General features: G+C 35.6%; 7 protein-coding genes across 8 annotated transcripts in view; 1 reads left to right on the top strand and 6 right to left on the bottom strand.

Moving 5' to 3' along the window:
• The window catches only part of LOC142347985 (uncharacterized), a 113,509-nt gene extending 92,908 nt beyond the window's left edge, over positions 1 to 20,601 (top strand). Inside the window, exons 21-31 of the mRNA XM_075399149.1 lie at positions 1 to 42; positions 2,620 to 2,665; positions 2,962 to 3,085; positions 3,451 to 3,635; positions 3,877 to 4,088; positions 4,611 to 4,802; positions 6,513 to 6,864; positions 7,400 to 7,704; positions 12,734 to 12,980; positions 13,335 to 13,754; positions 19,442 to 20,601. The exon at positions 1 to 42 is cut by the window's left edge and continues 150 nt beyond it. Coding sequence (XP_075255264.1) covers positions 1 to 42; positions 2,620 to 2,665; positions 2,962 to 3,085; positions 3,451 to 3,635; positions 3,877 to 4,088; positions 4,611 to 4,802; positions 6,513 to 6,864; positions 7,400 to 7,704; positions 12,734 to 12,980; positions 13,335 to 13,754; positions 19,442 to 19,905 — 2,589 coding nt within the window. The 3' untranslated portion in view covers positions 19,906 to 20,601. The remainder of the gene's footprint in view (positions 43 to 2,619; positions 2,666 to 2,961; positions 3,086 to 3,450; positions 3,636 to 3,876; positions 4,089 to 4,610; positions 4,803 to 6,512; positions 6,865 to 7,399; positions 7,705 to 12,733; positions 12,981 to 13,334; positions 13,755 to 19,441) is intronic.
• A 30,420-nt stretch (positions 20,602 to 51,021) lies between these two features.
• On the bottom strand, positions 51,022 to 72,298 carry LOC142347865 (replication factor C subunit 4-like). Its single transcript, XM_075399006.1, has 4 exons — positions 72,087 to 72,298; positions 70,144 to 71,503; positions 63,651 to 64,900; positions 51,022 to 51,443 (listed from the first exon to the last, which is right to left on the bottom strand). Exons 3-4 carry the CDS (start codon positions 64,581 to 64,583, stop codon positions 51,264 to 51,266), a joined length of 1,113 nt encoding a protein of 370 aa, XP_075255121.1. The 5' UTR covers positions 64,584 to 64,900; positions 70,144 to 71,503; positions 72,087 to 72,298; the 3' UTR covers positions 51,022 to 51,263.
• Positions 72,299 to 76,559: 4,261 nt separating this feature from the next.
• LOC142347864 (ATP-dependent RNA helicase DDX54-like) lies at positions 76,560 to 78,760 on the bottom strand. Its single transcript, XM_075399005.1, has one exon. The coding sequence runs from the start codon at positions 78,731 to 78,733 to the stop codon at positions 76,607 to 76,609; it is 2,127 nt and encodes a 708-aa protein (XP_075255120.1). The 5' UTR covers positions 78,734 to 78,760; the 3' UTR covers positions 76,560 to 76,606.
• A 275-nt stretch (positions 78,761 to 79,035) lies between these two features.
• Positions 79,036 to 82,914, bottom strand: LOC142348435 (large ribosomal subunit protein uL2-like). Its single transcript, XM_075399792.1, has 3 exons — positions 82,741 to 82,914; positions 79,810 to 79,999; positions 79,036 to 79,575 (listed from the first exon to the last, which is right to left on the bottom strand). Exons 1-3 carry the CDS (start codon positions 82,876 to 82,878, stop codon positions 79,127 to 79,129), a joined length of 777 nt encoding a protein of 258 aa, XP_075255907.1. The 5' UTR covers positions 82,879 to 82,914; the 3' UTR covers positions 79,036 to 79,126.
• A 9,049-nt stretch (positions 82,915 to 91,963) lies between these two features.
• Positions 91,964 to 97,361, bottom strand: LOC142347863 (peptidyl-prolyl cis-trans isomerase-like). The gene is made up of 3 exons (XM_075399003.1): positions 97,137 to 97,361; positions 96,592 to 96,770; positions 91,964 to 93,463 (listed from the first exon to the last, which is right to left on the bottom strand). The coding sequence occupies exons 1-3, from the start codon at positions 97,278 to 97,280 to the stop codon at positions 93,295 to 93,297; spliced, it is 492 nt and encodes a 163-aa protein (XP_075255118.1). The 5' UTR covers positions 97,281 to 97,361; the 3' UTR covers positions 91,964 to 93,294.
• Positions 97,362 to 122,079: 24,718 nt separating this feature from the next.
• Positions 122,080 to 123,933, bottom strand: LOC142348434 (UDP-N-acetylglucosamine transporter-like). Its single transcript, XM_075399791.1, has one exon. It carries the CDS (start codon positions 123,543 to 123,545, stop codon positions 122,484 to 122,486), a length of 1,062 nt encoding a protein of 353 aa, XP_075255906.1. The 5' UTR covers positions 123,546 to 123,933; the 3' UTR covers positions 122,080 to 122,483.
• Positions 123,934 to 133,151: 9,218 nt separating this feature from the next.
• The window catches only part of LOC142347862 (arginine-hydroxylase NDUFAF5, mitochondrial-like), a 38,414-nt gene continuing 27,386 nt past the window's right edge, over positions 133,152 to 144,179 (bottom strand). For both annotated transcript variants that reach the window (XM_075399001.1, XM_075399002.1), the window contains exon 5: positions 133,152 to 133,726. In XM_075399001.1, the coding sequence (XP_075255116.1) occupies positions 133,539 to 133,726 (188 nt within the window). In that variant the 3' untranslated portion in view covers positions 133,152 to 133,538. The remainder of the gene's footprint in view (positions 133,727 to 144,179) is intronic.

Below are 144,179 nucleotides of genomic sequence, written 5' to 3'. Positions count from 1 at the left end.
GAACACGACTTTTCATCCGTCAACTACAGGAAACTTACCAAAGTACGTACAAGACTGTTTGACTTTTTTCTATTGAAACATGTAAATTTTACGACTATAGCCAAAAGTTGAACATATGAATGCATATGATTCAAATAACGCTGTATTATTTGAAAAATTATAAGGATAATTCATATTTGGATGTTCGTTTTCATACGTAAAGTATGACGTACATCTTTGCAATGGTCTGTTCAATAGAAAAGTTTTATACTGCTTTATACTTTCACTTTTTGCACTCGCGCGAACTTTGCGCCAGTTTTAAGATTGCAGGCAATCGGTGGTAGATTTGCTTTCGGTAGTGGCTTTATGGGGTTGCACATATGGTTTGATTACCTATTTTAGGAACAGTCTCGTGTTCGTTTAGTTTTTCTTCCCCGTGTTTTTCGGGGTGTGTTATGGCTGACCGTCTGTCTGGACGATTGATGACATTAGGTCATCTTAAATGAAACGAATGATTCAAGATAGATATAAGTAAAGCTGTTGTTCTTACATGTTTTATTCGGAGAACTCAGATTCATATTAAGTAATCGATCACTTTGGACATTTGAAGGAATATGAAGTTTGTAATAGCTAGACTCACGTTTGTAATATGATTTGTAATATAACAATATGATTTGTATTAAAATCTCCAATGGGAAAGAATTTTCGCAGAGAAAAAGAAGCAATTGTCTTTTTCTCTATGTTAATAATAGCCGCGAAGCGATAGCTGAGGCTATTGTTGGCCTTCTCATGGTTTTTTAAAATTCAAATGATTTCTTTTTTAAGATGTGTTCACATATTTTCATGATATTTAAGGTCAAATTGGATTAGTGACTTCGGTCACGCCAAAACAGGATGTGGAGCAAAAAAGCGAGCGGTTTTGCGGTGTGAAATTTTTTGCTCTAATTTTGAAGTAGAGTGAGAAAACGGTGTTTGAACAAAAATTCGCTTTCTCACTAGTGGTTTTTTGTTCACATGCCGCATTTTTATGTTGATTTTCTGTTTTTTTTTGTTTTTTTATATAATTTTTTGGAAATGATTTTCACAATTCACTAGAGTCCGTTCTAAGTCCAGTTTTGTTTTTAGTCAGTGAAAATTCTTCCCCGCTAGTGGTTTTTTTTATCACATGTGGCAATTTCACTTTGATTTTTACAGTGTTTTCGATTTTCTGGATCGGATTTTTTTCGAAATAGTTTTCCCAATCAATTCATAGTCCGTTCTTGGTCTAGTTTTTTGTTTAGTCAATGAAAATTCTTTGAATTGTGTGTCAGGAATTGTCCTGCTATGTTTTTTTATTTCGTCGTCCAAATTTTTGTTACGACCCTATGACCATCACCATCACATCATGGTAATTATTTCATTTAATTTGATCTATTTATTTCAGGCGTTCACCTCCCGATGTTGGAAGTTATTCTCTGCGACCTTCCGTTCACGTTACTGAACCTACATGAACATTATTCACACCAGCCATCCTGCCTGACATTGATGTCGGGAGAAGAGTTTAGAGGTCGGAGACGGAGGTCGGAGGAGCCGCAATTCAAGGAGCCGCAATTCAAGGAGCCGCAATTCAAGGAGCCGTAATTCAAGGAGCCGCAATTCAAGGAGCCGTAATTCAAGGAGCCGCAATTCAAGGAGCCGCAATTCAAATGGCCGCAATTCAAATCAATCAAATGCATGAGACAAACTCAAAAACTATAACTCAAAAGCATAGTTATAATCATAGTTTCAGAGCCTATTAATTGAATTCTTACGCAGAACAAGTTCTGCAACTAGATATAAATTCATTTATATTGAAAACGCATGTATTTTTAATTACGATCAAAACAGATAGCGAGAGAGAGAGAGAGAGAGAGAGACGCGAGATAATTGGCTCTTGAGCAAATAGAAGCGCGAAAGCGCGGGTAATTATGTACGCTATGCGCATATCAAAACCAGGCGGCATTTTAATATGGCCATAACCAGGGCAGACAGAATTTGTTTATGCCCAGACCGCAAACCGAATTAACAAATTCATGTTCAGACGAAAGTCAGTTGATGACTCATCTTGTCTTACTAAAATCATACTAAACAGTGAAATCTCGGACCTGAACATAGTAATGGCCCGCCTAAAAACCATTATGATTTTTTTTCTGGTCCAGTACTGAATCTCTCTGGCGATGCGCTCCGGGAAAGAACTTTAGATTGAAGTGACAGAGCTCTTCAAAAATTCTGAATGACAGATACGCTCTTGTTTTTCTGTCAAAACTCTCCAGTTTCTAAATTTGATTTCTCGAAAAATAAAGCCTTTTTCAAAGTAACTATATATTTTACTATCATGGGGTCTCTGTGTACGAAATTTTTGTTCGTAGTCACCTATGTTTATGCGCGACAATGAAGCTTAAATTCGACCAATACATTTAATTGAAGTTTTTGAAACCTAGACATGACGTTAATGCTGAAATTTATGACGAGCAACGATATGTTGACCTTTTTAACGTCTTTAAAAATTTTCAAAATATCTGATGACCTGTGTCGCTTTTGAAAAAGGAACAAGGCAATCAGTCTGAAAGCAACGAAACCCTTAAATTAGTGAAGTTTATTGTCAACTTGCTATTTTTACAGGTGCATGACTATATGTTCAGACGCATAATTGAGGATATGCATCTATGTAAATAGATTCAATGTTTTCAAACTTTTCACAGTATCATTTGTACAGCATTCAAACTTTTTACATTTATTTCATGAGTTGAAACTTGTGCTAAGGCACAGCCTCGATCCACATTGCTAGTGTTCTATAATAACTTACCATAATAGAATGGAGCTTCCCTTTGTCGTTTGAGAGAAATTCCTCAGATGTTAGTTGGCTGTTTAGCATTTAAATCAGAAGTGAATCCGTTGGTATTTATGGAATAGGATATATTTCTAGTAACAGTAAAAAAAAACTCTGTAATATTTTTTGTTTAGCGAGTGCGAGGTCAACTAGGAGTTGTCTGACTCCGAGGAGCAGCAGCCTGAAGAACTTGTTGCTGAGGAGGGGCAGCAGTACTCTCAGAGGTCATAGCGAGATTAACCTTCAGAGGGTCGGCAGGTATGTCAGAATTAACTGTCATCATCAAAATTATCATTACTAGCCACAACCGCCGCTGAGTTTGTTATCGCGTGTCTTGATCTTGATCAATTCAAACTCAATTCCGTTTACAGTTTTAATTTATGATAATTTGATATAGATCATTGCGAATACTGAGATCATAAAACTTTGTAGCACTCGACTTCATTTGATGAAGTATTAAAGTTTTTCGGTTAAAAACAAGACAACATTTCGTATGCTTTTTTAAAACTTTTTAAAGACGAATTGGTTGGAGGATTAGCCCGGGTCGTAGCGAGTTCCTTAAAAAGCAGGAAAAAGTAGAATGAAAACTTTCTTTGCATATCAAATTATTTTTTTTGGTATAGATCATCCGAATGGGGACGTTCGGGTTCTGACTCGGGTTGCAGTCGGCAGAGTTTCGGCTCATTCGTCAGCCAATCAAGCATCACCAACTCACAGTCGGGAGACCTTGTCTCAATCAGCAAAACCCACAAAGCCATTGGAGCGATGGGCTTAATAGCAACCCAGTATGGACCAGTTCATCTACCAGGTATAGCGGTTTTCTTAACAATTTTTATTTTCAAGACTTTTCGGAGATTACACCCCATTTACCCAACAAATAAACGAGTGGCAAAAAACGGCGCTGAAACTGGCCCCCAGCTTACAATACAGAACAAACTAAAAATTAACAAAATCAAAGAAAAAGATTGTTTCCAAAGTTGAGAGAATTGAACAAAAATATTTTTGGTATAAAAAAATACTCATTTATTTAGTGCTTGTGAACTATTTAGGTCATCATTATGACTCAACCGGCGGAGGAGGGGGTGGTGGTGGCGGAGGTGGGGGAGGGGGCGGGTCAGCATCAGGTTCATTCAGCTACAGTTTCGACACTTCTAACCAACACGCACATGCTCACTCGAGTGTGAGAAGATCAGTGTCAAATGAAGGAGATCCAAGCTACTCATCCCCTTCTCATCTGCAACACCTGGTCACTCTAAGACAGGTACTGATGTTGTTTATTTGCTTATAGTGATTCACCTCTTCTATTAAACTAACACTAACGACACCGCCTATTCTTGACACGGCACTTAGCCAAAACACTATGCTCAAGTATTTGAAAAGAATTTTGCGAAACAAGAATCTAGTAACACTTTCACAAATATCAACTCAATTGCAACGAGATGGGGGCAACAAGAAGTCAATAAATCAACATTGATAAAACTTAAGATGTTACCGAACAGAGAATACTTAATTATTGATTTGATTGAAATGTAGTTTCTTCGACAATTGTTGACAACTGGGTTTTGGCAACAACAAATTGGAATCAAAATTTGAGAAATTTAAAACAAAATAAATCGCAACTTTGCTAAGCGAATGCAATGATGACTTTCAAATGTGACGGATAAAATCCATCTAAATTTAGAAAAGCCACCAAAAACTCTTCGGCCATGAAAGTACAATGTTTTTGCTGTATGTACAAGATCAATTAAAGAGTGTCTCTCAAATAATTTTGCATGTTTTGCAGGAGAGTGACGGGGGTGCTTCCTCTGGAGTGGAGCCCTCCTTCCCCACTATTCCCCCCTCGGCTGTGATGAGACACAATTCCATTAGTAGTGAAGACTCCCATGCATCTCACGCATCCATCGCCACTTCTGAGGCTGAGTTCGGACAGGTCGAACACGACTTTTCATCCGTCAACTACAGGAAACTTACCAAAGTACGTACAAGACTGTTTGACTTTTTTCTATTGAAACATGTAAATTTTACGACTATAGCCAAAAGTTGAACATATGAATGCATATGATTCAAATAACGCTGTATTATTTGAAAAATTATAAGGATAATTCATATTTGGATGTTCGTTTTCATACGTAAAGTATGACGTACATCTTTGCAATGGTCTGTTCAATAGAAAAGTTTTATACTGCTTTATACTTTCACTTTTTGCACTCGCGCGAACTTTGCGCCAGTTTTAAGATTGCAGGCAATCGGTGGTAGATTTGCTTTCGGTAGTGGCTTTATGGGGTTGCACATATGGTTTGATTACCTATTTTAGGAACAGTCTCGTGTTCGTTTAGTTTTTCTTCCCCGTGTTTTTCGGGGTGTGTTATGGCTGACCGTCTGTCTGGACGATTGATGACATTAGGTCATCTTAAATGAAACGAATGATTCAAGATAGATATAAGTAAAGCTGTTGTTCTTACATGTTTTATTCGGAGAACTCAGATTCATATTAAGTAATCGATCACTTTGGACATTTGAAGGAATATGAAGTTTGTAATAGCTAGACTCACGTTTGTAATATGATTTGTAATATAACAATATGATTTGTATTAAAATCTCCAATGGGAAAGAATTTTCGCAGAGAAAAAGAAACAATTGTCTTTTTCTCTATGTTATTAATAGCCGCGAAGCGATAGCTGAGGCTATTGTTGGCCTTCTCATGGTTTTTTACAATTCAAATAATTTCTTTTTTAAGATGTGTTCACATATTTTCATGATATTTAAGGTCAAATTGGATTAGTGACTTCGGTCACGCCGAAACAGGATGTGGAGCAAAAAAGCGAGCGGTTTTGCGGTGTGAAATTTTTTGCTCTAATTTTGAAGTAGAGTGAGAAAACGGTGTTTGAACAAAAATTCGCTTTCTCACTAGTTGTTTTTTGTTCACATGCCGCATTTTTATGTTGATTTTCTGTTTTTTTTTGTTTTTTTATCTAATTTTTTGGAAATGATTTTCACAATTCACTAGAGTCCGTTCTAAGTCCAGTTTTGTTTTTAGTCAGTGAAAATTCTTCCTCGCTAGTGGTTTTTTTTAATCACATGTGGCAATTTCACTTTGATTTTTACAGTGTTTTCGATTTTCTGGATCGGATTTTTTTCGAAATAGTTTTCCCAATCAATTCATAGTCCGTTCTTGGTCTAGTTTTTTGTTTAGTCAATGAAAATTCTTTGAATTGTGTGTCAGGAATTGTCCTGCTATGTTTTTTTATTTCGTCGTCCAAATTTTTGTTACGACCCTATGACCTCACAATCACATCAAATCTGCTTTTTTGTTCATTCGTTCATGCAATTTCAACTGAAGTGCGTGCGTGTCTTTTTTCACTCTTATTGGAGCGAGTTTTTGGTAACACGTGACTTACCTCACTCTCAAAAATGACTTCCTCACTCTAAAATTGACTTTTCTTCACTCTAATTCAAAGAGATAAGGTCAAGTGAATGTGTGTTACTCTAATTGAGGGTTATTTGAGAGCAGGGAATAGAAGTAGCACTAGGATAAGCAAATTCCTAATAAAAATAACATCTCAGCATTTAATAACAAAGCATTTTTTGGTCTGTTTCTTGTACTATCTTTTTGTGACTGCAGATCTACAAAGCTATTGCGGTTATTTTCTGGCAATCTGCCAGCTATGTTTTTTGCGTATTTCAGGTAACCAGGAAAGCCCCCGGTCCACTTCTATACACTATACATAGTGTAGACGCAGCCGATGATGAGTTGAGTGAAAAATCCAAGAGTGACACTGGAATGGAGGAGCGGAACTCAAACAGCCGCAAAACCAGTCTCAAGAACCTGAACAACAAAACCCCCTCCCCAAGGAAGAAGAACGCGGACGGAGCCGTGTCTGGAGATTCTCAGGGATCAGCCAAAAGTTCTGCTGATGAGAATGGCATTGGCGGAGGGGGGCAAAAGAGTGACAGTGGGGGAGGGGGGAGTAGTAAGGAAAATAACGGACAAAGTACATCAGGAATTGTAGCTGCCTCAAAACCAATCGAAGCTCCAGGTTCAGCTTTGTATTCATTAACGCAATATTTTATTAAATGCAAAAGTTGATTTTTTTGTTTGCTTTTGTTCAGTCGTCAGGACTCGTCAGGAAAAGAAACTATATCGAGCTAAAACATAGACATTTTTGAGCTGTTAGCACAACCGCGCAAGTTATTTGACCTTACTTGCAATTTATTCACCCCCCAATAATACGCAGCCAGAATATCGTAATTGAAAGTTTCCCCACCTAATATCAAATTTAAACAATTATAGTTCGCAAAATATTGTAGCAGAGTGATAGTACATTGCTGCTTTCCGGTCGCAGTTTCGACCTTAAATGTTTGCAAGCTGATGATAAGTTTTGAAAAGAAATTTCATAGAATTTCGTTTAGTTTTTTAATCAAATTCGACTAAAATTTATAACCGAGTTGGGTCTAGTTAAAAATCGGAACAAAAACTCATAAATGAATCATTTAACTGTTACGGTAGATGCATTGACTGATATTGTCTTTAGATTAAGATTCCATCTTTCAATGTTCCCTTCCACATTTCAGACTCATCTCTTCCAACTATTCACCAAACCCACTACCAACACCACCCTCTCTCCTCATCATCTCTAGTCAAAATGGGGGGATCCTCCTCCCATGAGCAACAGTCTTTTGGGGGCAGTACGGCAACCGACAGCGGGGGCTCCGACCACGAGTTGGGAACTTCAGTTAGGACTGCGGGACCGTACGGGCGACCACCTCATGAGTCGAATAACCCCGTGAGTGGTGGTAGTGGGGGTGGGGGTCCTCACGGGGGCAGACGGCGGTATAGACAGCGCTTCTCATTTGAGCCGTCTAACTCTCAAGAACGCGTGAGTTGCTGACCCTAGTCGAACTCAATGGAAGTTATCTTGGTACCCAGGTTTAGAACTCGACTTATGAAAAGACTTTTTAATTATAGTGTGAGGGTCCAATATGACCATAATTAGTCCAGCTAGGGTTTTTTCACAGCAAGTTAAGGTCCAGCTTGGTCTTTTCATGGCGCGAGCAAGAATCTTTTCAAAAGTCGAGGAAAAGATGTTCTTGGTCTTTTAATTAATTTTCGCATTTTTTCGGTGGATGAGGAATTATCCACGAGCAGTAGCAAACTGGAATTGCAACAGGCAATCATACGTAGGAAATTGTTTGTTTTTTTGCTAAAACAATCTACAGAACAATTGAATTCTAGAGATAAATTTGCTGTCTTGAGATAAAAAAATAGTAGACTCTATTACAACTTGGTTCGGCTGAAAAGAATTAGTGAGCACAGCTGTAACATTCTTCATTTCATAAACAACGAATTAGTCTCTTTTTGCAGTCATTTTGATCACAAATAATTGAAACTCGTGATAAATATTATAGCACAATTCCATGACTAATTAAAATTTCCAAAAAAAATAGAAAATTACGATGGTCCAGCATAAAAGTCGGGTTAAAGTTCAGAAGAAATAACCTGGGTTGAGCAGCGAAAACTTGGGTCGAGCTGAAGTCCAGATGATCAAAAAACTCGAGGTAGAGACTTTCCATTGGAAATTTTAGTCGAGCATGGTCTTTTCGTACCACCGTTGATCGAGCATGGCCGTTTTATAAGTGAAAGCCTGAACGTGAGTAGATTCATGCAAAAGACAGTAATCATGCAACATTTTGCAAGAAGACGTAATATTGTAGGAGTATTGCAAGGGTCTTGCAAGATGACGGTCCTTCAGCAATACTTGTGCAAGATACCCCTCTTAAGCAGAACACTTTTGATTTTAGTTAATGAATTTGAAGTTGAAACAGTTAAAGACTTCGAAACTAGTTACCATCGTAACTACAGAATTGCCAAAGTGAGATGATGAAGGCAAAGCAAGACGAAGTAAGATTGAACGTATACAAGTATGGCCGCCTCCACGCGGCAGTGCTAGGACCAAGCAGCTGCTCCCAGGATTCATACACACTGTACACAGACTGCGAGAAACCGGTTTTTGCAGCGAGATCAGGTAAGCCCAGTGGTCCCTAGTATGCATTTCATTAAGAAACACATGTTTGCTCTGCCTTTTCTCCTCATCTTCGGCAGCGTTGCAACAAATCCCGGCCTAACGCTTTGTGCTATTTGTCACCGTAGGAACTGGAATCTATACGGCGTCTGGTGTGGCCGCGGAGGATGGATATACCTGAATTGCACCAACTTACAGTCAATAGAGCAATAGAACAACAAGTTTGACTTTAAACGCTGCTCCTCGTTCAAGGTAATAGAATCAAATACAAGGCGAAATTTTTCCACTCACGACAACACACCTCAACATTCTTCAACTGAATTGTAAGGGACTCAACCAAAAACTAGACAACATCTCCATGATAGACTGGATACAGTAAAGTAACATCCAATTAGCTGCCATCCCGGAGACAAACCTCAATGAAAAATCCACTTAAAAACCCTTCTGGCTACTACATAATCCAAGAAAATAGGACCCAAGAAAGAGGCAAAGGTGGAGGGACAGCTTTTATCTTTATGGACGAAATTCTGATTCAAAAAATTAAACTTAAAACCACTGACAGGCACCCAGAAGTCCAATCCACATCACTCACAGCAGGTATTAATAACATCAAACTAGTGAACATCTGCATTCCAGTTCCGTTTAGCTGTGATGCATGATACAAGAAATCAATAAGTAAATTACTTGAGTTAGATGACTGAATTATTGTCAGTGATATGAATATTCATAGCCCTCTTTGGAACCCAACATTACCAGAAGGCACAAGGGGACGCAATACGGCAAAGGAAATAGACCTCTCTAACCATGTAGTACTCCACAAAAAGGCCGGCTTAACTGATTTTTTAAAAGCTCCTCCCCGGACATCAGTCTCGCCAGCTCAAGCATAGCAAAGAAAATCGATTGGCAAACGATGTACAGCTTAAGCTCGGACCATTTATCAATAGTTCTAGCCATCAGTTGTGACCTCATCACACAAACAACACCAAAAAAAAGTTTCTTAAACTTCTGCAAAGCTAACTGGGAAAGTTTTTAAGACGAAATTGAACTAAAACTGAAGAAACATCAAAGGCCAACCATTTCTACCGCTTGCAAAAATCATATGGAAAACTGTCATTACTGCGACTGGCAGGCATGTTCCACAAGAAAAATTTAAAACAGTGATTGCCAGTTTTCCCAGTGAAGCTGTAAAACTTTCTGAAAAGATAAAAAAAAAGTTGAAAAAAACATTCATGGAACCCCAAAAACGCCACTAAAGCATCAAATAAACAAACCTGTTCAAAGTCAAGAAGTCACAAATTGGATTGATTTGCACAAACACTTACTCACAGAGAAAAATGCTCTGAACTTTGGAGCACACTAAAAGTAAAGCTAGACCACCTGCAAATAGAGCCATATACTTTACCGCTAAAAAATTACTCCTCATCATAATTCAAGGAAATGAGCCAACCAGTTAACCCAAAAATACACTCCACACCCCAGGAAAAATTAAAAAAAATACACTAAGGACGATAAGGAAATTGGAAATGGAGGGCAAAATGTTTAAGTGTAACAGCGAAGGCTATGAGACACGAACAAAAGTAAAACACTGAGCCCAGATAGAATAGCGCTACTCCCATTACACTATCTAGGCCCCCTAGCACTGAACTTTTTCACTGACATCATAAACGTCCTGTAAACAGTGCAAAAATCCCAAACATTTGGACAGTTGCTCGGGCTATACCCCTACAGCAGCCAGGAAAACCCATAGACGGATCTAAAAGCTTAGGATCGATTGCACTCCTCTCCCCAATCGCAGAAATAACAGAAAAACTCTTATTGAGTGACCTTAGAGAATATCCAATAAAAATCATTCGCACGCCTTTAGTGCCAAGCAGTTCGGAACAACAGCTCTTAATATTGTCACCAATGATATGCAAAAAGGCCATAATCAAAATAAACACTGCAACCGTACTCTAACTAGTATCCCTAAACGTCAAGGCAGCTTTCCACGCGCTTGATCATGACCTACTGCGACGTGACATACACAAGGCACCACTACAAAATAGCTTCTAAAAGATGAGTTGCTTCATACTTACAAGACAGGTTTTCCTACATAGAATATAACGAAAATCTCAGTGTAGAAAAAACAAACAGGGCGTCCTACAACGTTATGTATTATCGCAAACATTTTTCAACATCTGCACGAGCAAGCTGCCTCTACCCCAAAAAAATATAAACCTCAGGTTTTAAGCTGATGATATAACTTAAGCTACATCTCACCCACAGGTTGAAAAATTATGTGACATGATAACTCCCTACTTAAATATTTTACACGACTGGCTAGAATCAAGAATATTTAAGTTATCGGCTGAGAAATCAAGTGCAATTTTGTTCACAACATGGAGCAAGGAGTGGCAAAGTCCAAAAAGTACTTGGTGTCACCTTCGATATGCCAAATTCTTGTGAACATGTAGGGAGCGCCAAAGAAACAATCTAAAAGCGCAATAACATAATGAAAGATTGCTGGTAGCGATTGGGGCTGCACAAAAGAGACACTGTGACTGTCAAAGCAATCGGTCGGATCGTCCTGAACTACGGTGCTCCCATTTGGGCTTCCACAATCAGCAAAACAAACGAACTACCTACATACACAATAAAACACTGCCTTTCGAACAATTACTGTCTGTGTAGAAATGTTCCACAACAGTGACCTACACAATGAGGGTGAAATGCTGCCTGTTGAAGCTCACACAGAATTGTTAACAGAGCGATTTCTAGCTGACAGTTATCAGTGCCATTGTGCTGATAAAAAGAGAACTTCAACCAGTTTTTGTCCCATGAAACCGACACTAAACTATACTTATAGGAACCGCGTGAAACAAAAACCAAAAGAGAACAATTCAATTGAAAAGAAGTGACCAAAGACAGCAAGCAACAACATACACCTCTACCAAAGATGGTAGAAGAACAACCGCTGCCACGAATTGCACTTATTCCATTAGCACAACTGAGAACTGAATACTGCCCCCTGCTAAACTCTTACTTGAGTAGAATCTCTGACATTGTAGAGGTAATCAACTGGCTGGATCTAATACCAGCAGTTTAACACGAACACACTGCACAGAATAATCCGCCTTCGTTGCCCTTTTCCCCCGATGTTGATGATGCCCCCCAGCCTCCCTAACCCGGGTACGGCATGTTATTCGCCATGGCGTGTATACAGAAAGGTCGCCGCACCACAAGCAAGTTGTGGATAGGCAGTCACACTATTACTAAAATATCTATTTTTTTATACAAATGCAACAAGGGTACCAGTTAAAAACGGTAATAAGCGTCGGTATCCCGCCAAAATTACCTGCGAATTGCAGCTCTGTGTGCCAGCTACAAAAAATAAAAGTGAGCCGACGTAAAAGCAAGCTGAATGTTATGTAATAGTTAGGTAATCTTTCACAAATAGTGCATTAATAACCCTTTACAGTCAAGGCAACATACACTATTTGCAATTCAAATGTAATTCCAAAGCAGCAAAGAAACAAATATACATCATTTTTAGGATATCTAGTAATTTTGAGCCAGCATACCGCTGTTCATGGCCATGCCTCTTCGCGGGCTAGACGCCAGGGATAAAACATAATACGTCTGTCTCTCAAAATTTTTGGCGTACTTACCTCTTTTTCAAAATTCGTTTGGCTTACTTGTCGGCTTGTTTGACCGCCAAAAAGTGAGATATTATTGAAATGTAGTTTGGTATGTGCTGCCACTTTTCGTTATTAAAAGGATCCAATTTCAGCCTCTGTTACAAAAGTGAGATATAGCACCTCTAGATTTGCAAACTGAGATATTGGTGAATTATAGCTTGGTATGCGCGGTTATAATTCTTTGTTATTTTTCTAATATCCAATTTCAGCCTCTGTTGGGCGCCCATCAAAAGTACTCTTTGCCCCTCTCCCCCTCCAACAAACTGGCGTCCCACCACTCCCATCTACAGCAGCCAGCTATTCCCAATTCCAGTGGGTCGCAGGCCATGGGAACGAAGAAGATCCTGCTTAGAAGACCAGACGATGTACCCTTAGCCATTCTCTACAGGAGTGGGAGTGGAGAGTCGTGTACTAAGAGACTCAGCAATGTCAAGGGACTCACAATAGACGTATCAGGTATACATAGTTTTGTCTGTGAGCAAAATTTTAATTTACTCAGTATGTATAAACAAAGTAATGCATGTTTTAACTCCGATGATGGTTCATTCAGTTCTATAAGAGCTGGCAATAGCCGTTGTAACGAACAGAGACTATTTTAGGAAAAAAAGATTAAATGTAAGGCTGAATTGATCTCACACCACCGCCCACTCTACTAAAAAGAACACTAGCTCGAAATCAGTTCTATGTGCCTTGGGTATGGCCCAGCAATGAAAGTCTAATTATTCAATATGACAATGCTGATAAACTGATCCTTGGAATAAGTAACTGATTTGAAAAGTAATTCAGACACGTGGGTATCTTTGCTTAAAGGAACCTCTGGAGAGAATCAGGAGCGGTCCAGCTTACTCCTGGGAGCCAGAAAAAAGCCAAGACAAGCCGCTTCCTTATCAATAAACCACGAAGACAACATGCACTGGACTAAACGAAGCTTTGACAAACATCGAAAGTCACTCACCCGAATGACAAAACTTATCAAACAGAGTCGAGTTGTGTCGCTACCTGAAAGCCCTCATGAAGTGACGCTCGCAAACGAGGCCACGTCAGAATCTCAACCTCTAAGGTCTTCAGTTTCGCCGAACGTGACGGAACGGGAGGGCGATGACGAAACGTCGGAGACCAGGGCAGTAGCTGAAACGTATCCTTTAGTTCGCAAATTGAGCAATAAAAACAACAGACAGAAACCGTGGTTGTCACTTTCTGAAGAACATGGTGACGCAAATTCTGATGGAGGTTAGTGAGACAAAAGTTGATTAGATTTTTATAGGTTACGTGACTCTGATGAAGTCATGGGAGAATGTTGCGTTTATCGAGAATCACGTAGCAGATCGAGATGTAAGTCAGATTGTCGAATTGACTTTATCAGAGTCACGTAACCAACGTGTCTGCTGGAAACAAAAACTTGCAAGTTTGAAATCTGGCTCTATATTGAAATCTGGTATTGTAGAATCTGGCTCTGCAGAGATTTGGCATTTAAAAACCCGATCATGCGTGTTATAACTTCTATAATTATGAAAATATTTACTTACAAAAATAACCTAAAAGCAGAAAAGATTGAGAAAGCTTAAGGCCAAGGGTCAAAGATGTATTAAGACGCATTATCCCAAGTCATATAGAAACGTATGTTAATAACAGCAGCCAGTTGATTCTAACAAAGCCACTGTTGGTCCCTTTTGCTCATACTCCACTTTAGGGGCCGAGAAATTTTTGACTAAAGGGTTTTTCTGCTCCCCAGAAGTGTCATCTATTGTCAGATTTCGTCGGTCAATATAATTCAAATATTACGTTTAAGGTCACGTCTCCGCACTTTGATGTTTGCCGGTTTCGGTGAATTTTCAAATCACTTTTAGTTTGGTTTAGTCTTTTTTGTGTTACTTTAGTTTTATAGTGCGATAATGACTGTTACAGAACATTTTCTGTTCCGACACCTCTTGAGGGGGGAGGAACTATATACTCAAATGGTTTTTTTGTTCAGACAATTTTGGCTGATCGATATAATAATCGTAGAGAGTTGTGAGTGGTATCACTAGAAAGCCCGTCCATCGTAGAATACAGAATTAAAAATTTAAATATTCGTTTTTTATAGGGAGTTATCGAGGTTTAAAGTTTTGTGAATATTAATAGTATTGCAGCTGTTTTTATTCACATTTTTGACCAAATTTTTGTCAATTCTGCCAAAATATGTTAAAATTTTTAACGGCAGTGTTGTTGATTTTTATCTCTAAAGACAGAGGAGGGTTGCTGAATTGTTCGATCCGAGTTTTTTCGGCTAGAATAAATGCTAAATTACTCAAAATCCAGACTTTTTCGTTAAAAAAATGGCCTTTTCAGAACACTCGCTTTAAATTTGCTGGAAGCAGACATTTTAAAACTGCGGTCATATTCTTCTTAAGCTCCGAAAAGAACTAGTTGGACTCACGCTGGCTGCAAGAGTCAGCTGGAATTATAATTTTGCCAATTTTTTGGAAATTTAAACTCGATAAATAAACAAAATGCAAAATTTTTTTTGACAAACGGAAAGAGTTTGTATAGAATTGATCTATTTCGCAATAATTTTCAAAAATTGAGTGTTTTGTTAGACGCGCAGCAATATCTGAGCTGATCTTGATCTCACAATGGATCCTTATGACAAATTTTTTTTGGATTTTATTGGGGCGCGTTCTTTTTTCAGAATATTTCCGCTGTGTAAATGTTTTTATATAAATTAAGGACACGAAATTTAAATCAGGGCTCAATCAATGAAAGATGCTATTTACAATAAACGAGACCCAGCGATACTATATTATGGCTTTAGAGTTAAGCTAATGTTTTCTATGGCTCTGAGTAATTGTTCTCGTAAAAATTTTAAGGACTTCTTGAGTTTTGCTTTCATTTCTTATACCTTTTGCAGCCGAATGACTTAGTGTCACCAATGACAGATCCAGTTAGTTTAAGGAAGGTATAGAGGAACCTAGACATTTTTTTAGTTGTTATCTAATATCTGTTATGACTATGGATTTTGAGAATGTTTTGAGAAAATATCGATGAATTTTTGAACTTTGCCACTATTTTATCTTTTTTCTCTCAACGTCTAGCACAGTTTCCATAGAAACAAGGGGAAACCAAACAGGGGTAACCTTGAGTTCTAAATTGATATCGGTAACGGTTTTATATTCAACTAATGGTTTCCTTTGGTAGTATGCGTTTTCAATTTCTCTTATTTTTGATCATAGTTGCATATTTTAATGTTTCATTTTGTTTCCTTGTCACGTTATCACATTCCTTTCAAGTCCAATTGAAAAAAAGGCATCGTAAAAAAGCAGAACCTTGGAAGGAAGCGTACTTGAATATCTAAATTGTTTTTGTTGAATAGTTTATGCTTTTTGGGCTGAGACACAGTTATCTCGCAAAATTTTGTGTGTTTTTTTTATTTTGCCTATGTTTATGTTTCTTTTCGTCGTTATACGCCATATACACGATAACGATATAGTGCTTCCTCAAGACGTACAACTCAATCTAGTTAAAGATGTCAGTTGTTTGCTGTTTGTTTTAATGAATTTAAAAAGACTTTAATTTAAATTTAAAAATGATTTTTTTACATGTCTCCTTTCTGCTTTTATTTTGTTCAACCTTTAACTCAATCTCACTCATTAGAAGTCTCAATTATTTTTCTTGATGCAAACTTTTTTTCGCATTTGCTTAGACGTTGTGATTGATTGCGTCGACCATTTAGTTTCATAAAATGTTTTCGAGATTTCTGTACTGTTCAATTTTGGCGTTTCTTTTTGTTGTCATGTCTAAACAGTCCTTTTATAAGGAACACTTGTTGATGCTAAGATGAAGAGAAAATGACAATTTACATTTTTTGCAGCTAACATCTTATAATTATAGTGCCCTGAGTAGTGTCATGTCGTAAAATTGTTTGAAGTTTTGGCTTATTTATGTATTTGTTATTTTGTGGGCTCGCGACTTTAGCTTTTTGTTGTAAACCTAAGTCTGTTATGACTTTTGAGAAAATTTTGTTTTCAAAAATAAATTTTGGTTTTCCAGCTTCGTCTTTTTTAAATGGTTTTTCTGTCGATTTGTCATTCAGACTCTGTAAACACAGGTCACAACCCGTTTTCAGTGAGCTATAATTTAGCCTTTATAATGTTTTTAGCTTCAAACATTTGTTTCTCGGCGTTGTTACTGCTGTTACTACGAGAATTTAAAAAAAATAGATTTTTATATATTTGTACATTTCAAAACATTTTTGGTTTCTTTTTAAATTATAACAATAATCGTTGATTCCATTGGCTTTGAAGTTTTGCGCGACCAATATATTTCTAATGAAGTATATGTTAAACTGTTTTGTTCTGGTTTTTATCTGATGTGAGTTTGATTTTATGTTGTTTTTTATTACAGACATCGAGTTCTGGTCGTAAATAATGTTTGCTGTTTGATTTTTATTATTTTCCTTTCTAATAGTCCTATCATAAACAACTTTTATCGGCTCTCTAGTCTGGCATTATCGTATTTTATTGGTTGTTTATTGAACGCTGTGTTTCTTGAAAGTTTTCTATCTCTTCATCATTTGATAGCCAATTAAGTCAAGAATATGGATGAGCGGGGTCGGAACATTATGTGCGTACGCACATTACCGAGCCTCCTTGTTATACTCTAATATCAAGAGCTGCCAATTTGTCAACTAGTTTTCTAGCCAAACGTACGAACTGAAAATTTTGTACGTTTGGCTAGAAGCTGCAGTTGTTTTAAGACACATTTTTAATATAGATTTACGGAGTGAGCTAAATGAGTGACAATTACAAAATACTGGAAAAAAGTTTATATTTTTCCTTAAAATTTTACTTTTAAGGTGAACTTTAGGGAAGTGCCCCCTTAACTTTTAGGGTAATTTTCAGGTGAATTTTCAGATAAATTTACCATTAATTAATTTTAGTGTATTTATGTTTCTTGCTTGATAAAAATTGTGAGTTGTTTGGTCAACGTTTTTTTTAAATTGAGAAAACTAAAATACTGCGAATCATTAAAGCAACCCATTAAAAATTTTAATGGAAACGTTATCGGCGTTTTCAAAAAAATAGAACGCTTCAAAGAGAAAGCAGCTTATCTGTCAATTTTTACAAATACCGCACTTTGATTGACCGCAGTTGGAAGTTTTTAACTTCACAAAAGATGCATATGACCTTAATCCTCCATTTTGTTCGTATTGTTTGTTGTTAGTGTTTCCATCCGTAATTATTATATTTTACCTGCTATTTTATGCACTTTCTTATGCGCTTTCATATGGAAAATTTGCACTTTCCTGTGACCAATTGACTGACTCGAATATGTTTGTTAATTTTCACTTGTCAAAAGAAAAAACCAACAGAAATTGAATAGTCGTCTTTCCAATATTTACCATTCATTCTCCTAATTCAGCAAAGTTCTTGAAGTTGATTTACCAAGAGCAAAAATCAATCAGTCAGCAGTATTGTTCGCTATCTAATTTTCAACAAAACTTTCTTAATGTTTTTCAAACAAAGCTTTTAGCATTCATGTGGGCCATGTTGCCGTTTGATGCCATTTGTCGCCTGAACATGATTTGCCACCTTATTTTTGTTACAATTAATTTTTTGTCCTCAAAAAATGAATGAACCAGAAAAGTCGCAACTCATTAAGTCGTTCAACATTTCTCGCAGGTCTTTACTGGTTTCTAACGTTACAATTTGTTGTTGAGAAGACATTGATGTTGCTGGAAAAACACAACATAGTATGGTGTGAAGGCCTGTTTCCCCCTCGTCCAAATCTCATTCTGGCCAAAACTCCGCACGCTCGATCCCCCTCCACTGACATAGCTCCCAAACTCCCTTTCACGTCCCCCTTTCTACTCTATCACTTCCAACTCTGTTTTATGCTTAAGCTAGCCTCACAAAACTCTAGCTAGCTACTGCCGAAGCCCACCGCTCTATTTCTATTTTTTCAGACTCCATTGCCTTTTCTATGTCAAAACAGTTACTACTTTTTTTTTAATTAACACTATTCTGACGCTCCAATAAAAATTTAAAATTCGTCAGTTTTAGTTTTTTACGTTAGAGCAGTATGGCAAAAATTTTTTCAACTTCAAAATTTTTGTCCCTTGTCATCTGATAAATTTGACGTTAAACCATTTTTGAGCGTCGCTAATTTAATTGCAAGCACACAAATGCACACTAATTAGCTTCCGCATTGATTAAAATAGTAATTAAATTTTTCAGTGAAGTTACCGGACCTATCTGAGTCGGTAAAATGTCAAACTCCATCATCGTTTATTGTATATTTGTTCACTGCAATTGTACATTGTACAGCATACTAAGACAACTTAACCACAACTTTTAATATAAAATTGAGGAAGTATTTTAGCTACCACGTTTTGCAATATAATTGAAATGGACAACGATAAGTTTGTTTGCGCAGTTGATGACAACGTACATCAATTTCCTTGCTCATCAGCAGCTAATGGATATATAAGAATAAAAAATTTGCTCATCAGCAGCTAATGGATATATAAGAATTAAAAAAAATTAGAATAAATTATTCTGAAGAAAACTCTCGCCACTTACCAGCCGCACATGAGGACTTCTACTTTCGATTAATCGAAAAGAACAAAAATCGGGCTATTTTTTTGCAAAAGTTCTGAAGAAAAATCTCATCTTTCTTTACATTGTGTCAAGGCGTTAACTATGAGAAACAAATCATTAGCTCATCCGGAGGCAAGGTTTTAGAGTGAAGCTCAAATTTGAAAGATTTGGTGACATGGAACAGATTTTCAGATAGGTAAATCGTGAACCAACGAGGCAGTTATGAATAATCATTCTTAAAGCGGTCTGCTAAGGGCGAAAAAAGTAGCATGGAGTTTATAATACAAGACTGTTCTAATTAAAACGAGTGATATTAAGAGTTTAATCTTTTCTATTTCACAGGTAATACAACTACACCTCCGAACACGGTAGCAGTGATAGAAACGAACGACTCAGAATTCGATACAAACCACTGCAACGATACATCACAAGCCCAAAATTCCCAAAACCCACAACAAACGAACGTAGTTATTCAAATAGAACCCGTGACCGATTTCTCGGAAGACCACAAAATTATCGAGTTAGAAGATTTGGAAACGAGTGAAAAAATCAACCTTCTAATATGCTCCAAACAGTACAGTAGTTTAGAAGTTGGAGATAAAAAGCCTCTGGAAAAGAAGCAAAGAAGTTTAGACCTGCACTCATCTACTGAATTTGCAGTGATCAGTGCAAGTCACTTAAGCCACAGCGATTCCAGTATTCTCAGAAGAGACAATCAGCATAGCAGAGCAATTAAACTTGTGCCCTCGAATAGTTGTGAACAAGATATTACACATTTAACTATACCACTTGAGGAATCGTGCTGAAATGTGCTAACTAATTACTTACCGATCATCACTTTTGATCGCTTTCAGACAATCAACAAATTATCCTCAAAATTGTGGCGCTATAATATAGATATCTGAAATATAACAGCCCTTTCCAACTCAGAACCCACCCCCCCCCCCCCGCAAACACACATTATTTCGATCGCCCACCGCACAAGTATCAAAATATGACCGAGTTAACACGTAGTATTTTAGTATGAACGATAAACAAATGTACGATTTGTTTATAGTTAACTCAAAAACCCTTCCAATACTAAAAGCGCTGCCGGCTTTTTTGAATTCTCTGAATTTTTTTTTCGTGCAATTCAAACTTAATGTCACAAATTATTTTTGCAATGAAATTATTATTGATTGGTTTCTTTATTGATTTGAACTAATAGTTTGTTTTCATCACCTTTTGATATCAATGTTCATATTTGTAAATAAAACACAATAATTGTATGATAAACATCTTCAAGCATGATTTTTGTTGGAAAATTATGTTCAAGCGTCATTTTCTGTTAATCTAGTTTTAAAAGAGTTCATTAATTTTGTTATGACGTGCATCTTTACCAATCTGAGGATACTAATTTTGTTATTGTGTTTCATAAGTTCTTTCCACTGCTTCACTTTGTAGATTATAAGTTATTTTTGTCATAACTCATCACTTTCGCTGTTAAAAACTATTCCAGAGCATTTCTTTTCACAGTGATGAAGAGTTAGCCATTTAATAAACAAATGGTAACTGATAAAAAAACTGAGTGCGCCATACAATGTGACATTTGACTAGGCTTTCAAATTATTCACCACAGATAAAGGCTGTCAACAGCATGATGAATTTTCAGCCAATTAAGTTAAATTGGAAAAATAGCACAGAGAACATTCATTTCCCTCCAACTGTGCTATAGAAATCATCGCTACTAATAGCCCATATATTTTGCTAAATTTGAAAAATTGATGAAAAACTGCCGGCGCACACCAAATTATAGCAGCAAAATTTGCGCAATTATATGTTCAAATTTGCCCGTATGGCGCGAATTTTATTTCGTATACCATCAAAGTTACTACGAATGCAAATTGAAACAATCAGCAGCTATGAAAATAGCGAAATAATACTGAATTTAACCTTGCTTCGAATTAGCCACCGATCTAATAATAAACGCTGGCCAAACTAGCAATTATTTAAACGACGAACAGTTGAAAAGCCAAAACAAGACACATCAGGCAGAATGCTGCAAAACAGCCAATTGACTCCCAAGGCCATGATTCGACATGAAGCAAGCATACGAAAGAAAATAAAATTGATGTTTCTTACAAAAAATTACTTCTAAGAAAATGTGTTATTATGGATGCATCTGGTAGTAAGATGTACTCTTGATGAATTGAGAAATGAACTGATATAAATAATATAACCGACTAACGTCTGGCGAATTGCTCAAAAGCCTGCCGAACAGTTGGCTTCGCCAGTAGCAAGCTACGCTGCTCAGAGAGACCAGTTTTAGCTTAATTGAGGGGGGTGGTGAGCGCACGGATACGGGTGGAATGAAGAGGAGTGGGGGAGTGACGTTGGCGGTTAAGTGGTATCACAAATTTAGGTCTCATAAAATGCTTCGGTGAATCGAATCGCCGAAGATACTAGTGAGTCATACTTAGAGACTAGTGAAACCCGTTGATCCCATTTTTGAGGAAAAAAGTCAGACAAAAAATCGATTAAACGAAAAACTGAATAGAAAAGCCCAGCACAAATTTAATTGCTACACAATTCATTTGAGATTAAATAGAAGATTTTCATATGTCGAATGATTCGCGGGGTAGCTGTGGTGACCCCCGTCAATATTCTCATTGTCCCTGCTGTCAATCACCTATTGAGAGCAATGACAACACAATCTCATGCTACCTGTGTGGAGAAATGTCTATCAAAACGTCCTGTCTTGGTGTTCCTTCTCAACTTCAATGTGGACAATTGCTTTGGAAATGCCCCGAATGTGTTAAGATAAGTACAATTTCAATCTTTCAATCCACGTTGGAGAAACTTAAAAAAATTGAAAATATTGAATACGATGTAAAAATCATGAAAGAGAAATTGTTGATTGTAGAACCCTGATGTGAAAACGTTCAAACGCGTACGAATTTTCCAAATCGCTTTCAGAAACAAAAACCGAGTACAGTTATTGTGGATAATGGTGATCCCCTGAATGGGTGCGAGCGTCCAAATGCTGATGATCAGACAACGAGTAGTTACGCCCAAGCTGTTGCCGGAAGTGCAAGTACTTCCCTTCCGAAAGCTCAGTCGAGCCGTAATCCTTTGTTTCACCGCTTGACGCGAAGAGATAGTTTTTCTTCAAATTTTTCTGATGTAGCTGGTGGGAAACGTAAACTAAGGAAGTTATCGCCTGTTAAAGTACCAGTTGTGACAGGTTCATGCAACACTAACGTGTCAGTCAAAGGGGTAGAAATGAAGCCTAGAAATCCGCCTAGACGACACTATTTTATCAGTCGACTGTCAAATGATGTAAATGAGGAAACTCTACGTAATTACTGCATTGACAGTGGATTAATAGTTCATGGATGCAGGGAACTTTCATCGAAAAGAAGTGACCTGAAATCATTCCACATAATTTTCCCGGAAAGTCAGGCAACTATTGCAGAAGATTCCTCGACGTGGCCCGAACACGTCATATTAGGCAGGTACTTCCTTAATGATGAAGCAAGGGCATGGATGAAAACACTTCAGAACGTAAATGATATGGACATCGGGACTTCTTCGGCATGACTACATCAGAAAACCCCTTCCCGGGTATCTGATTCTCGTGATAACAATTTTTATCTGAAGTGCTGCCTGTGGAATGCGAGGTCAATGTGTAATAAAACTGACGTGATTCATGCTTATCTATTGGCAAATGAAATTTCAATCATGGTGATAACAGAAACGTGGCTAAAGGATTCTTGTTTGTATTTCTCCAATCTGTCGAAACCAAAAAACTACTCGTTTTCTTATGTTAACAGAGAAACAAAAGGCGTAGGCATTGGAATTTTTGATCTGTCAACTTTGAAAGTGAAAAACGTTTGTAAGAATGTGACCTCAAACTGGGAGTATGGAGTTTTTGAAATGAATTTCAATGAAACAACTTTTTGTCTGTTATGTGTTTACCGTATTCCTGGTACATCGGTGAAAGATTTTTTATCTGAATTCAATAATACGGTCTCACAGTTTATGCTGGAGTACAAGTTCTTCTGCATTTTGGGTGACTTCAACATACCCTTAAACAAACCCAATCCCACTGCTTCATCTTTCATCTCGTGTATAGAAGAACTCAATTTGGTCAAACACAGCTCTGGAAGTACGCATATAAATGGGAATGAACTTCGTGTCATTTTGAGCAATGACGTAAATTTCTGTAAAGACTTTAACACCGATAACACACTTGTGTCGGATCATTATGGCTTACTATTTGATCTGTTAACTAATCCAGCATCTATCAAGAATACAACATTGAGTTTACAGACATTTTGGTCGTGGAGAGAAGCAGACCTGAATCAATATACGATGGACTTCGTTAACGATTTTGAAAAGCTTATGTGCAGTGCTAAAATTGTAAAAGAGTTTGATCCTCATGTACTCATCAATATTGGTTTTAATCGTCTGAACGACATTATGCGGGTTAAACGCGAACAATATGCAAAGTGCACGGTAAAGAAAAACCATGTTGGGAAGCCAAAGTACTTTGATTTTGAATGCTTAATCGAAAAGCGGAAGAAACGGAAACTAGAACGAAAAATGAAACTGGACAAATCTGAAACAAACGTATCATTATACAAAGCGCAACTTTTGAAATATCGCAATGTGCTCGCGCGAAAGAGATGAGTTTTTCACAATGAATTTTAACAACAGCAATTCGAGAATACTTTTTAACAATCTGAATGATTTGATCAATCACAGATCCAATGTGTTACCGGCAACATCATGTACATATTCCATAGCGAATTCCTTCAATGCCCATTTTTAGAATAAAATACGTGACATTATCGAAGCCTTTGAGCTTAAGGAGAGCTCATTTACGAAAATATCTGATAGCACTTGTGAGCAATGGTCTTTTTTCAAACAAAATGACAATGATTGTTTGATCGATACAGTTTCATCGCCTTCTAACTCAAGCTCACCAGCAGATATTGTACCAGCAGATGTTTTGAAGGCTTTCATGAAAAAGTTTCCAGACTTCTGGTGCTATATAGTAAACTTCATTCTGACTTCTGGTCTTTTCCCAGACTGTTTCAAAATTGGCGTCATAAAGCCGTTGCTTAAACGAAACTTAGACCCGGAAAGTGTAAACAGCTACCGGCCAATAACGAATCTACTCATGTTGTCAAAAGTAGTTGAGAAAGATGTGTCAGTACAGGTGAAATCTTTCCTGTCAAGAAACAATCTTTGACCAAAAAATCAGTCTGCTTATCGCCCTGAACATTCTACAGAAACCGGCCTGCTCTTTTGCGCGAACTTTATATATCAAAAAATTAGCTGTAGATGTCCCGTTTTTTTGATATGTTTGGATTTTAGCGCTGCTTTTGATACAGTCAACCACACAACACTTCCGCAAATTTTAAACAGTTATTACAACATAAATGGAACCGTTCTCGAGTTTTTCGAGTATTATCTTCGAGAGAGGAGTGTTCAAGTCTTAATCAATAAAGTTTTTTCCGATATATTACAATCCAGAACCGGAGTGCCACAAGGATCAGTGTTGGGACCGTTACTTTTCTCGCTGTACTTGGCTCCGCTTTATCATTTTTTAAATGAAAATTCGATAAACTATCATTTCTACGCTGATGATTCACAGTTATTTTTCAATGCAAACGGCGACAGTCATTCTTCAATTATGGATAGCATAGCTCAAATATGTACAAATCTGAATCTTAGTTTAAACAAAAAGAAAACTGAAGCAATTGTTTTCAAACCCAAGTCATCGAATACCCCCTTGCAGTGTCTTCAAGTCATGGGCGAATCAGTACAAACGAGTAAGAGCGTAAAGTTATTGGGAATAATTTTTGATGAAACAATGACCTTCGAGAAACAAGTAAATTCAGTATGCCAACAATGCTATATTCAATTGAAGAAACTGTATGCGATTAGAAGATTTTTAAATTATGACCAACGGAAAATGTTCGCTACAAGTTTTATATTATCCCGACTAGACTATTGCAACTCCCTGTATCTCAACATCAGTAAAAATCTCTTGCAAAAACTTTATCGAGTACAAAAGTCTGCTGCTAGATTTGTTACAGGTGAAAGAAAAGGAGCTTCAGTGAGGCAGCAGTTGAAGAAGCTACACTGGCTCCCCGTTTCAGCAAGGACTAAATTCAAAATTGGTTGCATCATGTTTCGAGTTCACAGGAATGCCAAATCACCTGACTACATATCCAGCCTGTTTGCACTAAATAACAAATCAGTTAACGAAAAAAGAAGAACTAAGTTTGTGCTACTCAAATGCAAAACTATGAAAAACTATGCAAGACAATGAAAAAGTCGTTTGCCTATCAACGAGCTAGTTTGTGGAACAGCTTACCCGACTTCGTGACAGCATCAGAAAGCTACTTGAGTTTTCGAAAAAATTTAAAGACGTTTTTATTCTGTCAGTCGACATGATTATATTGCAGCTACCACTCTTGAGTGCAAGAAAGTGGCTAAACCAGCATCAATTCAATCAATTCAATTTGAGAGCAATTAGAAAGTTAAAACTTGACGTTCAAGCAAAGAAGACTGAATTAAACAAAAATTCAAGTTAAGTGAAAGTGGAAAAACCTCGAAAGTTTATCCCGGTACCATTATTGTTTCGATTTTCAATATTGACTCAGTTTCAAGGTTTCGTTGCTGAACAAGTGACAACGCCTAGGCTAATTTTCCTTGGGCCTCCTGCAATTTTGCAAAATCGCGTTGCATGTACAAATTTGTCCCATAAAAATTTCTTGGAGTTGGACAAGATAAATGGTGCTTTTTAGTTCTGCGTGTCCTGTAGAGTAAAAGTCATAGATCATCAAAATATACAAATCAAAAATCTGCGGAGGCAATTTTCAGTACACAGTAACTGAGATCAGAGAGGATTTGAGAAAAGAGATTAATGAATTAAAAAACGAAATGCTTATCAACATAGAAGAAATTAAGTCGAGGCTCGAAAATTGACGAGACCTGGAAAAAGTACCAAAACATAACTGAGAATCTAAAAGTGTAGATCTAAGAAGTCAGTCAGACCGAGAAAAAAGTCACAGTTTTTGGAGTACCAGAGAAAACAGAAGATGATAAAAAATCCGTTAAGGAATTTGCACAAAAAATGAAATTCAGATTTTTCAATATCTTCACTGAACTCAAAAACATTGTCGATTCCTTCTACTGTCAATTAGAACTATCCTCTTCGGTTGCAATTCCACAGATAACGTCTAAAAGAACCATTGCGCCTTTTTACATGTCCTGGGACAGTATCACCTCAGAAAAGAAACTCAAAATAGGTATGAGAATTTACAAAACGCAAAGAAATTTTCATGAACCAGGGAACAATTATCCACTTCTTTGGCCAAACTTCATTGAAAAGCCAAACTTCATTGAAAAAAGCAAAGTCAGGTCAACAAAAAATGCATATAGTTTGATAAGGAAAATCATAAAACAGCCAGCACTGCCTGCGAAAAGGGTATATGAAAAAAATATTTTTGAATACAAGAGCATGGCACAATGTTTTAACAACTACTTTGCTTCTGAAGTTGTGATTCCATTAAATAAAAATCCAGAAATATTTTCTGATGACATTCAGTTTAGCAACACTGGCTCCAAACAAAGAAGTAATACATATAGGTAGTGGCGCCAACTCTTTTGGAATTAGCCCAAAATTTCTTAAGTCTTTTAATTGCTTCGCCATAAATCCTGAACCACCTTTTACTTATTTTTCGTTGTGGAAAACGTCATTTTGTGGAAAAAAATGCATGTACAACCCCATCTCAAAAACAGTAACAATTTACATTTCAAGCATTACCGACCGAACGTCATGTTTAGTTCCTTGTCACTACTATTTGAGCGTATGATGTATAAACATTTCTCGATGCCTCTGCAACAAAAGCTTTATGTAGAGCAACACGGTTTTAGTGAAAAACCATTCAACCATCACTCAATGGCTCCTCTGTTTCAACAGGTGTATGATTTACCTGACGCAAACAAAATGCCGATGACAGTTTGTCTGGATTTAAAAAATCTTTGGTACCATCAATTTCAATGTCATACTTTTAAAATTATGTCGAATGTGGTTTGATGATGCTTTCTTGACTGACAAAAAGCAGCGAGTTGTGCTATCTTGAGAACAATCACAGTTCCACCAATCACCAGCAAGGGCCCTCAAGGCTCAACCTATCCTAAATATTTGTCAATTAGTGCCATTCATATTCGGATGAAACAAAAATCATCAGCGCTGTGGTCAATAAAAACGAAGAAGATATTGAAAACGCTATTGTTTGGAGCAAGGAGAATAGTTTAAAGATGGATTTCGACAAGTTTGAAAGCTTGCTATTTTCCTCGCTAAAAAATTAAAACGAAAATTTTTCTTGCTACCAATAAAACCATCTCACCGGAAAAACACTTCAAAGACCTGGGCATATATTTTTCATAAGTTTATGGAGGTATTATTACTTGAGTACTATTCTACATAAAGGTAATCAGAAGCTTTTACATCTTAAGAGATAGGTTCTATGAAAAAGTTATAACATATCAGTCTTGTTTGTTGGTCAAACATTTGGTATTCGAGGATTATTATCCTCAGGCAAATGGAAAAGATTCAGAAAAAAGTCTCAAATGGGTACGTTCAAGCAGACATTTTACTGATAATGAATACAATGATTGCCTTCGATCAATAAATTTAATCCCAATCTAAAATCAACTTGCCTTCATGGATCTTGATCTTAAACGAAATTATGGCAGTAAACTTTCACTTCGTGCAGAGCAATTTCGGGAGGTGTGAAATAGTCATACCAGAACACGATCTAACGAGAAAAAATTTTTAGGCTCAAAAGAATGCAATCGCCGAGTTACCGAGTTTTCTACAGAGTAACAGCTACAACAATTCAATGTCACTGGTGCGTCATTTTCCCAACAGTAGTCGATATTCAACTCCTCCCAAACTCAAAAGAGGATTCAGACAAAATCTATTTCATTTTGCTAAGAAGGATTTTAAGTACAAATCATACACGTAGGAATTCACAGTGTTTGAGAGAAATCAAATTTGAAACCCATTAAGGACTCGCAAAAATTGAAAGCAGGTTTGGTGAAATTTATTATTATTAAAAACAACTCTCTCACAACAGCTGCGCGAAGAATTAGCCTGCAGAATTCACGGCTGAAGATTTCAAGCAAAATCTTAGGAGAACGAGAAATTTGTTAAAGAAAGCCGAATTTTTGTTTGATTGAAAGACATGCTAAGGAAAAACACGACTTACTGAGAAAAATGTAAGAGAAAAGAAAAATAGAACAAACTCCTAAACTATTTAGAAAAAAAGCATCTCGACGAAATTCCCACCGCCCCATAAAAAAGTTTTGAACCCATACTTTTGAACTATCAGAACAAAAACTTGGGTCACTTAAGCAGAAACTAACGGAAGACATAATAACATAATACACAAAAATTAAAAATAAAACAAATTCGAGAACTCTTATTCAACCTTTTTAATGCCCTATGTTTCAATTGTTAGGTGGTCAAAAGCTTAAAAACTGAGCAGATACAATCCCCTTCAGATAACTAAGAAACAAAGATAAACAAAGATTAATACCTTTCTGAAACTAGACATTTTTGGCCAATTTAATTGCTCTGAAATTATTATGCGTGTGTTGATCTTTTAGGAAGTTTTTCAAACAGCATACCTTTTGTCTGATACTTTTTCTTCAAAACAGACAAACTTTTGTGAATGCTCGTTAAAGAAAGATGATGGGATAAATTGTTACACACCTGCGGGATTAAGTCAATGTGCAGTTCTCTTTGCCAGCCTCAAATTGATCATTTTACAGAAACTATTCAAAACATCATAGTGCGAGGGGTAATTTTTGAGGCATCCGCCATCACTCACAATTTGGCCCGGATCCCACTATATAGCCGAGGTTAGCCTTAAACTGGCTACTTCATAACCAACTCCCCGCCAGTCATGCACAAAAAATTCGCCTGAAATTTGTCAGGATATAGCTATTAAGGTATTGAAAGCAACAACGCTTCGAGAAATGCAAACATAAAAACTAAAATGTTTCAAAGTTTGTGCATTATTTTCCTTGAAAACAGATTCTTGCCACCAAAACAAGCATTCAGGCTAAATAACCTTCAAAAATAACACAATCTCGTATTTGGCAATAAAATGGTATTGTCAAAGCCGACGCTGAAAAGAGTGAATATGAAGTGAAATTTAGCCGAGACCTTCCTTCGTTAACTTCTTCCAATTTCGTATAATCACAAAAACTATGCAATTGCAATTTTTTGTATCAATAACATCGATAAAAGCCCTTGTTACACCGCACTTTCTCCATATATCTCAGATAACTCATAAGACATAAGTCCGGTAAAACTAGCTAAGGGACCATTGTAACTCAATGCCTTAAGGCACTACCAGTTGCTCCCATTTTAAAAACTCGAAGTCCCCAAAAAACGCGCAAACATATCTTCAGCAAACATAGTCGGAACACTCCAGAGTGGACGCGCTCAAACAAATTTCCTCCAATTTGACAAACAAAAACACTTCGAAATTGAAAGCGATCAAATCAAAAGTTCTCTAAAACAACCATAAAAAACAAGCGCAACTCTTAAAAGTCCCAGCAGAGTGTTAAAACTGGAATATGAAATACAAAACTATTCAAAGAGCATCAAAAGGACAAGGAGGCTCGGTAATGTGCGTTCGCACATAAAGTTTTGACCCCGCTCATCACTTTTTTGGCATAATTGGCTATCAAATGGGGAACAGATAAAACAACCCAAAAACTAAAGGATTTTTCAAAAAAATTGGTGTATGGACAAGAAGATTGCCTCCAACGCAAATAATCCAGTGGAATAAAAACGCCGCATTAGCCTGATGCGTTCTGCCATTATTGAGAAGGCAAGGCTAGACGAAATACAAAATCAAAAAACAACAACAAATATTGATTACATCCAAAACTTTATGCCCATTGAAAACAAATTTAATAACAAAGTCAAAATAGCGTCAGATACAACTGAAACTAAAAAATGACTTGTATTTATTTGAAAAGATATAGGATCAGTCCATAATAAGGCTTGGTAACAATTAGACAAAAGAATAAAATCAGCAAAATTTTAAAAAATTAACTTAAACTTTTTAAAAACAAATAATTTCAAAAGTAATGAAAACCATTAGACATCAACTGGAACAATCTAAATGTTTTACAAAAACCTATGCCTCTATGCTTCTAATGCCTCTAGGAGGGGCGATAAGACCTGCCACTATTCAACTTTTTATGCTGTTACAAAAAGAACAACAAAAAGACAAACAAAAATTCAGTTGGAAGTTGCGGCAAAAAGCTGTCGACGCCCTAAGGCATATTTCACCCCTCAAAAATCTTTGATTGAACCTTTTTCGATAAACGCAAAAAGGTAATATGAGACCTCTCATTAATGAGACTGGGTAAAAAGTAGACATAAAAATTGAAAGAGGTAAAATTAAGAAATAACTTTAAATTTTTCCAAAACAACTAACTTCAAAGTCATGAAAGCCATTAGCTACAAAATGAGATAATTAAATAGGTACGTTTTTGTCCCAAGGAAGCGCTCGAGAACTTATTTTTGAAAACATGTCTTACGTGTACACAAAGAACGTCAAGTATAGACAAAGATCAAAAATTAGTTTACAACGATAACTTGCTCTAGAAAATTTAAAAAATCTTTTTAATTCCATATTCTGCGCTGGACGGCCTTTTTAATGACACCTCACATTTCTACGATGAATATATCGATCGTCAAAATTGTCTGAGCAAAAAAAACCTGTTGGAGTATATAGTTCCGCCCACCTCAAGAGGGTCGGAACAATGAAATGAGCAAAAAGTACAGCTCAAAATTGTCTCTAGAAGCTAGGAAAAGTTCCAAATGCCCCGAAAGGCAGAAACAATGGGCCCTTGCACATAATGCTTTGAACTCACTCATCCATTTTCTCGGTTAATTGACTACATGTGAATTAGAGATAGGCTTTCAACATAAAAAGAGTATTGAATTCTTCAGGACAGTTGATGGATTCTATTATGGACAGACATGTATACCAGTGCGTTAACTTTCTTCAGTAGCATGGACAAAAATTTAACAGGAGAGAACCTAGGAATGAAGAAGAGAGATCAAGCTAACACAATTTCTCGAGAAGCAAAGAGCTATTCGACCAAGTAAACAACTAATTGTGAAACAAAAAACAGATTCTGAATATACAATTCAACCCACAAAAGCAAAATGACTTATGACCTGAATACCAGCACTTTTACAGTAATAACAGCTTTGATCGTCAACAAATCAAACTATCCTTAAGATGCGACCTCATCATACACACTCAACGCCACAAAGCACTTTAAGCAAATTCCGCAAGGCTGACTGACCAAGTTTTAAAGACAAGATTGAACTACGACGACAAAACAACAAAGGCCAACAAATGTCTACCACACGGAAAAGACTTTAAGGGGGGCATAAATGCTGCGTTAGGCAGGCATATCCCACAAGGAAGAATCAAAACTGGTTGCCAATTTTCCCAGCGAAGCAGCAAAGCTTCCTGAGAGATGATATTCAAAGAAAACGTCCAGGGGACCCCAAAATAACGCAACTAAACTATGAAATAAACAAATTGTTTAAAGCCAAAAGCGCAAAGAGTGCATCGAGTTTGTACAAACATTTACTCACAAAAGTAACTGCTCTAAACTCTGGAGCTCAGTAAAAGGACTTTCGTCAAGTAACGCTAAACCACCTGCAAACTGAGCCATATACTTTGACGCTAAGAAAACTACTCCTCGCCATGATCTAAAGAAATGCGCACACAAGTTTAACCAACAATACACTCGACACCCCAAGAAAAATTAGGAAAAAAGAAATACTAAGAACAAAAAGTGAACTGGAAATAGAGGGCAGAATGTCTAAGTGTAACACAGTGAAAGAAGCTATAAGACACAACAAAGGCGCTGGGACCAGATAGATTAGCGCCAATCACTTACACCGTCTAGGCCCCATAGCACTGAGATTACTCAATGACTCCATAAACCTTTCTGTAAACAGTGCAAAAATCCCGAACATCTGGAAAGTTGGCCGGGTTATAGCCCTACGCAAGCCAGAAAACCCGTAGACGAATCTAAAAGCTTCAGACCAATTGCACTCTTCCCCCCATTGCAAAACTAACAGGAAAACTTTTATTAAGTGACATTAAAGAATATCCACTAAGAGAACATCAGCATGGCTTTAGACCTGAGCATTCCACAACAACCACTCTCAATATTGTTAACAACAATTTACAAAAAGGCCTCAATCAAAAGAACAACTGCAACCGTACTCTAATAGTGGCCTTAGACCTCAATGCCGCTCTCGACACGGTTGATCCCAACCTACTAGTAAGAGAAATACTCGAAGCACCACTAAAGGATGGCAATAAAAGATGGGTCGCTTCATACTTACATGGCACGTTTTCTTACGTAGAATATAACAATCAAAAACCGAAGTAGACAGAAGTCAAACAGGTTGTCCCCCAAGGTGATGTATTATCACCAATGTTCTTAAAAATCTGCGTAAGCAAGCTGCCTCTACTCCCAAAAGATAATTATCACGTCTTACGCTAATGATATCACTAACATCTCACCCACAGGTTGAAAAATTACGTGACATGATAATTCCATACCTAAATACTTACACGACTGGCTAGAATCAAGAAAGCTTATCAGCTGAAAAATCAAATGCAACTGCGTTCACAACATGGAGCAAGGAGGCCAAGTTTGACCAACACCTCACTGTCAACAGTTCACCAATACGAGTAAAGTTCAAAGTGAAAGAACTGGGTGTTACCTTTGATAGTATGCTCAATTTTTGAGAACATGTAAGAAGCACCAAAGAGAAATTACAAAAGCGCAATAACATACTGAAAAATAACGCTGGTAGCGACTGGAGCTGCACAAAAAAGACACTCAGCGACTTACAAAGGTAATGGTCGAAGCGTCTTAACTACGGGGCTCCCATTCAGGCTTCCACAATTAGCAAAACAAATTGAAACCAACTGCAGACGCAACAAGACCTTGCTCTTTGCACAATTACTGGCTGTGTAAAAATGTCCGACATCAATGACTTAAACAAGGAGGGTGAAAATCTGCCTGTCAAAGCTCACACAAATGTTAGCAGAGCGATTTCTAGCCGGCAGATATTAGAGTCATCGTTCTGATCATGAAACAACCTCTTCAAACCAGTTTTCGTCCCATGAGACCGACACTGAATGATAATTATAGGGACCGCGTGAAACATCACAAAGAAAAAAGCAATTAAATCGCAAGGAATATACTTCAGTAGGATCTGTGACAATGTTGACAAAAAAAAGCAATTAAATCGCAAGGAATATACTTCAGTAGGATCTGTGACAATGTTGACAACCGCTGTCCCAAATGTGATGTAGCACCACATGACGTCAACCACACTGTCAACTGCAGTACGAACACTACAGACCTGAAAGTGATTGATCTGTCGGAAAGACGAATAGAGGTAGCCAAATGGCTGGATTTAATGCCATCAGTCCCACACAACCACACTTCACAGAATAATCAATTTTCCTTGCCCCTTTCTCCTGATGTTGGCGATGCCCCTCCTGATCCCCCTAACCCGGGGACCGCATGTTACTCACCATTGCGTAGATGCAGAAAAGTTGCCGCACCACAAGCAGGTTGTGGATAGGCAGTCAAGTCACAAACTACTAATATATCTATTTTTATTTTGATACAAATGCAATTAGGGTACCAGTTAAAAACGGCAACAAGCGCCTATATACTGCCAAAATTACCCGCGAATTCCAGCTCTGTGCGACAGCCACAACAAGTAATAAAACATAATGGTGTTAAAACTATTAGTAATATCAAAATGAAGTGATATTAAAATTATCAAAACCAACCCCAGCCTGTTGAGGAAATGCAGAAAAGCGTTCTCAAAAAACATAAAACATTCCCAAATGTTTAATTTCTAGCCGGCAGATATTAGAGTCATCGTTCTGTTCATAAAACAACATCTTCAACCAGTTTTCGTCCCATGAGACCGACACTGAATGATACTTATAGGGACTGAATGATACTTAAGTTTTAAAAAGCAACGAAAACGGCACAAATGGACAACTTCAAAACAAAATGCTGCTCAAGTTGAGAGATTGCGTAACCACGTATCATAATCCTTAACCAATTTATAACAATCATTGTTAAAAAGCAGCGTCTTTTATTTCCTTTGAGCAACAAAACGACGAAAACCGCTAGGCATATGAAAAACAAAGTCAAGATTCAAAAAAGTCATAAAACTGTTCAAAAATAAACATTTGTAATAAACTACAATTGCTATGAATTGAAAACATCATACGAAATGCAAAAACAACACTTAAGACCCAATGAGGTCTGTAATGTTTCAAACTGAAACCTGTTTTATTGAGACGACAAAAAATCAATGAATAAGGGAATTAATTTCAATAATTTTAAATCAATGCATCAAGGACAAAAAATTGTTTAATGACAACTAAAACCTTTAAAGAAAATCGATCAAAAGCCTCTAGAAATTAGATAAGATCTTTCAGTTATTGGTCTAAAATCCAAGGTGAGATAATTTTTACATGCTCGAAATGTCAACGAAAAAAATGACCTCTCAGTAACTGACAACAGGCGTAGACTGACATTAATTCAATTCAAAAATGTCATATCAAAGTGCCGATGAAAACTTATGTACACGATTGCAACCTATTTTGTCGAGACAACAAAAAATCAACAATTACGGCAAAACTCACAAATTTATAAAAAAAAAATAAGTCATAGGTCAGGCGAAACTCGGATATTCAAGAAGTGTCAAAGTCATAAAAATCAATAGCCACAAACTATTCGATTCCAACAATAGCGTTTTCTCTTCATTCGAACACAAATATAAACTTAAATGGCATTCGCAACCAAATCAAAGAAAAAAGAGCAATTTGAACTGCCGCAATAAAATATTGCAAATCATGAACTGCCCAAATGCGAATTTCTGCCTTCGCTTTCAAAGAGTTTTGAAAATTTACTCATAAAAACTACATGTGGTTGCCCCATTTACTGTTTAACGTGTGCGGACAAACTGACAATGAAAGACACTCAACCTAGTTCCAACCCTATGGAGTGTAGACAGCCACGATAAGATCAAAATCACGGTCGCCACCGCTTGCCGGCTAAACAAATATACGTAATTAAATCAAACATTAACAGATTATATAAAATAGAAAATTGGACAAAATTGCGTGAAATCGACTTAAATGAACAAAATTGTGTGAAATCGACTTAAATCAGCAAAAAAATTTTTCTAAACTGCTATTCGCAACACTTTTGCTAGACGTTAGGTGTTTAACTAGCCCTCAGTTTAGTTTATAAAGATCGTCTGAACAGATGTTAGGAAATACATAGCGAACATTGGCAGTTTCAGTTAAACAATTGATTTGGTGCTGCTTTACTAAAAAAGCGTAAAATATCAGAAAATTAGCCAAATAAGCTCAAAAAAGATATCACAAGAATCAACGACCCTGTCTTATCCACAAAAAGGAATTATTATTTTCATTGAACATATGTCAGTTTGTTTTAGCAACTTAAAACAAAATTTGTCAAGCAAAAAGTTTTAAAAGCGAACAAGGCGGCTCGGTAATGTGCGATCGCACATAAGGTTCCGACCCCGCTCATCCACAATTTTGGCATAATTGTCTACCAAATGAGGAACAGATTCAAAAACACAAAAAATTCAAATATTTTTTAAAAAAACTGGAGTATGAACGAAAAGATAGCCTCCAAAGCAAATAACTCACTGGAGTAAAAAATGATGCATTAGATTGATGAGATATGCCCATTTTAAGAAAGCGAGCGAAGACGAACGGCAAAACCAAACAACAACAACAAACATTATTTACATCAAAAAAACTTATGTCCGTTTTAAAAAACAAAACTTAATAACAAAGTCAAAATAGCGTCAGATAAAACTGAAAAATAAACAAAATAATTTGTAATTCACCCGAAAAAATGGTTATTCACCTGTTCATAATAAAGCTTGGTAACAATTAGACAAAAAAAGAACAGAAACTTTCAAGTTAGAAAATTCGCTGAATTTTTTTAAAAAAAACTTTAAAGTAATTTCAAATTAATGAACACCATTAGGAATCAACTAAAATATCCCATAGATTTACAATTACCAATGCTTCTATGGAAGGGAATTAATAATTCTTGGTATTCAATTTTTTATGCAGTTACAAAAAGAACAACAAATAGACAACAAACTAAAAATCAATTAAAACTTGCCAGAAAATGCTTTGGAAGCCGTAAAGCCATACTTTGGCCCCCAAAATATGTTTGATTGCACCTTCATCGAACACCGATAATGTATTATGTGGCCGCTCATTATTGAAAATAAGCAACATTTGACAAAAAAGAAAAAAATGCAAAATTATGTAATACTTTTTTTTTCGAAAAAAATTTATTTCCAAAGACATAAAAGCCATTAATTACAAAACGAAAAAATTTGAATAGGTTCGTCCATTCTTCCAAGGGAAGCCCTTGAGACCTGCATTTCTCCAGAATACGTCTTACGTCAACAAAAAGAACGTCAAATATGACAAAAATCAAAAATTCATTTACTTTTTTTGTGAGAAACCCGTGTGGAAGCCAGTAAAGTCATAACGAATTCTTTTAAAACATTACATTTTGTGACAACAACCCCTTTTGACACCTTCCCTTGACATCAATAATGTCATCTTTAACCTTTAATTAACGAGACCAGGTAACAAACAGACAATAAAAGGAACAAAATTGCGAAGTTGAAATGTTTTTTTTTTCATTTGGAAAACAATTGTTTTCAAAGTCATGAAAGGTATTATCTATCTTCCAATATTTGAACATCAGCTCATCTACTCTTCCAGGAAAAGCCAATTAAACCGGGTCATTGTACGGGAAATTAAATACGTTTAAAAAGACAAGTAAAAACGACAGTTAAAGACAAAATTAAAAAATTCAACCAAATTCTTCAAGAAAGTACTGTCGAAGCGGTAAAGAACCACAATCTATATCTTTAAGGATTTAAGTATTATCAATTGTGCGTTATTTTGAACGCCAAAAATGTGATATATGAACTGACAATAACGTGACAATTTCACAAAACTAGAAAACATGAAAAATGGGCAAATATCTAAAAATTAAAAAAAATTGTGAACTCTAATAGTATCAAGTAGTATCTAGTAGTAGTATCCAGAACACCATAACTTCAGGCGTAAAACCGCAATAGAGACTATATTTGAATTCTGACACTAAGCTACTCTTTGATTGCTGACATTAAGCTACAAGTTGACAAAATTAAGAGAAAAATTCAAAGAAATTTTTTATTTAAAAATCAAATATTTTAAAAGTCAAAACGACCGTAAGCTTTCAAGCAATCAACTAGATAAATTAATTTCGAGCTAATTAGGAAGCCAATAGGACCCATCACTAGTGAGCTTTGACTTGAAATGTTGAAATTATTTAATTAATATAAAAAAGATCGACCTTTTTTTGTAAAAAACCGACTGACGACAATCCCAATTATCTTCGGATTGTAACGGTTCAAGATTGGTACAGTACTGGTCCTGCTAATGCTGATTGTCCATTAAGAATATTTTATTTTTGGAATGTCATTGATATAGATATTTTGTTAGTTAAAAAATCAAAAATAAATGCTGCGTTTTTGATAATCATTGTATAAAGTTTTATTTACACAGCACTCTCAACGGAAGTTGAAGTGGAACTAGCCCCCTTTTCGGTCGTCTACAAAGATTGTGTTAGTGGTGTTTGGGTGTGCACTTCCTGCTAATTTAATCAGAGTGGACAAAAGAAACTTATTTCGTGCTTTTTTGATGAAAAGTCTTGAATTTTGTGAAACATTTAGCCGGAATTTGTGACAAAAAAATTCAATGAAAATAGCCGACAATATATTTTGTCTTTAAACGTAAAATCAACAACATTCTCTTGAAAAAGTTTATAAAATTTTATCAAAATTGGCGAAACTTTAGTAAAAAAATTCCGAAAAAAGGTGAATGAAATCAACGGAATTCACTCTATTTTCTCTAAAGTTTAAACCTCGATATCTCCCTGTCAAAAAAATCTTTTTAATTCCATAATCTACGCTGGACAAGCTTTCTAAAGATACCAGTCTCAACTCTCTACGATGAATATATCGATCGGCCAAAATTGACTGAACAAAAAAAAACCCATTTGAGTATATAGTTCCTCCCCCCTCAAGAGGGGTCGGAACAATAAAAATAGTGAAAACCAGCTAATCTTTAATTAAGACCCCGATAAATCTTCGAAAAAGACGACATTCAATTGCATATTCTGCGGTGGACCAGCTTGCTGACGATAACACACAAAGCTGCTTACAATAAATATATCGAACGGCAAAAACAGACTAAACAAAAGTTGAACCACTAAGTGGGATCGGAACAATAAGTTTCAACTTCTAAAACCACGTGACTTGCTCGAATGTAAATTTCAGACTTAATTTTTAAAGAGGTTTATTTACTCAAAACTACATGTGCTTGCTCAATTTACAGTTTAAAAGTCTGCAGACGGACTGACCATAAGAAAACACCCAAACTATTTCGGAACGTATGGATTGAAGAGAGGAATGATGATATCAAAAATGCGGTCGCTACCACTTGCCGGCTAACTAAATATACGTTATTAAATCAAACATTATTATATTATATTAAATAGAAAATTGGCGCTGAAAATGAACAAAAATTCGTGAAATCGACTCAAATCAGCAAAAAAGATCTCTAAACTGCTATTCGCAACACTTTTGCTAGACGTTAGGTGTTTAACTAGCCCTCAGCTTAGTTTATAAAGATTGTCTGAACAGAAGTTAGAACATACATATTGAGAATATTGGCAGATTCAGTTGAACAATTGATTTGGTCCTGCTTTACTAAAAAAGCGTAAATTATCAGAAAATTAAAAATAATTTCAAAAAATTGATATCACAAGAATCAACTACCCTGTCTTATCCACAAAAAGAGTGTCTATCATTGTCAGTCCGTTCGCAAACGTTTAAACTGTAAATGGAGCAACAACATAGAGTTTTTATGAGTAAATTTTTAAAAACCTTTTTGAAAGTTGAGGCAGAAGTTTGCATTCGAGCAAGTCACGTGGTTTCAGAAGCTGAAAGTAATTGTTCCGATCCTACTTAGTTGGTCAACTTTTTTCTGCAGTCAAATTTTGCCGTTCAATATAAATTTTGTAAACAGCTTTCATTGTTATTAACCTAGTTCGAACCCTATGGAGTGCAGACAGTCAAGATGAGATCGAAAATACGGTTGCTACCGCTTGCCGGCTAACTAAATATACATAATAAATCAAACATTAACAGATTATATAAAGTAGAAAATTGGCGCTGAAAATGAACAAAATTGCGTAAATCGACTCAAATCAGCAAAAAATCTCTAAACTGCTATTCGCAACACTTTTGCTAGACGTTAGGTGTTAAACTAGACCTCAGCTTAGTTTATAAAGATTGTCTGAACAGAAGTTAGAACAAACATATTGAGAATATTGGCAGTTTCAGTTGAACAATTGATTTGGTCCTGCTTTACTGAAAAAGCGTAAATTATCAGAAAAATAAAAATAATTTCAAAAAAATGATATCACAAGAATCAACTACCCTGTCTTATCCACAAAAAGAGTGTCTATCATTGTCAGTCCGTTCGCACACGTTTAAACTGTAAATGGAGCAACCACATAGTTTTTATGAGAAAATTTTTAAAATCTTTTTGAAAGTTGAGGCAGAAGTTTGCATTCGAGCAAGTCACGTGGTTTCAGAAGCTGAAAGTAATTGTTCCGATCCTACTTAGTTGGTCAACTTTTTTCTGCAGTCAAATTTTGCCGTTCGATATAAATTTTGTAAAGAGCTTTCATTGTTATTAACCTAGTTCGAACCCTATGGTGTGCAGGCAGTCACGATGAGATCAAAAATACGGTTGCTACCGCTTGCCGGCTAACTAAATATACATAATAAATCAAACATTAACAGATTATATAATGTAGAAAATTGACGCTGAAAATAAACAAAATTGCGTGAAATCGACTCGAATCAGCAAAAAATCTTCAAACTGCTATTCGCAACACTTTTGCTAGACGTTAGGTGTTAAACTAGACCTCAGCTTAGTTTATAAAGATTGTCTGAACAGAAGTTAGAACATACATATTGAGAACATTGGCACTTTCAGTTGGACAATTGATTTGATCCTGCTTTAATAAAAAAGCGTAAATTATCAGAAAATTGAAAATAATTTCAAAAAAATGATATCACAAGAATCAACTACCCTGTCTTATCCACAAAGAGTGTCTATCATTGTCAGTCCGTTCGCACACGTTTAAACTGTAAATGGAGCAACCACATAGAGTTTTTATGAGTAAATTTTTAAAACCTTTTTGAAAGTTGAGGCAGAAGTTTGCATTCGAGCAAGTCACGTGGTTTTAGAAGCTGAAAGTAAATGTTCCGATCCTACTTAGTTGGTCAACTTTTTTCTGCAGTCAAATTTTGCCGTTCGATACAAATTTTGTAAAGAGCTTTCATTGTTATTAGCCTAGTTCGAACCCTATGGAGTGCAGGCAGTCACGATGAGATCAAAAATACGGTTGCTACCGCTTGCCGGCTAACTAAATATAGCTAATAAATCAAACATTAACAGATTATATAAAGTAGAAAATTGGCGCTGAAAATGAACAAAATTGCGTGAAATCGACTCAAATCAGCAAAAATCTCTAAACTGCTATTCGCAACACTTTTGCTAGACGTTGGGTGTAAAACTAGACCTCAGCTTAGTTTATAAAGACTGTCTAAACAGAAGTTAGAACATACATATTGAGAATATTGGCAGTTTCAGTTGAACAATTGATTTGGTCCTGCTTTACTAAAAAAGCGCAAATTATCAGAAAATTAAAAATAATTTCAAAAAAATTATATCACAAGAATCAACTACCCTGTCTTATCCACAAAAAGTGTCTATCATTGTCAGTCCGTTCGCACACGTTTAAACTGTAAATGGAGCAACCACATAGAGTTCTTATGAGTAAATTTTTAAAACCTTTTTGAAAGTTGAGGCAGAAGTTTGCATTCGAGCAAGTCACGTGGTTTCAGAAGCTGAAAGTAATTGTTCCGATCTTACTTAGTTGGTCAACTTTTTTCTGCAGTCAAATTTTGCAGTTCGATATAAATTTTGTGAAGAGCTTTGATTGTTATTAACCTAGTTCGAACCCTATGGAGTGCAAACAGTTACGATGAGATCAAAAAAACGCTTGCAACCGCTTGCCGGCTAACTAAATATACCTAATAAATCAAACATTAACAGATTATAAAAAATAGAAAATTGGCGCTGAAAATGAACAAAATTGCGGGCAATCAACTTAAATCAGCAAAAAACTCTCTAAACTGCTGCTCGCGACACTTTTGAACTTCAAAACTTCTAAAACCACGTGACTTATGCAAATTGAAGAATGAGATAAATATGAAAAGCGTTAAAAATTCACCACAAAAGAAAAATTTCAGACAAAACTGAAACAATGGAGAAGAACAACGGAGAGGAGCAAAAACGCGCAAGCAAGAAAAAGGTGGTCAGGACAAAAAACCCAATGTGCCAAAATACACAAAATATACCCAACGACCCTTCGAAACGACTGTTCATCTGAATAAATGAACTCTGTGGTGTAAAACTGGGCTCAGTTTAGGGACCATTGTTATTTACAATCTATATCGACGATTCAGCAGACGCTCCTGAAAAAATTTTGAGCTATTTGGCGATCATACCAACGTATTTGGAGAATATAATAAAGTCGAACTAGAATGAGATTTCAGTAAAATGTCAATGGACGAAAAAATAATAAACATTGAAAACAAAGAGAAAACACAAGTAATGTTCAACTGCAGGTAAGACACTGAGGACACCGTTTACTTTGAAAGTTTTGAAAAAAGTTTTGAGAAATGTGCAAAGTTCTTGAGTTTCTGGCTAGATTGCGAATTAAGCATGAAAGAATACGAATGATCAGCGAAAAGCAAATGTAATAGATTATTCATCAGTGTTTTTACCATGTAAGATCTCAACTCAAAGTATCAAACAAGATTTATAAACAGTACATACAACTGCTCTATCGGTATGGCGTTTTAATCTACGGAGTAGCAAATAAAACAGTAATTGAGTCATAACAAAAACAGCTAATTTTTCTGAGAATTGTCTTTCGTAAAAGAAAGTTTGAAGAAGTTAGAAGCTTAAGAAGTCAGAAAATAGCATCAATTTCTGAATAGCATCAAAATAGCATCAATTTTTGAACTACACCTTTACAAACTATAAAAATTTGTAGCGCGAGGGCTTAGACAAAATCATCAAAGTCAAATAGTAAAATGTTTAATCACATAAAAGGAATGGAAAAAATCACTAGCAGGTGCACAAATAGTGAACGAACTACCACCAATATGCAAACTTACAAGAAACAAGAGAAAATGAATCTCTTTCGGAATCCGAATGATATACAATACCATTATTAAACAAAGATAAAAGAATAATTGAAAACTTGAGAGTGATATAACCGAGCGTCAAATGAAGGACATTTTGCATAATCTAAGAGACAACTAAATTAAACACTCTGATTATATTATACACTGTTTTTTTTGGGGGGGGGGAGTGGGCATCACCCTTACATAAAACTCATGAAAAGAAAATCTCATTGCGACAAAAAAACAGGCTTACTCCGCTCGCTCAGATTTGGTGTCGAGGAATTGATAAATGATCACCACATTTTTCAAAAAGCGTTGAACCAATCCAAAAACGAATTTATATCTGCAACATCAATTGTTAATCTTGCTAAAACTGCCAAAGGACAAAAAAGAAACAAAAATGGACTTAGAAATAATCAATTGGCAATTATATAGAATATTATTGTTCCGACCCCCACTTTAGTGGGGAGGGAGGAACTATATACTCAACTGGTTTTTTTTGTTCAGTCATTTTTGGCCGACCGATATATTCATCGTAGAGAATTGTGAGTGGTATCATTAAAAAGACCTTCCAGCGTAGATTACAAAATTAAAAATATTTTTTCGATATTCTTGTTTTACAAGGAGTTATCGAGATTTAAAGATTTGTCAACATTCGACTGTTTTGTTCACATTTTCAGTAATTTTTGCAAAAATTTGGCGTAATTTCGCTAATATAATTCAAAATAAGTTGAAATTTTTAACGGCAGAGTGTTGTTGTTGTTACCAATAGAGATAGAAGAGCGTTGCTGAATGGTCTGATTGAAGTTTTTCTGGCTAAAATTTTTGATAAAATTTTCAAAATTCAAAATTTTTCATCAAAAATGACAAAATATGCATTTTTGGTCCACTTTGCTAAAGTTTGCCAGACTTAGTGACCTAGAAAACTTAACACGGACTTCCTAATCTCAAAAAGGGCGATAGTTGCAATTAAGGGCCGTATGAAGGGCTTCTGGAATTAAAACTTTGCCGTTTTTTGCAGATTTAACTCGATAGTTATACAAAATGCATCTTTTTTTTCAATATTTGAAGAATTCCGCCCAACAATTGGTCTAGTTCGCAAACACTTGGAACACTTGGTCGGTTTGCTGGGCGTGCGACAAAATTAGGGAGAGGTTCCATAGAACTCAGGGAGAGGTTCGATAGAAGGTTCGATGGACTCGTAGAATCAGAGAGTTTTTGGTTTTTTTTTTGCTGCTGCTTTCTTTCAAAATATTTTGCTTTTGTTTTTTTAATGTTAATTACTGGCAACAGTTATTATTCACGGCTCCGTTAATGACAGCTCCAATTTACGTAAATTTGAGGCCGAATGTAGATACAGTTTGTGTTCAGAGAACCAAAGGGTTTTTATGGCTTTGAGGATGAGTTTTAGTAAAATTTGACTGGATTCTTGTCTTTTGCCTTCAATTGTTATTCTTTTGGCAACCTGATTTTTAAGTTTAACCACTCAAAGATCTAAATTTCTGCCTCAAGAGGTGCAAGTTAACCTTTTCTTTTCATTCGGTTGTTACCTAATGTCTCTTATGTTATTGAATGTATTTGTTTTAAGGAAATTTCTGTGATTTTTTGAACTTGTCATTTTTTTATACTATTTTAGTCAACATTTTGCTTATTCTCAGTAATTACAGGTCAACCTTTCCTGCCTATAAAATAGAAATTAATTTTGTGTCCGATTGTTTTAAGAGAAGATGTTCTTGCTTTTGGTTCTACGAGATTTCATACTAAATTTTCTGATTTTTGTTCAGAATTGCCCATTTTTGCTGTTGTTTTTGTTTCTTTTGTAAATTGTCGCATTAGATAACAATCTAACTGAAAAAAAACCTTACAACATTTGAAACTGAACATAATTTTTGCTTTCATAAATTATGGTTTCAAGGGCTGCGACACCGTTCTCTTGCAGAAATTGGTAGAGTTTTATTTTTGCCCTTTATTTGTTGTTAATTTTTGTTGCTATATGCCAAATATTGTGTAATTAAAGGTCTCAGTGGACAACTATAGATAAACAATTGAACTTAAAAAACTGATATCGGCAAATAACTAATGGTTGTTTTGACTTTTGAATTAAATTTCAAAAAAAAAAAGAGTAATAGTATTCTTCAACTTATCCCTTTTGGTTCTGGTTTGCGTTTTTTTTCGTATTTTACTATGTTGTATCATTTTTGTAAATTAGCATCATTATTAGAGCTCTTTTAAATGTTTTGTTGAACCAAACAATAATTTTTCTGTTGTTTAAACTTTTTAAATGATTTCTTCAGGGCTTAGTCAATTTGTTTCAGAAGAATTTTCTGAAGTTTAGATACTTTTCAGTTTTTGTGGTTCTTTTTGATGTAATTTTGTGATAGTCGTTTTACAAAAAGATGTTATGATGATCAAAGGAGACGAAAACAAATATGTTATAATCTCGCGGTTAATAACTTATTAGTTCAGCTTGTATTTAATGTTATTTTATAGTCTTATTGTTTAGTCTCATTAAAAACAGTCGCAATTAGTTTTCCGAGCAGTTGCAAGACAAACTGTCTACTCTTTTAGTCGAAAGCTTTTGTTGGCTATAAATTTTTAAAATATTTGTTTTTAATAAAAGAAAGAGATCTGCAAATTTTATTTCTGTTAAATTGTAGCTAAGCATCTCTTTATACAATTCACATCATTTATCTTTTGAAATACAATTTGCTCTTCATAACGGTTTTGTTTTCCTCAAATAGTCTTTCTTCCTGGAACAACCAGTTTTCATAAAATCAATTTTCGTGATTTTCGCAAATTTGCCCCTTTTTTGTAGGTTTTTGTTTTCTTTTCACAGTATCGCAATAATGGGCGTCATTTCACTTATAAATGTTGTCACCTGCAAAAAATCCAAAGGAAGATTTTTATTGTTTTTTTTGTGATCAGCTCAATATTTAATTGATTGGGGGGACATCGTTTTCGTGCACAATTTTTCGTGCAAATTTTTCGTTTTTGCCTGTATTTGTCCTTCTTTTTGTAGTCGCATGACATATCCTGGATAATGAAAGGCCTCAGTCGCTCTCTACTGAGGTATAAAGGACTCTCTCATTGATTTCATTTGATGCATAATGTTTCTGATCAGTTCGAAAAAAACCAATGGTTTAATAAACTTTTGCCGCTTTTGCTCATTTCTAGTCGACTTGTTGCCAAGTCGCATTGAAGAAAAGTCCCATATTTTGTTCAAAAAAGTACCGGTTAATCGTCTGAGTATAAATTTTATCTGATGCCATTTTGATTTGGTTATTAGTGGTTTTCAAAAAATGGACAAGGAGTTTCGGTCGTAACTGATATTTGTAACTATTTGATTTTTATTGCCCTCTTTTCTGGTAGTCATAACATGGTAGCCACAGGTCTCATAGGCCGTCTAGAGTAGAATGTTTTATTCTTTTAGTAGTTTGTTGAACGATATGTTGATATGTTAATTTTTTTTATTTCTTCCTCATTTGGTAGACAATTAAGTTAAAATGTAGATGAGCACATTACCGAGCCTCCTTGTTAGCGTTAATGAATCAAATGCTGAGACAAAACATCAAAAGCATTGACAGCAGTTCTGAGAATGACGTTCTGAGCTATCTACAGCTTAGCTTAGATAACTACTAACACTGATGTACTACATTTGCCAACTACTACATTTGCATGTACTACATTGCGTTAACACTCATTTACATTTCAAAAATAAAAACCACAAATTTACATACTCTTTTTGGAAATGGGATATCCAATATGAGCAAAAACTGTAAGCATTTGAATACATTGATAAACTGAAGAAAAATTGACATTCTAGAGCACAAGTAACCAACATAAAAAGCACACAAACAACCAACAAAAATGGTTTAAAATATTAAATCTGCCTTCCAAATTGCAAAGAGAGGCTTTGAGCACAAAAGTAGATATTTTTCTCGCGTAAATTACAGCTGTACTCTTTTCTGTTTTACATTTGGCATCAAATAGGACCGCTCCATGGGCAAAACGATTAGAGAAAATAGTAAGGTCCAGAAGAAGAAATTCCTATACAAGAAATTCCAATCCATTCTCAGAAACAAATATTTAAATCGTTCAAAAAAGCAAGTTGATTCCATTACAAAACTGATAAAAGAATGGTGGTCAAGCAATTGTTACTGAAGTTAACCACAATCATATATAAAGGCTAGGAAAACTGGTTTGTCGAAATAGATCATTGAAAAAATGCAAAACTGAACATCTGCGATCAATTTTAAAACAAACAAGGCTGCTCGTTAATGTGCGTTTGCACACGATGTTCCGACCCGCGCTCATCTACATTTTTGACTTAAATGTCTTTTGACCAACATTTTTGACAAAGAGATAATCAAACGACAAGATCTTTACAACGAGATCTGCCATTAAAAAGACTACGAGAAAAAAACAACAAAAAGATAGCAAAAACAAAAACAAAACTCAATATCTAAAAAGCACTTAGTAACAACGTCAAATTACAATGAGACAAAACCCTAACGACACAGATTTTCGTTTTCCTAACTCAAACAGCAGATGGGATTTATCGTAATGAGACCCGGCAACAAGTGAACAAAAAGAAGAAATATTGATGCGAAACTAAAAAATCAATATAAAGATTTGTTACACCAAATAATTTCAAAAGTATTCAAAATCATTAAAAATCATTAGCTTTTAGCAAAAATTCTTGATAATTTTGTTAAAAAGTCAGAATGAAACCAATAGGTCCTGTCTTTGGTTAGAATAAGCCATAGGAACGGCCTAAAGATGTAGAAAAGCTCAAAAAAATACGATCAACAAATTACAAACATTGCGAAAACAAATTAGTGAAGTCATTAAAATCATTAGCTATTATCTGAATATTACGTCTTTTATTTCATTTTCTATATGTACTAATTCAACTAAAAGCATGCTGAATGAACAAATAAGTTCAATCGGGCCACATTTGAAAATCATTGGGATCTGTTATTACGCAATTGTGCTAAAGGAAGAGAAAAAGAAACACAAATACACCACTCACATAACTTTATGAAAACGCATATGGTCAAACAAACGAAACATAAAAAACGTCATGATATCAGTAAACATGTTAATTTTCACAAAATACACGGAATTGTACTGGAACTCTCAATGATGAGAATAAGTTACAAGTTGACGAAAAGAACAACAAACTGAAAAAAAAAGAAAAATTCTGAAAAATATTAAAAAATGTTTTGTATCCTACACTTTAACACTATTCGCTATAAACCGAAAGCTTCGGGTAAAATCATCCATTCAATCGCCAATTACAAGCTTATGAGACCGGTCAGCATTTTATGGCTACCGTAAGAATGATAAAAAACAGCAAATTAAAAATAAATGAGCAAGAGATATGTCGAAGCCATTAAAAAATGAACTTTCCAGTAAAAATTTTTCTACTTTTATCTAATTTCGTAACGACCATGGGCTTTTTCTTCTTAACAATTTGACTCCAATAAATCAGCAAACATGAAAAAATACATTAAAACCACGAAATTTTTGAGAAAACCGTAGTATCAACGCAATTAAATTCAATGGCTTTCAACGAAAGCTAATAAATACGCTATGTTAGGCCTCGAGGAGACAAAAAGAATGTTTGTTGTTTATAAGTCATCAAAAAGACATTACAGTAAAACATTGATTATGAAAACCAACAAAAACAGGCAATACCCAAAAATTAAGTAGAAAAGTGCAAGAAAGTGTCGAAGCCTTTTAAAGCATAAGCTTTTCTCTGAATACTATATGTATGATCCACTTAGCGTCACAACGCCATTAAATTCAATAGCTCTTAAAGGAAGCTAATAAATACGCCAGGTTATGCCTAGATGAGACGACAAAGACGTTTGTCATTCGTAAGTCATCAATAAGACTTCACGATAAGTCATTGACTGTGAAAACAACAACAACAAAAACAGGCAAAAATTCAAAAATTAAGTAGAAAAGTGTAAGAAGAAAGTGTCGAAGCCATTTAAACCGTGAGCTTTTCTGTAAAAACTTTATGTATGATCAATTGAAATTTTCTCTAAGCCAATGAAACTATCAATATTAGGATAATGGGTTAGGATTCCAAAAGGAACCAAAATTATAAAAAATTATCTATAAATTTTTCAAAAAATTATGAAAACTCGTGCATCGAAGTCATAACACCAATAGCTGGAATATAAAACGGCTAACTAAATTAATTTTGGTTCAAGTAGAACGGAAGGGGATCCGGTGATTAAGAGACTGGCATACAGTTCACGAAAATATGCTTAAGACCGGTTGATGTTAAAAAAAATTTCTCGAAAAATCATTTTTAAAGTCTCAACAGCCATTAAATTCAATAGCCTCCAACGGTAGTCAGTAAATACGCTCAGTTATGACTTGATTGGAATACAACAATACTTGTCAAACATACGTTATCAATAAGTCTTATGACTATGGAAACAACAACAAATACAGGCAAAAACCAAAAAATCAGAAAAGTGCGAGAAGTGTCGAAGCCATTTAAACCATGAGTCTTTCTCTGAAAACTTTATCCATGATCCCTTGAAAAAGTTCACAAAGCCAATGGGAGATATCAATATCAGGATAATGTGATAAGATTTCAAGAGGATCCAATATTAGGAAAATATCCAAAAAAATTTTTGAAAAATTTTGAAATCTTGTTGCATTGAAGACATATAACAAATAGTTAGAAGATAAAACATTTCGCCAGATTTATTTTGATTGCAGTGGAAAAGATGAGATCCTGTCATTACTGAGAATGACTTACAATTCACGAAAACAAGTTTATGATATGTTAATGTTTAAAAAAATTCGCGAAAAATCAGTTTTGAAGTCTTAACAGCCATTAGCTGTCCAGTTAAAGCTCTAGATAGGTTCACTAAGTGGTGATTTCAGAAACTATTGCACTTTTTGTCAACGAGTTCAAGCCATAGGACTCCACAAGTTTAGTAAAACCTCAAATAGAAAATCAAAATTTCATTTAAAATTACGAAAACTCAGAGTCGAAGCCAAAAAAAAACGATTGATTCCTTGAAAACGCAATTTTTGTTCATTGGGCTTCACTAAACTGTAATTCAGGTTGTCACTAACGGAACCTCGATATGAAAAGTGACTGGTCTCTAGGTGAGTTGAGAAAACAAAGAAAAATATTAAATTTCTAGGAGAAGAGCTCTCAAATAGAATTTGAATTTTTTTGATAGTACTTTCCTATGAGACCAGAACTAGTCTTTTTATCGCCTTTCGTTCGTCTATTAGGAACTCAAAATTTATTGAATTTGCGGCTAGAAATGGAATTTTGAATTAATATCTTTATTAAAAGGTTTTAATTTGAATGAAAATTGTACTAAAAGTGAACAAAACCATGCCAAATATCCAGTTGTTCACACAAAACTTCAACCCTCGATAACACCTTGAGAAAAACAAAAAAATATCTTTTGAATTTTGAATTCTACGCTAGACGAGCTTTTTAATGATACCACTCTTATTTCTCTACGATGAATATATCGATCGGCCAAAATTGTCTGAACAAAAAAACCCATTTGAGTATATAGTTCCTCCCCCCACAAGTGGGGTCGGAACAATTAATGTTTGGATTAAATTGCAACGAAAACTTTCACAGATCAGGAATCATAGCAAGTTTCAACATGAATTAAACTAAAATTTTGGAACAAAACACAGCAATACTGTAAAACAAAGCGTCACAAAACTATTACATCATCAAGGTTTGTAATGCTAAAGACCGTTAACACATTTTTCAATTCATAGATGAATACTCTCTCGATCACGCAAAACACAAAAAAGTCAATTAAGGGCGTTAAACCCACAACTATCAAGCAAAACGTCTGCATTAAAAGACCCAAACGACAACAGTAATCGCTTCAAACTTCGCTTCAGATTTAACTAAAACTTAATGCAAAAGTTCAACGTGAAGGACAATTTGTCAAAAACTCCGGAGAAAATTGTTGATTGTTTACAACAATGTTCTTTTTCACAAAAAAAACAATATTCTTCTGTCGCTTACCCATAAGAAAATAAACCCTCAAAGGTTGCTCTGTCAAATCTTTGAAGCTAAATTTTTTTCAACCTTGAGGTTACCAACCCAAAACTATGAGAAGTTTGATTTTAAGAAATAAACCTACCAATACTGAGACGTGAAATTTGATCAGTCTTCCGTTTCGTAATACAGACCCGCCTCAGTGTATGGTGAGGTACGCTTAATTTGATATTTTCAGTTTTGTTAAGTTTACATTTTGTTAATGTTCTGTGGCATAATGAAACAAACTTTCAAATGCGATTGAAAAAATCACGAAATTTCAGCAATGAATAATCCGGAATGGAAGTGCTATTACAGTGCTTGGGAAAAGAAGAAAGGAGGAATATTCATTTGAAATTAGCAACAACTTAACAAATTACACAAAAAATCAGTCAATAGAAACAAACATTAAAGACAAAATCAACACATCGCTGCAGATCTCGCAGAAAAAGTGACAATCCTACGACAGAAAAAAATCAAATACGCGTCAACTGGCAGTTCATAGTTCAAAAGTTTATCAATTAGTCCGTCGTAGAATATCAGTCACGTCCTTGCGATCGTTCAAATGCTTTTGTTTATTTGGACTGATGACTGACTTGTAACAAAGTGGTGGCCAAGTCCAGCAACTGCAAATATTCATTGGCTCCCTGATTCAACCGATGATCGACCACACCAATTCTATCGAAAATCTTGGCCTTCTCAATATCAGTGTAAAACGGGTCTGCCAGACACTTTTTAGCAATTTGCGCCACAACCTGAAATACAGAAACTAAGAAGCTACTGATCTAACAAAGAAATATTTTTACATATTAACTGTTATAATAATCCGAAGTTTTTATTATCCCAGGTAAAAACAAACAGGTCAAGAGAATCAAGTTTTGTAGAAAAATTAGCTGCAAAACAACTGTAACAATCTTCAAACGACCTTAAGAAAAGCTCTAGAGTTCATTTAGAGAACGCTAGAAATCATGCATAATCAAGAAACTTTTTACCCAATTCAGCTAAATATTAATTGCTAGCAAGGAGGCTCGGTAATGTGTGTTCACAAATGATGTTCCGAACCCGCTCATCCACACACATTTTCGGCTTCATTGTCTACCAAATGAGGAAGAAAGCAAAAACGTTCAGGAATTCAAATATCGTTCAAATAAATTGGTGTATGAATTAAAAGAAAGAAAGATTGAATTAAAATTTTAGAAACAACCAAAATTCAAATTTAGAAACATATAGAGGAAAACAAGAGGCTGGCAATTCAGCCTTAATCAAAATTCAGGAACGGGTTTGATGAAAGCATAGTAGGGAGAATGAAACTAAGTTGAGAATTTTAATAACAAAATTCAAATTAAAAGATGAGATGAAGAATATGTATGGTACGAACTGACATTAACAGGCCCCTTGCGGGGAATGTTTTCAAGTTTCTTTCAAGTTTAAAGCAGGTCATTGGTAAGGCTGATCACAAAGTGGAGGAGTAACTGGATCTGCATGGTATGAATTTGTTCAAGATATGACCCGGTTCCAGAACATTACAGTCTGTTTGATTACCCATCTCGAGGATGGAGGTTAGTTTGTGTATGATGTTCATTTTTTCTGCTCTGTGCTGCAGTCCATCTATAAGTTCTAAATGCTTTCTAAGTGATATGCATGCTGAACCCCATACTGGTATTGCATAACTGGTTGTGCTCAATACAAGTGGCGAGTACAATGAATTGATTGAATGCGTGTCGAAACCCATGTGTTTGAGTTTGGAGATGAGATTTGTTTCCGGAAGCTCAATTTGCTGTCAATAGTGACGCCTAGGAGTTTTAACTCGGTAACGTGGTTTATGTTGGCATTGGGGACTTGAGAAGTCGGCTGATTTCTCTGATTCAATGTTAAAACTTTTGTTTTCGAATCATTCATTGACAAACAATTCGATGAGCACCAAGTTTGTAGGTTCTCAAGTATCTTGCAGGTTGGATTATTATTTGTAGAACAAGTATAAACAAAGGTGCTATTATCAGCGTATTTGATTATTTCACAGCCTTCTACAGAGGGTTCCATGTCATAGGTCGCTGTATTGAAGAGCACAGGACCTAGCACGGTACCCCGGGGTACTCCCTGATTGACTGTTCTAATTTTCGATTGCATATCAGAGCATGCTGTAAACATTGAGCCCTTTCTCAGGAAGTCATCTATCCAACCTATAATATACGGGTTGGGTCTAGGATCAATTCGATGAAGCTTCGTTGAAACTATTATTGAGTGTGGAGCCCTATAGAAAGTTTTACTAAGATCAACAGCTACGTATTGGCCGGTAGTTTGTCCATCTAGAAGTAAAATTTTATTAATTAATGCCAGTAATGCAGTCGTAATTGAACAGTTGCGAAAGCCATGTTGATTTGAAGGAAGCCATATGTTGTAGTCATCAGCTAGGCAGCACTTTAGCATTAGACGTTCTGTAATGCCAGCGAGAATTGGGGTTATGGATATTGGTCTAAAATCTGCAGGTGATGATGCCTGGGATGCTTTTGGAATGGGTACAATTTTATCTAAATTGAAGCTTTCTGGAACACAGGAGAGCTTTAAGGAAGTATTTAACAGTTCCACTACTGTCTCAGCCAGAGAATGGGCATCTTTCCATACCCAATGTGGGGATGCCACCAGCACCAGTGGCCGTATTAGTGAGTTAACGCTGCATAAATTTGGTGTAGAGACAGTTGTGGCGGGTCAACGCCTGTACACTCAATCCCAACCTGCGTTGTGTAATGTTCGGTCGTCAATATTGATGCAAACATATTATTAAGTTCTTCAGGGTTGAGCGAACAGTTAGGGTCCTGTTTGCGACCAGTTTACTCATTTGTGACCAGTTGACTCATTTCACAAGCGAACGTTTCATTCTCACAAGCGAACGTTTCATTCTACAAGCGAACGTTTCATTCACAAGCGGACGTTTCATTCACAAGCGAACGTTTCATTCACAAGCGAACGTTTCATTCTTACTTTACAGTTGCTTCTACGTTTTAAATCGCTCGAATTGCTCTTTTAACCTCCGTGTTTTAAATTTCTTGCTCTTTACACGCGTTCTTATCTAATGATTTTTGCTTAGAATAGATACATTATTTCGCTTGCTTTTCCGAATTACAGCCTTATTGTTGGTATTCTTCCATCTGTACATAAACAAATTGTACATTTCTACCGCAATGCTATCCTTCCAATCCCCCGAGAAATGATCTAAATGCGAACTTCATCAAACCTATGTTGACCTTTCCAAAAAAGTTGAAGAAAAAGATGACCTTATAAAGAATTATGTTATACAATGCAGCACTTACATCAAAGAAAGGAGACAGTACGGTGATCAAGCAACATACAAAAAAGATCAGGAAGTACCACATACTTTGATTAACGAATACAAGGTGAGAAAGTTTCCAACTTTTAATATTCCAGAAAACACGGAGAATTTCTTACTTGGAAGTAGTTTGGTTAAGAATCTGGTCAATGATATCTCAAAACCGGAGGAAATTCTGCATTCAAGCATATAGAGATTCAACAACAAAAGAAAAGATAGCTGTTCCAGAAACACATTCCGAGATAGAACTCAAAACTGTTGTTTTGCAAGATGGAACCAATTAGATTTTAAAACAAAAACATCGTGATGTGAACAACCTTTTAAAGGAATACATTGAATTAGTTGAAGTAGTGTCTAACAAATTTAAACCCAAATTTCTAGTGCTAATGGAGATCCCACCAATCAAATCATAACTCGATTGGTAGTGAAAGAATATCTGCTTTCAACAAAAAACTTGAAATTTATGCAAACTCTGCTAATAATATGAATCTGAAATCATAACTCATTCACTAAATGATGATGAAACTACCCCACTACAACTATCTGTTTTGAGATATTTACATTTTAATTACCAGCAGGGAGGACCTTTTTAAAGAACGCAGTTTTAGGACACTTTCTTCTCACATCAAATAATGTAATTGCAAATACTCAATACAATCGCACTTTCAACCAATCATTCAATAGAAACAAATTTCAACCCTTTCAACGCAAACGATTAAATCAAACGTTTTACTGCACCAGAGGAAATAATCATTTTTAATTATTCGTATAGTAACGCGAGATGATGTATTACTTGTTTTATATTTCAATTTTGATGTCGAAGTTTAGGGAAGGCACTTCATGGAAATGGATATTCAGTCTCATTATGGAACTTATTTTATCTTCACGAACTGTGTCTGCAAGTGAATTTGTGTATGACAATTTTCACGAGGTGCCACTTAGTGTCATACAATGGAAGAGAACGCCTTTTATTTTAAATTCATTTTCATTTTCCCGAGTATTAAAAATTTGTTTTGTCTTAATAGTTAAGGCTTCTATCATGATTCAATGTGGAGATGTAAAACAAAACCCGGGGCCAGTCTGAAGTATGCTGAATGCCTTAAAACAGTATGCGCGTCTTTTAAGGATAATATAAAGGTTTTCGCGCTCAATTGTAGGAATATTGGTCAGAACTCCACCTTAGAGCGATGAATGGATATGGGAAAAAACACAATTTTTGGTTTTACAGAAACATGGCTCAAAATGAAAGACGATATCCGTTTTTCGGAACCACGCAGTGAAAATTTTCAATGTTTCAGAAAAGATAGGAATCTTTCATTACATGACAAATTAAGTGGAGATGGTCTGCTGCTCTATATACCTAGATCATTCAAACTTAAGAACGTACAGATTTTACCACAATCTCCGAATCTCGTTTCGAAAGCATCTGGGTAGAATGTGAGTTCAATAAAAAAAGTATTTGACAAACCTTTCGTACTGCCCGATCTAACACCTTTCTGAAAAGTTTCTGTCAGAACCGGCTCTAGGAACTGACTGTGCTGCAGCTGAAAACAAAGGAATATATTTGATGGGCGATTTCAATAGTGACTTCTTTCGGAAGAACTAAAAATGAAAAATAGATACGCTATTTATTCCGTACAAGTTGGTCTCATGTAACACCAAGATAGGGGCAAGACAGAGTATCAACAAGACTACACCGATTGATTATATCACATAAAACTTCAAAAAGTTAAAGAGAGCATCCTGAATAGTGATCGTTACGGAACAGTTGGTATATTAGAAGAAAAATTGATCATGAAACAAAAGCCAATAAAAAAACTATCTTCGACAAAAAGAACTATTTAAAAGAAAAATTTCAGGAATAAAATCGGAATTCCGATTGGAGTCTTTTCTGGATGTCACAAAAAGCTAACGAAATGATGTTCCAATTTTGCAATATAGTCGAGCAAAAAATGTGCATGCGCCATTGAAAACTTGTTTTTTGAGGAATGATAAACCGAAAATTTTCCTGGATAGAAATAAATTCCTATCTGGAAAAAATGTCAAATCAGAACATGATGCTTCCTTGTTAAAAGACTAAATTGCTTTGAACACAGAAAAAAGGCGCTGGAAACTCATACAAGAAGTTAGGAACAATGAAAAACAGTGAATTGTAATAGACACTCTGCGTAACAGCTTCGGTGGGCTTATTATGAAAGGAAAAGACATCGCAAACCTTTTGAACGTCAAGTTTCAGTTTTGGGAGAATATTTTAGTGAAAGAAAAATATTTGATAAAACATTGTTCTCAGTTGATACGGTAAATGCAAATCAGTTTGTTTTCAAATATGTTACTTGTAAAGAAGTCCATGATTTGATAAAACGATTGAAGGTGAACAAACCTTTGGGGTCCTTCAAAAATTCTCGCATGGGCGTTGAGAGATGCCCAATCGGTCCTTGCGGCGCCTCTCTGTTTTCTAATAAACGAGTTTATTTCTGAGTCTTCGTTTCCGACAGACCTCAAAAAAGCTTTCTTTGGTCTCATCTCTTTATAAAAAAGGTCCCACTAACTATCGTCCAATATCAGTAACCGGCGCATTGGCAAGTTATACGGAACCAAATTAATGACTATTAGCTCTCAAATTGCTGTCACCTAAACAATTTGGATAGTGTCAACATCAGATGCCATACTACAATGTACGGAAAATTAAAGAACCAAAATGGATAAAAAGAGGACAGTTTGTGGAGCATTCCCTGATCTCTCAAAAGCATTTGACCCAATCTCACACAAAAAACTAATAGAAAAACTAATGTTAAGGATTCGACGGAATATCTACACAATTGATTAGATCCTATTTGAAAGACAAACTCAAAAAGTAGTTTTCTCAGGTAATGAGTCTGACTGGATTTTATTTACCAGAGGAGTGCCGCAAGGTACAGTATTAGGACCATTATTGATCAATATTTCTGTGAATGATCTTCACAGAGCTTTTGATAACAATAGTTGAACGAATAACTGCTTTCAAAAAATTTGAAACTCATGCAAACTCTGCTAATAATATGAATCTGAAATCATAACCCATTCACTAAATGACGATGAAACTACCCCACTACAACTATCTGTTTTGAGATGATTTATATTTTAATTACCAGCAGGGAGGACCTTTTTAAAGAACGCAGTTTTAGGACACTTTCTCACATCAAACAATGTAATTGCAAATACTCAATACAATCGCACTTTCAACCAATCATTCAATAGAAACAAATTTCAACCCTTTCAACGCAAACGATTAAATCAAACGTTTTACTGCACCAGAGGAAATAATCATTTTTAATTATTCGTATAGTAACGCGAGATGATGTATTACTTGTTTTATATTTCAATTTTGAAAGAGATTCAGTCTCTTTATTGTACTTATTTTATTTTCACGAACTGTATCTGCAAGTGAATTGGTGTATGAAAATTTTCATGAGGTGCCACTTAATGTTAAACAATAGAAGAGAACGCCTTTTATTTTTCTTTCAATTTCTTTTACCCGTTCATTAAATATTTGTTTTGTCTTAATAGTTAAGGCTTCTGTCATGATTCAAAGTGGAGATGTACAACAAAACCCGGGGCCAGTCTGAAGTATGCTGAATGCCTTAAAACAGTATGCGCGTCTTTCAAGGATACGCGTTACCACAACCTCCGAATCTCGCTTCGAACGCTTCTGGGTAGAATGTGAGTTCATAAAAAAGTATTTGATAAATCTTTCGCACTGCCCGATCAAACACCTTACTGAAATGTTTGTCAGAACTGGCTCTAGGAATTGACTGTGCTGCAGCTGAGAACAAACGAACAATTTTGATGGGCGATCTCAATATTGACTTTTTTGGGAAGAACTAAAAACGAAAATTAGATACGCTATTTATTCCGTACAAGTTGGTCTCCTGTTACACCAAGATAGGGACAAGACAGAGTATCAACAAGACTACACTGATTGATTATATCATCACATAAAACTTCAAAAAAGTTTTGTTACAGAGAGCATCCTGAATAGTGACCGTTTCGGAACAGTTGATATATTAGAAGAAAAATTGATCAAGGAACAAAAGCAAATAAAAAAAACTTTCTTCGACAAAAAGAACTATTTTAAAGAAAAATTTCAGGAAAATATTCGGAATTCAGATTGCAGTCTTTTCTGGATGCCACAGAAAGCTAACGAAATGATGTCCTAATTTCGCATTACAATCGAGCAATAAATGTGCATGGGCCATTAAAAATTGTTTAGTGAGGAATGATAAACCTAAAATTTTCCTGGATAGAAAAAAAAATCCTATCTGGAAAAAACTTCAAATCAGAAAATGATGCTTTCTTGTTAAAAGACTAAATTGCTTTGAACATAGAAAAAAGTCGCTGGAAACTCATACAAGAAGGAACAACGAAAAACAATGAATTGTTATAGACACTCTGCGTAACAGCTTCGGTAGGCTTATTAGGAACGGAAAAGACATCACAAACCTTTTGAACGTCAAGTTTCAGTTTTGGGAGAATATTTTAGTGAAAGAAAAATATCTGATAAAACATTGTTCTCAGTTGATACATGAAATGCAAATCAGCTTGTTTTCAAAAATGTTACTTGTAAAGAAGTATTTTGTAAAACGGTTGAAGGTGAACCTTTGGGTCCTTCAAAGATTCTCGCATAGACGTTGAGAGATGCCCAATCGGTCCTTGCGGAGCCTCTCTGTTTTTCAATAAGCGAGTTTAGTTCTGAGTCTTCGTTTCCGACTAACCTCAAAAAAGCTGTGGTATCACCTCTTTATAAAAAAAGGTCCCATTAACTATCGTCCAATATCAGTAACCGGCGCATTGGCAAGTTATACGGAACCAAATTAATGACTATTTGCTCTCAAATAACTTGCTGTCACCTAAACAATTTGGATAGTGTCAACATCAGATGCCATACTACAATGTACGGAATATTAAAGAACCAAAATGGATAAAAAGAGGACAGTTTGTGGAGCATTCCCTGATCTCTCAAAAGCATTTGACTCAATCTCACACAAAATAATAATAGAAAAACTGAAATGTTAAGGATTCGACGGAATACCTACACAATTGATTAGATCTTATTTGAAAGACAAACTCAAAAAGTAGTTTTCTCAGGTAATGAGTCTGACTGGATTTTACTTACCAGAGGAGTGCCACAAGGTACAGTATTAGGACCATTATTGTTCAATATTTATGTGAATGATCTTCACAGAGCTATTGATAATGATAATTGTCAAGTAATCCAGTACGCCGATGACACTTTCCTCTATTCTTATCAAACTTATGAAAATATAGCCAGAAGTCATTTGGAGCAAAATATTGAAGAATTGTGTTACTTCCAATCACATCAATTAATGATGAACAATAAGAAGACAACATATATCGTATTTTCTCCATCAAAAAAGCACGAACTCCATCATATCTCAATGTTCACGGTGTGAACAGGAGAATCGTCGTCTGTAAGATATCTAGGAATAATATTGGACAAAAAATTAAAATTTAGAGAAGAGGTCAAAAAGAATAATACACAGAATGGCGTGCAGTATCAAAATCATGAAAGATATAAGAAGCTGTTTTCCTATAAAAACTAGAGTAGCACTATTGAACGCGCTTGTTTTGAGTCACGTTCAGTTCAATACTCATCTCTTATGCTCGCTGGTATCAGAAAAAATCTGTTGAAAACTTTAGAAAAACAACTTAATTGGGGAATAAAAATGTGTTTCAAAAAAAAGTATGATCGCTCGGCTGATTTAGAAAATGCAATAATCATGCCTGTTGAATTTCTCAAATATCGATTCATGGTATTTTTCTTGAACTATGTTAGGAAACATTTACCAGCTTTGAGCAACAGCAATGAATTGCAAACTTCCAGGTGCAACCAGAATGCGAGAACAGGAAAAATTTATCCGACTATGAAAAGTAATTCGGAATTCCTCGATAAATCATTGATGCTGCAGGCCATGAAATTGTACAATGAAGCTCCATAAGAACAAAGACAAAAACTCGATAAGGTAAAAAACATCAAAGGTTTTCTGAAAGAATTCTATTTCAAGGAATATTTGAAGGACCCAAATGCATTGGAATAGCGATTTGTTGAGGGACCTTTTCTAATTTTTCATTGTTTTAGTTTCTCAGTATCCAATATATTTTTCTTAATATTCCAAACGTTGTAAAATTTGTTTTTATTGTTTTTATGAATTTTAGGATTTGTTCATTGCCATTTGGTTAACACTTTTATGGTGTGTAACATTTTGGAATTAAATGTTTTCTTTTTTTACTAGTGACCATCACGACTTGGAATTCGGAGCGAACTCTTCCAGTGATTGAGTCATTTCTCTGCGTATTTCTGAATTGAGCTTTTTGACGTTGGTGCTACTTCGTGACTTGTTTTTCTGTCTCAGGAGATACTGTAGATAAGAGTAGGCTGGGTCTCTGCTGGATATTTTGACAGTTTTCACAGGGCAATGTGTGCCGAGGAGCTCGCGCAATAAACTGTTGAAGTTATTATACATTACTGAGGGGCCTGCATCTTTTCACGACATTCAAAACATTTCAAGGTTTCTAAGGCTACGCTGAATTGTAGACGCTTTGAGGTTTGTGTCCATCTAAAGGAATGGGTGGTCCTCGAACTCTTGGGTTTTTGACAGGTTTATAAAGTACTCTTTTGAGGTCGGACCTTAGATGCAAGTTGAGTGTCTCTGATGTATACAGATCAGGCTCGCTGGCAAATAATTTATCCAAAGTTTTACTTCTCGTGACCGCAGATGCTATTGGTTGCACATCACAATGGACTCAAAAACGCATTATCTTTGAAAATGTTGAAGTCACCGCCAATAAGGACAACTGCGTTGTTGAATCGGAGTGCTGCTTCTCTGTATTGAATCATCATCAGTCAAAAACTCTTTATTTGACACAGGGGGGTAATATACACCGATGTAAAAAACTTTATTATAAATAGGTGTTCCAATACGCAGTCCATGTTTTCAGGCAAGTCAGTATGGGTTGCCAAATAGAATATGACAGGCTGCTTTTGGCATACACACATACTGCTCCTGCTCGAGATTTATTCCTTATTTCTGAAATGCCGATCCTTTTGTAAGAGACAGTAACCACTTACTTTGAAAAACTCATCATTCAAATCTTGGTTAAACAGAGTTTCTTGGTTAAACACAGTAATAACGCAGATATTTGGATGCGTTCCACTCATATCCAGTACGAAATTACTCATTCCATCTTACTTTTTGATAGGCCTAGCACTTATCAGGAGGATGGTTGGAGCTCGACTCTAGTCAAAATTCCAATTTTTCGTTATTTAGATAGAGAGTTATGTTTTTGATTTTCAGAGATTCGCGAGGGTTTCCATCTTCGATGAGCTCTCTTCTCTTTTTGAGAAGTTTCTGTTCGTCGAGTCGTTTGGTTCTGGTGAGGTCAGGTCGTTTGGTTCTGGTACGCTGTTATTGCGTACGCCATTCATCCCCGGTCCTTTATTTCCCATTCATCCCGGAATATCTGCCTTTTTCAGGGCAATCATTTCTTCTTTAAACTCTGTCAGCTGTTTTGAGATAGCTTCAACTTGTTTTTCTATACAATCTTTGAATTTTTCTTGCTCTTTTGGTGGTGAAAGAATGCACGTTTCACACTTACAGAATAGGCCCTTGACCTTCCCCAATGATACAGCAGCAGTAGGTATATTCATCTTCACATAGGCCGCATGGAGAGTTTTCATTTTAAATTTTTCCTTTTACCGGGCATTCTTTTCAGTTGTTGAATGCTGTCAATTGTGTATAATTATGTCCTTCTTTATGTTGTGAGAGGTTTGAAAACCGTATCACGCAGATCAAGCAGATGCGGAGAAATCTCACGCCAAATGCTTCCACGCAGTAAGCAAATAAATATTTCTCGAAGATTTCATTCTTCCGCCGGAATCTAAAGTCCTTGGTAATTAGGGCTACCCAAAAACAATGCCCGGCAACTGAATACACAATAAAGGAAATCACACAAGCTGAAACGAAATTAAATAGCCTCCCACGAGCAAGTGGAGACTATTTACTAAGTTCATCGTAAAAATTGGGCTGAAAACAAAATTGCTTGCACCTAAAATAATTTCCTAGAAACAATGCCACAATTACATCCAGAACATTTTTGAAAAAAAATAAATGATACCGAAGTCAAACTAACGTCGAATAAAACCTAAACTTAACAAATTAAATCATACATCACAAGAAAAAACATGGGAACAACCCTTAATGAGAATCGGTAACAAGTGGGCAAAAACACGGCAAAGTTAAAACAACGTAATAAAATTAATAAAACCATTAGATTTCAATTGAAAATTTTAAATAGGATAATTTTCATTCATACCCCAATATGAAGATATTGAGACCTGTCATTATCCAGAATTTGTCGTACGTCTACAAAAACAAAAAATTCAGACAAAAGACGTCCATTAAAGTTTACAAGAAAACAGCGTTGAAGCCGTTAAAACCATAATCAATTCAGCAAAAAATAAGACAATCAACTGCGCTTTCTTTGAACACCAAAATGAGCCACGTGACCTCTAAATAATGGGGCCAGGTTAAACGTAGTGAAAAAAAGAACAAAGAAAATTTTTTTAAAAAACGTTTGCTTTTGTTGAAAACAAACACTTTCAATTAACAAAAAATTTAAAATATCAACTGAATCCTTTTTTTAAAATTAAGGTTAATTCACACCTTAATATAATTGCAGTGGAACCTGTCATTATCCAGAATGTGTCGTACGTCTACAAAAAAACATAACCGACTAAACGTTGGAAGAATTGCTCTTCAACGACTAGTGGGAGTTTTAATTAATTGCAGCCTGCTTCAGTCGGGGGGGGGGGGGAAGGAGGGAGGTGCAAGGCGAAATGGGACTCAGAAGTTCAATAGTGCGCTTCGAATAACCGCATTAGAGGTGAATATATACCACTATTAAGATTCAAAGTAAAAAATGGCGCCAGTTTCGGCGCACTTTTCATTTGATTTTGAGTATTAAATTGCCGCCAATTGAGTTAAGCTGCTTGAAATTGTGATTGAGTGGCATTTTTAGATCACGCGAAACGCAATAAGTCAGGGGCGTAAAAGTCACTCGAAAAGTCAAAACCATCAAGCAAAAATTTTGGATAAAAAAGACACACGTTTACAATAATTGCTATGAACTTCGCTCAAGAGCAATTAACAAGAACTCCATAAAAATTTGCACGCAAACGGTGTCCGAGCCGGTAAAACCCTGATCTCTTCCTTAAAAATAATACCGCTGGCACCTTCATTGAATACCAAAATTGTCGCATCTGACCTCTGAACAATGACATTAGGTAACAAGTAGACAAAAAGAACCAAGAGGGCAAACTTAAAAAAAACGTGTTTTTTTTTAAAAAACAAATACTTTTATTTAATGAAAACCAATAGATGTCAATTGAAATTTTTAAATAGGTTAAGGTTAATTCATACCTTAATTTGTAAATAACTGTTCAGCTGTCATTTAACTTATGAGCGTGACTCCTCGTTTTTGTCCCTTTTGGAATAAAAACCATAGAAAAATGCAAAGGAAAAAGTAATGACCGCTTAATAATAAACTTATCATCAAAAAGGTTCAATAAAATCTAAGTTACCTGATTGGCTGGAAATCCGTCCAAAATTACGTCATTCACAATCGTCTGCAATTGTGTAATTTTCGACTGCTTCGTGGCCGAAATGAAGTTGTCAATTACTTCATCCGGAACCACACCTGCTAATTCAGAAATAGTCTCAACAGTAATTTCATCCGCAAAACGTGAAGCACTTTGAAGCAATGTGATCGACTTTCGCAAGTCACCTTCGATAACTCGAATGATCTCTTTATAAACTTCAGGTCCAGCAACCTTAATATGCTTCTCATTTTCGGCTATTTGCTGCAAACGTTTAATCATAACATCTTCTGGCAAGCTTTCGAATCTGAATTTCATACAACGAGACGTTATTGGGTCAATAATTCGGCTGACGTAGTTACAAATCAAACAGAACCGAGTATTTTTGCATTGCTTCTCCATTGTTCTCCTCAAAGCTGATTGCGCAGCTGTCGTCATCGAATCTGCTTCGTCAAGAATCACAAGCTTGAAAGCTGGCGCGTATTTTCCATCGCTTCTTAAAGTAGATGAACAAGCTAGCTGTGAGAAGGTTTTCACCTTTTCACGGACGACTTGAATCCCGCGCTCGTCAGAAGCGTTCAGTTCCAGAACCCTTTCTTTGTACAAACTCCCGAACAATTGCCTGGCAACGGCTAGGATTGCGGACGTTTTTCCAGTTCCCGGTTTTCCATAAAACAGTAAATTTGGGAAACCAGCAGGGTTTTGGATCAAGTTTTTCAGAACTTTCACAGCTTCCTCTTGGTGCGCTATATCATCAATGGTTTTAGGTCGATATTTCTCAACCCACGGTTTTTCAGTAGCCGAAGTTGAGCTTTGATTTGAGCTCTTGGAGAACAGAGTTTTGCTAGCTGCTGCATCTCCCTCCGCAGATGCAATCTTGTCACGATTTGTCTGGTAGCCAGTCAAAAATCCCTGCATTTTAAATAATTCTGAAAAAGTATATTTATTATATCTTGACCACGAAAATCAAGAGAAGCAAATAGCCACGGACAAGGAATTTTTACTAAAGCAAAATATTTCATTTAGCAAAGCATTGAATGAACAGCTTGTGAAAAAATACGCGTTGTTATAGATTGAACTATTCCCAAAATCCAAAAACATATGTAAAAATATCAATATTTAGAAGACGTTAGAGAAGTTATGAGCTCCACTGATAAAAAGCTAATGAACTTATAAGCAGCTGCCAAGAAGACCAACCCCGCACCAAGATAGCTTCTCCGTGAAAGGGATGATGGCTAAAAAAACAACAAAATATAACCAACTAACGTCGGGCCAATTGCTCTCAAACGACCTGCGAGCGGTTGGCTTCGCCAGTCGTCAGCTGGGGCTTAGGGATGCTAGTATCAGAGGGCAGGGCGCGCGCAGAGTAGCTCAAGTGGTGCGCGGGGGTCAAGGAGGGGGGGGGGAGGGAGGGAGGGGAGGATGAGGAGGGGTTAGGAGGGCTGCACAAGAGGGGATCCAAATGAGGCGAAGGAGGGTGGGCGGGGGTCGTGTGAGTCGGGGGTCACACTTCGAAGATTAGGCCGCCCTTCTGAATTTGTCTCCTCAAAATATTTTTTGGCGAATCGCATACTTAGAGACTAGTAATGCATAAGGCTCCAAGAGAGCTGCTCAGTCACTAAATGCTCTCCGGGCTTCACCTGTTTATCCCCTCTTCGAGGAGAAACAAAAAAAACGTCAGACGAAAAATCGGTCAAGCGAAAAATCGCATTAAATCGGTCAAGACCACGGGACAATATAATTGCTACAAACTTCGCTTGAAAGCAATTAATCATTTATAATCAGCTAGATCACGTCGTCTCTCATGTACTTTATCCATTGACCATTGCGTCTCGAACTGAGCTCATTTAAGAGTCCGCGATCATTTTTGCTTGAACGACAAAATACGGAGCTCCTTTCAGAACCGTTGTTACTTTTTCTTCTTCATGCTTCAACATACTGCTCTCCTTTAGCAAGGGCTTCTCTACCAAATCCGTTCCTCTAATGAACTAGATTTATCAACTTGATTTACTGTATCGTATTGATGTTTGGACATATGAGATGCACCTCGAACAAATTAACTTCTGAGTTCAGGAATAAGTTTCTAAACCCACATCAATGGTGATGAAGTTCGCAATGACCCCCCGTAGCACATGATCAACCAAAAAAAATGAATGAATGATTAACGGATGAAACTGCAGTGACCCAATGATAACTACTGCTGTTAATTTTGTACGGCGTTTTTCCTTAGCTTTTACTAAAGCGGGTACGGAAAAAACGTTCTAATTGCTGCTAAGTTGAATTCTAAGTTATTTATTGGTGCTATATGTCAAAAAACGGTCTTGCCAGAAATTTTGTGTTCCAGTAGTAAACAATTAGAGGACCTCAGAGCAAGCCTCCGTCATTAACAGCATGTGCCCCCTAATAGCATTCGTATCCCTTATGATTTGGAATAAACAGACTTTGAAATAAATGCACAAAGCCATCAAATGGCCAGAAAAATCTATGGAATCGCAAACCTTCAGTCTGAAAACACCAATGAAAAACAAAACCAAAAAATCAACCTCAAAACCAACAAAATAAGTTTAAATAGCAGACCGTTACATCACAAATTAATTTAGAACAATTGACGAACTAAATAAAACAACTTCAAACTAGAGTGAGGTTTCCTCAGTTGACTGTCATTAGCCAAATTAAAACAAGAAGGCTCGCTTGTTCAGTGCGTGGCACAGAATGTTCCCACATTCGCTTTCGAAAGCATAGCATATATCATTATATCAAAATGACATTTAGAAACAACAATTGTTTTATCAAGCTGTTAGAAAAAAGCTGAGTTATTTAGCTGAAGTTTGAAACAAACAACAGGGAGAAAAACTTGAGTTTTCAGAGGAACCAAAAAACCTGCGTAACATTCAATTACGAAATAAGCAGTTGCACTATAAATTATGATGAATATTATCAAAAGTGTTTTCCTAACACGTGTTGAAACAACACGGACCCCTTAAGTCTGAAATTTTTTGCACTATTGACAATTTTGATTGCTCTTAATCAGTCTTTTTCATTAACTCTTCGCAAAATTAACTCTTTTGCAGTTTTTAACAGTTCAAAAGTCAAATCGATTACTTTTGATTACAAGTTAAATGTTTGTGATACTCGCCACTTTCTCAGCAAAAACGGTTTAGTCCAAAACACTAGTAACAGTGGCTGCAGAAGTTAAAATAATTTTGATAAAACAATGTTTTCACGCTCTATCTAGATAATCAAAAACGAACCCAAATATCATTAGGGAAACAGCGGTTCCACAAGTGTAATCCCAGAAACGCTTCTCGTTCCAAGCTTCTTGTAGCCGCATCACTTTGCTTCAGAACTGCAAAATACTGGAAAGTGAAACCATTTTTAATGTCATAATTATTTCGATTATCTGGGTTATATTATCAGCGGCAAAAAAGCAGGTGAAACGAATAGTTCTATTTGAGAAAGTCATACAAAAACCCGGAGAAAACCTGGAATACAATTCAAGCAAAGGAAAACAAAAATGCCATTCTGACTAACTGATTGATTTAATGAGTACTGACGAGTTCAGTTAACCACAAAGCAAATGAGGTTACCCAACTGAGAAGAAGTTTAAATACACATTGGTGGTATAACTGTATCAAAAACCACGCTAATACACAGACTGACCTAAGAACCTTAGTGAAGAACCCACACAACATGATAAAATTGTTACAACAAAATTTCATGAGAGCTGAAGAGCGGGCAAAACATATCGAAGTTGATTTGCCTTTTCAAAACAGATGGCGTCTCAATTGCTCCAAAAATGCTATCTCTGATAGCTTTCAAAAAAAATAGAGCATTAAAATTGCATATCAGACTAAATTTTACGAAGTACCAGTATTAAAATGCGATTTGAATAATAAACAGCTCAGCTTTCTTCTTCACATCTTGAGAGATGTTTTTCTATGCATATTAATAAGAAAATTTTCGTAGCTTATGCATATAATTTTTTTGAGGTACTTGATGAAACGGTTTTAGTTTTAGGCTGTTGTTTTAATTTAACAATCCGAGAACAAATATTATTAGAATATGAGAATCAAATCTAAAAATTTCAAACTCAAAAAAATTGATAGAAACATAAGCTACGGACAAGAAGGGTAAAAAGAAAGACGATATACCTTACGAGAGAATTTCAGAGCTTCTGACAGAAAGACGAAACGTTCATCAATAATAAATGAAAAATTTTTTTAAAAATGTAAAATGTGTTTCCTGGAAAAACGATTCTTGCGATCTTGAAACAAATAAACATAAAATTCAGTTTCTTTCATTCGACAATTGTCTAATTGGCTTATAGCATTTATGTATTCTTGTATTCCCTGCTGATACCCAACATGCATGTTTAAGCACTTTCATATCTCTAACTATACATGTAGCGGAAATTTTATCCCAATTTTTGTCAATTTATCGATAAAAAGCCAATGACCTTGATATATGCTATTTTTCCTCGCAGTAAAATTGTTCCAAAATTCAAAATTTTAATTTGACCTGACAATGAGTTTAATCACTTGCAATCATACACGGGTGTTCTTGCTGTCTTACACTTGCAGTCTTACACGTTGCAACCTTGAAGTGCTCTAAATCCTCAAGGACAGTAGTCAGACCCCCAAATGTAGGTTGTTTTCAAAGTTAGATTAACCTGCACTCGTTTAGGTATATCCACAGGTTCACATCTGTCGTGAGTTTTTTGACAAGGAAAATGCCAAATTTCCATCCTTAGATGAGTTTTTTTATTTAGACCTTTAGCTCGAAATTAATCCCACTTGAACTTTTTTATTGTTTAAAGTCTCAGTTTTCAGAGCAGTATAAAATCGCATGTGACCGCAGCAAAAAACCAAAAACGCAAAAAAACCGCAACAAGGTCACACCTCAACCTTATGAACTTGATCGTTATGTAAATATTGCCTAAAAAACTTGAAATCATCAAATAAGTATTTGGATAGGTATTAAGATACAATATTCATCATATAATCAACGCATAGGCAATTCATATTAAAATAAAATAATTTTTTACTCTTTTGCATGCTTATGACATCAACAATGTTTTCCTTAACTCTGCTTTAGCAGTTTCAACTGTAATTAATTTGTCTGAATTATTACAAATGGCTATTCATACAGTTAGACATCATTGTTGTTTATGTAAATAGAATATACTTAGCTATAACGCAATTGCATTGATAATTTCTGTTCATTATTATTGATTCTGATTTTTTGTAATGGAACTACTAGCATGTGAAACAATTTTCATTATTATGTAAGTAGTCCATCATCATGTAAAATGGGATCGTCCACAGATTCCTCCCTGTCTAGTAAATGTTTGTTACATAATCTTATTGAAATGTCATACGCCTTTTATTAATCACCAGAATTGATTTTTTCACGATTGAAGTCAGTTGTACGACTTTTGATATAAGAAACTGAAAAACTCAAAAATTGATTGTTCAAATACCAAATAAAATTACAGTAAACTCAAGATTCGGAAGTTTTGTATTAAACCAACCGGCGTAAAGCAAATTTCAGTTTTTCACTCTTATTATCCGTAAAAACGAACTTATAATGATTCTGAAAAATAGAGAAGAACAATTGAAGTCCGAGATATGTTTTTTAAAATTAGAACTCCAGAAAGCTGTCAACAATATGGAAAACAGAGCCAAATAGAGAGAAAATATGTTAGAACTACTTTTAAAAAGTGAAATAATCTGTTTTGAAAAACTGTCGCTTCGCAGGAGGAAATCTTCATCAGCATAAAAAATTCGAAAGAGGAAAAAATACCTCTTTTCAATGCGAATTGTTATCATTAATTATAATCAGGCAGGCCGCCAAAAAGTACTATTGAGAACTGGAATTAAATAATATGGACAATGCTTCAAAACACAAGAAATTTTAAAAGGTGAAAAAGCGTGCAAATTAGACTTCCAAAAGCGTGCAAATTAATCTCCCCGACAACAGTGCCCCGACAGTCAACATTAAAAGACGGACGTCAACGTTTGATATCAAAGTCAATACTCGACCACATGAGTGAATGTTCGAAAGCAATTAACCAGAATTTCAGGTCCTGAGCAAAAAGCTCCAGCTCCGGAAAATTGAGAAAACCAACACGCGTCTCTAATTCATAACAAACGAAGAGACGGTCAGTAATAGCTCGCTTAGCGAGCTATGAAAGAATAAATTAAAAAAATTATAGGTATAAAAATATTCATGGTTTTATTCTATTAGTATTTCGATTTCTCTTTTCGATCTTGACTGAATTTTTTTGATGCCGTTGTTCTTTAAACACGGATTACTCTGAAAGAGAGAAATAAATTTGCTTAGAGAAGAGTGACAATTGGCCGTCTATTTGACACTGTTGTCCATACGCAATCTCTCTAACAGATAAATTTTCCGTTTTTAAAGGAGAGAACGCTCGCGGTACGCCTGGAGTAAAAATGATTTAAAGCAAAGAACTCACGATAGAAATTGACATCACGAAACGCAAGACACAAATCGATTGTAAAACTCGTGTTTTTTACCTCACAAGGAAACAAAATTCATTGTAAAATTTTTCCTTTACGTCTCTGGCAGTAAGGACACAATCACGCCATACTGTTAAATTCGTGTTCCCAATTCATCTGTGAAAAAGGTACACTTCGGTTTGAGAGTCCAGCGTGTTGCTTGCGAAACATCCACTCAAAGTTGCTGTCCATATATAACATGAAATCAACATCCGAGGCATTTAAAGTATCCCGAAGTACAATGTAATATTGGTTGAACAAAAAAGCCTTTAAATTCTCCAAAGAGTCCAGAAATTCTTTATTGCTAACAATCCACGTCGATAAAGACTTTCGCAGTTCTTCAGGTCTTTCGGAAGATAAAAGAATCACAGAGAACAGCTGCAAACTGCTTTGTCTTTTCAATACGTCCAGACAAAACGCTAAAAACTGATCACTTTGAATATTTGACATCGTAATCGCTATCGATATACTCCTCAAAATCCGCTTAGAATCAAGGATAAATTCGGCAAATTTGTCAGAAAAAAGGGTGCAGTCAACCTTAAGATTATTGATAGAGCAGTTGTTTGAAAAGCATTGTAAATAGTATGCCGAAATATTTAGATTAACACAATGAGACGGAAGCTTGCCCCAAATATCGCGTTCTGTTGAAAAGTTCTTATATATTGAATCAAAACAGAATGTCTCCAAGTTTGGAAATATTTGCGCAATAATTTTTGGCAAATCACTTTGCGAAAAAGCAGAGCAATCGAACAATATCAGCTCCCTCAAAAACAGGAAAACTATTTGCTCCCTCGCCGAGGTCGACACACTGTAGTGAAGTCTCGTAGAATATAACCTCGAGAGAAATTTCAAACATCTCAAGTCCTCCAGATCAATGTCAATCCTCGAAAAGAGATACAAATTAGTCAAGTTGGTAAAATAACTAATCTTTTCCCTTGCAGACATCGTGTCAAGCAAATGCGGTGGGCAGTACAATTCCAACGTCTTACACGACTCGAGACTCCGGCTACTTTGCCAATTAGAATCTTTCAATGCGACATGTTCGTTCAGTTCCAAAGAATACATTTCAATGCGGACGTCTACGTCTTTGCGAAAGATGGCAAAACTGTCGAACAGATCAAAAACAGCAACCACTGTCCACAAATAGCAATTTTCACCACACACAAACTTTACTACTTTGACATCCAAATTGTAACGCGCACATATTCTCTTGAGAGATAATTCCCATGTTTCACGGTCAAAATTTTCTATCAAATCGTTAACTGCGATTGATAAATGAGAGACTTTCCAGTTTGATTCCATTGCACTATCGGTCAGCTGCAGTCGAAAGTTCTCAACACTAAGTTACTAATTTACCGAAGTACAGAAGAAGTTCATGAACCTGTGGTCACCGTACTTGCGCTCCAATATTTTGTAAAGCTCATATTTTTCAAAGTCACTCGAATTACTTCGACGGTCAAGCAACCAAATAATTTGGTTCTTATCAAATAGCATCAAAATCACATAAGCTTCTCAAGCTTATCAAATACGGAATTTGTTGTACCATATTATAAAGTGCTGATTTCTATATTATTATTTTGTTTTACCTCTAGTATCTTAAGAGTAAAATGCGGGTTCAAAGCCTGATTTTCAACTAACTGTTTTTTACTCTTTCCAACTCTTTTAATAAAATTCAATCAGGAGGAATACAACATTAAGGGGTTTCATCCAACAGAATAACAGCATTATTTTTATCATTCAAATATTCCTTCCAATCATGGGAGGAATGAAATTCCTCATATACCACAATGTTATACGCAGACTCAAAAGAGTAAATAGTGTATCTAATTCAGATAGCAGCACAAGTATTTAAAAAGTATATTGCCAAACAATCTTAAGAGTTGAGAAATTTCTTTGGTGCCCGGAAAATCGATATGTAAAGGAAAATTTAACGGAAAAGAGCTAATCAGGTCGTGCACAGCAGAACAGGTGTCACGAAAAGCTACCAGATTCTTCATATTAACTCTGAAAGCTGCTTGAGATTGTAGTTCGAGCCAATCAGGGATCAGATAGCAGCAAATTCTTTCCAGAATTTCAGCAGGCAAATCAGTGATCGTTTTCATTCTTTAGTCAAAATCTGAAACGAAAGGTAAAAAAGAACTAGACAACCTAGGATCTATAATGACAATTGCACAATTCTCAAGAAGTGCAAAGAAAAAAAAGTTAGAGGGAAAAATCGAAACACTCAACTTCCACCCGTCTTGCCTAATTGAAACAATCTCATCAAACTATTTAAGACAAAATTTCTTCAGAAATTCAAAAGAGGTAGCACCATTGTGTGTTCGGATTTTTCTTCTAATCAAATTACGAAATCTTTAACTTGTCTTAGATTAAAGATCTCGAAACCCTAAAGTATAGTGACAGTTTTCAAAGTCACAGTAAAATGTTTTTTGTTCTGTTGAAATTTATGTTTGGGGCTCGTAAATAATTTCGCGGTCTTGAATTTAATATTTCCAGAAGAGCATGATCTTCAAAACAAAAATTCTCATCAAAAATTATAATTTTCTGTGATCCTTGCCATTTTTTTGTTAAACCAACAGTTTCGTGCAATTCTCGTTCAAACAAAGCCAACTCAATTAAAAGATTGGCAACATTCATTAATTAAAATAATTTCTGTCATTTTAATATTTCAAATACCGAAGAGTTAACATTCTGGGGAATGATTTTAATTGTTACACTGTATATCCCTGCTCGAGACAGAAAAGTCAGAAATTCTAATGTACGCTTTTTTTCCTTGGTACCGTTTTAGAAAATATTAAATATTGATTTCACGTGTTATGGTTTACCATTTTTATTTTTTGCCTTTTCACTTTCACAACATTACTTGAAGAATCGAAACGCCAACTCGAGGAGTCCTTTGCAAGAATTTTTGAATTTTTAGACCTTTTAGCGTGATTTGTAGCTCGGATTAACTATTTAACAATTTTCTTCACTTTGTATGTTAAAATGCTCTCCACTAACAAAGATTTCTACTAATGATTTCCAATTAATTTTTCAAGGAGCACCCAATAGCCTGGAATAAAATCAAGGTTAAAAAGTTTGTAAATTTGAGTATTTATTCTATCAACTGGACTAAATATAGGGTTAGAAGTAATGGCTTTAAATTTCAAATTGTTTTTTTTTAAATGAGTCAATGTACTTCTTCAGCAGTTCGATTGACTTTTCTCTAAATTTTTAAGAAAAACATACAATTTTAGAAACTCGTGGCTTCTCAAAAAAGAAAAAGACAAAAACCCATATATAAATATACACTGCAGGAGTCCTCAGATGATACCACTTCCACCTTTCTCTGACAGAAATTTAGGGTGGCCAGGCTTATTTAGAGTTTCTTCCCTCAATGCATGCGGTCAGAATATTAAAACAAACATCTAAATACCTCATAAGTCAGCAAGGTTTTAAAAAACTTGAAAGTCCTATTTCAATTAAAATAAATATTGAAATTTTTTCTATCACTGTGACAACTTATTCATAAGTTTTCAAAGCTGAATAACTTGAGAGCTACATGAAATTTAAGCACAGGGGCTCTTTTTATCAGATGAGTGATTAAAATTTCTTTTTAACGAGTTTTTCTATCCAATTTTTGATGTACATTAAACTTTGGACAAAAACTTCTCAACAAATCTAACAATCCAGCCTTTCCAAATGATAATGTGGAAGATATCTGATCTTAATGATCAGACCATCTCTCCTAATGATCAGAATCATTTTAAACAACGGCTTAGTAAATGAGCCACTAAAGTACCACTTGTCAAACTAAAAAAACAACTGGCAGATAGTGAGAAAATAGCCGAATAAGCTTTGTATATCTGCAGTCTCAAAAATATAGTAAGTCAGACAGACCAAAAAACGATTGATACTGAGATGTTATATTTTGATTAGGAATCTTTTTTCAGTGACAAATACTCACTTGATCTCATCTCTCTGAATTAGAGCAAAGAAAGGTCACTTGCAGAGTGAAGAACTCAGTTTTGAGAATGAGATAAGTCACGTGGGAATTTAAAACTTCATCATGCGAATGATTAAAAAACTAGCTTCACTAAGAGTGAAAAAAATATGCCATGCACACACTTCAGCTGAAATTGCATGAATGACTGATCACAAAGCAGATTTGAAGTGATTGTGACGCCATATGTTCGTAACAAAAATGTTGAGGACGAAATAAGAACAAAATATAGTACGACAAGTCCTGAATTGCAATCCAAAGAATTGACAAAACTTAAAACTACTATCTGACCAGCAGATCAAATGACCACTACGAATCAAAAAGATAAACACGGTTTCACAAATTTAGAGAAAAAACAATAACGTCATTCCAAATGTAAATACTTTCAATAAAATCGTGTTGAATACTATGTTTTTCAATTAATTTGTGGCAAGGCAAAGAAAAGGAAACGGAACCAAATTAAAACTTGCTGGATACATAGGCATGCATCATAAGGCAGAAGCATGTGAAAACAGAAAGAAGAAACGAAGTTCAGTACAAAAAGCACCTTAAAGACTACTAAAGTCAGCTGAGGGATCTTTTTGCACTTTAATGCCCGACAAGCCTTGCATGTTAATCCTATTTCGAAAGCTGAAAGTCATCAGAAAAATTCGTCAATACATCAAAAAAGACTGGACACCAATACAATTCAAATCTTTGGATTGTAAAACACAGAGATAAGCCAGCTATCATCTTGCGGCTGTTAAAAACAGATTTCCACACAGGTGAGTCGGGGTTGAGTATAGTATGGGGAGGGAGGGGTCTCAAAATTTTAAAAAAAAGAACCGCAATTCACACTATGAAATCGACTCTGCGAAACAGTTTTGGTGAATCGCATACTTAGAGACTAGCAATGCATAGAAGGGGCAATTGATAAAAACGATGAAAAACAAAAAACAAACACATAAATCATTTCACTAGATCAAAACGTTGCAAGAACGTTACTCAGCTTTTTCTTCGCTGTTCTTTTAAAGGAAATACAGAACACAAAACAATTAAAAATTAAAACAGCTCAACAATTTAGCTCGGCTCAGTACTGCAGTGTAATTTTAGCAATTATGTTCGTGATCTGAATTGGGCAACATGAGAAGCAAGGAATATCAAGTGTGAAGCACTTTTAAGCAGTGAGTTGAAAAATTCAAAAATTTGGAAACTTGAACTCCATAATTTTTTCGTGTAGAACAGCAAAATCCGGACCGAACACAACCTTGGTGGAAAACCACTGCAGTCCAACTTGACTAAAGAATAGTTTTTTTTACAGGATAACAAAATAGTGAGGGAAAAATCAGAAATTTCAAAATAATTTATAATAAAATCTGAACAACTGATCACTGACAGCTAAAATAATTATATTACTATAGCTATATCAAATTTCAATTGTATCGTAGCGAGAAAAACCGAAAGGCAAAAAGTGCAATTGATGGAAAATAAATAGATCATTCTTTAACAATCAATTCTTCTGGAAAGTTCACGGACTGAATGTAAAGTCTCAATCATTACTGCTTCAGTGAAATTGCAAGTATTGGATCACTGCTGTATCAGAGCTCTGATGATCATGTCCATTTGTAGACTTGTCAAGTCTTAAATCATGCCTTGCCCAAGACTTGGGTCAACTATTGAGCACAGTTTTTATTGTTGATTTGCTTTCGTTTCGTAAAGAAAGAAAAAGGCCGCCATTTACAGTGGCTCCCCTATGAAACTCTCGGAAGCAAAACAAGCACAAGAAAATGCAAGCACTTCCACAAAGTTCAATTGATAGAGAATGAAAAAAAATCTGATACCGCCGAAAGATACCAGTCATAGCCACTTTTTTCTGCCTATTGAAAAAAAATTGTTTCGGAGTGAATATATGGGGTACTGTACTTTAAGTATATGTTCAATTCACAAATTGCTCGTAAAAAATGTTTAACAATTTTTGCCAATTTTGAGCAAGAGTTGACACGTCTTCACGTCTTAAGACATGAGATAACACGTGATCAGTACTGATTTGTCAATTCAAGACGTGTATTTCTTTGAAGAAGTACAGATCAAGACTTGAAACTCGTTCCAGGTTCCATGATGCACTTTTCTTTTAGTCTCAAAATTTTTGCCAAAATAAATTCAGACTGGCACAAAATTTTAAACTTTTCAAGCACTAAAAATGGGAGGCTGTCTTTGTATCAATTTAAAACGAAAAGATGAACAAACACAAGTGTTTCGATTCCCTCTCAAAACCGGAATCTGGTTTACGAGAAAAATTTAAATTCCAAATAACTTTTAAATAAAGCGGGAAAAGTTGGCTTCATCCAACTATGTCACTTTTCCCCCTATACTAGAGGTAACAAAATTAAACACACAGCATCTTGTGAAAACTCGGGGCAGAACATGAATTGAATCACAAATTTTATACTATTAATACACTATTTCTTCTTCTTTCCTTTGCCTTTAAATTTCTGGCCACCTTTCCCAGATTTATTTTCATGTCTGGACTTTTTTTCCTGATATCGCCTCTTGTCAAATTCCATCTTGCGGGCTTTTTGTCTCCTAACCTTGGCGACTTGATCTGCGTTTTTCAGTTCATTTCTTCCTTTATTATGCTTATTCTCGGCCTGTGTTGATTTGACAAAGTCTTCAAAATTTCTATCGCCCGACTTTGCATTGCCTTTATTTTTGAGCCAGTGTTCGTAGCGACCAGTTTTGAAGGATGCACTAATTTTGGCTCCACTTTCGGTTGTTATTTTCTTATTATTTTCACTAATACCTTTATACCGTTTCTGCTTTCTATCCCACACTTTCTGTGATCGCTTTTCCGCTAATTTTTTCTCATCATCAACAATAACATCAAACGCCGAACTTCGAATTTCCTTTTCAAATTGGCTAATTTCTAAGCCTTTTTCAAAGTGCTGATTCGTCGAGTTGTACGGTATAAAACCGTCAGCTACTTTCTGTTGCGCATGCTTAGAGTTTTCAGCTTCTTTACGCGCTTTTTTGGCCGAGAAATCTTCAATGGATTCTCCGTGACGTTTTCTAGTTTCTTGCATGACTTGAAATGCGTTCATATTTTTCGTTGGGTTCACTTCAAAAATAGTTTTACTTGATTTATAGTTCTTAATACTGTTTAAGAAATCTTGAACATTTGTATCCGTCGACTTCAAGCGCAAAAACGGATGAATTTGTAAGTTTTCCAAATTTAGGTCTTTAGCTCGTTTTGAACTCTCGTGACAAGCTGCCGGACATGTTTTAGCATATTGAATCAAACTACGATCAGCGGTTTCCCGTAGTGATTCATAGTCAGCTCCTTCAAGGCTAGCAATAGTATTGATTTTATCGAAATAATCAGCAACTGTTTCTTTATTGACACCTCCTAAAATTCCGTCTTCATCTTCCGAACTGTCTTTATCGGCTAATGAGATAGGTCGGCCAAGAAACAACTGGACGTCAACATAATACGCTAGCTCTTCCGAAGTAACAAAGCTTATAGCAGTTCCGGATCGGCCTGATCTTGCTACTCGGCCAACCCTGTGAACAAATAACTTGGGCGAGCAAGGGAAATTAAAATTAATAACATTGTCCAATACAGGGATATCAATTCCACGAGCCGCGATATCAGTTACGAGTAAAATATTACATACTCTTGCCCGGTTGCTGAATTTAGATATATTTTCAGACCTCGCTTCTTGGTCTAAAGAACTGTATATAAAAGTGCTTTCGACATTCAAACCAGTGAGCAATTCGTGAACGTACTCAACGTAATGTCGGGTAGGTAAAAATACTGCAGTTTTATCTTTGTTGTGTAGTTTTTCACACAAGAGGTAAAGCAACAACGGAATCTTTTGGACGCTTCGAACGTTTATGTAGTTGAGCTTTAAAAATTCACTCAGCTTTTCGTCTTTGTCGAGTCGGATTAAAACTGGATCGTGTAATCCAATTCGGGTAAACTCTGTGAGCGTCTGAGGCAAAGTCGCTGAAAAGAGCAGCGTTTGTCGCTCAACTCCAATTTGCTTTGAAATTAGCTTTATTTGATCACAAAAGCCAAGTTCGAACAAACGGTCTGCTTCGTCTAAAACGAAATACTTGATATTTGCTAGTTTTAATTCCATTTCCATTAAAACATGCGTCAGACGTCCAGGAGTGGCAATGATAACGTCGGGTTGACTATGCAACGCTTCAAAATTTTTATCAATACTACTTCCACCGATTACAACGCTGGCTCTTAAGCCAGTGTATTTTGCCAGTTCTTTGAAAAATTGGTATGTTTGCAATGCTAGTTCTCTTGTAGGCGACAGAATTAAGGCACGTGGTCCTGAACAATTGTCATGCTCTCTGAGATGGTGTAAAATTGGAAGTAGAAAACAAGCCGTTTTCCCACTACCCGTGCGTGCCATGGCAACAACGTCTTTTCCATCCATTATAATGGGAATGCATTTTCGCTGAATGGGCGTGGGATTGTTGTAACCTTTCTTGACGACCCCTTTTAAGACGCCATCAGAGAATCCAAACCCACTGAAACCAGAAGAAGCCAGATATGACTGCTTCTTTTTGCCCATTTTTCATCTGAAAATTCAACAAAATCATTTCAATGTTTGAAAGACGCGAAAACGAATGTTACCTTCGGAATGTATTAAGGCTTTGAATCATGAAAGCATATGAGCAGATTGCACACTCTTAACTCATGTTCTACAGGAAAATACCTCCAAAACATCTCGAGCCTAACCTAAACTTTGTACTATTAAGACTAAAAATGCATGGATAACTTTTAAGCTATCCATGATCTAGGGAATCTACAAACTTGACAGATTATACTATTAGCCACCCACAGAGCCCAGATTTCTGCCGGCGAAAAATAATGGAGTGCTTCAACTTGAAATTGATCATTTCAGGAAACAATTAAAGAAACGACTAAAAGAAATATATTTCAGTCATTTTCTATTAACAGGCCACTACTCCTTTTCGGCCAATTTCTCCTTTCTGCCTCCTCTGATCAAACCAGTCCTTCTAGCCGCAATCAGACCGACCTTTCGTCCTGGAGGCGTCGACCTCTTAACAGTACTTGGTGATCCAATATGCTGATGGTTACCACCACCATGCGGGTGCTCCACGGGGTTCATAGCCACACCTCGAACCACTGGCCAGCACTTCCTCTTTGCCTTGAATTTATGGTAAGCACGACCAGCTTTAAGCAACGGCTTCTCAGTTCGACCACCACCGGCTACGATTCCAATCATGGCTCGATTTTTGGATGACACAATTTTCTTCAAGCCGGACGGCAATCTGATTCGTGTCTTCTGCGTGTCTGTATTGTGTGAAATGACAGCACAGAAGTCGCCGGAAGCTCTGGCCAATCGACCTCTGTCTCCGGTCTTTTCCTCCACAGAGCACACCAGAGTACCTTGAATATATTCACCAATGAAGTCATATGACAAAAACTCTTTCGGATATAAATCACTGATAAAGTCCTGACCATAACAGATCAAACTCTCGTCAATTCATGTCAACAGGTTACTAGAAGTGGCGTCAATCATTTTCCCATTTTAACTTCCCAAAGCGTTCACTAATTCCAAAAAGCTAATTTTGTTTTACTTCAATCAATCCTTTTTGAATAAAAAAGCCTTGCATGACAAACCTTCCGGAATGTTTCCAATAGGCAATACATTTCCAGTGGTGAGAGCAGCCTTCTTTCCCGCGTAGATGTACTGCCCCGTGAACAAACCCTCAGAAGCAATGAACAGTTCCTTCCTTTTCTTGAACTTGTAAGGATCTCTGAACTCCACAACTGCTAAAGGTGCTCCTCGACCCGGATCGTGAATGATATCCTTGAAAAATTTAGAAGTTATTTAAAAATCATGCACAACCAGGAGAAAAGTCCTTGAGACATAAAATTACTTCCTATAAATTGCGTTGACCTATATTTCGATTTACAGAGGAGTTTATATCGAAACCCTTCATTTGATACAGCTTCTAATAACGACACAATGTTTATGTATAAACTTTTTAATTCAGCTTTCTCGATGTATCACAGCAAGAGAATTCTGAGATCACAGCCTATTTTCAGGCATGGATACCTTTTATTTGAAAAAAGATAGCTACTTCGAACAAAATTGCCCGATTCCAATTGCCGCAAGCACTCAACTTCTTAATTAAGTTACATTAACAAAATCAATTTATTGTTCCAACCTCTTTTTTAAAATTGAGGAATATACATGCGAGGCTGACATTTTTTCTTTAATCAAATTTTCAATTTTTATTTACACATCGTAGAGACAAAAGAAAAAACATCATTTTGTAGGTCTCAGAATCAAGTTTTGATTCACACACGAAAAAAATGTTTCATACACGAAAAAAGGGAAATTATCGGACGGGGGATGGGTGAAAGATCGCGTAGAAAACAAAGCTAAAAGCGAACAGAAAACTCTAAATTTAGCTCGTTTTTATGAAGTTCTGATGGTCATTTAGTTTCAAGCCTAAAAAAATTACGAGCATTAAAAGTCACGAGGATTTATTTACTTTCAAGCCTAAAAGTTACGATAAAATTATTTGACTAAAAATCAATTATTTAATGATGTAAACAAAATTCCGCTAAAATTGCTATCAGTCTTTATTGTTTACGGCTGTAATGTGACATTCTGTCTTAATACACTTCGTAACATAGTTTTGTCACTTAAATAATTCTTTTCGCTAATATTAACAGGGTCAGAGCGGCTTGAGTTTTTACTTCGGAGCAGGGCCGACTGACAAAACAGTTTTCTGGTTAAACGAACAGTTATCAATCTAAGACTGAATTAACTGGCGGCTGATCTTTAGCTTGACAATTTTGAGTTTTTGTGTTCTTCTGATTAATGCTTTTTAAGGCCCGGGGGCCGTACTTACATTTGAGTAATCATTGTACAAATACATCAAGAACACAGATTAACGCAAGATAACAAAAACTTCTGGCGCGTGCTGGCACGTCCCGGGCAAATAAAGTTAACATAGAAAAGGATACAATGTAAATAAAGATTAGGTTAGCACTATCGCAAATTCCTGCGTTATGAGTAAATCAAATAACAAAAGATAACTAAGTGGTTTTTATAGCAAAAATATTGGAGAAAGTTTACAGCATATTAATAAAGTAAATATAAATTTTCTCAACTTAGTAAGGCAGAAAAATCAAGTCTATATATGACTAAGATTATAAAAGATTTAGCACACTATAAAATGATCAGTAGAAAAGGGGAAAGGTAAATCTATTACTATATGAACTGTACATTAGGGTTAATTAAAAACTAGCGTACGGACCAAAGGTTTTCGGTTGAAAAAGTTTTTTGGAAAACAAGTCTTCAGAAAATTTAGAGCTATCAAAATATCAAACAATGATCTAAGAAAAAGTAAAACTCAAAGAAGAAAACTGTTTCCTTTTAGAAGTTTTAGAGCTGTTTTTGAGAACAATTCGTCCTGTTTCATAAGACTAACCGTTTCAGTCATTTCAAAACAGCGCAGACGTAAAAATAATGGTTTAATAAAATGAACAACAAATCAACATCTGCAATATTTCAAAAAACTAATTGGCCCGTTATTTTCATGAAAACTTAAAAATTTTTTGAAAAAACTTTAGTGTCAAAATTCCGATTACGAATACCCTAAAGAAGTCAACCACATCTCAGTTTTAAAAAAGTAATGTTGCAATGTTTGTGTCAGTGCCTTTCAAACAGTGCTACAGATATTTTTCTATTATATATAGAAAACTCTTCATTTTTGTCTGCACAATGAATACGCCATAAAATTAAGTTCAAACATTACAGGTAATTTTTTCCATTTCATTTCAGTTGCTTCCTAAAAATCCCAACCATGTCTTCGCAGCCCTGAAAGCTACTTTACGCACAGACTAGGACAAGCCATCTTATGGAATACCGCCGTATAGGACGGATCCTAGAAGACATTTTGCCTTTTTAAGCTCCAGTTCAGGGCTGTTCGCAATCCATCTACTTAAAATGGTCACCTGTTTGAAACGATACTTTCAATGAAACTTTTCAAATCAAAAACATAAACCGACTAAAGTCAGACAAATTGTTCTAGAACGACAGGCGGGGCGATTTAGCTCAGAAGGGTTTGTAGCCTAGATAAGTTTCCAACCCCCGACCTCTGCCTTACAGACTAAGCATTAACTACTCACCTATCAGGGCATTGCGCCCTCCAATCTTAGTTAATATTGTTTAAGTAACAGACACAATTTCTTTTTTTTTCCAGAAAATCATTCTTATGCTCAGTGATTAAAAATTGTTGATACAGTGACTTAAAAATATTGCTTTGATTCCTGAGATAAGAACTCAATATTTGCATTCTGGCTACGCTGTCTAAAATTTTACTGACGAGAATAATGAACTTTTGCAATATTATAATCAATCTCAACCAGTAAAAAAATATTCAGGCAGTTTCTAAAGCTGTTCCACAAAAAACACTATTCTATGAAAGCGTAGCTTGAGGTAGAAATCATACAGGCAAAAAATTTTAAGTTGTAGGCATGCTAGTTACATTATGCTGTTCTGCCATAGAAAAAAAGTTCAAAAATTTTACTTACCTTAACAAGTCCCCGCATATAACCCTTTCGCTCGCTGTAGTCCAAGTTCCTCAGTTTGGGTACGCCCTTTCGGTGCTTTACGTGGGCTTTGAAGATGGAGCCCGCACCTTTTCTCTGCGCTCGGATTACACGCCCCATGATCTAATCTAAAAAATAGGCAATTCACAATACACGTTTCCGGAAATGCTGCAACCATTTGCTTGCAACGCTGAACAGCACATTTCTTCCAATAGTCCAATTTTACATTCTGACCAATTTATCAATTCTGATCTGATCTGATCAGCGGTTCAGTCCAATCCCAAGTCTACGAAAGAAGAGAAACTGAACTTTTATAACTTATTCTGCAACATGAACAATTAGTTTTTGGCATTTCATATTCTTTAATTTATTTCTTGGTCTGTAGTTGCGATCCTACTTCTTTAATTAACCAACCCTCTACAACTCTTAATGTAATTTGAATTTTATATGTATTAGTTCTGCTGACAATTCCCACTGTTGTTGAAAATTCTTATCGTGCCGTTTTCGCTTTTTAGTGAAAAAAGAACTTTTTTGGATCATGACTTTACTGTTATTTCAGGAGCGCCAGCCTGGAAGGCCAAATGTCTGTTGTTGGTCCTTAGTTGACATATTGCGCCTATATTATTGATGTCTTTTACTTGAAATTGATGTCAATTGTAAATTATAATCTAATTTAATTATAATCTAATTAAATTATAATCTAATTTAATTATAATCTAATTAAATTATAATCTAATTTAATTATAATCTAATTAAATTATAATCTAATTAAATTATAATCTAATACTTAATATAATCAAATTTAACCTGAAGCGTTCTGTAAAGCATAGGGGCCACATCAAGACTGTCAGAACAAAACACAAAATAGCCTCCTTTTATGTTTCTATTGTTCGTGATATTAAAATATAGCCATCCACTGGCTTGCATGTCAGGCCTAGAAAACATTCCAAATAATGGAAAGCTTATTTGGTCCTCAAAAGAGAAGTGGCAGTTATAAGATAAATTATGACAAACGATTAGAAATACGGTCAAAATGAAAATGAGTACTCTTTTATGGCATTCATTCTACCTCAGAGCCGGTAGACATTTGCAAAGGGTGAATTTAACCTCAATTGTAAGTAAAACTCAAAACCTATTTTAATACACGGGAAAATAAATACAGTGGATTTTACTAACGTTCAAATTCTAACTGTCCGTTTGTAAGTAAGAGTTTGGGGAGGATAAGTTTAAATGGTTCTCGCAGTCATTGAATCCACAAATCGAACTGACAAATATTTGCATGTTTTATCGGCAATGTTATGCATTTAATGATATGTAACCAAATGTAAACCGAATGAAAAAATATACTTTTGCAAAATACTTCCAAAAGATCGTTTAGTTATATCACCTTTGGGATTATTCGCAAGGTTGGTATTACTGATAGACACCAACATCGCTAGTTTTGGTATTGGGTGTATGTTTCAATGGTGTATGTTTGAAGTTATTGTATTCTATGTCAACTACTAATGGCTTAAACATCCCAAAAACGTCCAAACTAGGCAACGTTTACTTGTCCCTTAGGCAGAAGGAAAAACGCCAATTTTTTAAATAATTAGGACAAAGTGCAAAATTCACTTTTAACAGGACAGATCACAGAAAACAGACGAAAAAAGAAACACGCTTTTCTGACAGCAATTAAAATCAATTACTTTGTCGAACGGAAAGCTGTGATTTAGAAAAAGTATCTGTTTAGCCGTAGAATAGGATCAAACAAACTTGCGTGAGTTATTAGTGTTAGGACGAGCAAAATCACAAAAGAAGTATAAGTCGAAGCTCGGTTTGCTCACACTAATTATTTCAACGCAGAAGTTTCTAACAAACACACTCACATTCACTCCCTCCCTCACACATTCAATCACCTACCCCACCCACCCACTGACTTACATACACACACCCACACACACACACACGCACACACACACACACACACAACGCACACAGACACATACACACACAGACAAGATATCTCCCCACGCATGCGAGATAACTGCAAACACGCATAATAAGCCAGTTAAAACAGAAATTAAGACAACATATCAAAATACATAAAATACAAAAAATAGAAAAAGCATAAAACAAGTCAATTTGAGAATGACATAAAATTCAAAAAAAATTCGAAACTCGCTGATTTCATTTCTTTTACAGAAAAAAGATTGTTCTCAAAACTAATAGGATTTTTTCCACCAGCTTAAAACATTCAGTGGATTAACTCCGACTACTTACCAGAGAAGAAAAAACCAACACTAGCAATAATTGAAAACCCCATAATTTTTCTAAAGTCAAAAAAACATTAACTGCAAACTTAATCACTGAATAGACAAACTCATGTTTCAATATCAGGAAAAAGAGCCCTGAGATTGCTGAGAGCAATGAGTACAACCCAAACACAAACAAAGATCATCAAAACAAGAAATCATTAATTTAAAAAAAAAAACAAAAGTTGTCAAATTGAATAAAAATCAAATTGTCATCAGTGTCAACGTCTGTTTGATATGAAATTAAACGGATAAAAAATCACTTCAGCCTAAAAAGAGAGCCAATGAGACCTGTAATAAGAATGACTAAGTGAGAGAAAAATAAAAAGAAAATAAAAACTGTCAGTGCCGATTTTTTTTTTTGAAAAATTAAGGATAACGTCATTAGAGACGTCGAATTCTCGTAAAATAGCTCAGACCAAATCTCACGAGAGATTCATGAGACCTTCATTGATGAGACCAAGCTACATGAAAAAGAAATACTTAAAAAATCAAGAAAGAACTACAAATTTTAAAAAAAATCAATGAAATTACAATAGGACAGGAAAGTGACGAAGTCATTTCAACGAGTAGATATAAAAGAAAACTATTATCCAGCTTGGAGGATGTCAAATAAAAGTCCAAGAAAGTTGTTATCAATGAGACTAAGGCACGCGACAACAACATAGCTGTGAGTTTGTCAGAAAATAGCTGCGACAGCGTCGTTGATTTGCAGTCACAAAAGGATATTTAAAAACAAAACAGACATTGCAAAGAGAAATTTCTTTTCTTTGCATTAATTGCCGAGATGTTATAATTCGCTTAAGAATATGTATAACTATTTCTGCTTCCATTAGCTGATCTCAAGTAACCTTTCATTAGAAAAGATCCAAAAATTTGATCTTATCTCCTTTTATTATAGTAAAAGAAGTCACTTTGAAAATAGGGAAGTCATTTTTGAGAGCAAGGCAAGTCACGAGTGACCAATGACAATCGCTCGAATAAACAATAAACTTCCAATAGGAGTGAAAAATGACATTATGCATGCAATTCACTAAACATTGATAAAAATATTAGGACAAAAATCATTGAAAATAAAACTCAAACTAAACGCATGTAGAACAAATTTCGAAAACCAAAAATTTGTGCAAACACCGTTTTTACAAAAATCCCCGACTGAAAACTGATTTTACGTCATCATTTTGACAGAATTCAGACTTTTCATTGCTAACAAAAGTGTGAACAGTTTATCTACGTAAAAAAACTGACCTGACACGGACGTCTTAACAAAAAATTTTCCATAGCATCGCCAAAATATAGACATATATATAAAATATATTATTTGTTGTTGGCAATTTTTCGTTTCAACCCCAAATTTTGGCGCAGGAACTTAATGCTATGAGAATTTTTTGTTAGGACGTCCGTGTCAGGTCAATTTATTCTACGTAGATAAATTCTGTTCACTCTTCAACTTTTGTTACCAAAAGTTGAACTGGTTTCATGAAAAGTTAAACTGGTTTTAGTGATTTAAGTAAAAATGAGGCAATATCAGTTTTCAGTCGTGGATTTTTGTTTAAAAAATTCCTATATATAAATAGATATTCTTAAGCTATTTTATTTCTGTGAGGGGAATGAATATTATGTGCAAGCGCGTATACCCCCCCCCCCCCGAGTCTCCTTTCCGTTCCAATTCAAAATTGTGGCTGAAGAAATTAATGCTACTAGAACTCTAGTTAAGACGGGACAGGTCAATTTGAGGTTTTGGAAACATCACACACTAACTCAGATCAGATTTCTTTGCCGATGCGTATGTACAGTTTTTATAATTTTATTTCATTTACCAGAGAATTTTTATGACACAACTTACCAACAATAAAACACTATCGGAAACAATTTATGCTTGATTTTTATCGGTTTCTGATACAAGCATTATCGATTTGATCTCTTTGATCTAAGCGTAACTTATTTGATTTTTCTGAGTCCAAACAGCGGTGTTTAGTCCGCTTTATGTGCAAAATACGCCCAAGACAAAATTTGCTAAAGTAAACAAATTAGCGGACTTTCTAGGGATTTAAAATCTTCGGCTCTAAAATAAAAGAAACTAATCAACAGCAATTTAAAAAGACATACAACTAGAGTAAGGGTTGAAGAACGGGTTTATAAGCAAATTGTTACGTTTATTTTCGATTCCAAAGATATAAATTTTTGAGGACTACGTCTCGCATGTCTTTATATTGTCACCGATGCGTAGCTACATCCTCAAAATGACGTAACTGTTTTATCATTTGCGATAAATTGCGAACAATTAAGTTAAAAAAATTAAATGAGAAAAATTAGACATTAACATTTTCTTATTTAAATGTATTTAAATCTTAAGCACACCATCAGTGCAAAGAAATTCAAAAGAAGTGCAAAGGAAAAGTAAATGTCTATCACAGTGATAGATGGCCAGAGAGACATGTATTGCCTAATATTTCAGCATTATTTTATATATTATAAAAACAATTTGTTAATTCAGAAGAGCAATTTTTACAAGAGCAATTTGTTAATGGCCGAAAAGTGTTTCCGGTGTCACGTATTTCTCGTTGAGAATGCAATTTTTTGTTTGTAAAATCCGCTTTTTAGACAAATTCAAGTAACTTGTTTTGCCATTTTCTAGTTCAAAGCCATTTATTGAGAGCGGCGAGAAAAATTGAAAAAAAAAACGATGAAAAATTAATTAAAATTAAATTAAATGGCTTTAAAGCTGAAACATGGCCGGAAAATAGCCCGCACATCGCAAAACAGAAATAAAAAAAGAGATAAAAATTAGAAATATTTGTTTTGAAGCGTCAAAAAGTTTTCTAATTTGGTATGCATTTGCGGTTAGATTGTACAGTTATACTTAATTCAGCTTCTATAGTGAAGGCTACTAAGGTTGAAGCTAATGCCAGGTAACAGTCGCTCGAATGAACTTTGAGAACCTAATGCACTATGCCCTAATGATCGGGTTTTGTCGGTTTATCCGATCTTTTGATTTTGCTCTTTTGGCATTGACTGCATTCAGAATATTACGTACTACAACGAGTGAAACAAATTGAAATCCATTTAGTTGAGATAGCGAGTCCAGTAAATAACGAGTCAAAAGCGATAAAAGAGAGGAAAGGTAACGCGAAAAACGAATTATAGCAGTAAGAGTCACGACCTACTATTCAAAGAATTTCCATTGACTTAAAAAGAAAAACGGGGACGAAAGTTAAAGCGAATTAAAGAAAGACAGCAGAACAAGTACTAAATTACAATAAAAAGAGCAATCTTCAATAACATAGCTGGCAGATTGCCAGAAAATAGCCGCAATAGCTTTGTAGATCTGCAGTCTAAAAAAACAGTAAAAAAACAGACCAAAAAATTTCGCCTTTTTATTGAAGACTGATATGTTATATTTTGATTAAAAATCTGTATACGTTTTTGCTGCCTCTATTAACTGCTCTCAAATAACCTTCACTTAGAGAGACACACACCCATTTGACCTTATCACTTTGAAATAAAGTAAATAAAATTCAATTTCAAAGTGAGGAGGTCATTTTTGAGAGCGAGGTGAGTCAAGAGTGACTAAAAATTTCAATCACGCGAATGAACAAAAAAACTCGCTCCACTAAGAGCGAACAATGACGTCACGCACGCACTTCAGTTGAAATTGCATGAACGAATGAACAAAAAGCAGATTTGAAGTGGTTGTGACGTCATATGGTCGTAACAAAAATCTTGACGACGAAATAGAAAAAAGGAGGCCAATAATAGCCCCAGCTATCGCTGTGCGGCTATAAAAAACATGAAGATTAGAAAATTTTGTTTTCCACGATTTAGAGCTTCTAAATTGAATAAAAATATTTAAAGAAAATGTGACATTACCGACTCAACGATTCCATAGAATGGGTACACAATACAACAAAATTTTAGAAATCAATGACAAAAAGCAAGGAGGCTAAAAATAAAGAAATTGTTAACAATCAGAACCTGTGAATGTCAGTGTGGTCAAAGTAAGAGAACCACATAACTACATGTCAACAACTCTGAACATTAGCCCAAAAACAGAGCCAATAATGATGCCGAAAAACGCCCGTGAGAAGGCCGATAAGAACTGTTATTTTGGAGACTAATCGTCCAGATCACAATAAAAACAAAAACATGCAAAAACAAAAATCATATTTTATTTTCTGAAAAGTGTCAAATATAAAAACGACGGCTATTATCTCCAGCGGCTAATAAGGTTCACTTATTCCGTGCTAGCAATCAATCCACAGCATCAGATGAGACATGCCATTAATGAGACAAAGAGAAGACAACCAAATGAACAAAAATCTAGCAGACCTTTAAAATTCCATCAAACGCAAAGAGCAACGAACTCACAGAGATCATTAGCGTTGAGCTGAAAAAATAAGCCGATCAAATAAAACTCGTTAGCAAGCTACGAGAGCTGTCTCTAATGAGATTAAGTGATACGTACAGCAAATATTCACAAAAAATCACTACGAAATTTTTGAGAACAAATAGTGCCAAAGCCATGAAAAATAATATCCCTGAACTCGAACCATTATTGAGTTTCATTTTTACCACAATATCATCCAATGACACCTGTGACGAAGATAGTCAGCTCTAAGAACATAACCGACTAACGTCGGGCGAATGGCTCTCAAACGACCGGCGAGCGGTTGGCTTCGTAAGTAGCTGGCTACGGTTTAATGAGGCTAGCTTTAGCTTAATTGAAGGGGCGTGAGTTGAACGCAGCGGGGGGGGGGGGTGCACCGGGGGATGAAGGGGCAGCGGCAACTGTTGGGGGCAACGGTTGAAAGGTTTTTTGGCTGTACGGTGCTCTTACGGTCTGAACGATGTGCAGGGGTGGGGATTGGGGGTGAAGTGAGAGGGGGCTGATGTGGGGGGGGGGGGTAAATTGTGGGAGGGGGTCAACTTCTAAGGACCGCCCTTTACACCATAAGTATAAGTCTCCAAAAGTTTTTGTGAATCGCATACTTAGACACTAGTGAGCTGAAAGGCCTTAAGAGCAATTAATGTACATCCCGTTTATCCCCTGTTTATCCCGTTTTTGATTACGAAAAGACAAATGGGTCAGACAAAAATCGATCAAGCAACAATTGCATAAAAAAGACCGACAGGAGTGATATAACTGCTAAACATAAACCGACAAATGTCGGAAGAATTGCTCTTGAACGACAGGCGAGGCAATTTAATTCATCAGGGGCTCCAGCCTAGAGCAATTTTTCTTTATGGGTGCAAACACTTTTCCCCCACCGGGATTTGAACCACTGACCTCTCGATCCTGTGCCACCCTCACTAACCACTGCGCTACAAGTCAGTTAATTCTGCTCCGCCGCAACCGATTTTATATTAGCAACTTCGGAGCACTAGAGATCACTCAAAAATGATGAACAAAAGCGTGAAAAAGTCACTTGAGAAGTCAAAGATTTTTCTAGAAGAAAAGCGCCGATCGATAAGTCAATTTTGGCCGATCGATAAATTTGAGGGAGAGAGAAATGAGTGGTATAATCAGACAAACTGTCCATCTTAGATGACGATTAACTGAATTGTAGGGGTTTCCAAATTTGTCTTTTCAAGAAGTTATCGAGGGCTTAAATTTTGTGAACTTTTTGAATATTTTTTCTCATTTCTCATTCAAATTTGGCAATATTTTGCTAACCTAATTTAAGTAATTCATACTAATGGTAATTTACTTTTTACAGAAAAAACAGATTCTGGTTGCTGAGTTATTTGGCCCAATTTTTCCTCCCAAAAATTTGGCTATTTTGAAAATTTCTGTAAACACGCCAATACATCCTTTTTAGCTCAACTGATTTTGACAGAAAATAGCCTTACAACAACCAAAAAAAAAACCTCAATGAAAAACAGGGTATATTCTTTGTATTTCTGCTTCTAACAGAATGAACATAACCAACTAATGTCGGACGAATTGCTCTCAAACGACTGGCGCTATGTACGGTTTAGGGAGGCTAGCTTTTGCTTAACTTCCGGGATGGATGAAGGAAGGGGTGAGGGGAGGGGGTGGCGTGGGGGTCAAATTCTAAGAACCTCCCTTCATACACTGAATTTATGTCTCCAAAACAGTTCAGTTTAATTTCACACAAGAGCCTTTAATGCCCCGAGCGCTACCTGTTTATGCCGTTTTTGAGGACGGAAAGTCAATTGGGTCCGACAAAAAGCAGTCAAGTGATATATCGTATAAAAAAGTTCACAGGACTAATATAATTGCTAAACTTCGTTTGGGAGCAATTAATCAAGACAGATGGTTCAGACACTTTCCTTCTAATTTCATTCAAAAGCTTATCAAATTTGGGAAAAAAAGTGCGGTCAATTTTTAACTCCTTGCAAAATTTAAATCCATTTTTGATTTATTTCAAGTAAAGCTCAATGATGAGGCTTGGGCAAATATGTCAGTTCTTGAGCAAATAATAAATCAGTTTTTGGTTCAAAAACCAATCTTTTTTGTTCATCTATGTAATGAAAAAGGTTTTAAAATTAATGTTGAATGTCAAACACTTCATATTTATATATTGAATGTTTTGCGTGATAGAACACTCAATAATGATTTCAACTTCTTTTTTACAAAATTTTTTTTTAAGTTTCTATTTTTTGGAAATTTGCCCTCTGTCCTCTAGTTAAAAATTTTGGCCAAAATTGGGAATGAGAAATTGGGAAACATATGCGTCCACTTATTACCGCTCTTTGTCACTGATCAACCAGAAAACGAGACGTTCAAAAATTGCACTAAAAAAAGTTAAAGAAATATTGTCAGGAAATCTCTGCAGAATAAATTGACTTTGCTGAAATATTGGAAGCTTTTATTAACATTTTAAAAGTATCTTAAAAATGTAAGAACCTTAATATTTAAATAATAGCAGTCTCAGAAAAAAACAAAATCGATTTAAATATTGAATTAAAATTCGGAAAAACATTGAAATGCAGTAAAAATTTTACTGCAAAATACTGCACGTGATTCAGCACTGACTTTTCACACTCATGATCTAACAGCAATGATATTTCAATCCCATACGAAATAACAAATTGAGCTGCATAAGTATCTAAAAAGGGGCTGTTTCCTCAACTTTCCCAGAAAAAAATAAAGTAAAATAATATATCCATTATTTCTGAAACAGAAAAAATGGAGATCAGCTTTATAGCGAAGCTTGAGGAGACAAATTTATCGCGAAAGCAGTGAAAGTGAAAAAAGAGCTCCGATTTGGAATTACTCGCACCAATCCTACCCGTTTGAAAAGAACGTACTATAATTTCAATCACATTTTCAGAACAAATATTGGATCTGTTGTTTCGTCCCCCAGCTTATTGGGCATATAACTTTCACGCTCCCAGTTGCACTTGTTACATAGTAACATGCTATATAAGTGGTGGTTATAAGAAAACACTAGAAGGGGGACGAAATAGAGTAGATGCCGTCTTTCTAAACCCGTGAGTTGATTTCAAGATAAACACACAACTTGTGATCACCAACCATGCCTTGAATGTTCAACGCAACATTGAAAAAAAAAACAATTATAACAGAAATTGAAACACTGCTCAATGCTGAAAATCATTGGCCGCACAAACTCATACAGGACGAGCGAGATCAACTGAAAAGAGATTAATTTAAAAGCTGATGACAAAGAATCAAAAAGTTCATGTTACTGCACAAGTGAGATAAAACAATCAAAGCAAATCGGCGATGATTTGTATACACAGTAGTCGATGAAGTAAAGTGAGGTTGCTCAAGTAGTTGCAGAGAATAATTTCTTTTGGTTGGAAAAAAATCACAATGGTCAATTTTGTAATTTATCTGAGATAAAAATAAAAATTCCTTTACCCGAACTGCATTTCGGACAATATTGATTCAAGTTTTAGATTACAATATTCAAAAAGGAAGTGAAACATACTACACCCTGAAACAAAAATTAATACTAAAACTTATCATGCTTTTTCACCTTCTGGCGATTAGCTGATAGTTTAACAGACTTTAAACAAGTTAAACGTGAGAACTTCTGTAGGGATACCAAAAATTGCCTAAAGTCTACGTTAATTTATTTGAAAAGCTTTAAAAAATTTAGACGCCCGAAACTTTAAGTCCAATTGATAATCCACGACCTAAAAATTTAACTTTGCGGCGTGAAGTGGAAAAGAAACTATAGTAAGCAACTACGCTACAGATCACAACTCATAGTACCCTTCCTCCAACTTTGCATTGGATTGCATTTGTCATTTAGCAGACACCACAGTCCTTGATCTCGACAGGCTTGGCAGTCTTGCCACTCTGGGATCCAACATCCTCCATCTTCTTCACAACATCCATCCCGTCCGAGATCTGCCCGAATACAACGTGTTTCCCATCCAGCCATGCTGTCTTAGATGTGCAGATGAAGAATTGGGAGCTGAAATCAATCAACATACAGTTTAAAACATAAACCGACTAACTTCGGACAAATTGCTCTCGAACGACAGGCGGGGGCAATTTAATTTAGGGGTGTACCTTAATAATTTTTATACAAATTTTTTACTTTCTACTTCGAAAAGTTCAATTTGTCGGAAAAATTCACTTCTAATTACTCAATGAAGTACGAAAAAAATGCGTAAAACGCTCGTTCCTATTTTTGACTAATGTCGCAAAAGACATGATGAAGCATCTCAGTACGCAAAAGCACAACCTTTCAAATACTTTTCCACAATAGGCGCTAGGTTAAGTAAAGACCCACTTAAGACAAATCACCAAAAATCTCCGCTGAACAATCAAAGCGGCTTTTTTGATAAAAATGAGAACAAACTAAGGGTAAAAATTTTGAAACTAAACAAATATTCTTCTGGTGACGATCAAGTGTGTAATGTTTTGATTAAAGTTTCTGCAAGCGCTGCTACCTTATTTCTGCCGAATTATCAACCACTCCTTTCACAAAGGTGTTTTCCCCGAATCATTATCGCTAGCAATTGTTATCCTAGTTCACAAAAGGGTCCAAAATGGAAGAAACTAACAACGGCCCAATATCACTCTTGAATTCTTCAGCTAAACTTACGAGCGAATAAAGTACAACAGGATCTAATTATTTTGAAAAAAATCAACCTAAACACAAAAAGAAAGTACGGATTTCGAAATAAACATAATACGATTGATGCTCTTGTAGATCTGACAGAAAAAATAAAGATAAACAGGCATTCCAGTCGCTTCAATTTTTCCTGCATCTCAAAAACCTTTCGATACAATTGATTCGCTATTAATTGGAAAGCTCGAGAGATACAAAAGAAGGAACAATCTCAATTGGTTTCAATCATGCTGAGTAAATGGAATTTTTGTCAAGCTGGAAACGCTTCAATTGTGGAGTCCTGCAGGGATCAATTTTAGGACAAATTCACTTCAATATTCATGTAAATATTCTTCCATCATGCTGCGGAAGTGTCAATATTTTACAGTTTGCTGATGATAAAAATATTTGTGCTATTGGATGCGCAGTAGCGAAATGACAGCAAGATCTAACAGCTTTTCAAATTTCCTATAAAATCAGCGAATAATTTAAATAGTGAAAATCTTTGCAAGGATATGTTGAAGGACGAAAAATCAAAAGTGGCAACTATACGCCAAAAGAAAGGTGTCTCAGAGACTTAGCTCTGGCAAAAAGAAAAAAACATAGATTCTTTGTAAGTTATAGATCTGCAACTCTGTTTCAAAAGTTGAAAGAGTTGGAAATCATTGCACCTTTCGAAAAAAAAGCAACAAAAATCGTATCAGATCTCTGTCACAAAATGAAAAGCACATATTTTGCCTGTAACAAGGAATTAGTGAAGAATATTTTTTCTTACTAATTTTAATAGTGTGGAATTATAGGAGTTTAAATAGAAGGTCTCAGGATCTCATTATTTTTCCTGGCATTAGCGAAGTAATTTTCTTCTTTCTTTCTTTATGGGTGCAAAAACTTGATACTCACAACAGAGCAATTGAAATCACTCAAAATGAAGAAGTGAAGCTTGGAAAAGTCAACTGAGAAGTCACAGAACGTTCTAGAACAAAAGCACATAAACGATCAAGCGAAAAAAAGATCAAAGGTTTACATAGTTCTTCAAACTTCGAGAGCAATTAAGAATATTTTAAGGTTCTTAAAACCCAAATAATGTTGGATGGTTGGCACAATGAGGCATAAAATTCATGTACGATCACAGAACTCAAAAACCAAACACAACCAAGAGACTATCTCTTCATAAACACCTCCTGAAACACCACCTGAAGTTTTCAACATCATTTAGTTGTGAAGTAAACACGAAAACCAACTATTTACTGTGGTTACATCTTTACGAACTATTTTTAGTTATATATCTTAATAGAAGCTTCATCGACCATGCCTACTGTAGAATTGTGTTACTTTCAGATATTTTTCATACTGTGAAAACTAACTATGATTAAGAAACTAATTACTCCGGTGGAAATAAAGTTTTTGAAAACTTATAGCGCTTTTCACCCTCGCTTCATCGCTCTCGACTGTTAATTTTGCACGATTTGTATCTATTATACATTTAGTTTACTATGGTGAAATCAAGTAAAAACAAGAAAACAAGAAAAAGTCTCGAGGGCAACTAAATTCGGTAAAATTACAGCCTCGCTTTGAAAAGAGTTTTAATCCATCACTCAATAATAAATCAACATATTGTTTTATATGGTGTCAGGACAATTTACTCAATGCCATTACAACTAACCTGCCATTTTAAGACTGTTAAGCCGGCTATATAATAGAAGGGACCGGGGAACTTGATATGGAACTATCACAACTGAACATGGGATTATATTGTCCTCTTATGTATATAAAAACATCCTTGTAATAACGACTGCTCATTTGTAATCGGATGATTGAACAAAAAGATCAAAATTCATTGGGTAAATTGGCATTAGATAAATTGGAATTGGGTAAATTGGTAGTTGGTATTATTGAAGTGGGTAAATTGTCATGTAACCGTATTATATACATCAACTCCCAACCAAAGCAATCAAGATTAATTAAAAGGGGAGAATATCATTGAATAGACAACTGATTCAAATGTTTTCAAAAAGTCTCAACTGTTGCTGGAAAAATTGAGCATCGTATTTATCTGGATCTTAACACTTAACCAATGAGCACAAAAATAGAAAACTAACTAGCGCAGCCGGTAAGGGAAAATCAACAAAAATATGATTAAAAATCAGCACACAACGCTGAAAAAGCGTAACTATCAAATAGGATGCCAAAACTAGAGCAGGGCTTCCTTTTCTACTCGACGAAATGCTCAACATAAAACTTATCTCAATTTGAACTCCAACGAAATAATTCTCTCAAATTTTTGCATTAAGCTAACAAACAAGTAGACTTTCCTCTTAGCACTTAACAGCTCTTCAGCGACCCAGTACTTATTATTCCAGCACCCAGTAGCAACAAAACAAGATGAAAAAAGCCAACACTGGTTGCGTTCAAAGAGTTTGCTATGTCCCCATATCTTTTGCGTAACAACAGAGGTATCATGATAATGCAATACAAACAACTCCTACCCGTTGGTGTTAGGACCAGCATTAGCCATGGACAGAATGCCAGGTCCAGTGTGTTTGAGAGTGAAGTTCTCGTCATTGAACTTGCCTCCGTAGATACTCTTGCCACCCGTTCCGTTTCCCTTTGTGAAATCCCCACCCTGGCACATGAAGCCGGGGATGATTCGGTGGAACTTGGAACCCTGTAGCAAAACATGTTTTTTTTAAAAAAGGATAATTCTTTTTCATCTAATCGTACCACTCAAAAAACAAGAAGAACTAGGAAAATGCAAAATTCCAAATACAAGATTGATTGAAGTGATTTATGAGGTGGTGTGGTTAAAAAGGAAAATAATTCGCAATTTCATCAAAACAACCTTCAACAAAATCACTACCAACTACAAAAGGGAGCTGCAATCTTTCTCCGAAAAGAACCCTCAATTATCTTAGCACCCTAAACCACCTTCTTGCATAATTGAAACATTTGCATGCATTGGTACAAAACGCAATATGGCCGATAAGCTATTTCTGGTTTCGCGAACAAAATCATCCACACGACTATAGCTAACCTTGAACCCAAATCCCTTCTCCCCAGTGCAAAGAGCCCTGAAGTTCTCAACAGTCTTAGGACATACGTCATCCCGCAACTCCATAGTCACTCGGCCGGCATTGGAGCCTCCAATTGTGATATCGAAGAACACTTTTACAACCATTGTCAGAAGAGTGTTTGGTGTATCAACTGATGAACTTCAGAGATCGGATCAGCGAATGAACGATAAAACAGAAATCAATCTGAAATGGACACACCTCACAACTTCAAACATGAAACCAATCGCGTTACATCACCCAAATTTACTCAGTGAACTAGTTCAGATCCATGTCCAGTCACTGTTACAAGTAAAAGCACGATCGAATAAGCGCTTGTAGATAGATCATTCGTCAACAGCATTCGTCATCAATGTCATAGCTTGAAAGTAGAACAGATCCGCTAACAAACATTACATGTTACTTTTAACATAATTTCCCCGGTCTGTTAACTAATGTTCAAATTGCATGTAAACTTTAAACGTATATATGAGAGGCAGGCGGCTGTTTTTCCCAGTAAAATATTCATTTTGTTCAAGCATCGAAGCAAAAAAGAAAAAAAATTGTTTATTTTCTCTAATACACATAAGAATAAAAATCAAATGGTAAAGAGGCAATGTACAGCTAAGAATATATCATTCTGTAATTTTTTTTAAAAAAAAACATTAAATTAGTTATTTAGAGAACTGGACAGCACTTTACCAAAAGCAAGCAAAAAATTTTTGCACAATTTTTTATGTGTGGTGAAGATCTACAGTGTAGAAAATTAAAATCGATTGCGTTCAAATACATCTTGCAAATCAATAACATTTAGGACCTTCAAAATTTTTTTTCCGAAAATATTCGTTCATATCTTGTTTCAGGACGTTCTCGATATTGCTATGAGTCTGATGCTAGAAAATTACTGTGCACTGAAATTGCTTGAGCAACAAAAAAATCAGATCATAAAGTATTGTTCTTTCTTTTATCAGGCGTGACTTTCTATGACCTGTCATGTTGTTTTCTTCCCATTGTAGAGATTCATTTTTAAGCTGGAGGAACGTTGCTGAGTAGGCGAAAAAAAATGTTCTGCTCAGCGATACTTAGAAACTAGTAAAATTCGGTTACCAAAAATTGAGATCTGTCGAACGATCGTACTTTCCCCGATTAAATCAGGTTTTAATTCCCCAATTCAATTGTTTTTCCACTGTTGCGATTAAAGTTTTCTGCAACCCTAGCAAAACTAAAGCTGATAAAGGTACACGACTTACAATGGAAATTAGTACAGTACAATTTTCGTTTTCTCAGGAAAGCTTTTACTTTTGGCGAAAACTTTTATTCCACGAGCCATGCTCTGTAGTATCTATTTAACTTCATCAAACTTTAGTGTGCTATCAATAACTACGCCAAGATACTTTACAGAAGTTGATTCTGCTATTTTTGATAGTTGAGACATAGCAGTACAATTTCTGCAATCAATATCATTGAATTAGCTAAGGACCTGCTAATCAACATTGTTCCAACAACAACAAACTAGAGCACGTGATCCTATATGCGCAAAATTAAACAGCGGAAAACTATTTCCGAAAACTAGTTATTAAAAACTAATATGAACAACATCCTATATAAACAATGCTAGTAGACATCCTCAGAATGACGAAACAGAAGAAAAAATAAGTGGAAATGCAGAAAAGATGTGGAAAACTGGCATCAGCCGAGAAAAAAGAACCCTAAAACATGAACACAACCTATTTGACCAAAAAACTTTGAAAACAAACTGTTTGATCAAAAACTTCAAATTTTTTTAAAAATTTTGGCTTTTTTCATACTGTGAAAATAACTAAAATATTAAATTATAATCATCTTTCTTGTGTTTTATATCTTGTTTCTATAAACTATGTGCACAAAGATGATCTCTAATTCATCCGAGTAGATCTAGCTATAGCTACAAAGACATGAATCAACAGTAGGCAATTGAAGAGGAAAAAGCAGCAAATAATGCAAGTAATGCAGACTCCTGTTTGTTAATTAGGGGATAGAGGTGCTAGTTTGGATACCAATAGGCAATAGAATGGGTAACTAAGACATATAAGAACAAAGTTCAAGCAGGGTGCAGCCAGAATTGAGAGTTATGGGTTGATTTTCGAACACGTTTCTGAGCAACTGCTGTTTGAAAGCACTCTGCGCAGAATGAGAGCATAGCCAAACTAGCAATAAAACTCGAAAAAGATATCACAAAGTATTGAATGAGTTCTGAACTGAGGTAACACGAAACAAATTTTTGTTCGAAGTCAAGAACACACAATTGTTCTGATTTGCAATACACGTCAACAAATTAACCAAGACCTGCCAATCACTATTTTTCCGCCAACAAAAAACTATGACAGTCCAAAAGTAAATGATCCTATATGTGCAAAATTAAATAGAGACAATCTGAAAATCAATCAAAATTTTATTTCCATGAATTAATTTCATTTTTAAAGAAAAAATCAAAAGAAACAATACTTTATGTAAGCAACGCTAAAATTCATCTTTAGAATGAGCACACACAAAAAAACAATTTGCCGAAATCAAAAAACAGAAAATGGAAAATTCGCATAAACTGAGAAGAACCGAAATGTTGAAGATTAGTGGTGTCAAAGCAAGAAAAAAAAACTACAACCATAAATCAGTAAACATGACGTAACATAACTTTTGAAGTAACATATAACATGTAAATAAGTTCAAGGGCGTGTGTTTGTGGGGGTTGATAGCGGGTGGATACATTAGACGAGTGAGGGGCTATGATGGGGGACGGTAAGTAGCTGGCTGGTGGAGTCTGTATTTATTAGGAAAGGGAGGACGAACTGTAATAAGGAATAAATTCTCAAACTCCGATTTCGGCAGCTTCAACTTTACCAGCAGCTTCTAATTAATAATTATTAGTAACTACGCTATTGTTAGTCACACGTTAAAAAACAAGACGTCAACGTTCTAAAAAAATTCAATTTCCGAAGACAAAAAAGTTCAAGTCACAAACAAACTTGATTCCGCTACCAAAATATAGTTGACAGGATACCGCAAACGGCTCAGAAGTTGTCCAATCAAATCTCAAAAAGGACGACAATAAGGCAAGAATTAAAAACTCGGCAAAACAATCAAAAAAGGTATTCAAGTCAATTAAATCGCTGCTAAAACTTAAAAAGCGACAAGAATTATGTAGCAGTAATGCGCCAACGATAACAAATATTTTTGAAACCAGACAATGACAAGACCAAAAGAAAAGCAACAAAAACAGGCAAAACTCAAAAACTAATTTCTTTGGAAACAATAGTTGAAGTTGGACAGACCACTGCTATGAACTCAAACCAGTATTATTTACATTTATTGTTCCCATTAGCAACCGTTAGCCAATGTCAATGATGTCACTAAACAATAGGACAAAAGCGATAAAAAGTGGGCAAAAACTCGAATAAATTTTCGAAACAAATTGTTTCAAAGTCAGAGCATTAGCTATGAAGTGAAACAATTAAATCGACTAAAAATCTTTCATAAACCAATGATTGATCTGCTGACTATTCAGATTGGGTGACAAGACAAAAAGGGTCAAAGTCAAGAAAAACACTCATTATGAACTCAAACTATTTTTGAGATTCATTTAGGCCTTCATAGCAAACAATTCGAACTATCCAAAACGAAACCAGATGCAGACAACAAAAACAACTTGAAAACCGGGCAAGACTCAAAAAACGACTAAAACCTTTCAGAAATAACTCGTTGAAACCTTTAAAAATCATTTTTAAAATTAAAAAGCTGAAACGACGCCTCATTAAAGCGTCAGTGACACTAATCATTAGAAAAACTAAGAAACAGGACAAAACAAAGAACTAAAACAACGCAAAAAACCACTGATATTTTATTGAAAGAAGCCGTGTCTAAATCATGTAAACCATTAATTGTCCGTTGATGAACCCAAAAACTAAATCTAGACAGTGTTAGAACATAAGTATTACCTTTAGAAACCATTAGTTAAGAAATAAACAGTGAAAAAAAACCAGCAAAAATAAGTCAAAAAGCCCCCACAAGAAAAAATTCGTTTTCAAACTTGTTCAAACGCCAATTATTCATTCTACTTTAGGTTTAATTTGAAACCAGTCTTCCTCGAACCTATTGGCCCCTTTCCTTTCCTGGCATGAAGTCGAATAAAGTGTGAACAGATCTCAAAACCAAAACGACTAATGTCGGATGAACTGCTCTCGAATGACAGGTGGGGCAATTTAAACTAATACAGGGCGTTGTCTGGCATCTGAACTACTAGGCTAAAAGATCATTGATTATCTTTCGCCATCACGTTAGCAAAGAAACTTTACAATGAGAGCAGATTAGATCACTTGAAAATGGTAACTTCAGGCGTGACAAAGCCACTCAAGAAGTCAAGGAAAGTTCTCGAACAAATGCACAGAAAAGGGCAAGCAAAAGTTTTGCAAAGCAGCCGGTGCAATACATGATACGACCCAAAGAGTCGTTCAATATAATCTCTGAGAAAATATGAGAGAAACAGCCAGTGTTCTACATGAATCAGAAAGATCGAAGACAGAAATAAAAATAGTTACCTAATAGAATTATAGTGTTCTGAAATTACCAATTTTTAGATTAAGGGTAAGTGTTTGTGTGGGGGTTGATAGCGGGTGGATACAAGAGACGAGGGAAGGGGTATGAAGAGGGAGGATAAGTATATGGGTGGTGGAGTCTAGTTATTTGGATAGGGAGGACGGACTGTTATAAGGATTAGATTCCCAAACTCAGATTTCGGCAGCTTGAACTTTACCAACAGCTTCTAATTAATGTTTATTAGTAACAACGCTACTGTAAGCCAAACGTTCAAAAACGGGAGCCAACGTTTTAATACAATGTTCGTAGTCAATGTTCGACGACAAAAGTTCAAGTCACGAACAATTTTGGTTCCGCTACCAAAAAATAGTTCACAGGATACCGTAAACGGCTCAAGAGTCGTCCAATCAATCTGATAAAGAAAGACAATAAGGCAAGATCATACACAACTCTCAGAAAAACTTTAAGGTATTCCAGTCAATAAAAGCTGTAGCTTAAAATAAAAATAGTGACAATCATTCTGAAGCAGTAAAACGCCAATGGCAACAACTATTTTTGAGACCAGACCATGACAAGACCACAAAAAAGCAACAAAAACAGGGAAAACTCAAAACCTAATTTCTTTGGAAACAATAGTTGAAGTTGGACAGACCACTGCTATGAACTCAAACTAGTATTATTTACATTTATTGTTCCCATTAGCAACTGTTGGCCAACGCCAATGATGTCACTAAATAATAGGACGAAAACACTAAAAAGTGGGGAAAAAACTCGAATTATTTTTAGAAACAAATGTTTCAAAGTCATAGAGCATTAGCTATGAAGAGAAACAATTAAATCGACTAAAAACTTTTTCATAAACCAATGATTGATCTGCTGACTATTCAGATTGAGTCACATGAAAAAAACAGTCAAAGTAAAAAAAAGCACTCATTATGAACTCAAACTATTTCAGAGATTCATTTACGCCTTCATAGCAAACAATTCGAACTATCCAAAACGAGACCAAGTGAGGACACAACAGAAACAAATTGAAAACTGGGCAAGACTCAAAAAACGACTGAAATTTTTCACAAATAAGTCGTTGAAACTTTTGAACTCAAATCAGTAATTACAATTACTTTTCCCATTAGCAACTATTGCAATGATGTCACTGAATAAAAGGACAAAAACATTAAAAGAGGGCAAAAACTGGAATAATTTTTCGAAAAACAATGTCCTAGAGCATTAGCTGAAATAGATAGCTGAAAGAGTTAGTGTTCTATCAGAATCAGAAAAAACGGAGATTTAAAAAAGTTACCTAATAGAACTATAGTGATCTGAAGAGACCATTTTTAGATTACGGGTGCGTGTTTGCGTGGGGGGGGGGGGTTGGTAGAGGTGGATACACTAGACGAGGGAGGGCTTAGTAATGAGGTGGGAGGGTAAGCAGGTGGGTGGTGGAGTCTGTAGTTACCTGTATAGGGAGGACGGACTCTTATAGGAAATAACTTCTCAAACTCATATTTCGGCAGCTTCACATTATCAGTAGCTTCTGATTACTGTTTGTTAGTAACTAAGCTACTGGTAGAGTCTAACGTTCCAAAACAGGAGCAACGTTCTAAAACAGAAGTCAATGTTCGAAGACAAAAGTTGAAGTGATGAAAAAACTTGATTCTGCTACCAAAATATAGCCGGTGGGATACCAAAACGGCTCGAAGAGCCGTCCAATCAAATCTCCAAACTAACCATACATAAATTTGAAAAATTAATGAAAAATGAGATAAAAACAAAATTTCTTAGTGTGATTTCAAAAATGGGAGACAATTATTAGTTCGCAAATGCGGGTAGGTAGGTAGTTGGGGTGATAGGTAAGTAGTGTGGGTGAAGGTAGGTAAGTAGGTGGGTGGGGTATGTCTGTTGCTTGGAAGAGGAGGCAGGATTATGGGCAAAATTCTTAAAGTAACCTTTCGACCTTGAATATTACCACCAGTTTCTTATTTCTGTATATTAGAGATTAAGCCACGGTTATAGTCCAATGTTCGAAAACAGAATTGAACGTTCCTAAAGAAGTCAAAACTTAAGTCATGAACAAACTGGCTTCAGCTAAAAATCCTGTAGAATACCACTACTCCTCTTCGAGTATTGGCATTTTGGTAAAGACGCACACGTTTACAATAACTGCTTCAAACATATTTCGCAAGCAATAAACAGACAACGCACCAATGTACTCCAAATCCTTTGGATTTTAAAATAGGCCAGCTAAAAATGCTCTAAATTTGAGTTTTGTCAAAAAAAAGGAAGAAGTAACGCTGCGTGCAAAAGTAGAGTGTCGATACTGCTAAAACAAAACATAACCGGCAGATTACGAGAAAAAAGCTGCCCTTGACGCGCTATTACCTTTAGAAACCATTAGTTAAGAAATAAACAGTGAAAAAAAAACAGCAAAAATAAGTCAAAAAGCCCCCACAAGAAAAAATTCGTTTTCAAACTTGTTCAAACGCCAATTATTCATTCTACTTTAGGTTTAATTTGAAACCAGTCTTCCTCGAACCTATTGACCCCTTTCCTTTCCTGGCATGAAGTCGAATAAAGTGTGAACAGATCTCAAAACCAAAACGACTAATGTCGGATGAACTGCTCTCGAATGACAGGTGGGGCAATTTAAACTAATACAGGGCGTTGTCTGGCATCTGAACTACTAGGCTAAAAGATCATTGATTATCTTTCGCCATCACGTTAGCAAAGAAACTTTACAATGAGAGCAGATTAGATCACTTGAAAATGGTAACTTCAGGCGTGACAAAGCCACTCAAGAAGTCAAGGAAAGTTCTCGAACAAATGCACAGAAAAGGGCAAGCAAAAGTTTTGCAAAGCAGCCGGTGCAATACATGATACGAACCAAAGAGTCGTTCAATATAATCTCTGAGAAAATATAAGAGAAACAGCCAGTGTTCTACATGAATCAGAAAGATTGAAGACAGAAATAAAAATAGTTACCTAATAGAATTATAGTGTTCTGAAATTACCAATTTTTAGATTAAGGGTAAGTGTTTGTGTGGGGGTTGATAGCGGGTGGATACAAGAGACGAGGGAAGGGGTATGAAGAGGGAGGATAAGTATATGGATGGTGGAGTCTAGTTATTTGGATAGGGAGGACGGACTGTTATAAGGATTAGATTCCCAAACTCAGATTTCGGCAGCTTGAACTTTACCAACAGCTTCTAATTAATGTTTATTAGTAACAACGCTACTGTAAGCCAAACGTTCAAAAACAGGCAGCCAACGTTTTAATACAATGTTCGTAGTCAATGTTCGACGACAAAAGTTCAAGTCACGAACAATTTTGGTTCCGCTACCAAAAAATAGTTCACAGGATACCGTAAACGGCTCAAGAGTCGTCCAATCAATCTGATAAAGAAAGACAATACGGCAAGATCATACACAACTCTCAGAAAGACTTTAAGGTAATCCAGTCAATAAAAGCTGTAGCTTAAAATAAAAATAGTGACAATCATTCTGAAGCAGTAAAACGCCAATGGCAACAAATATTTTTGAGACCAGACCATGACAAGACCACAAAAAAGCAACAAAAACAGGGAAAACTCAAAACCTAATTTCTTTGGAAACAATAGTTGAAGTTGGACAGACCACTGCTATGAACTCAAACTAGTATTCTTTACATTTATTGTTCCCATTAGCAACTGTTGGCCAACGCCAATGATGTCACTAAATAATAGGACGAAAACACTAAAAAGTGGCGAAAAAACTCGAATTATTTTTAGAAACAAATGTTTCAAAGTCATAGAGCATTAGCTATGAAGTGAAACAATTAAATCGACTAAAAACTTTTTCATAAACCAATGATTGATCTGCTGACTATTCAGATTGAGTCACATGAAAAAAACAGTCAAAGTCAAAAAAAGCACTCATTATGAACTCAAACTATTTCAGAGATTCATTTACGCCTTCATAGCAAACAATTCGAACTATCCAAAACGAGACCAAGTGAGGACACAACAGAAACAACTTGAAAACTGGGCAAGACTCAAAAAACGACTGAAATTTTTCACAAATAAGTCGTTGAAACTTTTGAACTCAAATCAGTAATTACAATTACTTTTCCCATTAGCAACTATTGCAATGATGTCACTGAATAAAAGGACAAAAACATTAAAAGAGGGCAAAAACTCGAATAATTTTTCGAAAAACAATGTCCTAGAGCATTAGCTGAAATAGATAGCTGAAAGAGTTAGTGTTCTATCAGAATCAGAAAAAACGGAGATTTAAAAAAGTTACCTAATAGAACTATAGTGATCTGAAGAGACCATTTTTAGATTACGGGTGCGTGTTTGCGTGGGGGGGGGGGTTGGTAGAGGTGGATACACTAGACGAGGGAGGGCTTAGTAATGAGGTGGGAGGGTAAGCAGGTGGGTGGTGGAGTCTGTAGTTACCTGTATGGGGAGGACGGACTCTTATAGGAAATAACTTCTCAAACTCATATTTCGGCAGCTTCACATTATCAGTAGCTTCTGATTACTGTTTGTTAGTAACTAAGCTACTGGTAGAGTCTAACGTTCAAAAACAGGAGCAACGTTCTAAAACAGAAGTCAATGTTCGAAGACAAAAGTTGAAGTGATGAAAAAACTTGATTCTGCTACCAAAATATAGCCGGTGGGATACCAAAACGGCTCGAAGAGCCGTCCAATCAAGTCTCCAAACTAACCATACATAAATTTGAAAAATTAATGAAAAAGGAGATAAAAACAAAATTTCCTAGTGTGATTTCAAAAATGGGAGACAATTATTAGTTCGCAAATGCGGGTAGGTAGGTAGTTGGGGTGATAGGTAAGTAGTGTGGGTGAAGGTAGGTAAGTAGGTGGGTGGGGTATGTCTGTTGCTTGGAAGAGGAGGCAGGATTATGGGCAAAATTCTTAAAGTAACCTTTCGACCTTGAATATTACCACCAGTTTCTTATTTCTGTATATTAGAGATTAAACAACGGTTATAGTCCAGTGTTCGAAAACAGAACTGAACGTTCCTAAAGAAGTCAAAACTTAAGTCATGAACAAACTGGCTTCAGCTAAAAATCCTGTAGAATACCACTACTCCTCTTCGAGTATTGGCATTTTGGTAAAGACGCACACGTTTACAATAACTGCTTCAAACATATTTCGCAAGCAATAAACAGACAACGCACCAATGTACTCCAAATCCTTTGGATTTTAAAATAGGCCAGCTAAAAATGCTCTAAATTTGAGTTTTATCAAAAAAAAAGGAAGAAGTAACGCTGCGTGCAAAAGTAGAGTGTCGGTACTGCTAAAACAAAACATAACCGGCAGATTACGAGAAAAAAGCTGCCCTTGACGCGCTAGACGCACAGCAGGATTGAAACAGAAACAAAGGAGAGATAAAAATTGACAAAATTTACTCTAATTGCTAAAAATTACTAAAAATTGCTCTAATCCAGTGGGCAGTTTGTTACATTTCAAAACGATGCTTACTTCAGCTTCTAAACTGAAGGGTATTAAGCCAAATACGAATATCAGCTAGCAATCATTCTAATGAACATTGATAACCTAATCCACTAGCACTATACCTTAATGACCGTGCTCTATCGGTTTATCCCGTTTCTTTTGATTTTGCAATTTTGACATCACCATATTCACTACATTGCGTAAAGCGAACTATAAGGACAGCGCCTAAAAAATAGCCATTTAGGAGGCTGACGGCGGCTATTTAACATAAATGACTAACGTCTGAAGAAAGACTCGCGCACGACTAGTTTGAGCACTTATCCATTGCAGTCTGCTTCAGTCTGGAGGGGGGTTAAAATCTCCAAGTGGCATTCAAATAACGTCGTTATTGTCGACGATGTTATTGATTACCATTATAAACACTATTAAAACTGGCACCAGTGAAATGACACCAATGAAAAGTGAAAAAAGTACCAGAAACTGCAGTGCACTTATCATTTGACTTTTAGTAGTGAACTGCCACTACATGAAATAACTGATTAAAATTGTAAATAATAGAAAAACTACATCACGCAAAAGGAAAGTCAAGGGCGCAAAAGTCACTCGAAAAGTCGATTCGGTCAAGCAAAATTTTGACAAAAAAGACGAACACGTGTACAATAATTGCCTCAAAACTCAGTGTACAATAATTGCCTCAAAACATTAATTGCCTCAAAACTGCTGGTTAAAGAGCAATGAAACCAGACAGAACCCCATACATTTAGAAAACGCTTACCTTTTTTAAAACATTTTCTTGTTTTTATTGCCTCGCGTTCTTACTAATCAAAGATTTATATGAGAACACATCGTTTCGTTTTTTAGATCTATAAAATGCGAATTCAAATTTTTATAATCATAACAAAAAGTTTGGTTAAACATTTACATATTAAGAATCACTTTATAAACATAGGAATAGTTGGGTCCTTAAATTACTGGTAGAAATAACTAGAACCCTATACTTGTTCATCTATTGAAACAGTTTCAAGTAATTTGATCAATTCTCGAACCAATTTCTTGAATTTGTTTTTTCTTTCCGGATTTCTATTGGTAGGCCGTTCCACTTCTCCAGAAAATTTCTGATTAATAATCGGTTACTCCATTTAGATTGAAATTTAGATTCATATCCATTTAGATATTTTTTAAAGTGACAATTTTTCAGAGTGACAATAAAGTGAAAATCATTATGAACCTGTGAAACTCCAATGACAACAACTATTTTTTTAGAGCAGACCACTAAAAAGCAACAAAAACAGGCAAAACTCAAAAACTCACTTCTCTTTGGAAAGAAATAGTTAAAGTTGGACAGACCGCTGCTACGAACTCAAATAAGTATTATTTCCATTTATTTTTCCCATTAGCAACTGTTGGCCAATGTCAATGATTTCACTAAATAATAGGACAAAAACAAAAAGAGTGGGCATAAACTCTTTTGCAATAATTTTTGAGTTGTTTCAAGGGTTTCAAATGGTTTTCAAGATCATTAGCTATGAAGTGAAACAATTAAATCGACTAAGCATTTCTTTTTTATTAGCCAATGATTGCTCTGCGGACTTTTCAGTTGAGTGACATGAAAAAAACGGTCAAAGTAAAAAAAGCACTCATTATGAACTCAAAGTATTTCAGAACGTTCGAAAACAGGAGCAACGTTGTAAATGTTCGAAGCAAAAAAAATCAAGTCAAAAACAAACTTGGTTCTGCTACCAAAATATATCCGGTGGGATACCAAAACGGCTCGAAGAGCCGTCCAATCAAATCTCCAAACTAACCATACATAAATTTGAAAAATTAATGAAGGAGACAAAAACAAAATTTCCTAGAGTGATTTCAAAATGGGAGACAATTATTAGCTCGCAAATGCGGGTAGGTAGGTAGTTGGGGTGATAGGTAAGTAGTGTGGGTGAAGGTAGGTAAGTAGGTGGGTGGGGTATGTCTGTTGCTTGGAAGAGGAGGCAGGGTTATCGGCAAAATTCTCTAAATAACCTTTCGACCTTGAACATTATTACCAGTTTTTTATTTCTGTATATTAGAGATTAAGCCACGGTTATAGTCCAATGTTCGAAAACAGAATTGAACGTTCCCAAAAAAGTCAACAAAAGGTCATGAACAAACTGGCTTCAGCTAAAAATCCAGTATGATACCACTACTCCTCTTCGAGTAATGGTATTTTGGTAAAGACGCCCACGTTAACAATAACTGCTTCAAACATATTTCGCAAGCAATAAACAGACAGCGCGCCAATGTTTTCCAAATCCTTTGGATTTTTAAAAAAAAATAGGCCAGCTAAAAATGCTCTAAATTTGAGTTCTATCAAAAAAGGAAGCAATTGCGCTGCGTGAAAAAGTAGAGTGTCTGTACTGCTAAGCCTAAATATAGCCGGCAGATTGTCGGAAAATAGCCGCCGTTGACGCGCTAGACGCACAGCGGGATTGAAACAGAAAAAAAAACAGGATATAGAAATTGACAAAATTTTCTCCAAAATTGAAAAATTGTTCAAATTCAGTATGCAGTTTCAGTTACAATTTAAAACTATGCTTATTTCAGCTTCAAAAGTGCAGGGTATTAAGCTTAATACTAAAATCAGCTAGCAATCACTAATTAACTTCGATAACGTAATGCACTATGACTTAAAGACCGGGCTTTATCTGTTTATCCCGTTTTTTTTTATTTTGCAATTTTGACATTGACCGTATTCACTACATTGCGTGATTGAATGCGTGAAAGAATTTAGAACCAATTCAATTCAAACAGTGAGTGAGGTAAGTCAGAAATCAAACGTGAAAATTGTGACTTGAAAAGGTAAAGCGAACTATAAGGAGAGCGCCTAAATAATAGCCGTTTAAGAGGCTGACGGCGGCTATTTAACATAGCCAGCTAACGCCGGAAGAATAACTCGAGCACAACTAGTTGGTGCACTTATCTATTGCAGTCTGCTTCAGTCGGGAGGGGGGTTACCATCGCCAAGTGGCCTTCAAATTACATCGTTATTGTAGACGAGGTTACTGTATACCATTATAACTACTGAAAAAACTGGCACCAGTAAAATGACACCGGTGAAAAGTGAAAGAACGACAGCAACTTCAGCGCTCTTTTTATTTGAATTTTAGTCGTGAACTGCCACCAATTGAAATAGGCCGCCACTTGAAATGATAGAAAACTTACATCACGCAAAACGAAAGTCAAGGGCGCAAAAGTTACTCGAAAACTTGGCCGCGGCTATTAAACATAACCTACTAACGTCGGAAGAATGGCTCTCGAACGACTAGTTGGAGCACTTATCTATTGCAGTCTGCTTCAGTCGGGGGAGATAAAACCGCCAAGTGGCCTTCAAATGACGTTATTTTGAGGTTATTGTATACCATTAAAACTACTAATAAAACTGACAACACTGAAATGACACAATTGAAAAGTGAAAAAATGACATCAATTTCGGCGCTTTTCAGTTGACTTTTAGTAGTGAACAGCCGCCACTTCAAATAAGCTGTTTAAAATTTTGAATGACAGAAAAATTACATCACGCAAAACGAAAGTCAAGGGCGCAAAAGTCACTCGAAAAGTCGATTCGCTCAAGCAAAAATTTGGCAAAAAAGACAAACACGTGTACAATAATTGCCTCAAAACTCGTTAAAGAGCAATGAAAACAGACAGAACCCCATACAACATGTAGAAAACGCTTACCTTTTTTAAAACACTTCTTGTTTTCATTGCCTCGATTTCTTAGTAAAGTCAAAAATTTAAACGAGAACACATCGTGGCATTTTTTTTAGACCTATAAAATGTCAATCCAAATTTTTATAATCAAAACAAGTCAGGTCAAACATTTCATTTACATATTAGGAACCACTTTATAAACATAGGAATTGTTGTGTCCTTAAATTACTAGTAGAAATAATTTTTTGGACAGTTTGGAGATTTTCTCGCAATTTCCAAAAGCTTTGAACGACCTTTTTCCGGATAAAAGATTGCTTTCTTTTTGAAGCTTCATCAAAGCAAAATTTTGACCCGAGAACTTCTTTCAATGAGGAGCTCTCCAGGTAAAATTTGCTCTAATTAGCAAATCCCTTTTGCTATCATATTTTTTCGTTTATTGCAAATCTTAATACCCCCATTTCGTTGGCTATTTATTCTCTGGAGTGATGATGCTGGCAGGGATGGAAGAAAAAATGCCATAAAATGAAATCATAAAACAATTGATTTAAAAAGAACCATTCATGCTTGTAACGGTATTAGGTGCTTTGCAAAGTAGGTTGATCTAATAGCAGTCGCCATTTTTTATAACACTTTGTTTAGCTCTACATCAAATTTCAATTGTTGTCAACCTTTCATCACAGTAACAACTGGACTTCGGTTTTATGATATTACCATTATGATAAAATTGCTCGAGGTGCTGCTGATCTTTTTGAGAAAAACATTTACTTCGGTTTTATCTCTATTCAAAGTTAATATATTCTGTTTCATGTAATAACCTGTTTTTTTAAATAACAAGGTCCATTTTGGTTAGGAGTTGGTGATCTGTTTTAGAGTGAGATATAATAGATGTGTCATCTGCGAATTGTAAAATTTCTTTGCTTTTCATATTTTCTGAGAAAATGTTAAAATACAGCATAAAAATCAGAGGCCCGAAGACTGAACCTTTGCTGACTCCGTTTTCACCCAATCTAAATATATGATTCCGTTTTTGAAGCATTGTTTTCTATTAGATAGAAAAGTTCCTGACATAGCTTTCGATTCGATATTAAACCCGTATGCTTTGCTTTTTTTGAGAAAAACGTCGTAAGCAATTGAGTTCAAAGCTTTTAATTGATCTAAAAACAAAAATAAAAAAATCTTTTTGTTCTACAAGTTTATTTATTGATTCAGATAATGAAGTGACACTGTCAGCCTATAATTTAATTTTCAAAAAACTTAATTGATTTTTGTTTAAAATCTTACGTTCTGCATGTTCTAGCATTTGCTGGAGCAGTAGCCTTTCAAATATTTTAGCAAAAGTTGATGTCGCCAAAAATTCACTGTAGTTATCTGATTCATGCAGATCAGATTCTTGTAGATAGGAGTTACATATGGTTGTTTAAAGACATCTGAAAAAATATTCTTCGGAACACATTCCTTAATTGCAAACTGTTTTCAGAAAGATCTTTTACAGCACTTGAAAGAAAATGATGCTGGGGAATCCAGGGCCCGATGCTTTGTTTTGTGATAGTTTGTCAATTACAAAAGTAACTCTTTTCTCGTTATGAATCTAAAAAGAAAATCATTTTTATATACAAAATTAGGTAGCTCAACATTTGCTCCCACTCCTTCGTATACATCTAACCTTGCAAAACAATTTTACTCAACGTGTTAGCAACTTGTTTCCTATCCATGAAAAAAATGTTATTGTAACAATTTTTGGAGATGTTGTTTTTTACTTCTTGTTGACTTTTGCTTTTAGACTTCAATTTTTCCTTTGAATCAGGAAAATACTCGAATATTTGTTTTGTATACTCATTAATTGATTTTCTCAATGGTCGACCAGTGGCATTTCTGATTGTTTTGTATGTGTTACAAGTAAAATTATCTGTCCTCTCCTTCTAAATATTTAAAAGTCGATATCCACTTTTTTTCATTGGACTTTTTGTTATTTCTCCAATTCTTATAGGAGCTTAAGTTATGTGGAACTTGAATAATTTTGTTGATACATTCCTCTCCAACCTGTTGATGCTATTCTTTTGTTTAGTTCAGCTCTAGAAAAAATTCTGGTAAACTTGTTAAAGTATTGCACATTACTTTTTCATTATCAAGGTCCAAAAACGAAAAGAGTGTGAAAATGGTCATTTCCAAACATTTGTTCCAATACTATTGTGTGACAAATCTGATTTCTAGTAGATAAGTAATGATCAATTAGAGTTTCATTGTTTCCTTTGATCCAAGTTGGTTGAATTGCGTTTACGATGTCTAACCCATTATTGGAAGCAAATTCTGTTAAAAGGTAATAAGGTGTCAAATCAGAAAAAAATCTTCCATGTTCTTTTTAGAACAAAGAAACGTTTATTAGAAGGTTTTCCTTACATGGATCTTGTACTTCGACCCACAACGATTCAAAAAAATTTCTATTTGAGTTTATATCGCTCCTGATATTATATTTTGAAAGTATATGGCGTCCATATTAATACTCTGCCACCCCGCCGCAACTGTGTCAACTTTCATTGATGAAACAATGCTTATTGCTAAAAAATTAAGCGGTTTATCTAGTTTATCGTTTATCGAAGTTTTTGTAACTGTCCACATGTTACGGACCAGAACCCTACACATACTTTGAATTAAGACTCTTAAAAGTCAAATTACAGTAAATGAAGTCTAAATTTCTGCAAAAATATTTCATTGAAAACGGCAAAAACAATCCAATGGAAGTCCATTTTTTAATCTGAACGCATTATAACCTATATGAGCATTTGTGTTCTAGTTATTCATAACATTTTCGTTAAATTAATTTCATTTGTCTCATGGACACATTGCATCCAGCATTTTCGGATTCCTTTGAAGATTGCAATTTATTCGAATATCTGCTTTGTCCAAATTGTATTCTAAAAGTCAGTGTTTTGGAAATTGCCTCGTAATGCATCTGCAAAGTGATTCGACGCGCAGTTAAACTTATGACTTTCAGCATTGATACTTTCTCGGCCCAATTTACCATTCTTGACATTGGCAATTTGCAAATAATTAGTCGATTTAACTTTCTTTACCCAGTAAAAAACTGCTAACTCTTTCGCAGCCTCTTGGCCTGGCACACCCTGGTCAATTACATTATGTCCAGTGAAGATTTGAACATTCTGCTTTAGTTGATGGCGCATATTTGTTGGCAATGTTGTTCAGAAATTAGTAGTTGTCTCCTAAAACGGAACGAACTTTGTGGATAAATGCCTATTACTAGCGGGAGTCGCTTAAGTTTTGTCTGTTGTGTTCTCATTAATTAAGTTTGCTATCAACTGGTTGTTTTGGCTCCTCAAATATAGAATTTCTGGCTGTGCTTGGTTAAAAAATTGGTTGATCTCCCAATTCTTTCTCTAAAATTTCTTGTGGTTTTTTCCTCCTCTCAATTTGTAGCGCTATTTATTGACGCCCTTCTTTGACTTCTAATTGCATTGCTTTGTTTATCAGCTTTTCTTTTGTCCATTTCGATAAACGTCTAATCGCCTCAGTCATCTTGATATCGAATGCTTGGGTGCTTTAACTTTTTAATTGTCTTAGAGTTGCCAAGTTTAAAAAAGATGGAGCTGAAATTGGAAGCGTATGTTAGTAAATGGATTGATTTCAACAAGGCCATTTACCCAATAGCTCGTTCGTAGAAAAAAAATCGTTTTGAAAGAGCGCTATTATTTGTGTTCTAGTGAAAATGCATGCAACCGACTTCCCGCTTGGAATGTGACAATATGTGACCATGAACAAGACCTCAAAAATACGAAAATTGATTAGCCAATTTAATTGCGATTTCGTACCATAAACTGATTTCAGATTTTTGAAGTAGTAATGGGATTTTAAAGAGAATTATTAAAGGTGAAAAATTTCCTTAAGATACAAAAAGCTGAACACTGCCTCAAATATTAATTTAAAAAAAGGAAATCAGCCAAAAAAGAACTCAAAAAATCTAGCAATCAATTAAAGGAATGCGTGGATTCCAAAGGCCAGTTAGTAAAAAAACACTTTCTTCTAATATCAAACATTTTAGTCATAGAAAAAGTTTACAGAGACAGGTAGTGTAAACTAATAAACTATAACGAAAGACAACAGTAATATTTAAGGCCCTGATATATATACCAATAGAGAAATTACTATTAATTGTGTGGAGGGAGGGCAGTATTATAAAGTGAATGCAACAAATTAGAATCAATTGAACTTAAAATACTTCCAAGTAATTGCACCGCATTGGATTTTGTTCGGAACCCTCTTGTATGCATTAAAAAAATCTACGGATATTTCTCCTTTGCATGACTGTACGACATTAATATACAATTTCTTGTAACTCAAATCTGCTGCAAAATTTGATTTGGTACTTCTTGTGCAATAATCTAAAAATAAATATCGCTATTTTAAGTTTTGCGAAATCAGAAAACACTGTTATTCGAGAACTTAAACAAAAAAATGAACACTTACCAAAATCTATGAACATTTTCCCATTATTACAAATGCTATTGAAAAAAACAATACCACGATACAGAACTACAGAGTGCACAATTCAAGCGCACAGCATTAGAGCACCTAAACAATCAAAATTACTTGCACTATTTTGTCAAGTGAGTAAAACTCAACAAGGTGCCTCACAAAAAATGCGCTTCTTTAAATTGGAAAAATTCAGCTCAAATCTTGCAAATTAGTTGCAGTTTCATTTCAAAGTTGAGATAGTACGAGTTCATTAAGTTAAATTTAGAGCTCAAGACAAAAAGGGGTGGCTTGAGATCTTGTGACATCTACATGTAGCGATGTCTTAGACTAAGTTATACAGTCCATTAAATAAAACATTCCTTAGGAACATAAACTTGGCTTGATAATAAAGACTGCCAGAACATCTGCAGAGCTTTTGTCCTTCAAAAACGCCTCTTTCGACGCGGGATTATTATTGCACCCAGCAGCAGCCATACAAAGTTTCTTAACATTGCCTGAATATGTTCCATGAGAAACCGACATTTTCGCCTATTTAATATTTAATTATGTTTATTTCTGCAGGCAAAAAAATATTTTTAGACTGGTCACCCGAAAATAAAAGTAAGCCCTGCAGCTTTCAATCTTTCGAGAAGAAATTATTTCTTGAAAATACCTAATATTTCTCACACTTATAGTGCACATCTGCTATAATGACAAAAAAATTGAATCACAGAAAGGTATTGATTTCATATATCAACAACGAATACAAATGGCTAAAAAAATTCGTGAATATCCAATTTCTTGTTTCCTTTCCAAGATTGAATGTCTCGTTGGAAAATCAAATCAGAAATCTTTCGTTACTTCTAGAATGACTATTCATTTGCAATTCTTCGAATGACTATTCATTTGGTTGCCAACTTGATCACATAAACGAAACCAGTTTAAACTTTGATTATCTTCATCACACAGAAAGCGCAATCAAATCAGTTCAACTCGACATATTAAACATGAACACCGAGTTTCGGAGAACATTAGGAACAGAAGAGCAAACAACAAAGCAGACTGATAACGAACGGACAAAAAAGGAGCCGGCCTAATTGCTTTAGGAGCACTAATAGAAGTGACTGCAAGAGCACGAATATCGTGCTCTCTGGGCACCATTTGTGGAGTCTGCGGGGTCCAGTAGAGATGGTGAAGACATCGACGGGGCTGTATCGCAGAATGAATTAAACAACCATCGGTGGGCGGAAGTTAAAGTCAACTCAAAAATGTATCTCATCGCTGACCAACTTTAAGATGTAAACTAAGTGCGAAAGCGAATTATTTAGACGCAGAAAAATCACTCAATGGTGTTGATGTAATGGATACTATCCAAATTAACTCAAGATCATTGATGGCAAGCTCTCAACTGTTCTATGCAAGGCACTCCCATGGCACTCTTCCCAAGATCAGACTAACAGGAAAGTCTTCGAGTAATCAGACCATTGGCAATCAGACACGAACGAACGTCTTTCATTGGCTATACCACTAACACCAATTTTAACCCACTAGAAACAAAAATACAGAAATGTCTACATAATAGACGATGGGAGGTACATCGCACTAGCCATTCCAATTGTCACTGCAGAGACTGTTTTCAATTTGTATAAAGCAGTACCTATACCGATGCCTAATGATCGAACAGACAGTCATGCATCACAGTATGTTATTGAATCCGATTTTATAGCAGTTTCTTCTACACAAAAAATAGCGTTACTTTAACAAGACGAAATCAATAAATGTGTCGAATTGAGTAGCTTTTTTGTGTACATGAATGGTTTCTCTAGAAACAGCTCAAGATACATGTCTCGGGTCACTATGGATCAACAATCACCTAACTGCTTTACAGAAAGGTGAAATCAAAACAGTGAAGCTGCCACTGAAAAAAAAGCGAGAAATTTGGGAAATGGGAAGTGGTTAATAACATCAGCATCATCGAAATTCAAATGTATATAAGCCAAACAATAAACCATGCACCATTGAAAAGAAGACCTTTATCAGGATGCCAAGTTTGCATCATTGAACTTCGATGTGGGACAAAACTGGAAAGCACATTTTTAGAAATCAGAGCAGACATGTTTTCATTCCAAAATACAACGCTTCACAAACTGGATATAAAATTAAGTGACCCTTTGAAACATCTATCAAAAGTTCCGGCAATTGACAACTTGTCACATTTTGTAACCATTGCTCAAGCGAGACAACAATTCATTGAGGAAATACAAATCCAAATCACAGAAATTCCTGACACCAAAGACCATCGTTGCATAAATTAGATGAAATCGCCCAATCAATTTTAATGGCTATGCAGAGTATTCAACCTAGTTTAAAAAACCGTTTCACGCAAAGTAACACGTGGAAAATGTCTTTCATAATTGGCAAATCTTTCATAATCTCAATAATATTGCACGTTCTCATAAACTACGTCTGTCAAAAGTATAGTGGTCAATATTCAAAAATGCGAATGTTTGTTGTGGGCTCATACGGAATTCATCCACGACACATACTAGCGGTAAGAGAGGATGAAAGGCAGGCACTTATGCTTCAACCTGGAAACCGACTTACAGCAGAAAACATTGCCATCACGATTAAACAACTATCGAAGCTTCTTCGACCTACAGCTCCACAACCAGAAGAACTCCAAGTAATGCAACCATCTTACGACGTCGACCTATTTTGCCAGCACTTACCAATGATCTGAAATCAGCTGAAGACAAACAAAAATATATAATTTATATAGCTTACATGAAGTAAAGGTTGCTGCAAGGCGCTTTGTAATTTTAACCTAAAGCTCGCATTCTAAAGAGGCCCAGTTTTCTTTTTGAAAGGCACATTGTTCTTTTAAAGAAACATACTGTTACATTGTTCTAATAAAAGAGTCACATTGTTCTTTCTATAGAGGCGCAGTGTCACATACAGACTCTTAATCCAGATTTGATATGAATTAGATACTTTTCTATTGGGTGAAAATTATAAACTTTTGTGAAATGGATTGTGATTGGTTTATTAGATTGATTTACTATAGTAATTGAAGAAGAAGTTGCATGAAAGAGTTGGTAGAGATAGAGTAATAGAATAAAGTTGCAAAGAGTTGTTCTGAAATTGAGAAAATTACAGGGAATCTGCTCAGAACCTGCATCTGAATAATAGATAGAAAATAAAGAATTAAGAGTGTTAGAAGAACCTCCTGTATGCATTAAAAAAACTAATTCTTCTTTGCACGATGGTACGACATTAATATATAATTTCTTGTCATAGAAATGTGCTGCGCAATCTCTCAAAAACACTTTTTTCATGCAAATGGCAATGTAAAATCGTTTGGGTAAAAATTTTTTTGAATTCGCTCGTGTATGTAGAAATTTGGCGTTGGTAAGTTCAAAGCTGAGCTTGAAAAAAAAACAGGTTTATCGACATTGAGGATGTTGTGACAATATAAGGCAGCGCTGTATTCAAAAGTAGCGAATTAGGTAGTATACCAAGTTTTATTTTAAGATCTCAGGACGACTCAAAATTTTGTCTATGAGAACACTTTTTGATGACTCAAACTAGTTACTTTTCTCATGCTGTTATTAGATTTCGATTGATAGTTTCAAGTAGAACAGAAAAGTATTCAAGATGCCGAGAACAAAAGCATTCAAAAAAATTCTATTGTACACAGTCGGAATTATGTTTCTGGGTAGCATTTGACCTATTTGCCTTACCGTTGCTTCAAATCCGGCTCGACATTTAATCGATTGCGAGGCACTCATTTCATTAAAGATTTCAAAATTTTTCGAATAAACAGGTCTTGTAAGTTAAAAAACAATTGTAACTTTAAAGACCCTTCAGATTTGAAGGAGCCTTAAGAGCTCTTTTCGCATTCAAAATTTTCAAAAGGTTCCCATATAAAAGTTTAAATGGTTCACACCTTACATATAGAAACGGCTACGAGACTTTTTCGGAAATAAGCACCGTTGACTATCAGTTTTGCCAAGTTCAATTTGAAGCCATTTTGCTGAAGGAACCTTGATAACATTTTATTATGAAAGCTGAAAAAATCAGAACTCGTATTTTGACATAAATAGATGTGAAACACCGCATGTATTGGCAATTGTTTTGCAATAAAAAGCGGCTCCTCAGGAAGCTGAAGTTCCACAACAGCATTCAGTCGCTAACACAGAGTATTTTGCACAAAATAACGAAAACTCAAAAGATCAAAACCCTTATTTTGATATAAATTTAACAGACATAAAACACAAGCAATTTAATTTAAACAAAACAGCTTCCCAGAAAGTTGAAGTTCGACAGTCGCAAAAAGAGACAGTAATATGAAAAAATGCAGCAATCAGTTTACATGCTAGGAGTAGCTAATTTTCTCCAACCCGAATTTCATTTTATTGAAAATATGTTCATTTGATCAAATCTTTCTACTTAAGATACAGTTGAAAAATTTTCAAAATGTTACCGAATATCATGAAACCATAAAAAATCAGAGAGGATGCTGAAGTCAAATTTCGTCTTTTTGGCAAGAAGTTTATTTCAAGTGATTTTAATTCATGCTTCCTATATCAATTCCAAATAAAATTAAACTAAAATAATTTCAATTCAATTAAGTGCCAATTCAAAAAATTCGGATTTTATTTTTCCACATTTTTCTTACAGAAAAATTACTTTTTGATTAATAATTGCCTTACACAGGTGGATCCATTAATTTAATGACCCGCTCTCTTTGAGACCACTTGAGAAAGTATATAAACCAAGCATAATATGAAAACAAAGTTGCAGTGTTGACAAAAATAACTCTTCTTCGTTTTTTTCCTCTCAAATAACTTTTCTGTAGGCGCAAAATCCCCATATATTATCAATTTAGCTCATCATAGTCAAAGGAAACATTGAATTAACTGGTGGACTAGCTTTTGGCTAGTATTTAGCAGCAATGTGGAAGAAATTCTTCTTCATTAAAAAAACTTCCGCTGATTTTACTTTCTGAAGCTTTGAGTGTCATCGAAGAACGCAGGCATCAGAGTAAGTTTTAAGTCTAAATAAGAGGTTGCAAAAAGAAAATAATTTTTGAAATTCTTTCCTCAAGTTTTTGCCTTTCCTGTTTTTACTTTTTTCAATAAACAATTCTTTTAAATAACACCAAGATTAGGTCGAATTAACACCGACCGACAGTGAGGAAATCGGTAAAAACACTGTGTGAAAAAACGAATTTCTATTTCAAAAACATTTTTCTGCTTTCAGTTATCGTTCTCAATATGAAGCAAACTATACTTGTTAGCATCTAGATGCCATCAGAGTGCCTGCTTAAAATTGAAGTTTATCAGAAGCGTCAGAAACAGTGAGCAGAACAAGGAATATTAAAACAAACAAATATTCTTTTTCACAGGAATTTTATGTTGATCTAGTCTCATATGCCCCATATTCTGTGACACTTCAATCAAATGAACTTTTAAATTAATTGGGAAAGTTGGGTACGGCCAAACTACCCACAGAAACCAAAAGTAAGTTAACTTCTTAAAAAAAATCGTAGCTCCAGCTTTCTTATTAAAAGAAAATTAACTGTTGCCAATAATTTTCCGTTCACTGAAATAGTCTATATAAAGAGGCAATATTTTTATGAACGTTAGCTTTTCCATTTTCGATAGAAAAATTGTTTTCTACAGTTTTCTTGTACATAGGTATCACAGTTGTTCATTTGGATACCGTTTTTTTTGGTAACAGAATTTAGAGACAATAAAAACCAGGTATTATACAGTTATAATTTCATTTAAGATTTCAAATAAAAAGAAGGACTTGAGATTTTTCCTTTAAATTTTAAAAAATTTGAGAGTCGATTCCAATGTTCTAAAAACTTTGTAAATTCAAAATTTATCGAGCTAGAAAAAGCAAAGACCTAAAATTGGTGGTTAAAAGAAGAGAAAGATCCCGTGAAAATGAAAAAAGGTTTCTGTTTATTTTGTTTTGAATACTTGTTTTTATAAGAAAATTTTCCATTAGTGTTGTTTTCAATTAAATTTATAAAATATAATTTTAGCTATACATTTTAGTAACAATTTTTCACGCAATTATATGATTAAAATAAATAAATATCACCCTCAACCGTAGTCCAGCCAAAAGCAAATTTCCGCTTCCGGCTTTCTTTTCAATTATTTAAACAGCGCCCCCTTTTTAATCTTCAACAAAAGTTGTAGTGTTTTATAAAAATGAAAACTAGCCTCTACGGGCTACAAAATTATGTTTCTTTTCCCTCAAGGATACGTAAACAAAAAGTGAAAATTTGACAGTAAGAGAAAGCCGGCCTCGCATATATATTTCCCAATTTTGAAAATAAAAATGTCGGAACAAAAAATTTGTTTTAAGCTTTTCGAGTGTGTCTGTTATCCTTTTTGGGATGTACTTAGATTAACTATATTTTAGATGTACTTATTTTAAAAGTATTTGAAACGCGATAAGGCCAGAAAATTAAGAACATTGAAACGTCTCCGTAAAAGATATCGATCTGTCAAACTGATTCAACGAGGCTACCAGAGCTACTTCTAATAACAGATTCTAAGTAGGCTTTTCAATCCAGTTTACACCATTATGAAGGATAATTTCTAAGTCACAACGATTTTTAAATAATTGAACTTTTTTTGAACAATTAAAACGAAGAGGACTGCAAAATAACGTTGCTCGGCGCTCTCTTGGCAGCTATTGTTCGTAAGCTCAATAAATGCGAGATAAAAAGTGAGGGAAGGAAAATTATAATTATTTGTTTACATTTTAATCCGGATCAAAACGCCAGGTTTCTCGGCAGCTGTTTGCTTCATTTCCAACTCTCGTGCAAAACTCTTCCAATTTTAACTCCTCAAGTGCCAACTAGAACTTAAAACTTTGGCCATCTATATTATGAATTTCGTGCACACGCGTAATTTCGTGCAACGCAACCGTAAACAAGCGTTGACATCATCTAAATTCAAATGTTTTTTTTTCTGTAAATTTAACACAAGAGGTGTAAATGAAATACCCGTAATATCGAAAAATAACTTCATTACTAACAAATAAAAATAATTAGTTAACTTGGAAAAATGGATATATTTATATATCAATCAATGATGAGATTTAAGCATTTCAAAATACAGAAGAAATAGTTTAGCGACTGCTATATAAACATACTGAACCAATAACTAAAGTAGCGCCCATCAAAAATAAGGCAGTTATTTCGAAGTTGAACAAAAATATAGAACAAATGCATGAAATAATGATTGCGATTGAGGTTGCAAACCCCTTCAATATATTATCAGCATATTTCACAACGAAGGCAACAACTAAACCACCCAAGGCTTGGTTCAAAATAACCATGATCGTATATTTGTTGTACCCGTGGAAAAAGCCATACATTACTACTTTGGATCCATCGTTGATGTATACACCAAGCATGCCCAGAACAATTCCAAACCCAGCTAACTGGATATTTCTAAGCCACGTGGAAACTGGCGAGCCTTTCAGAATTTTCTCGAAATAAACACCTGCAAATCCTGATGACAAACAAGCTACTAAAACCGCTATAAAACCCAATGCTGGGCTCTGTGCTGTTTGGGGGTCAGTTGAACCCCCGTCTTTCGACAAAGTAGTCTCAATTTGAACCATCGCAACTCCGCCGGTTAGAATAACTAAGGCAAACCAATGCATCATTGTTAGTTTCTTATCCAGCATTATAACCGAAAACAGAGCCGTAGTAAGAATTTTAATTTGGTACACTACTTGAAAGGTAGCAGCGGGCAAGTTTGAAACTGCAACGTATAGCAGATTATTTTGAAACGTATAAATCAACCCAGGAACTGCGACTTTTAAGGTATCACCTGGCGAGTTAATAATGTGTCGATTCAATTCGCGTATTAGACCTCGTAAGCCACCTTCTTGATAGCCTATAATGAAGAAGCAGGCAACTAATTTCACAATTTCAGCCATAACTACCGCAGTTGTCGCCAAAAATTTGTCCCCTGGCATTGTTCTGGCATAGCGCATAATAAGTACGAGGGTAGCATTTTGTATTGCAAGAATTGCCAGCGATGAATAACGTAAGCAACGCGCATTTGGTTGTATTCTCATTTCTTGCTGTTGAGCTTTAGTTTGAGGGGACTGTGGTGAATTATTCAAGCTACTTGTATTCAAATGGCTCGCAGCCGCCACCGCTGCTTTTTCGTTCTTCATTGTTACGTGATTCAAGTTTATTCTCTTCTTAACTTTGTATTCAGCTAATAACTACATATTCACATCTAAAACAGCTAGAGCCATAAATAATTACAAAAAAAACAAAAATTTGACCGAAAAAATAAGGCATCTTTGTTCGATTTAATATCAATTACTGCCAGCTCATTTATTGCGTTTGTAGTATTTAAGTAATGTTCGATGATATCAAAATAAACAATTTTTGATGTAAGTGTTTGCGTGCTTGCTTGTCTTGGGTCTATGCGCGAAAAATGGCGGTAGACAACTTTTTGAGTTAACAAGTTTTCTTTAATCAATTTCTTTATAACAATTTTTTTTAAAAAAATCCTAGACGTTATTCAATGCAAATAACGCCCAATATGTTGATAAACTTCATCTAGGTATCAAAAAATAATAAAAGGTACCAGTGAATTCTCAATCATAAAACTGGGAATATTTTAGAGAGGTTGCTATTCAGAACCTGACAAAAATGGTCTATTTTAAATCCGCTACTCGTTACAAACACAGCTATAACAGTGAATAAATCCCCTTGTTAAAGACATACTAGCAACATCCTGTATTAAAAATCTGCCGCCACTTAAAACCAATTGCAATCGAAGATCAGAATTCAAAAAAGCATAAAATGGAACTAGCGAATTGTCAAAATTTGTCAGCCATACAGATCTCGTTTCAAGGTAACAGCAGTGTAATACTTTAAGAAAAAAATATTCAGCATGGTAGTGAAACTAAGAACAGGCGCGAGAGATTTATTAATACCGCCAAATATTTACCATAAGCATTAAACATCGGTATGCTAAACCTAAGAAAGGCTTGCTCATTTCATTCTGTACTCACTCTCGTCCTACAATTTTTAGATCTTACTTCAAAATTAGATCTACAAATTAAGATCTTTTTTCTTCATTATAAAGCCAAACCAGTCGCTTGAAAAATGACTAATTAATATCAACAGCCTAACAAGAAAGCTCCTTTGAATGCAGTTTTGCCTTGTGCAGTGTTCAGTTCAACGGGAAAAGACCGTTGATCGAATTTATTAAACAGTAAATAATTCAATTTTCCTCAAATTTCTAATGCAATTACTTAATAATAATGTTTTAAAGTGCGACGGATTACATACATTTTCTCCTAGCACTTGGTACTTCTAAACTTCTCCATAAATTTTGGCACTTCAAAAAAAATTGGTGGATTGCCAAAAAGGCGAATTATCGACATAGCTTTTTTTTACTTGTTCTCAGTTGTCAACACCATGCTTGAAATTTTAAAGCTATGCGCAATAAACCTCTCAATTTTCCGGAACTGAAATTGACTTCAATATTGTTTTACATGACAATCTCGAAATATTTTAACATTAGAAGAGTAGCTATTAACTTGCACAGCGCTTCAATTTTTCCAAATAAATTTGACACAACGATTCTCCACTAAAACGAAAAAGATGCACTGCTGATTGCCGGAAAATAGCCCCCCATTGATTCCCATGAAACCGATTGGGATTGAAAGAAATTAAAAAATAATTTTTGCAGAAAAAAAACATTTTCGAAGTGCGACTACTTTGATGTTATTTTGTAGAAAATACTCTTGTTAATTAATTAGAGAACACGGGAGGGTAGTGCCAATAACAATAAGCGTCAAAGATAGTAACAAAGCTTTATAAGAACAAAGATCATGTAGGGGTCATCTAATATTGGGGTTCATTGTCTTATACAGTTTCTATTTCTGATTTCGTTATTCAATACTGACACTCTAAAATATTTCACTGAGCAACTCTTGGTTAAAAGCTGGTAAAGAGCAGAACTAGAGAGAGTGAAATAGTCTAGAGAAGTTAAAACGATTTCACGCAAAACGTTGAACAAGCTGTGAATTAAGTTGAAGCAAAAAAAATAGTTCGACAGAGTAAAACATAGATTTCAGGAACAGCTGCGAAATAGACTTGCGTATAATAGAGATAGAAACAGATTGAAAAAATCGATGCCGCTCTTTCTTTGAATTGTAAAAAAGATGACCTAAAATAGCCGGCTATTAAACACTTTATATACCTTCATGATCACATCACTTTTCATTGTTATCTTAAAATTGTGAATTTGCGAAAAATCGATGAATCGCCTCAGCGCAAAAAAATGAACATTTTCCCTTCAAGAAGAACGAAAACCTTAAATACCAACAAAAAATCGAGCAAAAACGATAAGACAGAACATAGCTGGCAGATATGCAGTCTCAAAAACAGAAAGAGACCAAAAAAATTTATTAAATGCTGAGATGTAAAATTTTGAGAAGGAATCTTGTTGCTTCTCCAGCTACCTTCAAATCTCTTTGAATTAGAGTGACACGCACTTACTTGGACTTATCTCTGAATTAAAGTAAAAAAAGTCACTTTCAGTGTGAGGAAATCATTTGAGTGAGGTAAGTCAGGTGTGAGCAAAAACTTAATTACGCGAATGAACGAAACCTCTACACTCAGAGTGAATAATGTCACGCACAGAATTCAGACAAAAATGTACAAACGAATGAAGAAAAAGCAGATTTGAAGTGATTGTGACTTCATATGGCCGTAACGAAAATAAACTACGAAATTTTTTTTTAAAAAAACAGCACAATATACCGAGAAGTAAACTCCAAAGAACTGAAATAACTAATGATCTGAAACTTGATATCTTTAATACAATATCAAACTAAAAGACTAACAAAACACAAGACCCTATATGCGCAAAAATAAACAAAAAAAATCTAGAAACAGTTAGAAAATTTCATCTCCAAGATCTAGTATTTCTGAGAAACAAAAACATAAGCTTTAAAAATAATACTGAAAATGATAATAACTTCACTTTATGTAAACCCTACGCATCCCTAGAATAAGTACATAATACAATATTCTGGGGAAAAAAACGCCAGACAAAGCAAAAGACAAACAATTGAAACTGAAAATCAGAAAAATTTTGAAAAGGAAGGAGTCAAAGTAAAAAAAATAGATAACTACATTCCAGAATCCAACATCACAGCATACCATAAAATGGAAAAAAAATTGAGCAGTTCTGATGTCCGAAGAAGGAAATAAAGAACTAAACATGATATCAAAATTCATTTTAAAAGTTGGGAAACAAGCTGTTTCTCAGTCAATAAAAAGATAGCCCGGAACCGAATCAAAATTGACCAATACCACGCCGCATTACAAATAAAAAAAATGTATTTTTTATAGTGAGCGACAAGACCACAAGAAAAACATAAAAAAAACAAAATAAAAAAATGTGTCAAAATCATAAAAACAACAGCTATGAACTCGAGCGACAAATTCTGCCCATTTTTTTCTCATTAGCAATCAAAGAAATCTGTCATAAATGAGACTAAATATAGAACAATCAGTTTTTGCAAAACTAAAGGCCTGGCATATACTTTTTGAAAATTAAGTAAAAAAGTAACCGAAAGCATTAGCTACGAAACAAAAGGATTTCTTCGATTAAATATGTCTCCATTTCCCACCTTCATTACCTGTCATCATTGAGAGTTAGTGATGGGACAGCCTTAAATAATTGCAACTAAAAAATTCGAAAACTTTTATTGAAAACGAACAGCGTATAGTTCATTAAAAGCAAGAGGTATGACTTGAGACAACTCAATCGATTGATTTAAGCGTCCTTACTAACTGATGAGACCTGCAACGAATGAAACTAAGAGATTAGACAACCAAGTAACAATAAAAACTCAAAAAATTGACAACATTTGAAAACTATTAATGTCAAAGACAAAGAAATCATTAGAGTTAGAATGATAAAATTATATCGAGCAGTTTAATCTCTATTAGAATCCTATGACACTTGTCCCTAATAGGATTAAATGATAAAAAAGACAATTCAAGAAATACACAAGAAACTCAAATTCACTAAAAAGGTTTGAGAACTAATAGTGTCAAGGTCATGAAAACCACTAGCTATGTGCTAACACCATTAATTAAGTTCTTTTAAGTCTGATTATTTGCCAATAAGACCTGTCATTGATGATAAAAAGTGACAGTACATGAGTGCCGATTGAATTCAAACAATTGCATATAGGTGTAATTAGAACCCATATCTAACATTTTTAACAGCACTCAAGAGAAGAGACAATGAAAACAGAAGTCAAATTGATGCACGTGACGAAAAATTCCCCCTGAAAAACAGACAATTTGTTCAAACACCAATTTCTCACTCCACTTGAAAAGTAGTTTGACAAAAAAAAATCACGCCTAAGACCTAATCGATAGTTTGCTGCCTTTACTACTTCAACGTGATTAAAAATCAACACTCTAATTGGACTTCTCATTGACGTGAAAAAGCCGAAAAAAATGTGAACAGATCTTATAAAAAGATAGCAAACCAATACAATCCAAATACTTTGTATTGTAAAAACCAAGACAAGGCCAATAATTGGCTCGGCTATCGCTTTGCGGCTATTAATAATTGGATTAATAGACTATCAAGACAACGAAAAAGCTACAAACATTATACGAGAGCAATCAAATTGTGTTGAATTCCGATTCCAACTTTAATCTTTCGATATGATACCCGCTGGTTGAATGCTGGTTTAATAATAGTTGGTCGTGGATACCGTTTCTAAGTGACATTGGAATCTTAACCAATGCAACCGATTGAGGGTATACTGTAGCAGAATATTTTAACCTCAATAGAATATGTAGTGCGGTGAAAATTAGGGTTAGAGCACACAAAGAAAATAGTTTTTAAACTTGTACGAGTTAAAAATTTGGTTAAATAAAACAACCGCCGCACCTTTCATTATTTGTGGTAACCGTAACTGACAAATTGGACAAACTGCTCTCAGACAAAGAGTAAAGTTTTGATAGCCAAAAAAACCTTGGCTTGATGGGGCTAGCCTGACTAGGGGTGAGAAGGAGCAAGATAAATATGGAGATTTCAATATTGCCCAGAGCAATTTTTGATCACTTGTCTCACAGACCAATAAAACTGCAAGATAAATGCACCTAGACTTAAAGCTAAAGTTAAGATCACCAGGACTAATAAGTATAATTGCCGCAAACTTCGTTACAAAATAGAGTTAAGCTATTAAAAAATCAGAATCGGAGACAATAGACAACACAAACATAAGAGTAAAACTCCAAAAAAAACAAAAACTCCAATAAGAGCGTTCAATTACTAAAATACTGAAAAACAGCACCTAGAAACACGCGAAGAGCACAAAGAAGGCTAAAAGTCAAATCGGTCGGACAAAAAATAGCACATGAAAAGACTACCATGATCCAAATAGTACCTAGTTCTCGTTTTAGAGCAAATAAAAATTACCTGTTGAAAACAAAGATAGGGCAGTGCAGGAAGGAGGCTCTAAATACCTAATAATAACCTTTATACAGTGAATTTAGGCCTACACAGTAGGGTTGAGGGTTGTGGAGAGTGGGCCAAACACGAAAAAATCGATTAGACGACAAATCGCACAGAATAGATCTTATATACAGCTACACAAATTAAAACTAAGAAAAACGTTCCTGTAGGGAGCTGCAAACAAAATATTCAAATGATACAAAAACTTAGGCTTGAGTTTCTGGAAAATACCCTCGACATAAGTGTTCCATCTCTAATAACATAGCTGGCAGATTGCCAGAAAATAGCCGTAATAGCTTTGTAGACCTGCAGTATAAAAAAGATAAGACAAACAAAAACGAAATTTCTTTGTTACCAGATCAGGGCGGCTATTAAAAACTATATACCTTTATGATCACATCACTTTACCTAGTTACATAATAAAAATTAGGAATGTGTGAAAAACCCCATGGATCCCCTCAGCGCAAAAAATGAGCACTTCAAGAACACCGGAAAAGAGAACTTTAAATTCCAACGAAAAATCGAGCAAAAACGATAAGATAGAACAGAGCTGGCAAATATACGGTCTCAAAAAGATGAAAAGAAACAGACCAAAGAAGAAACTTCTTTTTATTAAATACTGAGATCTTATATTTTGAGTAAGAATCTGTTTCACTGCCGCTTCTATTATCTGCCCTCAAATGCACTTCAATTAGAGTGACACGCATTCACTCGGCCAATCTCTTTGAATTCAAGTAAAGAAAAGTCAATTTAAGAGTAAGGAAGTCATTTACGAGAGTGAGGTAAGTCATTTGTGACCAAAGGCAAAAGAACCAAAAAACTCTCTACTGAGAGTAAAATGGAAATCACGCACGCAATTCAATCGAAATTGCATGAACCAAACAGCAAAACGCGATTGAAGTGATTGCGACGCCATATGGTCGAAAAAAAGAATGAAAGCAACTGAAGACAACACTAGCAACCTCCTTAACAGAACAGCCTCCGATAACAAAGAAACAAACCAAATATCAATACGTACACGAAAGTAAACAAAACTCGGAAAAATCAAATGTATTTCAACCTTTTTAGAAAAAGTGTTATCGAAGCTATCATTCTCGACAACATGAATCTTAGAAGACCTTTACACAATGGAAGTTAAGACAACAAACACGAACTTTGAGGAAGGCCACTGCATTTAGGTGAATGGACAACATTTAGGCAAAAACGGTTGTTACGAATGTTATTGAAATTAAGTGGTATCAAAGCCGATGAAACTCGCATTTAAAATTTGAACACTTCATTATCTGTGTCACTATCTGTCAATGGAAAACTTTGATGCAAACCAAATGTTGCGGACCACGCAACAAAATTAAAAAACAAATGCATGCAATCAAAAGTTGGACCGTTGGCAGGCAATCGAATTGTGTAAAAGCCAGTCAATTATTAGCAATGAAATTAACCATTTAATAACTCAATTAAGCCTAATTGCCACTTGCCCCCTAATTGCCAAGTTGCCACTTAAAGCAGTCCACAATGAGACCAAGTGAGATTAAAGAAAAGAAAAAATGGAAACTTCCACAACAAATCGCGAACACTTTTCTAAAACAGTTACGCGTCAAAATTAATTTCAGCTCATGTCATAAAATTAATGCAAACACGCCTCAATAAAGCCATTGAGCTTTATCATTGACGAGACTAAAAAACAAAATAAAAAAGGAACATTAATAACAGGCAAAATCCAACATCCCCTTGATTTCAAAGACAAATAGCGTCAGTCTTTGAGAACCATTGGTTGCCGTTTCAGGGGTTTAGGCAATTGAAAATATACAGTATTAGAACACAAACTGATTTTTACAAAAAAAATTATTGCATAAAAATGAAAAGAAAAACAGCGGAAACAGTACTCAAATTGCCGCACGTGAAAAAATTGGGTCCAGAAAAAAAAACTGTTTAAACAACTTTCTCAATTCATTTTAAAAAGCACTTTGAAAAAGTCACGACTTAACAATATTCATATTTGCTCTTCTTAACACTCCAGCCGGAATAAAATTACTACTCAAAATTGACTTCTAATTAATTTCTAACAGTCAAAAAAAGTGTGAACAGATCTTAAAAAACATATTTGCAAAAAACGATTCGAAGTAGAAAATTGCCAATTCTCAGTGATCTAAAGAACATCAATCATATTTATACTGCAAAATTTGAAACTAACTGGCAAAAAAATTAAAAACAATTGAAAAAAAATGATATAGCATAAATTAGTTTAAATTGTGAATACCAAAAAACTATAGACAAAGGACCTTGTAAAGCATGTAGCAACAGAAACTTTACCCCTTGACAGAAAACCTAATAAAATGGGTGAATAGATAGAAAACCGAGCAAGTGAAAAGAGCTAAGGAAGGACAAATTTGTAAGCCAACTTTCTCTAACATTCTTAAAATTCTTTGCAAAATGATATAATGAACTTCCCAACCATTACTGTTATAAAAAATTATAGTACATCTTTGGCTAGGTCAGTCACTCACCAAAAACGCGCTACAGAAACATCAAATTAAAGTTTAAAAATGCAAAGACCAAATACCTGAAAAAAAAGGATATATTTTCAGTGAAAATTGACATGCCTAGTCTTCGAGTGTCACTTCAAAGTATCAACGCATAGAGCATAATTTTTGATTAGGAACTGATTGCGAACAACTACAGCGAGCAGCATAAAATCAGAGGAAAGGTAAAACATAGCCGGCAAATAGCCGCCGTTTACGTTAGATTCAGTTAGATTCTAAAACTATACTTAGTTCAGCTTCTAAACTGAAAGCAAATAAGCTTAATACCAATGTCAGCTTAGAAACACTAATGAACTTTGATACCTTATTCTCAAGGATTTGATGACCGGGTTTATACCGTCTCTTTTGATTTTGATCTTTTAACTTTGACAGTATTCACCACTTTGTGTAATTGAATGCGTGAGAGAATTTGAATTTCATTCAGTTCAAACAATGAGTTAAGTAAGTCAGAAGTCAAACGTGAAAAAAAAACGAAAAACGTGATCAAAAGGTAAAGCGAATTAAAAAGAGAGCGCCTAAATAATAGCCGTTGATAGGCTGACGGAGGCTATTAAACAGACAAAAATTGAAAACTGCTCAAACTTACTGAATTTTCTACAGCAAACAACTCAAAAATAAACAATTTTAAATACACAGCTCCCCAAATGCCATAAAAAAAATCAAAAAATACAAAAAAAAGCATAAAGGCAAAATCAAAGCATTAACTGAAAATTGAATCTCAAAGTGTAATCTTTTATTCAAATGGTCAAAAAACTTCAAGACGAACTATCACTAGTTAAGATAGGTGAATAAACACCTTTGACACAAATTTGAAGTTAAAACAAAAACTGCTTTGAAACAGCCGCACGTGATCAAAAAAATTCGCTCGCCTAGCGAGAACTTTTTCACACCTACTTTTCTCGCTCTCTCTCAAAACGGCATGAACAGAAAACAACTCTCTCCTTTTTGCTTTCCCTAAACACTTAGTTTTTACATGCATTGACTTTTACAAAAAAAAAGTATCGATCAAAAAACACACTTCACCAATACTCCTCTTCTAGTTGTAAAAAAGATAGCGCACCACTCTTTGAATCGTAAAATCATGAGAAGGCCAAATTAGCCTCAGCTAGTGCTTTGCTGCTATGAAAAATATCTATACTCAACATTGTGAAAGTAATTTTACTCACTTTGTTGATGTCGACCATAACTACAATGAGCGAGTTCAAAAAGCAGGACTGTACAGTTAGAAACATGCGACTAGCTTGAGAACTAGAGCTGATAATAATGAAGAAATTCTACAATTAATGAGACAAGCGCTTTAACACAATGTTATCATGAAATATACGATAACAAATGATGTTCTATTACTTTATGAGATACGAAGTGCGGTTCAAACGCAAAAGAGAATCACGTTAGACATAATTTTTCTGTCAATTTGGCCTTTCATCTTATACGCACTGAACATTGACGAAAAAAAAATCCTAGCTGTTTAAAGAACGTTCATAAGCTTTCTTTGGCCATGATAAGATAGTTGGTTTACGGAAGCCAATACACATTCCCTCAATCCGATTGCACTGAATATAAACTTTATTTCCCCACCTGTCGTTTTTTAAACCCTCTGGAAACACTAAGAATATTAGATCTAACATCAATTGTAAACGTGACTCTAAGGAGCATCATAATCTAATGAGCTGATACTTAACTTATATCCCAACAACAACTCTAGCAGAATAATTTGCTCAAGCAGAAAGCAGACAGGCAAAAATTCTGTTATCAGACAAGTTTCATCACTACGTGCACAGACTTCTGTCATTTAGAATATCAAAATTTCAGCACACCAGAGCGAAACTAAGTGTAAATCAGCACCGGAAAAGGCTGTGCAAAAACTGGTGCGGACAATCAGAAATGGATCAGAACAGAACTGGACTCCATCTACACAGAGTAAAATCGAGTAGTTCTAGTCTCAACTTCTCGTCAGAGAAGTCTCAGAGTAATCCTACTATGACCTTACTCTGTCAACTATACCCCCACAGTCCTTCGTTTGGAACTCTTCTAAGGTTAAAGCCACCGGACCATTAGTTTATAATACTAATACTACTTTACAACAGTGAAAGAACAAAATCACTTAAATAGCAATATCAACTGTCTTTTACAGTGTCGTTTTTGGCTGCTTCCTGCCTGAACTGGTCAATAAAACTGATTTCGGCTGATCCTCGTGGCTTTGCTTTCGGCTGGGAAGGATGAGGTTTCCATCCGATGAAATTGATAGTTTGAAAGGTTGCAGGGATACTGTCCTCATTTCCATACATCTCCCGGTATTTAGTGGCTGAAAGATACTCTCAAGCAAGAAAAACTCTCTGAGCAAGAAAAATTACGCATTTGATGTAATTTCTTTCAAGTTGGTACTATAATCAGATCTAGACACTGCTCAATGATCCTGAATAGGATATTGAGATCATATTCAGTATCTAATGTACAATGAATATCTAATGCAAAATGCCCAACAGTACCGATTTGGACTGCTGAAACATTTTCTCTTGTAACAACAGATAGCCGACCGATTCCCGCATAACAACAGGCTGCTTACACTTGCCCCCGAATAAAAACAAACCATAACTCACTGACTATCTTTGGCCAAATTGCTCTCAACCGACTGGCGTGGCACTCAAACGACTGGCGTCGCTTTCATTGTAAGGAGCTTGATGTTACAGAGGCTATCATCAATGCTTATGAGTGGTGTGGTGATCGCACACTTAGTGGCTAGTAAAGCTCAAAAAGAACTGCAGACCTACTTAATTCCCACAGTCTTTCCCAGATTATCATGGTTATGCGGTCAAAAATTACAATCGCTCCAGCGAAAAATCAACTAACAGAATTAATTGTTGGGGATCAACTAATACAAACAAAACTGCCAACGTCGGCTTAATTGCTCTCAAACAGCTGGCGACCGGATGGCTTTGTCAGTGACTAGCTCCCCCTTAGGAAGGCTAGATTTTGCTTAACTGATTGTGGGGGGAGGATGAGCATGGTGAAGTGGAGGGAAGAAAATTTGGGGATTATGTGGGAGGGGATCACTCTAAGAACCACCCTCCACATCATCAATTTATGCCTCTTAAACAGTTGCGGTGAATCGCATACTTAAAGAGTAATGAGCAGTCCGACCTTAAAAGAATTTAATGCCCTCCGGGCTTTGCCTGTTATCCCATTTTTGAGGTCAAAGTAAACAGGTCGGAAGAAAAAATCTATCACACCAAAAGCCGGTAGTACGAAAAATTGCATAACAAGACAAGGACCAATATATATGCGACATATTTATTTGAAAGGAATTAAAAACTATGCCTCTCCCATATGTCGAGTTTTTTCAAATTCGTTTTTATATACGCAAATAAATCCATTTTTCCTCATTTTATGACAGAATAAAAATACGTTTCCCAGAAAAAAATAATGAAAAATTAAGAAAGCGACGTAAAGGGAGAAATTCTTGGTCGATAGCAGAAAAAATGATCTGATTTGATTGACCTAGAGAAAAAACAAACGAAAATTAAATATAACTGACTAACGTCGGGCGAATTGCTCTCAAACGGCTGGAGAGCGGTTGGCTTCGTTAGCAGCTAGCCACGGTTTAGTGAGGCTAGCTTTAGGTTAGTTGAAGGGGCGTAAAGTGAGCGCATCGGGGTGCGAGATCAATTTCTATAGGAATCACCCTTCACACCATAAGTATGTCTCCAAAACAGTTGCTGTTAATCGCATACTTGAAGACTAGTGGACTGAACGGCTCTAAGAGATCTTTATGCAAACTGGGCGCTACCTCTATCACGTTTCTGAAGACGAAAGTCAAATGGGTCAGACGAAAAATCGGCCAAGCAAAAAATTGCATGAAAGACACAAACAGGATTAAAATATTTGCTACAAATTGCTTTTGAGAGCAATTAAAAATGATTTCCTAAAAAGTGCCTGTTAAGTCATCTATGATTTAAAAACATTAATACTTTAACTCATTGTTAATGAGGATCAGAGATGATGACATAAAGCCACAACAGCAGCTGAAAAGGGGCATCAACAAAGAGAGAGATAGAAAGAGAGAGAGATAAGAGGAGATAAAACGTGAACGAGAAAGAGAAGTAAAGAAACCCTGAACAACAGAGAGAGAAAAACAGAGACAGGAATGTTTTCGATCATGGGATTCGATTCTGCAAGTTCTAGTTTTCTAGTTCTAGCCTTGAAACAAAAGTTTTCCACTTCACGGTAAAAAAAAGTTCAAAACCATTTTTTGGCTCGAAAGTTGTGTCAAGTAACCCAACTCCAAGTCTTAATAATTTTCGTTGGCCAGTAATGGTTGTTAAACTCTGGTCCTTAAATTTGTCGAAAAGGACAAAAGAAAAATTTATGAAACAATTAAAAATTTTTCCAAAATCTTGCCAAAAAAGATTTTAATATCTTAAGAACCATTTCATTGTCTCAAGAGACTATCTAGTATCTCTGTTTCAAGACTGAAAAAGTTTCACTGGCTCATAAAGATCCATACAACTGGAAAAAGATTTTACAAAACTGGAGTCATAAAAAATATTGATCACCTTTTCATTAACTCTAAAAACTATGCAGCAGCTAGATATCAAACCTTGGAGGTCCTCGGGCCCCTGGTGCGAGACAAAATTCAAAAACATGAAAAAATTGCAAATATTTTTAAAAATTTCTTAAATTCGTGATATTAAAATTTTGAAGAACATTCCAATACATCTATAAACTATGCAGTTACATATTATCAAACCCTAGAGTAAGTTCCTCGACTTTTGGGGCTAGAGGAACTTAAAAAAAACTTCAGAAAACCTAAAAAAATTGGAAGTTTTAATTAAAAAATTCTAAAAATTTGTGATAGTGAAAGGTTGAAAATTAATCGATGACGAACAGCAATTTTCCAGTAATTATTACTAAACCCTAAGGAAGGTTGTCTGACCCTTGAGGCTCAAAAACCTGAATAATGACTATAAATATAAAAAAAATTGGAAACAAAAATGGCAAAAACTGTCAAAAAAATGGTAAAATTCGTAATGTGAAATTAAAATCTTTTAAGACATTCCATTATATCTAGAAATTATACAGTAACCTAGTTTCAAACCCCAGCAGAGGTTCCTTGACTCTTGAGACTGAAAAAATCTAAAGAAACAACAATTTTTAAAAAACTTAAAATTTTATCAAAAAATTGCTAAAACTTGTGACATTAAAAAGTTGAAAAACTATTCCATGGCCAATAATAATTTGTCCGTAACTTATTTTCAAATCCCGTAAGAGGTTTTCTGGCCCCTGGGTCTGGAAAGCCATGAATAAGGAAAAATGTCAAAAAAATTGAAAAAATTGCACGTTTTGTCAAAAATTGGTAAAAATCGTGATGTTAAAATGTTGAAACCATTCCATTACCACTAGAAACTATGTCCTAACCTCTTTTAAAACCTAGAGGAGGTTGCTCGACACCTAGGGCTAACAAAAATAAATGTCAAAAATTTTCAAAAAAATTGCAAAATAGAATAAATTTGCGTGTTTTTAGCGAGCGGTTGTTTGTCAGTAGCTAGAAACGGGGGTTTGTGGGGGCAACAGTGTGGTGGAGGGGGGTGGGGGCAATAGTGGGGGGGGGGGTCATCAGTGGTGGGGTTCAACCACTAAGAACCGCCCCTCACACTATAAGTATACGTCTCCAAAACAGTTTGAGCCGAAAGACCTGAAATGCTCTAAGAGCACTTAATGCCCGCTGGGCGCTACCTGTTTATCCCGTTTTTGAGGACGAAAATTCAAAAGCGTCAGACGGAAAATCGGTCAAGCGAAAAATCGCATTAAAACATTAAAAAGACCGACAGGACTAATATAATTGCTACAAACTTCGATTGAGAGCAATTAAAAAGCAAAGAAAATTTTCTCACTAGCTGCTGTGGTGTCTGTAGTTCAATTACATTAATTCGCTACAAATTAGAATAACAGAAAATGTATCTTATGTTTGTAATATAGTCTGGAAAAATGAGGACTTCATTAGCCTCACTTAATCAACCGCATCAGTGAGCTCACACGTAATTTCGAGAGAAATGACATGCGCGATCAACATGGTTTAACTCTCTAGGTCACCGCACAACCCACATTAGCAGGGTCGAATTGGCACATTTAAAGAGGCGAGAAAAGTTTCTCGGATGAGTTCTTTCCGTTTCATAATCCTTATATTAATGGCAGAGAGCATTTTAAATCCGATTTTACTTATTGAGGGGAAACGAAATCTAAGCCTTCAGAATTCTTTGAGATTATAAGACGAGAGTTCCAATCACTCCTAAGAATAATCCTTGATTAAAGCCGAGTCTCTTTCGTGTCTCTTTATAATTAGACCTCACAGTCATGTTCAAAGGAAAGACACGCAGCGATGCTAAGCAGCACTGGGCGATTGCGCAAGTTTACTGGGTGAAAGTGCCTGGAAACCGTTTGCAAAAAAGGGGGAATCCATTACTCATAATTGTAAAAACTCGAAAAATCCCCCTTCAGCTGAACAAAGTCGCAAACAAAGTCTTGTCCTGTCTCAAATATAGACAATGATTTTGAAAGCTGAAACACTCGAGTAGCAACTGTCATTGGAGGAATTCAAATTATGAATCACCTCTTTCACAATTTATTCTACGCTACATTCAATAAATGATGCAAAAAGGGAGCTCTTTAAAAAATCATTTCAAGAAAAAAACTTATTGGCAAGCAATAGAGTCAACATCCAAAACAAGATTTCAGCTCAATGCAGCAGGATTTTTTTTGCGAACCCATAGCAGAACATCTCGCTCAACTAACAGCGTTTATGCATAGCACCCTCTCAGTTTTATAGTATATATAACCCATGAAATAGTAAACAATTTCTCTTATCTTACAAAGCATTTGTAGCTATGGACACTGAGGAGCGCTGCGAAACTAATTAGCGTTGGTTTCAAAACATCGAGTACTTTGATGGTTTTGGTTTTCATGTAAAATAAAATTTACGCCACGCGAATCACGCAAATACTTTTCGCACATTTTACCGCAATTATGCACAGCACGGACGGCTCAGCACATGGACAATATAGATTTCTCCCAAAAAAAAGTCAGCTCAAGCAGTCGCTACCCAAAAAACAGATATCCATAACTGACTAACGTAGGGCAAATTGCTCTTAAACAACTAGCCAGAGGTTTTCTTCGTCATTAGTTAGCTACGGTATACGGAGGCTAGCTTAGGTTTAATAGAATGGACGTGGCGTTAACATTGCGAAGGAGGGAGGCGAAAGGGTGGTGACGGCACGGGGGAGGAGGTCGCGCGTTGTGTTAAGGGTGGAACGATGAGCATGGGGTGGGGATGGGCGAGGTGGTCAACGTCTAAGGACCGCCTTTCACAGCATATATTTCTGATACCAAAACTTTCGGTGAATCGCATAACTTTACAAAGCCAAAAGGCTCTACGAGAACTTTTACTTGTTCATCCCTTTTTTGAGGACCAGATGTCAAATGGTCAGACAAAAAATCGGCTAGAGAATATCGCATTAAAAAGGTCACAGGTCTACCATAATTCACTAACTTCGTTTGAGAGCCATTCGTTTGAGGTCAGTAAATTACCTTAGTCATGACATGCACCCTGTCAATTTTTATGCTATACATAAAACCAATTAATTAACAAACTATTTTTGTTACGTTACAAAGCGTTTAATCTTGGAGTTAGCAGCGCAAGTAATTGCATAGCCTTGTTTTCAAAGCATCTCGTGTGTATTTAATGCTTTCGGTTTTCAAACTGAAAACGTGAGCTCGAAAAAATAATTTACGCCAAGCTAACCGCGTTGATGCATAGCATCGACGCCGGCTTAATTTTAGGCAACTGAGAATTCTACCCAACAAAAATATTAGCTCACAGCAGCCACTTCTCACAAACACTCAATGAGTTAAAACTACAGCATCAAGAAATTAATTGACTCAACTAGACAATTGGTTTCATTAGCCAATCATTTTTATTCAATTTTCTTTCAATGCAAAGAATTGATATTCATAGACAGCAAGCGAACACTTCACGTGTACTTTCATGGTTTTGATTTTAAAGCTGAAGACCTGCGCCCGAAATAACTAATTTCCACCAAGCTAACCGCGTTGATGCATAGCATCGACGCCGGCTTAATACTAGGCGTCCAAAGGTTTTCTACAAAATATGATATTCAATGCAGTTAGTTTCTTGGCAAACCATAAGCAGGGATCAAACACTTTTCAAGCAACTAGCGGCGTTTATTCATAGCACCAACGCCGGCTCAGCACATGGACAATATAGATTCCTCCCAAAACATAAGTCAGCTCCAGCAGTCGCTACCCAAAAAACATATACATAACTGACTAACGTAGGGCAAATTGCTCTTAAACGACTAGCCAGAGGTTTTCTTCGTCATTAGCTAGCTAGCTACGGTATACGGAGTCTAGCTTAGGTTTAATAGAACGGACGTGGCGTGAACATGGCGAAGGAGGGAGGCCAAAGGTTTGTGACGGCATGGGGGAGGGGGTCGCGCGTTGTGTTAAGGGTGGAACGATGAGCATGGGGTGGGGATGGGGAGGTGGTCAACGTCTAAGGACCGCCTTTCACAGCATATATTTCTGATACCAAAACTTTCGGTGAATCGCATAACTTTACAAAGCCAAAAGGCTCTACAAGAACTTTTTACTTGTTCATCCCTTTTTTTAGGACTAGATGTCAAATGGTCAGACAAAAAATCGGCTAGAGAAACTCGCATTAAAAAGGTCACAGGTCTAACATAATTCACTAACTTCGTTTGAGAGCCATTCGTTTGAGGTCAGTAAATTACCTTAGTCATGACATGCACCCTGTCAATTTTTATGCTATATATAAAACCAATGAATTGACAAACTATTTTTGTTACGTTACAAAGCGTTTAATCTTGGAGTTAGCAGCGCAAGTAATTGCACAGCCTTGTTTTCAAAGCATCTCGTGTGTATTTAATGCTTTCGGTTTTCAAACTGAAAACGTGAGCTCGAAAAAATAATTTACGCCAAGCTAACCGCGTTGATGCATAGCATCGACGCCGGCTTAATTTTAGGCAACTGAGAATTCTACCCAACAAAAATATTAGCTCACAGCAGCCACTTCTCACAAACACTCAATGAGTTAAAACTACAGCATCAAGAAATTAATTGACTCAACTAGACAATTGGTTTCATTAGCCAATCATTTTTATTCAATTTTCTTTCAATGCAAAGAATTGATATTCATAGACAGCAAGCGAACACTTCACGTGTACTTTCATGGTTTTGATTTTAAAGCTGAAGACCTGCGCCCGAAATAACTAATTTCCACCAAGCTAACAGCGTTGATGCATAGCATCGACGCCGGCTTAATACTAGGCGTCCAAAGGTTTTCTACAAAATATGATATTCAATGCAGTTAGTTTCTTGGCAAACCATAAGCAGGGATCAAACACTTTTCAAGCAACTAGCGGCGTTTATTCATAGCACCAACGCCGGCTCAGCACATGGACAATATAGATTCCTCCCAAAACAAGTCAGCTCCAGCAGTCGCTACCCAAAAAACATATACATAACTGACTAACGTAGGGCAAATTGCTCTTAAACGACTAGCCAGAGGTTTTCTTCGTCATTAGCTAGCTAGCTACGGTATACGGAGTCTAGCTTAGGTTTAATAGAACGGACGTGGCGTGAACATGGCGAAGGAGGGAGGCCAAAGGTTTGTGACGGCATGGGGGAGGGGGTCGCGCGTTGTGTTAAGGGTGGAACGATGAGCATGGGGTGGGGATGGGGAGGTGGTCAACGTCTAAGGACCGCCTTTCACAGCATATATTTCTGATACCAAAACTTTCGGTGAATCGCATAACTTTACAAAGCCAAAAGGCTCTACAAGAACTTTTTACTTGTTCATCCCTTTTTTTAGGACTAGATGTCAAATGGTCAGACAAAAAATCGGCTAGAGAAACTCGCATTAAAAAGGTCACAGGTCTAACATAATTCACTAACTTCGTTTGAGAGCCATTCGTTTGAGGTCAGTAAATTACCTTAGTCATGACATGCACCCTGTCAATTTTTATGCTATATATAAAACCAATGAATTAACAAACTATTTTTGTTACGTTACAAAGCGTTTAATCTTGGAGTTAGCAGCGCAAGTAATTGCATAGCCTTGTTTTCAAAGCATCTCGTGTGTATTTAATGCTTTCGGTTTTCAAACTGAAAACGTGAGCTCGAAAAAATAATTTACGCCAAGCTAACCGCGTTGATGCATAGCATCGACGCCGGCTTAATTTTAGGCAACTGAGAATTCTACCCAACAAAAATATTAGCTCACAGCAGCCACTTCTCACAAACACTCAATGAGTTAAAATTACAGCATCAAGAAATTAATTGACTCAACTAGACAATTGGTTTCATTAGGCAATCATTTTTATTCAATTTTCTTTCAATGCAAAGAATTGATATTCATAGACAGCAAGCGAACACTTCACGTGTACTTTCATGGTTTTGATTTTAAAGCTGAAGACCTGCGCCCGAAATAACTAATTTCCACCAAGCTAACCGCGTTGATGCATAGCATCGACGCCGGCTTAATACTAGGCGTCCAAAGGTTTTCTACAAAATATGATATTCAATGCAGTTAGTTTCTTGGCAAACCATAAGCAGGGATCAAACACTTTTCAAGCAACTAGCGGCGTTTATTCATAGCACCAACGCCGGCTCAGCACATGGACAATATAGATTCCTCCCAAAACATAAGTCAGCTCCAGCAGTCGCTACCCAAAAAACATATCCATAACTGACTAACGTAGGGCAAATTGCTCTTAAACGACTAGCCAGAGGTTTTCTTCGTCATTAGCTAGCTAGCTACGTTATACGGAGTCTAGCTTAGGTTTAATAGAACGGACGTGGCGTGAACATGGCGAAGGAGGGAGGCCAAAGGGTTGTGACGGCATGGGGGAGGGGGTCGCGCGTTGTGTTAAGGGTGGAACGATGAGCATGGGGTGGGGATGGGGAGGTGGTCAACGTCTAAGGACCGCCTTTCACAGCATATATTTCTGATACCAAAAATTTCGGTGAATCGCATAACTTTACAAAGCCAAAAGGCTCTACGAGAACTTTTTACTTGTTCATCCCTTTTTTTAGGACCAGATGTCAAATGGTCAGACAAAAAATCGGCTAGAGAAACTCGCATTAAAAAGGTCACAGGTCTAACATAATTCACTAACTTCGTTTGAGAGCCATTCGTTTGAGGTCAGTAAATTACCTTAGTCATGACATGCACCCTGTCAATTTTTATGCTATATATAAAACCAATGAATTAACAAACTATTTTTGTTACGTTACAAAGCGTTTAATCTTGGAATTAGCAGAGCAAGTAATTGCATAGCCTTGTTTTCAAAGCATCTCGTGTGTATTTCATGCTTGCGGTTTTCAAACTGAAAACGTGAGCTCGAAAAAATAATTTACGCCAAGCTAACCGCGTTGATGCATAGCATCGACGCCGGCTTAATACTAGGCAACTGAGAATTCTACCCAACAAAAATACTAGCTCAGCAGCCACTTCTCACAAACACTCAATGAGTTAAAACTACAGCATCAAGAACTTAATTGACTCAACTAGACAATTGGTTTCATTAAGCAATCATTTTTATTCAATTTTCTTTCAATGCAAAGAATTGATATTCATAGACAGCAAGCGAACACATCACGTGTACTTTCATGGTTTTGGTTTTAAAGCTGAAAACCTGCACCCGAAATAACTAATTTCCGCCAACTTAACCGCGTTGATGCATAGCATCGACGCCGGCTTAATACTAGGCGTCCAAAGGTTTTCTACAAAATATGATATTCAATGCAGTTAGTCTCTTGGCAAACCATAAGCAGGGTCCAAACACTTTTCAAGCAACTAGCGGCGTTTATTCATAGCACCAACGCCGGCTCAGCACATGGACAAAATAGATTCCTCCCAAAAAATAAGTCAGCTCAAGCAGTCGCTACCCAAAAAACAGATATCCAAAACTGACTAACGTATGGCAAATTGCTCTTAAACGACTAGCCAGAGGTTTTCTTCGTCATTAGCTAGCTGCGGTATACGGAGTCTAGCTTAGGTTTAATAGAATGGACGTGGCGTGACATGGCGAAGGAGGGAGGCGAAAGGGTGGTGACGGCACGGAAGAGGGGGTCGCGCGTTGTGTTAAGGGTGGAACGATGAGCATGGGGTGGTGATGGGGGAGGTGGTCAACGTCTAAGGACCGCCTTTCACAGCATATATTTCTGATACCAAAAATTTCGGTGAATCGCATAACTTTACAAAGTCAAAAAGCTCTACGAGAACTTTTACTTGTTCATCCCTTTTTTGAGGACCACATGTCAAATGGTCAGACAAAAAATCGGCTAGAGAAACTCGCATTAAAGAGGTCACAGGTCTAACATAATTCACTAACTTCGTTTGAGAGCCATTCGTTTGAGGTCAGTAAATTACCTTAGTCATGACATGCACCCTGTCAATTTTTATGCTATATATAAAACCAATGAATTGACAAACTATTTTTGTTACGTTACAAAGCGTTTAATCTTGGAGTTAGCAGCGCAAGTAATTGCACAGCCTTGTTTTCAAAGCATCTCGTGTGTATTTCATGCTTTCGGTTTTCAAACTGAAAACGTGAGCTCGAAAAAATAATTTACGCCAAGCTAACCGCGTTGATGCATACCATCGACGCCGGCTTAATACTAGGCAACTGAGAATTCTACCCAACAAAAATATTAGCTCAGAG

Source organism: Convolutriloba macropyga, chromosome 10 (assembly GCF_964194025.1).
Source record: "Convolutriloba macropyga chromosome 10, txConMacr16.3, whole genome shotgun sequence".
In the NCBI taxonomy this organism is placed as follows: Eukaryota; Metazoa; Xenacoelomorpha; order Acoela; family Convolutidae; genus Convolutriloba; species Convolutriloba macropyga.
Note: the sequence above shows the minus strand (reverse complement) of the source record. Positions and strands in the feature narration are given on the sequence as shown.

Excerpts from the sequence above, each read along its gene's own strand:
- LOC142347865 (XM_075399006.1), bottom strand. The coding sequence starts at position 64,583 with ATGCAGGGATTTTTGACTGGCTACCAGACAAATCGTGACAAGATTGCA. Across the intron at positions 51,444-63,650 it reads ACGGATTTCCAGCCAATCAG|GTTGTGGCGCAAATTGCTAA; the intron begins GTAACTTAGATT and ends TCTGTATTTCAG.
- LOC142347864 (XM_075399005.1), bottom strand. The coding sequence starts at position 78,733 with ATGGGCAAAAAGAAGCAGTCATATCTGGCTTCTTCTGGTTTCAGTGGG.
- LOC142348435 (XM_075399792.1), bottom strand. The coding sequence starts at position 82,878 with ATGGGGCGTGTAATCCGAGCGCAGAGAAAAGGTGCGGGCTCCATCTTC. Across the intron at positions 80,000-82,740 it reads ATATGCGGGGACTTGTTAAG|GATATCATTCACGATCCGGG; the intron begins GTAAGTAAAATT and ends AAATTTTTCAAG. Across the intron at positions 79,576-79,809 it reads TATTGGAAACATTCCGGAAG|GTACTCTGGTGTGCTCTGTG; the intron begins GTTTGTCATGCA and ends AATATATTCAAG.
- LOC142347863 (XM_075399003.1), bottom strand. The coding sequence starts at position 97,280 with ATGGTTGTAAAAGTGTTCTTCGATATCACAATTGGAGGCTCCAATGCC. Across the intron at positions 96,771-97,136 it reads AGAAGGGATTTGGGTTCAAG|GGTTCCAAGTTCCACCGAAT; the intron begins GTTAGCTATAGT and ends GTTTTGCTACAG. Across the intron at positions 93,464-96,591 it reads GCTGGTCCTAACACCAACGG|CTCCCAATTCTTCATCTGCA; the intron begins GTAGGAGTTGTT and ends GATTGATTTCAG.
- LOC142348434 (XM_075399791.1), bottom strand. The coding sequence starts at position 123,545 with ATGAAGAACGAAAAAGCAGCGGTGGCGGCTGCGAGCCATTTGAATACA.